We start from the raw sequence: 144,179 nt of genomic DNA, 5'->3' as shown, positions 1-144,179 counted from the left end.
GTAAGGTTGGTACCAAAATGTTGATCGTGGATTGGCCCGATCATTTAAGACATCATATATGCTAATTAGGTAAATTGCATATTCAGAAATTACCAACAACGAAAATTGTATATATTGCGTGTTTTGTTTTTTCAGGAACATATAGTCTTCACAACACTATTTTTGCTCAATATTATTCTGAAGGTTATCATTTTATTTTCTATAATTATAACATGTTATAAATAAGACAATACAACTATGAACATGGCAATCAGATTTGAAAAAAATAAAATCTTTATTTATACAAATTATTTGCATACAGAACTAAGCACAATTATGCGAAATGAACAAGCTTTATAGCAAACTATTCACCATATCATGTGTCTTGGTTTTACATGAAAACAGTAATGATAACTCTGAAGAAAGTGTGCATCTGCACTGCAGCAAATTGTGCAAATACTTCAAATTTATGTTCTGTTACTTTACAAAACTAGTTTTGGGAAATCATACAAAACCTTCTAAGATTAATACATGTCCAATGTTTTCAAGGTGTTTTAAATCATCATTAGTCATAATCACTGTCTGCATCTGCCCTGAAATAGGTGAAGCTCTCGTGACCTTGCAAAAAACACCAATTTGCAGAACAATTAATGTTCTGCCTTGAAGATTAAATTTCGCCCCGTAACTTTAAGTTTACGTTTAAAGCTTCTGTTTCGATAGCGTTTCAAAAATGTATGCTTCAGCAGACTCTGATGATTCAGCTTTGATCAGTCGACATTTCACAAACTCTTTACAAAGTTGATCACCATTCTGTTGAGTAGTAGAAACTTCTCTGTTTTATCTTCTGCTGCTACCCCTGTTGAAATTGAAGTTAACTTCTCTGATTTAGAAAATGGATTCAACATGCTGGCAAGGACCTTGACTACACGTCTCACATCTTTCTCATCTTTTTTTTTTATCCGGGAGGGTCCTGCCTCTTTGTAGAGCCACTTGCATTCATCTGACATACCAGCATATCTTCTGATGTTTTCAGTTATCTATGAGCGGTCATCTGTTATTTCAATCCATCTCCCAACTGCATCTTGATTTCTGCTTTTTCCAAGAATTCCTCCTGGTATTTTGCTCCTCTTGTTTATTGTTTCCTCAATAGATCCTCTGGAATCTTCGCAAATGGATTTTACTTTGATAGTTGAAAACCAAACTGACCATTTAGTTAGTATTCCCCACACCTCGCATAATGGTCTACAATCACTTTCAGCTTAGACTGTAATCATATGAATGGCATTTGGATCCCTGGTAATAAACATGGTTTGATTTTATTATTTACCAGGGATGCAAATGTCATAATCGTGATCACACTCTAAGCTGAAAGTGACAATAGAATGTTTCTGAACAATTTTGCGTAAGGAACAACTGTTTATGAAATGTTTAGTATCAATGAGACAAGGGTACATAATTAAGTGTTAGTAAGTTGTAAGTCATGAAACCAAGATCCCATGAAAACATTCTCTCGTATTTTGACATGTAAAAGAACTGAATGATTTGGCGATTATCAATCCTGTTGGACATTAAATATCAAAATCTATGGTTTGAATATTTCACTGAAATATATACCTTGTTTGGTTAAGGAAACAACTTCTCCCAAAGCGGAAATTGTATCAATCGCATTGTTGTTAAAGCGTCCCGGGTTCTTTCGCGTGCTCATTGAAATACGTTCCAAATATCGCAGTGTACGAGACGAGATTTCCGTGGGATCTTGGCTTCATGACTACACACAATCCTATGGATTTCGATAACCCCTAGTTATCTATTTCCGATAAGATAAATGCTTGTACATGGTTAACTTAATTGCAATGCTATTTAAGTAATATGCAAATTAGCTAATATGCAAATTAGCTTAGATGATGTCATAAATAATTGGGCAAATAGTGTTGTGAAGACTGTATCTTCCTGAAAAACCAATCACGCAATATATATAATTTTCTTTAAAAAGACAGTGTTGTTGCAAATGAGCTAATTAGCATATATGATGTCATAAATAATTGGGCCAATCCACGATCTACATTTTGGTACCAACTTTACTTCTATATCTTGATATGTATTGAAAATATAGATCTTTTAAGGATTTCATAATATTTTCAGGTTGCCATAACAACATGTCAATTTTCACCATTTTTAGGACATTTTCCGCCCTGGAAACAGGCATTTTTGAAAATGTCAGATCATTTTGCGTAAGAAAAGTCTGTTTCCACAATGTTTGACGTGGGGTACAGTTAAAACCGTTTTTAGAAGGCTTTTGAGAAGTAGCTTCCAGACTAATATAGTTCGTGTTATGTAAGAGGTAGCAATGACGTGACGCGAAAACCGGTGCGTCAACAGTAAATCACGCAGAATTCACACGCAATTGTTTTTAATTATGCTGTCTAAAATTTTCTGAATTGTTTTGTGATTGGTGTTGATTTCACACTTCTGTGATCTTTTCTTGCAATTTGATCTGCGTAATAAGTGGACTGTCAATATTTTGCGTCCACGTATTCTTTAATGTGATGTCGTAATTATGACAATCGCGATAACTCAAGTCGACATAGACATGGCGACCGTTGAGAGTTGTACGGCAATAGTAGTCGACACTTCAATCGACTTCATCGACCACAATGCAATTGACTGTGATTGTACAGTACACGGTTGATCGCGGCGACCAGGCGCGTCAGAAAGGATATATTTTGTATCTAACTCAACCCTGTACGATAAACTTATAACGATAATATGTGGTCTATATGGTCCACTCATCCTCGAGAAACAAATACCTGAGTAGCAATTCAGTCAAAGACAAGAAAATTGAATAAGAAATGCGTCTTACATAGATTAATGGCAATGTACGCTGACCAGCAAGTTATCATTCATATGTCAAAAAGGATATTTGAGTACTAGTATGCAAATGAGGAGTTAATGAAGAGCCTCGTTTTAAAATACATTAAAATAACATTTTAAACCTACATTTGAAACCAATTTTTTCACTTTGAAATTTATATTATACTTAATAACGTAAAAAATACTGATATTGATGCACCAATAAATGATTTTGGCCAAAAAATAGCAGGCATTTCACAAGCACTTTAATGTTATTATATGCGTATATTATAGCCATTCAAATTATAAAAATCACGCAGGAATTAAACATACCAATGATACAGATTCTTCTCTTATCTGACAAATACTAGACTAATTTTTGAACTAAACACAATTCTAATGGAGAAATTAATAGTATAGTACTAAGGCGGTTATCTTGGAGTTATGCAAATAAGGAATGTTAAAATGATCACATGATTCGCTCAAGAGACATTCTAGTACCTTTTAACAAGAATGTCGCTTTTTAAATCACGAACAAATATTAATTGGAGGTGTTGATATGCCGTGTTATGGTATCGTGATGACCATTTCGGATTTATGCAAAATTAGAAAAAAATACCCAAGGATGATGTCATGCCACCATACCGATTCATCACGTCTATCGTCCCAGGAAACAAAATGCATCAAAATATTTTGTATTGACTCCAAATACAGGTCCAGCTCAAAAAACCATTTGCCTGCCGGGCGATATATGTCATTGAATAAATTAGACGACCACCGAAGATGACGTAATTCAACGCCTAATGAGATGGATTTAACGTCGCTATAATCAGGAAATAGTTTTATGTATATGATGTTTAGACATCATTCATTCAGTTAGCAACTGAATAGCAACTGAATCAGCAATAGCCTTTGTGCGTACTTCAAACAATGAAAATCGTTTGGCGAATAAATAATTGAAATTTACTACATATATTCTTCATCTCCTATGTAAAATAAAATAAATACAGTGACGTAGAGAGTGGTTTCTGCCATAGTGGGCTCTAAATAATGAGGAGAGACTTGTCTATAATGGAATGACAAGATCACTTGGCCAATTAAATAATTGAAACATTCAAAACTGTTTGAATATATTGTATTAATTATATTTAATAGCTCCCATGTCAATTCAAGTAAATAGAGCGACGTTAGAGGGTGGTTTTGGTCATACCGTCCTGTAATGGAATGAAGAGCGACTCGTCTGTAATGGAATGACACGATCGCTTGGCCAATTAAATAATTGAAATGTTCAAAACTGTTTGAATATATTGTATTAAATATATTTAATTGCTCCCATATCAAATCGAGTAAATAGAGCGAGGTTAAAGAGTGGTTTGAGTCAAACCGTCCTGTAATGGAATGAAGAGCGACTCGTCTGTAATGGAATGACACGATCGCTTGGCCAATTAAATAACTGAAATGTTGAAAACTGTTTGAATATATTGTATTAAATATATTTAATTGCTCCCATATCAAATCGAGTAAATAGAGCGAGGTTAAAGGGTGGTTTGGGTCAAACCGTCCTGTAATGGAATGAAGAGCGACTCGTCTGTAATGGAATGATACGATCGCTTGGCCAATTAAATAATTGAAATGTTCAAAACTGTTTGAATATATTTTACTAATTGTATTTAATAGTTCCCATGTCAATTCAAGTAAATACAGCTACGTTAGAGGGTGGTTTTGGTCATACCGTCCTGTAATGGAATGAAGAGCGACTCGTCTGTAATGGAATGACACGATCGCTTGGCCAATTAAATAATTAAAATGTTCAAAACTGTTTGAATATATTGTATTAAATATATTTAATAGCTCCTATATCAATTCAAGTAAATAGAGCGACGTTAGAGGGTGGTTTGGGTCATACCGTCCTGTAATGAAATGAAGAGCGACTCGTCTGTAATGGAATGATACGATCGCTTGGCCAATTAAATAATTGAAATGTTCAAAACTGTTTGAATATATTTTACTAATTGTATTTAATAGTTCCCATGTCAATTCAAGTAAATACAGCTACGTTAGAGGGTGGTTTTGGTCATACCGTCCTGTAATGGAATGAAGAGCGACTCGTCTGTAATGGAATGACACGATCGCTTGGCCAATTAAATAATTGAAATGTTCAAAACTGTTTGAATATATTGTATTAAATATATTTAATTGCTCCCATATCAAATCGAGTATATAGAGCGAGGTTAAAGAGTGGTTTGAGTCAAACCGTCCTGTAATGGAATGAAGAGCGACTCGTCTGTAATGGAATGACACGATCGCTTGGCCAATTAAATAACTGAAATGTTGAAAACTGTTTGAATATATTGTATTAAATATATTTAATTGCTCCCATATCAAATCGAGTAAATAGAGCGAGGTTAAAGGGTGGTTTGGGTCAAACCGTCCTGTAATGGAATGAAGAGCGACTCGTCTGTAATGGAATGATACGATCGCTTGGCCAATTAAATAATTGAAATGTTCAAAACTGTTTGAATATATTTTACTAATTGTATTTAATAGTTCCCATGTCAATTCAAGTAAATACAGCTACGTTAGAGGGTGGTTTTGGTCATACCGTCCTGTAATGGAATGAAGAGCGACTCGTCTGTAATGGAATGACACGATCGCTTGGCCAATTAAATAATTGAAATGTTCAAAACTGTTTGAATATATTGTATTAAATATATTTAATTGCTCCCATATCAAATCGAGTATATAGAGCGAGGTTAAAGAGTGGTTTGAGTCAAACCGTCCTGTAATGGAATGAAGAGCGACTCGTCTGTAATGGAATGACACGATCGCTTGGCCAATTAAATAACTGAAATGTTGAAAACTGTTTGAATATATTGTATTAAATATATTTAATTGCTCCCATATCAAATCGAGTAAATAGAGCGAGGTTAAAGGGTGGTTTGGGTCAAACCGTCCTGTAATGGAATGAAGAGCGACTCGTCTGTAATGGAATGATACGATCGCTTGGCCAATTAAATAATTGAAATGTTCAAAACTGTTTGAATATATTTTACTAATTGTATTTAATAGTTCCCATGTCAATTCAAGTAAATACAGCTACGTTAGAGGGTGGTTTTGGTCATACCGTCCTGTAATGGAATGAAGAGCGACTCGTCTGTAATGGAATGACACGATCGCTTGGCCAATTAAATAATTAAAATGTTCAAAACTGTTTGAATATATTGTATTAAATATATTTAATAGCTCCTATATCAATTCAAGTAAATAGAGCGACGTTAGAGGGTGGTTTGGGTCATACCGTCCTGTAATGAAATGAAGAGCGACTCGTCTCCAATGGAATGAAAAAAAAACGCTAGACTAGTTAAATATTTGAAATGTTCAAACGATAGCAAGGCATTGTATTTTAAATATTTTATAGCTTTCATGCCAAAGACATGAAATACATAGACGTCAGTAATCGGTTAATGGCATGACATGGGCGCGTTTCACTCCGCCGCTAACAGTGTGAGTGCGTATGGTGCCAGGAAAGATTGTGTAAATGAACAGTGTATCGACCAAGGCTGTCGCTTTTACAAAAACGGTCTTCGAACGAGCAAACTCTTTCGTAACGGTTCGTAAATTCTCTAAACATAACGATATTTTCCGTTAGAGCGTGTATCCAGCACTTGTCAGGTGATCACACGTCACGTGACCGCTCTCTAATGGAACGCTCTCTAATGGAACGGACGCGCTCTAATGGAATGGCTCGAGCTAGGTCTATTCGTAAAATATCGGCAGTCACAGTGAAAGTTCTAATCGGTAAGAGCGAATTCCGTGCGTGTATCACCACTGATAACACTTTACAACGCTCGACCGACCTTGATGGGAAAAGAGAGATATCGTTCTCCGTTGAACTCAATACAATTCAAAGATTTCAAGTTATTACTTTTATTCTTTACGTACATATAATATTGATACAAACGGGCAATTAACAATCATAGTCTAGTACATTTCGGACACTCTATATCAAATATTAAACGTGATTCCATTTGAACTTCGAATTTCTTATTCATTTTCTGTTGATTGGCATTTGTTTACACGAATAACACGCACGCAATTTTATAACTATGGCAACCCAATTTTCATGAAATTATTTTATGCAACTTAATATCTTACTCATTTATATATACGGATGATGTGATGGGCCGCACAGTGATGCATGCTGGGGGCACACATCCGGTTTTAGATGGACCGGTACTATAGATTTAACAAATAAAACCGAATACACGGCAATAATATGTTAAATGTACTGCGTGATAAGCTCGGTGTTAAAGCATCCTTTGGGGGGGGGGGGTAGTGCCCGGTGACCGATCCCGTACACCTCGCCACTTGGTGCCGTACGAAAGCCTCGGTTAGCAGCTACATTACTTCGGGAGCTTGTTCATAGCAACACGACGTCAAGGCGACATAGTTACAAAAATACTCACAACTAGATTTTACTTATGAGCAATCAGCCTCTCTATAATTGTGAATTATTGTTAATTGATATATTAAATTATTTGTTGTTCAAAATGTTACGTTATAATATAGAGGTTAACTAGCGTGGAGCATGACATTTCTGAAAACAGCAAACGCTAATACTGGTCATTCGAATTCCCAGATATCCCAATTTAAAGACAATGTTTAGGTATGTGAACATTAACACAAATTGTATATAAGCACGTACCAACCCAAAGGCATATGGTACAAATTAGCCGGTAAAACTATTATTTGTCTTTGCTCAAATATACTATTATATCATTCAGCATCACGTACAAACCATTTGCTGGTCCAATTACAACTTTTAACTTTCACAATATATGACATCTGAATTGATCGTTGAACTTTGATTTAGCCGTATTCTGTGTGTATTCTCATTTCTTACAAAAAACTGACTTCGCTCATAAAAGGAAAAACGGTTAACAAATATTTCAATTTGTATTTAGTCTTTATTACACTATAATGATGTGTCTGACGTCTGTCAACTTACATTAAAACAAATTGAAATCATTCGAGAATCCTGTAAATATCTTCGCTTCTCTGATCCTTACTTTGTTCAAATTCCTTCTAATGGTTTGCACTATTACCTTTCCGAAGTGATAGCTGTATTTCCAGCCATTAGTCGGTCTCCGTGGCATCCGTAGCCTTGTAAATCTTGATGACGCCTAAAACCAGAATGCGATTAATCTGCTTTCAGTTGCTTCTATCATACCAGTTCTTCTCATCGCCTATGTTCTGATCACGTGTCCTGATTTGCAATGTCACACTGGTACACATTTTGTTGCGCTTGCTTCTAGATTAATAATACAGAAGTATGTAAACTATGTGAAATAGACGTTCCTAAAACCACATTTGTATAATTTTTGGAATGGGAAAATCGTGTTTTTTTTCTCTCAGCCGGAAGAAGGTTTTGTGTACCCTCGAGTATATATCATGATGGATACACATACAAAGGAAGTGAACTGTATTCGACCCAGACTCAATACGTGTAATGGGAATTGCAATAATTACAGACATATTACGATCATATATACACACAACACGATATTGGAACCTCACTGGGCCACATTAAGAAAAAAAAAACGATCCGAAAAAGCGTGTAATGAACGCAGACCTTCAGTCTGCGAGACACAGTGATTAGAATGAACGCTGTCTGCGAGTTCGATGACCCAGCTTCAATTTTGTTTCTCTATATAGGTTAATTTCGCATTTACGACCAAAATATCATGTTTGGACATACTATTTGCATTTCATCTGGACGTAGCAACCAGGTTCTTACACCGATGAATACAATTTATTATTATACGTTCGACTATGTCGCTCCCGAAGGCAAAACAGAGAGTGTCCTCCCCATCTTCGTCACCGTTAAGGCCCGGTCACACCGCTCGAACTTTGCTGGAGCGTTTCTTCAACGGTAGGTAGAGTTGGCGGAATTTAGACAACGCTCTTCACCGCGCACAAAATGGGAAAGAATCGAAAACACGGGCGTTCTCTTAGAGGTGCACCGCTGAAGCCGGCGTTGCTTTAGCGTTGGTTTAACGGTAGCGAGCGTTGGTTTAGCTGTGACGCGAGCGTTGATAGAGCGGCGCTCCGCACATGAGTACGTTGGCTAGGCGGGGTTTTAAAGTTGGTTTATTCTTTATGAACTGGATACGGCTTTGCGGCCCGAGGTCGTGCGGTGGAAGCGCCCGAGCTTGCTAGAGCGCGTAAGCCGTACGATCGAGGGCCGCAAAAGCCGTATCCGGTCCATAAAGGTTTTATCATATACCTTGTATGAATTATACGGAATTATACGGATTTATACGGGGGATTCTAAACGACGCAAACGCGTCAACAACTCTCACACAATAGACAAACGAGTGTCACCAGATATATCCACAAATTACGTTTCAATGAAACAGCAAATGAACGTAAATTTATAACAATACTTTAACGGTAGTAAATACGAACTCATTATAAACTTTCTTTCTTAAGAATGAACACTATGGTCCAGCTAAGTTGGTCATTTACTGACCGTCCGACAACAGGCGTTTTCTTGGAGCTGATGTTATAGTCGGTGAACGAGAAACAATTGCTTGACCAGAAGCAGTTTAGTTTACAGTTCCAGGTTCTGGCGTAGCTTAAATAAGAATATCTGAAATGCGCCGATGATCTTCCATGGAGACAGTATTGTCACAGTCAGCTGGCATCGGTGTCGCTGGGTTTATCCCCTGGGATGTATCTAGCGACACCGATGCCAGCTGACTGCGAGTATCATAGTACTGTAAACTTGACACGTTTTTGTGAACAGTTATATTTATGATTGGTTGTGATGGAATGCCGGCTTTCGTCAGGGTAATAATGAGTCCAACTGGTCTTTCGGTATATTTCCCATCCACTGAATAATATCGTCAGCCGTTATCGAAGCGCAGACTCAAATTAAGTAGTTCCAGGAAATATACGCGTTTACCAATTAGGGTAAACGGGGCAAGGGCGTGAAATGGAAAAATTATTGCACTGCTCGCGCATCGGGAATCCCATAGCGTTTATTACGAGGCTGGACAATACGAGGTATATGATAACATTTGTATCTGTCCTAAACAAGGTTCAAGATGGAGACAATTAACATTTGTTTTGTCATTCTAATTTTATAGACCGAAATCGTAGCCAAAATTATAAGCAAATTCAGTGAATCACCTTTATCCGATTTGTATTATATTCAACAACAATATGCTAAAAGTTCACAGTTTTCAACTATATTGCATTTGTCACAGTTCAATGATTCCGACAATTTTCATTTTTAAATATTGAGACAATGAGACAATTTGTCAAATAAAACATTGTTATTTCAAGATATTGGGGATGACTTTAGATCGTCGTGGCACAGGTTAGTTTTAGGCATCGGTCTAATTGCTCTTCACGGGACATACAAACTTGTTTTAGAGCTTTACATTCCAAATTGTATATAACATGCGTAGTTCAAATTATCAGAAACGTTCTAGCCGACGCGCCAATGTATACACGTTTATGCGAAAACAACAGCAAAATGAGGTATAACCTGCATTTTATTATATTTTCGTTATGGGGTTATTCGGTCATATAATCAGAATGTGTTCTAACTTGCCGAATTCTCTTATAAAATTGAATCGACTCAGACTATCAAAGAAGCCGTAGTGACTAGACCAGACCAGACTTAAATAGAATAGAATAGAATAGAATAGAATAGAATAGAATAGAATAGAATAGAATAGAATAGAATAGAATAGAATAGAATAGAATACTACATAATCATATTGAATGTACTATCATGAACCCATGAGTATTGTAACGTAGCATGGTCACTTCTAAACGAATCTAACATGTTTGTTAACCATTTAATGCAATTTGATTATATTCAAGGTCATACTCAAAAAAAAGCCAAGAGAAATAGAAATTGAATTTCAGGATGTTCTACCTTGTGTGGTTAATCTATATTTATGGAACGCTGAAACAAATTACGCGTTTGACATTTTTTCGACCACTGTATGACATGCGACTACAAGGTTTGATGAGGTCAGCTTGTCTCATTTCTCCGTTGAATGTCAATTTTTCAGGTCATTGTTACAGATCTAAATATTCTCGGGGGAACAGCTATTTTAAGTAGGATTTCAGAAATCTAAATTGCGCATATATAGCTTGCGTATTGCATGTGTACGATGGACAATTTCTTTGAAACACGTGTAAAAATGTCGACCAACATTTCAACGGTGAGAGTCATTGTGAATGAAAGACGAATCACCAACTACTAGCAAACAAGCATATTTTGAAACATTAACAAATCTTTCGTCACTTGTCTCTGTTTGTTTTGGGTTGTTTCATTGAGTCGCTTGTGTGTTTATAGTTGGGTCTCATGTGTTTTTATCGTTTCACAATGGTACTATTCTTCTTGAACATTTAAAAGGAAATTGTAAACGTTCTCTTTGTGTTTTAATGCACAATCGTTTAGCTTATAATCCGGCGTGACCACGACGAAGTGGAAGAAACACATGGTCTCAATACGCTCGACGAACGCCGAACAACGGCGGTATTCGCTTTAGATACTTGTTTGAATGTGAAATGTTAGGGACATTCTCGCCTACTTGCCTTTTCCTTTCTGCAAACGAGTGTCGGGTCATGTTTGGTTGGTAAAGAATGTCTTTAATTGGTCAACAGCTTAGCGATGTTGACCCTCGTGTTTTGTGTTTGTGTCGCTCTGATGGAAGTCGTGTTCTGGTAGCTACTTTATGCGCTGTACTTTTCGCAGTGGTGCGCGGGGAGAGGGGTATTATTTGAGTAGGGCTGTCTCCGTACCGCTCGCGTACGTGAAATCGTATCTATGTGTAGTACTCACTGAGAATGTATATGTGCGCTACATTTACAGGCTTCGCAATTTTGTTGAAAGAATTCAGTTCTGGCATCTTAGTTCTCGAGGCGAAAAAAACCGAACCATTATATAGCATTTTAGACTGGCTCCAGTCGTACTTTTGTTGTTACTTTTATACAGTAAATAAGTAATTGTAGAAGCCGTGCGAGATTTAAAAAAAAAAACAGTAACACGTCACCCCTCCTGGAGATAATGTACATTCTAGATTAAAATAAAACTAGTGGAAATTCACCCTGTTGATTAACAATTTGTCGAGTTATTAGTCAGAGCGTTCTCGGTATATACACTTATTCCACAGGTGTTTGTGTTCGACCTGACCTGGTTGACACCGGAATAGGACATTGAGAAGACATAGTGGCATTGCGGTGTGAAGAGGCAGCTCCGTCACGTGGTCTCAGACATGCAATACGTACCCACAAAGCTTGCACATGCAAAGTGTGGTATTCAATGTCTGCAACCTTACGCCTGAAACACTCACGGAGACAGTGATATTGTTGGTCACTAGACCTACTAGACGAAATTACCTGCCCATGTAAAAACGTCAACAGGAAAGTTAAACAAAAAAAGCGAAGACGGGCAGGTCACGTCAGAAAACTTCATGGCACAAGAAAAAATGACAGACATACACGTCTAAGCGATTACCTTTGTAAATACCTGAAGATAATGATATATAAACATTTGAAGAAGTGGGGAGGGCCTCCTTTCAGTTTTTGAACCAGAATGGCCAGAAATAACGATGATGCTCGAGTCTTCGAGTAATAAATTTCAACATGGTTGCGTGGAAACAAATCGCAATATAAAAGTTATATATAAAATAATCTTCAGTAATCATGTTTTCGTTTGATCTAATTTGCATAATTCAAAAACACGTATCGTGTTCAGCTCCATGACACGTTCTTTTAATAGACTGAATTAAATCCTTTCACAAATGTGGTTTTAAAATACTGTGGTTAAAGCGTCATGGCCGTCGCGTCGTGTCGCGCCGTTAACAACGTATTTTAACGCGTGCGAAATACATTGAACGCGCTGCGTGACGTCAGTGAAATAATGAATCAACAGCTCGTCAACTAGATCATTCATTGTGTAAATTAATAGAAGAAGTGTGTTAGTTTGAACCTCGAAGCTCGACATTTTCGATGTCTAAGACGTACCCACGTATGGCATTATATAAACCTTTAAAAAACACACTGTATAAGTCAACATATTATATTGTCCACGAGCTTTTCTGGTGCATGAACACAAAAAGATGCACCGATGAGAATAGCTTCGATCTTTTACGCATGCTCATATAGCAGTGGCAGGACCCCCAAGGCAAGCAACTAACATTTCTGGGCCGTTCCTCGGAGTTTTTAATTACTGATCAAATTCAGTATACCAGTGTGTTGTAGCAGCGTTAGCCGCCTTGGGCAGTTATTGATGGTATACTGCCAAACCCTTGCACTCGCGGGAATTAAAAATCCTCCGCTGAGATCAGTAATCTTTGCTTCGTAAAAAAAAAAGCACTGACATGAAGCATTAAATCAGATTTACAACATCGTGCGCTTCAATCTTTTGATGTATCGGCGCGATTAGCCAAACGAAAGTGCATGTACTTCTCTCGTACAGCAATGTGCATTTTGACGGCGACTGAATATTTGTTTATTATAGAAATTTCCAAATACCATACAAATTACTGAGCAACCCACTAGCAACAAAAGTAATTTCCACTCGCGAAATCGACGAAGGCCGCGAAATCATTTCAATATCTACTTAACAGTATTAAATTCTCCATTCAATTTCTGTAAAATAAGTATAAATATTATTAATAACATTGCTGTGAACGCAAGCAGAACGACGAACACATTTAATAACCAAATTGCGATGTTTATAGTGCTACCATAGTGACTGATATTAGGAAGGCGTCAGAATTTTTCATTGGAATTAGCGGTTACCATAGCAGTTGTAAGAATGCGTACACAAAGTAGAAATATAAGTTGCCATGGTTTAGTGATGTCGTTTAATATATAGTGATGCTGACGCTGCCAATTATGGTTGAAGTTGATGAAAGTCGGAGTAATTAAGTCTTCGGAGATAGACACATCACGTGTGCGTCAAACTTGCTCTGATACGGAAGATAAGACGCGTATGAAGCCCTTATTAAATTTATTACTGCCCTCAGGGTTAAATAAGAAAGCTCAAGAAAAGATGAGCGAGAAATGGCAATTAGTGGAATTGATAACAGCAGAGGTGATAGATATGTGCAATTACGACGAGTGTATCGAAGGATGCATGAGCCGGTGTGAACGAAGCGCAATGACAGGTAGCGCTACAACAAGATTTCGCGTCTGATTCAAGAATATTGGCCACAGCCAAGATGGGTTAAGTCACGAAAAACAATTCGAATGCTAACGTGAATACGTTCGAAAACTTCATTACTTCGTAAGAAGTCTGACATGTGTTTTTTTTTTTTTTTTGTTTATTTTTTTTTGTCACGTGACACAGCATTGGTTGATCAATATCAGACAATTACTCGGGGCAGGCAATCGGGGTGAATTAATCAAAACCGAAGAAAATGAAAAATCAAAATCAACATGTACGTCAGACAAGAGAACTAATATACTTAAGAATTAAGTAAACTCTAATTAGTGACGCGTTTCCTCTCATTTTCGCCTTGATTGAATTCTAATTTCCTGACATCCCGGAGGTTGGCGCCACATGCCTAGCGCCACGCCCATCTGCGACGTCATTTACGGTGATGGCCATTGCAAAAACAGCGCAAAGCGATACTTCATTCACACCTCTGTTCCATTAGAGAATGTCACGTTTAAATAATGTGTAAAGTGGACTCAGGAAAGTACTTCCAATTCGCCTTCCAGGTGACAAATGAGTCTTATGAAAAATTCAAAATATGTATTTCGAACTTCTGAGAGAATGTATTCTTGGAGGTAAAACCCTGCTCATAGTAAACTCTATTTTCCATTTAGCAAATTATTCTACTTTCAGTCAAACATTGGGGTCACCGGCCTATTTTTCGGTATCCGATCGCTTGATACATTGGTGGAAATACCATGCCATTGCTCCAATTGTAAGCTGGTGACATACAGCATTTTTTGACTTTGAATATTTAAAAAATCTTTGATTTAAAAAGTGACAAAATATGTTCGTTCCTTTTAACACTGGCTCCATCACAAATTATCTGCGAAGGTTGCAATTGTTGAAAAATAGTTATTGACAATTCTTTCAAAATGCGGGGCTGTAACATAAAACAGTAACTTGAACTATAAAAATTCGGAAAATAACCCGAGGCTGCCAACGTTATAGCGCCCAACCCAAAGATGGTGTAAACAGTCTGACAGGAAACTTTAAAGGCAAAGCGGAACTATAGCTCTAAAATTCTACAAAATATACCAATGAGCATTGCCATGTGATTTACGACCAACTTTCTCAAAAAGACTTCTATTCTACTCTGATCCCGATGATGTATAGTATGATCTACTTATTGGGGCATTATTTATAGAAGGACAATTACATATTACAGCGCACTAATCCTATAACGGCAGTGAAGTCATTAAATGTACGTACCACATAATATACCGTTCGCACTGTTTCGCACATATAATGACCGTCTGGTATACAGGTCTCCCTAGCAAGACGTCTGCTGGTTACAAAAAAAGTCGTGTGAAAATGTTATTTATTCTCAGCGTATATATTGATTTGATCACAAAGAACCCTGTTTTGTTCCACAATGACCATGGTTATCATCTGACAATCGTATTGTCGACTTTATTGACGGGGGGTTTATTCAACTGAACTGCAATGTCAAAAACATTCCCATGACACAATAGTAAACATAAACGAGAGATTGACAGGTATAACGCATTTTTCAGTGTTAGTAGTTATTTTAAGGGATTGTTTGAAATATGACAACAAAATACCACCCCTCAGTATTGCATTTTTAAAGGTCAATCATTATCTCCTGTCGACAAGGACATTTTGAAGGTGGTACTAAATACATATGCAAGACATCGCGATGGATGTCTCCGACGGCACGGTACGATATAATGTTCTTAGTACTATACCGGTGGGCTCTAGAAACACTTTAGGTGTCATAAATGGACACATTAAAGCGGGGAGTCGTCAACTGCGCATGCGTCAGATGGCCATAACGTCTCATTATTTAAAAACAAGCGTCTGCCCATGAGCCTCTGCGTTTTTAGCATATGTTGTTATTGTCGCTTGGGACTCAACTCCCGCACGTACGCAAGTGACGACCCTTTAAGTAATGTTCATGCCGCTTACAAATTGTTAATTTGGCTATAGATTTACACGCAATGTTGCAACTTACACGCAACTGCACACACAGTCATGGTCAACATGTAGGAACTTCTTAACGAACACACACCGTCCCCACGTCATTCAGACACATCTCACGAGAGCAGAACGACAGTGGGACTCATTACATTAATGTGATAGATTTGTATTCGTATTGGAGATAGTTATACCGTAAATTATAATAACAAAATTAGGCAGTGATATCGGTCTTCATTTTGGTCATTATTCAGCTAGCAGAATAATTTGCCTCATTGTATTCAATATCGTTACAGTCTCTCAGCTTCAGTTGTTATTTTTTATATTTAGACGATTTTCTGTGATTAAAAAAAAAATAAATGTCCCCCACTTTCGTCAACTTGTCAGTTTGGGGTACATGCATAGCTAATGTGTGCAACATAAAAACTAAGTGGACAAAATCTGGTACAGCTATTTTTAAACAATATTTCTGGCTGCTTGACGACCTCCGTCTTTATGGAGTCATTACCAATAATACAAACTCACCCCGACATATCGTGCAACGCGAGATGTCATAAATGAAAGCACCACCTGTTGCTAGATATACTCATACATAAGAACTGGCTATATTTTGTGGGGCGTTACTTGATATCCTAGCAACTTGAATCTAACCAAAACGGGAAGACGTCAGATTTCAATACAAAAATGTGCAACACCCTGTGCATCGTGTCTACTCGATTCCATCCTAGATGATATGAAACTCAACACAACATCCTACATCTAAACACTCAGTACATGTGTTTTGTCTGTCATCTGTCGATGCCTAGGAATCCTACGATGGTTTCAAATTGGCATATCGCGTTCTTATTTGTTGTATAGTCGCACCAAATTGATAAATCATCCTTAAAACCTTTCTGTAGTTTACTGACATCGTGCATTTTTCTCAACGTGAGACATGCACGTCAGCGTGTAAATGAAAACGGACAATTTTACGAAACAAACTGGGCAAATTAGATTATGATGCTAATTTGGATGTCGATAATAAAGAAAATAGAGTTTGTGACATAAATTGTTAATGAGATGAACTCCAACAACCCCGTATTGGTTTACGGGAAAAAACAAGATTGCTTGGTAAATGTGGTTAAGTACATCGCTCGTTGATCGTGAGCATGTGCTCGCTTTACAACACGATCGTTTAATATTCAAGAGGGAATACAGGTATAACTAGTAAATGTGTATATAAATGCGTTAATTGCGTGTTTTATATTGCAAGCACTGGCCTGAGGAGGTACTTCGGATGCAATGAGCAGGGAAACTTCACGAGACGCTAGATCAGATCTTGATTTAAGGGTGGTGATTATTTCTCACTTTCTGGCACTTTTTCTGAGTGTGTCATTAATTATCGCAGAGTGAGAAGCTGTCATGCCAAATGCAGCGTAAAAGAAACATGTAACACATGATAAACTTACGTTTTATTTCCAAGGAAATTGGAATGTTAAAACTAGCCTCTGATTTGTTGTTCATTGTCACGTGGTCACTGGTCGACTTTAAAATAATGTTGCTGATGTCATCGCATCATATAGTTTTTTTAGGTTGTTTTTTAATAGCATAGTTCATAGAAACTCACATTCTGAGGTAAATTACACTCTCATGAACTTGAACTATTAGTGAACTTCTCTTTACATACTCTTACTCTATCACTATACCGCCTCAATAACTGTAATTTATTTATTTATTTTAGGTATTCATGCCTTACTTGAAGCAGGTCACTTAACGTGAGTAATTTGCATCAGAACCCTCTAGTTCGAATACATGAATATATATAGTATCTACAAGGGAAATGCGAATAATATAATTCTACATCTATACTACACACTCTGTAGGGTCAACAGTAATGGGGATATCCAAGTGGTATTTGATGAGAAGAGAATTTATTGAGAGCAAACACTCCATAAATTCTTAGTAGATTGACTACGGATGAAAGATCGCGATGCAAAAAATAAGATGGAATAACCCCATGCACGTACAAATAAGAAATAATCTTACCTCGCGTAATCAGTGCTTAAACTACTGTATTGTTTACAATATTCAATGCAGTGATTGAACAGACTAGTCCAACTGAATTGAAAAATAGCGACCTTTCTCGTGGGACTGAAGTTAAATTATATTATATATTTAAAAAGGTCACCATGATGCGACTATGGCAGTTCTTATCATGCTTTGCGGCATCTAGTCACATAGTTTCATTTCCTGCCAGGCACGTGAAATCTTACTCTGCGTAGCATTAGTCGGGTCAATTAACCTTAAGTCAAAATCTGCAGTTTTGTTCAGTTTCGAACATTGTAAATCTAGTGAATCATAAAGAGATAGGTGACAGTGAGTTTATCTCGAACGTAGAGTCGCAGTCTTCAAAATTCACAATATATACGTAATCACAAGGTAGAAGTTTACTCATGAATAAAAAAAAACAGAATTTATCCATTTTGCAGTACGATGCACACCCAGCTAATATTGGCTGTAAACAGTTTTAGGATGTCAGCCTTTTATTTTATTTGTTAGAATGTGTTTATCACTGGCTTCTGAAGTGTATATACCGATATGACACATCTCAAATTATGGACTGGTGACATACGGAGGGGGGGGGGTGAAAACATTATAGAATGGCAATGGGGAGATCCATACAAAATGCTATATTGCTCTAATATTCTTTTCTACATATTTACTGTTTTAAACATATTTGGATAATTAATATTTATGAATAATTTTCTCAAAATTACGGCACCGTAACACACAACAGTCTGTGCATAGTAACGAAATAAACATTTGAATGCAATTTAGTGACAACTTATATAAAGTATACATATATATAGTGACAAATATAAGTAAGCTCCTTCTTACAGGGGAACCAAGTGGCACATGGTGTCTATGATTTCCCCACTCAATATCTGCAGTGAAATGAATTGGAAATAACGAAACTAAGAATCAGCCGAGAGCGGATATGAAAGTAAGTAGATTGACTTGCAAATGGAGAATAGAAATTCCTGAACACTCATGAAAATGTAATTAGTGGTAGAAGCGAAACGCCTACATTGGGATTACCGCATGTCAAGCGTGTTTCGAATAATGACAACGTGCACACAAAATCAGAGCTGAGTAGTTTGTCATGATCCGCTAGACGCGTTCAAGAAGTAGATTTTCTATTTTTCACTACTGGGAACATCAAGTTGATCTCATATCTTGCATCTATAAATGCTTTAATAGGGAAGTAAGGATAGATATATAAAATATGTCAATTAGCAAAGCAACCAATATTTTTTATCTCGACAGTTTATTCCTATACATTATTTCAAAATTCTCGCAGTATTTACGCAGAACGGATACGAACGATTTTTGTTTATTTATTTATATATATATTTCAAAATGGCAATGTTTCTATGTCAAACAGCTGGGTCAATACACGTTGCTGCATAACATAACTGAAAAATATTTGACAAGATTGTAATGTTTTTGTAAATAGTGACGTCATCATCGTTTATACAATATGATGAATGACAAGTTTAATCGGGTAATACGGGTCTGTGGCTCATAGAAAAAAATGTGATTGCACGATTCAATAATGTTTCAGTAACTGTAATCAAATTAGGTTGACAGAAATGCAGTATAAAACACCTGATTCTCAATCATGGCGACAGTATCCTAGTTTGCATCTCAATTCATGGCGTAACGAGGCAATTGTAAAGTCATGTCACTCAACGTCAGACAGATTAATCCGCTTCCGAATTACCCAGACATAGCAAAACAGCAATGGCCTTTCAGAACTTACACTGGATTAGTGTACATATCAACTCCCGCGTGACAATAGGCATCATCGCGATGTACAGGACCCGTTACTTTCTCAACACTTGACTCTCCTTCTTTGTAATACTATTTGTCCTTACTTTGAAATTATAGAAACTGAAGGGCTCCGATCAAGCAGCTGAACTATTACAGGAGTAACGTTACCTTACTAATCGCAGAAATCCGGGAAGGTCTCTAATAATTCGATTCGTTTCGTTTGTTTTGAATTTGACAACGAGGAACCGCTACAGACGTGGTGATTAGAGCAATATCAATTTTACCGGAGAAAAGGTGGATAATATACTCGATTTTCTTTTATAATTATCTCTCGTGCAAATTACACAGATTAATAACTAATTTCCCACTCAGAAATGCATAATATTATTGATGGAGAATGGCAGCGTGCGATGACAAGCGGAGTTGAAGCCTTTCCGTGTGTTTGTATCAACATTTAACGACAAAAAAAAAAACCTACAATTCTGAGAAACTAACGCATCTATCTGCCCAGTCTTGACAGGGCGGCTTTTGAACAGATTGAAATCTAAATAATGTAGCTGAGGTTTGCTATTATGCTGACAATGATTGAAAACATGTCAGATTTTTCAGAGAAATACCCATGGGTATATGTGACTGTTGTATTCATGTATAAACCCTCTTTGGATATGGACATACACGGCTAGTTGTTTATTACACAGTTTTTAACCGTTTTGGGGGAATTTTAACGTAATTATACACTGTGCAATTCTTTTTTATACCGGGCTAGTTGTTTATAATATCCACAGGGCGGCGATATGGTGCTAAAGCCGCGCCCATTGCGTGACTGATGTTTACCGTCCAGGTTGTTTTCTGTAGATAGTTGTTTCTGTATCATATGTTGGAACGATTGGCGAAAATTGTGTGATTTTAAGTGTTTTAAGATGAAGTTATATGCGTTACTAATATCTGTTATATCCTGTGTAGAGGCACGTGGGTTAATTCATCCACGCATCCTGACGTATGACGTGTGTTTGAGCTCATATTCCTACAGCATTTGAACCACTATAATAATACCGGAATCATTTTAGGATGTGACATAACACCATCCTACATTTAGGAAGTACTTACTCCCACCCACAACTACGAAAACATTTATCCATGACGGATATATTACTCCGACAGTGCTTTCATGATGTGATACTGACGACGGAGCCTACCAATATTCGCCGAGAGTACGAGTAATGTTCCTAGCAAAATAAGGCATTTGAAATTGATGTATTGATGGTTTATTTCGGCCCTTCATGTATAACACAAAAGCTATCTAAAGCAGTCTATTTTAGAAATTGAAAGATTGGATGAATTATTTAAAAACCACTGTAGTTGTAATTTTTAATGCAAAGGAATTGTCAACTTAGATGACGCGCAGGGATTTCGGAAACAAAATATCAGGCGCCATTGTTTACTCAAAGGAATCATATTTGAAACGAAAGACCACCTGTACCCACGAAAACAACACGCCTTGCTGAATGCATGCCTCGCTCCAATGACGTCCCTCGAAAGGCTGGCAACATATCAAGGGAATCCTGGCTCTCATCTATGCTGCGTTTTGAATTTTTGACTCTTTCTTTTATCAAGATGCATATTATAATTAAACTTCGTGGCATATTTACTCCAATGTCTCATCGGCATATTATATCCCAAAATGAATTTAGAGGGCGGTGGAGTTTGATTAACTACATCTTTGCATATAAATCGCCAAATAATATAGACTAAAGGGGATTTATTGACAATTTTTCATCATTATCACTATCATCGTGATTGTTGGTATAGGTATCTAAGTGTTAACACAACAGGACCGTCAAAAGATGGTTGCGTGTAGCATGTGTTCAAATTGTATGTGCAGGTACATTGTGTTTTTCAGTTTACCCCCCCCCCTTCCCATGACCCATTTGTCGTCTCTGCCGTACACACAAGGGAACACCTAGTAGAAGTACTTGTCTTCTGTTACACTGCCTCGTTTTTTAATCAGTTTAACATTTCCTCTTCCCAATTTCCAGAGAAGGTTAGTTTTGCAGTCAGATGCTGCGAACATTATCTTCAACATTACAACATGTGATACTTTACCAACACAGTGCGAATCGCTACCCTTGTCGATGTATATTTGGGAGCGGTGTCATATGAAAAAGATAATGCAATAGATATATGCCGCGAGATCTCGTTGAGAGCGATAAATCCACGTGACTGACCCACGTGACTAAAATAGGGTACCATTTTCTACAATAGCTTGGTTAATTTGCCCCTCTCCATAATATTAGGACCCACAAAATAAGTGGAAGGTAACCAGTCTATAGATACATATCCGTGGCACAGTCGATGCGATGACAGGGGTAAATTGAATACTATTTGAGGGGTTAAAACATATCTCGCGTTCTCTCGTTCAAAACGAGATCTTGACAACCGTTTGTGTCTAGGGGGGCTATTCTAAAATTTTCATATAATAAAATATACTATGTAAACAACACCACAACAATAACGACAACATATCAGCTTGTGTGTTCCTTTAATATCAAATACTAGTATATTCTGAACCCCTGTCATATCCGAGATACAAATACTGGGTACCCGCTACTGAGAGAGATAAGATTTGTCACACTCTAACCTCAGGACATTTTAAAGTTTGACAGGACCTATTTTTGTTATCTGCTGACAGTTTTTAAAATGGCTATCGGAATTCATCACTGTTGTATTCACATTTATTGCATATACTGTATGTCACCAGTTGTTTGAAATACATGTAAACATATACTATGTACTAAAACAACATAAGAAAAAATAAATAATGAATGAAAACAACTGCAACACAATGATTCATACGTTTAACCAGAAAAAACCCAATATCTAGTTACATTCATACTGATTGGCGACGACGATAAGAAAGATAAGGTAGGAACAAACGTCGTACAGCATCACTGTCTCCGCGATAAAGAGGATGTTTCTCGTTACCTGGCAACGCGATATCTGCTGATGATGTTCCACATAGCCTTACCTTCACGTCAGCAAAACCATGTCCCTGCTCAGATTCAGTAATCATTTATAAAATTCAGATTAGTTGTGATTTATTATTAAACAAACTCATTTTACCCACGCGGGAATAAGTTGTGATGTTGATGAGTTTGAAATGATGCAACTCTGACGATGTTTTAAGAAAGATTAAAGTTGATCGATGTCTTTGGTCAGAGCCGCGATGTCTGCAAATTCTCAGATTATACCTACGTATTTTTTCGTGATAAAAATCAAGGGGGTATATTGGCTTAGTGATCAGCAAGTGTATTTTCTCCCGTGACCATAATTCTCAGAGAGTGCTAACGCAAAACAGGCAAGAGGTATATATAATATATCTGCTTTCAACGCTTTGCCAAATGATAAATGATAGATACATATATATTATGCTACATATACATCAAAATCAGTTGATGCAGAAGAAGGGGGCTTAATTGACACTGCCTTTAAAGAAGATCCATCAACTGTAGCAGTAATGATTCTTCTAAATGCAGTATCGATCTGAGATTACTATTGCCTAATGTCCATTCGTCGTATGGTGATGATAACGTGCCCCATCTACGCTCACCCTGGCTTAGATATCTAATCCCACGGTTTAAAGATTGAATCCCCTTAGCCTCGGCGTCTGGTCATTTCTACTTCAATTCACGCCGCTAGCTTCCAATTAGTCAGTCGGTCTAGGGGAAATGTTTTCATAATGTTCTCGCAAATCCACCGTAAGTCGTGTTACGATACTGTCTATGTTTAATTCATTTTACCGTAGAGTCAGTGTTGTTTTGAAAGCTCGGTTCACTGTGTTATACATACCGTAAGTGTGTGTGTTTATATCAGTGTGTTATTGCTTTACTTTCGGACTCGCTTCTGCCTCGGATCAGAATGATCTTCGCTTCTCGTCACTTCTTTCACTTTTTGTAATGAATAGAGTCGGTATTGCCATGGCAACCACCTCCCGATACACCCGTCGTTCAACATTCCTGCTCATTCTAAATTCAGCGATTAAATTAGACTTAATGTTGTAGAGTATTCAGCCATATAGTATGCATGCTATACTGATGTCTGTTTCAGATCAGCGCGACGTTAAACCGGATGAACGATGCAATCTTTTCTCTTGCTATGTTCGCTTTTTTTTCTAAATAATAAATCTTGAAATGGTCTAATCAAAATGGCGGATTTCATTTTCGTCATGTTTTCCATGTTTCTCCGTGCGTTTAGTTACGAGAAAACATCAGTCAATTAGATGTGACTGGCGCCAGTGATGTCAGTAAGGAGGTTCCAAGAAAACGGAAATGGCGAAGACCTGTAGGGGCCGGTGGTTCGTAACAGGTACAAATAAACATTCTAGTGCGACTGTGTTTAGATGCGATTCGAGTATTTCTAATTTTCGAGTTGAAAATAATTCCTAGATATTTTACCCCGTCAATCATGCTACTATTTTAAACAACCCACTGATTGTGGCGGTTGCCACACCGACTTCCCGAATAATGAACTGTGTTAATTGGCTATTTAATGAATGCGTAACGAGTAGTTGTTTCCTCTTTCATGTTTTTGTTTCATGCGTTTTATATAAATACCTTGCCTCATTTACAACCCCCGAGGACGTCCAGCTGAGGACATGTATACCCCTATGTCAAGTTGATGATGCCCACCTGCCTACTGCAATCACAACATTAGAAGATATTTTGTAAAAAAAAAAAGTAATTGCGTCCATTGTTCAACGTTAGTCTTCGCTGCCTCGTTTTAAATAAGGCGACAAAGATGCGATGTTTGATTTGCTTGGTTGACGTCATGCGCGATGACATGCGCAAGCCCATGTGCGAAGGTCTGTCACGGTAAATTGTGTATGTTACGCTTACATGTTATCGTGATGTCAAATAAGTGTTCTTTCTCGCTGATATACAATTGTCAAAGTCTCTAATCCATGGATCAGATGTGTAAGAATACAATTCGAGTTTGCATATCAACTAGATAATTTGCATATTCAGCTGGCAGACTTAAAGATCGCAACATGAAAAAATGCCAATATATTTGAAATATACGACGGTATACATTACAACTGTGTGTTTATCGGGTCACGGTTTTGTTTATAGAAAAAAGTTTCTAACAGCCCAAAAATATAGATTTTCTTTTAATACTGCCACAAGTTACTTCATTCTACACTACTGAATGTCTCCACATGTATTGCACAAGGCTTTTAGTTAATGAAATGTGAAATGTAGCTTGGTTACCTTTGGCTATTTTGCCCGGGCCTTATTTTGAAAAGGACCTGTAGACCTACAAAACACAAGGAGGATAACCAGGCTAAATGAAATGTTCATACCCACGTGCACGTTTGTGAACTCGTCACTATGACTCAAAACCAGCCTGATTAAAATATTATGTATTGTACGGCGTGTATTTTATATGTTTCATTTTACCGTACTGTTTATTATTGTGTAATCGTGACCCAAGCTTCAAAAAAATATTGACAATACCATAGTAAAATATTGGTAACTTTTAGTGAATGTCCAATATAATTATTAGTAACGTATTTTTTCCGGTTACATTACATTTTTGAAAGCATTACAAATGTTATATTTTCTGGCAACCCAGACCTATTTACCATATCCTTCACACAATCGCACCATGCGTGGGAGACTTTTAAAGGAATAATAATGAGATTATGTTCAATTTTTTGGATGTAGTGTATACGGACGTATGCAGAGGAAATACATTTCGGGAAACGCCATAATATAGAAATACTCGTGTTTTTCCTCGACGCCTAGCGAGTTGAGTAAAACTGTCAGTTTGAATGAAATGCACAGATCACGGGGCCGAGCTGAATTATGGATGTAAGTCACTTTCACGCGAGAATTGATAGAAGAGTTCAGGGGTCAACATCTCTATGACGTAGATTCTTGTACAAACATTAATACTTGTCGCCCATTGAAACCCAAATCCAGGGATATTGAGCATGCCGCCATATAATAAACAATTAGTCATTTACATGTATATTTTAAAAGGATGTCATTATAAATTTAATGAGCGGCGATATTGCTAATTATATACTACTGTCAGTACAAATTAATGTCTGTTATTAGTTGCGCTTTCCCGCCATTTTCGTACGCGTGCTCTTGGGGTTTGTTCACTTAAATTGCGATTTTTTAAGATTCAAAGAATGTTTCTCGCATTTCTCCGACTAATATTAATAGTTGTGTGATTTTTTTGAGGGGTTAATTCATTATAAATCGTCTACACGATATCTATGTTCCCATAGACGATGCCTTATTTGGATTCATTGACGCAACCACTGGTGTGCACAGCGCATGTCAAACGCATGCGCGGTCACTTGTGAATAATTAGGCCTGACTGTTTGAACACCATTATGTTCGAAGAAGTGTCTTATATGTTATGTCATCTTTTGTAGAACGCTGTGAAACGTAGTTCACAGAGCGTTTTAAGTTACTTGATCAGCGAGACGATTGGGTCATTCCACTTGAAAAAGAGGGATGCAGAGCGTACTTCGTGCGTAGTTGAATCAGTTGTGAATCGGTGTTATTGGCAGCGAGTTAAATACTAAGACGCCATATGCATTGTAGTATGTTTCAGTTCAGCGTCAGCAATCTCCTCTCATTCCCAAAAGTCAGTTTGCGACACAAATTCAAATAATCATGATGCCAACAATGCGTAGTACGGTTAATGTCAAACAGACAATTTTATTGCAAAACAAATTGCTCACTTGGGGAGTCAAATATTTTGCCGTGAGTCAGAGCAAATCAAATATAGCATAATTTGTATAAATCTGTTCAGCACACAAAATATGAGATATATAACAACCAAATGCCATATACAATACGAAGAATATATCTAGAAAATACTGATGTAGGCAGTGATGGGAAAGAAATGTAGTTTTCTACAACAAAGTTTCTTTCTTAGCGTCGTTGCGCAAGGAGAACTGAGAATCGCCAAAGTTCACGAACATGCGGAGTAATCCTAACCATAATCAAAGTGATAAGGATCACGTACGGCAACGGGAAGGAACTGTAATAAACAAAATCGCTCTTATAACTTCATTAATTTACAATAATTAAAAACTCATCAAGTTGTGCGTAACCATAGCAATGAATCGTCGCGTTACATTTCTCGAAGTTGTAAGTGGCGCCTGTAGGGATGGAAGGGGTGGAGACCGCGAGTGGCGTGCATGGCTCAACGGTGATTTCCGTTGGACGTTCAAAATACAGCTAACAAGAATAACACTTATTGCCAAAATGAGGCAACGAATAATGTCATTCGAAATCAGAAATGCCTAAAACAACTTAATATGCAGATGAGGAGTACGAAATTGTAATTATTTTGTATACGCGCAGGTGCAAATCAATAGTAACAATCCAAGCTGATGACATCGTAATATCTCCGATGAGTAGAACTCGACGTATCCAACCAATTAATCGTATGCTATATTTAAATAGACTCTGAAATCTGGCTTACTTGAGGCGCATCCCATTAAGATGAATGAGTCGATACTTGCATCTGCATGCCATCACACGCGATACTTTCATCTATATGCCATTACGCAGAATTCCCCACCGCTACAAATTCTCGTACCTGCGTCGGTGTTTTCGTACAAGTCGAGTTTTGATTAAAACCGGAATTAAAGCGTTCATCGATCGAATTGTCAAACCCGTTTCGGTAAATAATAACACGCCCATTCTGCTAAAATCACGAACAACAACGCTATTGTCACGATATTCAAATATGCGCAGTCTAATATTAAGTGCGCTTTCAATTGCCTGTGGTTAAGTCTTTTTGTTCGTTAATTCGTACATTCCGGAACTCAGCGAAATTACGTTGATGTACGCACGCGCAACTCCGTCGATTGTAGTTGAATACGAACACTCTCAATGAACTCGTAATGTATTTACATTCCACGGACAGGAAATAAATAATATTACGTGAACATAAAAAGACTAAAATAAAAAAAGAGGCTGTCATATATATGTTAGTAGTTAATACAAAAATTGCCAGATCGTATTTGAGTGTAAATGCACTGATTTAAAACACATCGGTATCTAGCTGGTAATAATAGCGAGAACGCCAGTTTACCCATTTAAATTAGTGGGGACTTTCTCGTTTCCTGATTATTCAACTTCAATAATGGACTGCAGTGAATACGTCGCCTTCTTTGGTTGATTGATTGAGTCTGTCTTGATCTCTATCCAAACACCGCTATACAGTGTAGTGGAATCTCCTGTTGTGAACTAGAAACCAAGGTCATGGTAACTCCGTTCTCTATCGGGCGGATTCCATGACTGTCATTCGATAGGTGTATCATTTTAATTCCCCGGAGTATTTCATTAACATTTTTTCTTTAAAATTTTTATAGATATGGTTTTCAAAATCACTGTTTTTTTAGGGTATTAAGGATTCCATTCAAGGTGGGCATAGTAATGCAGCAAACCTGATGAGAGCGGAATTTCTATTAATCACCGAATTCGTATTTATTATATAGTGACGACAGCTGAGCATGCGTGCGAAATAACATTGGATATCTGAGAGAGTGCGTCATATACCAAACTCTAGCTGACTCATTTATTTTGAAAAAAATCTAATAATTATTGACATCCGTCCACGCAATAATGAATTTAACAATTCAAAATAGCTTAAAATTATTGGCAATTAAATTATGGGAATTGGTGGTGTTTGTATGCTAAATTCGAGTCTCGGCTGTAGAGAGATTCTCATACAAGTTTACGTGAAAGGACGGCACGGTATTTGTTTACATACGACAATGATACTACTCAATTGGAACACGTGATATGCCTAAACGCTGTCCCAGTTTATGCAATGACAAACTTATAATTGCAAAATTTCGGCGAGTTAAGTAGCTTTAAAAATGTATGCTCAAAACATGTAGATTTTCGAGATCAGATCTTGACGTCATAATGTCAAAATATGTCGGTTTTTGAGGTCTTTTAGACTACACTTTTTAAGTTTTCCCCGAACATTTTAAAGCTAAACTGAATGTTAATGAACTTTTATGATTTTTTCTAGTGAACTCGTCCATAATTTCACTAGAAGGTTAAAAATTACCCGCAAAAAAAAAAAAAAAAAAAAAATATGGCCGGAAAGACACAACAGTGACGTGTGCCATTCAAGGAAATTACCTCACTAAAACGTACTCTCTTTTAACACATTCGCGGGATTTTAATATCGAAGCGAGCATCCCATATCTCCCTTCAGGTAACAACAGAGAATGAAGTCACGTAAATTATATAGGTGTGCCAAGTTAAACGACCCACTAGCAAAATGTTCTATTAAATGCAGTAAATATAGTCATCGGTCTTCAAAACCAATGATTAAAAAAATCACTAAAATGACGTAGAATAAAATGTCATTACCCCGTGCATATTATAAATAAATAAAAGACGACGAAAAACGTTCTAGTATAAAATATATTGTACATAGTAACTCGTGAAATGTCCTTTTCGCTTTCCTCTGAATCTACGGCGTGCCTCTAGAGGGGCGATATGAACACGGGCAAATGGCAATGTAATATACACTGTGGCGAGGAAATGCACATTATGCCATGCAGCGAGCGGCGTGAATTGACATCTCAGTCTTCAGAACAAATATTACACAATTTATACGTCTATTTTTACTAGTTCAAATGGCTATACAATGAAAGCGTTTTAGGAAACAATTCAACGAAGCCATGCACGTATTTTTATCACGTCGGGTATATTCTCAACGGGATGAGGGAATTAGTATTTCCTCTAATGCTGCCTATCATACAACGTTAGCCGAACAAGTCTATATCGTTACTCAAAGGTCACCGGGCAGATACCTCTGTGGCAAATTCTCCGCTGTCAGATATACAAGGAGAAAAGGTATTCACAAGAATTAGGTCGTTTTAAAAGGATTGTTCGGAACTGAATTTAAACCGTATTTTAGTTTCACATATATTCCGACTAAACCAATATATATATAGAAATGCATAGAAAATTATATTGAAGGGTATTTCGGCAGTACGATTTACGGATGCACCTGAAGGGGCCTGCATATCGCGACTCATTACAATAGCTTACACATGAATGCGACATGCTATTCTAAAATACCGTATCTGAGTTGCATTGTTAGGTCTCTCTACAAGGCTTCAAAGCCACGGCCTTTGGCGTGGAACAGTTGCGAGCGTTATCATATGTCGACCAAGCGTTGTGGTCATATACAGCTATATATTTCGCTTTGTGGTGTGTGGTCTAAGTTGTCCGATTATAAGTTACGCAGACTAGTAGGCGATGCAAAACAATTGTATGTACTCTGGTTCTGTTCTTTTTGTTTCGTGCAATGTTTTCACTGCTCCGTAACCGTGATCGAATGTCACTTCTGCTTGATCATTGCAAAATGAGTTAACTGCATATTCTTCTGTTCTTTATCCCCTCTCTCTAGAGTCCCGGTTAAAATGTAACCAGCGAGGAAATCTTGCTTCGTAACATGTGACGTCAGTAGAAGCTCAAAATCCGGCAGTTTGCTGTCTTTGAAATGCCCCGTGATGTACATCATTCCGTTGCCGTCGTCGTAAATTTTTCCCTTAGTCGACCGCTTCTTCCCAGCGCACACCTCTACGATTTTACACCTGGAGCGATTCCACCAACGTGTTTTCAGGGTCCAGTACACGTGCATGGCGGCTGCCGCCCATCCTTCGTACGGATACAGCAATATTTTGGTTGGGCATCCAATTTTCATGATTAATTTGCGACAGCAGCTGCCGATATGGTCGTAGTAGTACATGAGTACCATATCAAGGTGAGACGCACAGTCTGAAGAATAAATGGTTCGTTGTTAAACGGTGATCACAGCCCAGTGCCAGAATAAGACACAGACACGATGGATTACGTAATACACATAGAGTTGACCTGCAAATCGAGGAATAAACTATGAAGCATCATGACAAACCGGCCTGATAATGACAACAAACCAGGTGTATTATTATTGATAAGTGAGTCAATTAACTCTAACTGAAAGCTCCTAAAAAGCTGTATTCGACTTACGGATGTGTGAATACACCTTTCCCCTTCCCCGATTTCCTTACTGTAAACGTCTGAGAAATAGATCATTCGTCATTACCGGTTGTTACGCAATACATAACGGCTAAATGTGCTGGTATATCTATCTTCCGGTGAATTTGCGAGGAAATGTAGAAATAAAAACACCGAAGATCACGTACGTGCTCAGGAGTGGCGACGTTCCCTCGTTAGCGATGGCAGCTGCCTGTGTGTGTGTAGACCAGCGCATGTACGACCAGCAGCAAGTCGCATCGACAGTCTATCGCTGTCCGTTCTCGTGCCACAGCGTTACTTCAACTTAGCCACGAACCCTTGTGGGGACGCTCATTTAGGTGCCTCCCATTCGGCTCGGCGGTTGTTCCACAAATGTCTCGCGTACCCTCAGCAACCTTATATATTACAACCATAACACATTTTATAATGTGCAGCGCGTAGTCGTTAAGAATAAGCAGCACTGGCCTTCAATCAAGCGTAACATCGCTGCCAGAGCATGTCGCACAGACATTGAAAACGTATCACGAGCTCTGATTGGCAGAAAACCGCAAACGATGACGTAATGCGTCGAAAAGACGGGGTTATATTCGAAGTCCACCTTTTAGAGCGCTGTTCCAAACAAGATAAATTCAACAGACAACACAACGTCGGGAAAACTCGGGCCTGACTAATATAGCTCTGTGACACTGCACAGCTCAGTCGCGCATACTAGGTGGCGTTACCATGACAGCGCCGTACAAGGATTGGCTTGGGGAATCCTCGGAGATGTGTTGTCGGTATAGTACGATTAACCCTCAGAGGGGATTCGGGAATTGAAGAATACACGTCTGATCAGGTGTGTTGTCAAATTCATTCTCGGCCATTCCTATTCATGATCATCGTCAGTGTAAAGTGATTGGCTTTTGTCATATTTCCCCGATATCGTGTGTCTCCATATCGCGCCATGTTTTAATTACATCCTTCAATAAAATGTGGACAATTCTTACATTCAAAAAATGTTCATTCATTAATTGTCAATCTAATAAACAGCGTCAATGATGTAATGCCACGAAGGGAAATTAATTTCTTCATGTTTCCCGCCCAAACCTGCTCACAAGCATTAAAATATCAACAAATCCCTGTTTTGTTTTAAAGTTATACACGGTTTATACGCGGTGGTCGATATTAAACGTATTCCATACCTCATACTATACTTTCAGTTTGTTGCGACTTTGGCGTACATATTCAGTGTATTGATTTCCATGGAGGGCGCCTTGAGGGATTACGTTGGTATTCATTGCAAAGTTTGTTACTACTTTCACTCACAGGCACAGTCCCACTATAGATAGAATAGCTGCGTTACAGTTAAAGCGCCATAGTCGCCACTCGCCACGTCACGTTCCGATCGGGCCAACGCGACGTGCGCGACGCGTGTAAAATACATCGATTACATGGATTTCAACGCGCCCGGGGACTATGCGTCGACTGTGGCGTTTTGTGACCGTTTTGTGGGGAACAATGAATAGGAATCAACCACTAAAGCGTCATTTAATAAACTTAAGGAATAAATAGAAATACGCGGAAATGTTAGTTCTCTCGGGTACGCAACGTACGATTGATTCTCTGGGCGCCATTTTTCAATGCAACTAGCATAGGAATGCCGCTTGCTTGGACAAGTGGGCAGAAAAGATTATCTTTTTTATTGTTGAGTTAGCAGCCGACAACAGAAATTGAACCTGTAATATCTCTCCCTGTGGATGAGCACGATAGCTTCTGCCACGAATATTTTTTATGATAGATTTCCATATTTATACAGTATGTGACGTCATTGTAAAATAGTATAATGTGAGCGAACTGAATCTATCGACTTCAAATATTTATTAGCGAACGTCTGGATCGTCTGTGTGTCCGTGTGTGTCCGGACTACAGCGATACGCGCGCGTATAATTAGTTGTTCATCATACTCTTTACTATGTGCAGCATTCGGGGTTGTTTACGTACATCAATAATAACATTGCGCGAAATTGGACGATTTAGGGTCGATTATATATGCTCGATAGAGCGTTTGGTCTCTCGTGCATCAACTCCAATATTCATTATTCCAAAGTGTTCGTTATCGTCACAAGCGCTGATGTTTGCGGAGCTATCTAGCTATCTCATAGACTACTATATTTTTGTCACGTAAACCCAGTTTTATCGTTGACGAATCCTTTGCAATCACAATCTTATCTGAACGCCCCCAGAGGCTCTCTTAGATGAGTCCCCAGTGATACAATTATACAGCATTTTAAACTCAGTTTTGTTCATCGCGGGGGTGTGAAAACTATGGTCACCATTCGGACCTGAGGCGATACATAGAATTGCTATTCCTTGTAATTATCTTGATGTCTCGCCTCCCCCTGGAGTGTTGTTACTTGTCGCCGATCGACCGCCCCATTGCAGTGTCATGACCAATTATATTACAGGCTGGCGTAGTATGACACAGAGACTACGAGTATACAATTATAACCACACAAGGCACTCGTACTTTATGGCTGGGTCATTAGAATTTTCTGAAAATTCGACATTTGTCAAATTTTATTGATACTCAAACTTGGAAAAGAGACTCAAACGCGACCACTTGTTAATTTATATATTACATAAATGATAAAATATGGTCAGCTTGACGATGACGTAATAGCAATTGTGAACTAAATAACCTAGCTCTGATTCATCGGTAACTTTACTTACTCTGCCATTCTTAAGCTTTCTATACGCGACCAAGCGCATTTTTTCGCCGTGGTTGAATTACAAATAAAAATATAATCTTACCCAGGTCGTTGAATGAGATTACATAAATTCTACAAATTACACAAAAAGCCCGTGGAATTAGCTCCCAATATTCACCTCGCGCGGGATTATCGCAAGATAAATAATCCGCGTGAACGACTAGGCGCGATAGTTTGCAATTTTAAGGGATGTGTTAAATTTTAATCGCGTAGCCAAATGCAAACATCGTAGAAGCAAATGTGTACATAAACATGTCGCAATGTACACGTGAGTGACAGACAAGTATATTTCACTAAATGTTTACTATAATATTCCATTCTCGGCAAATATACCGTGGCAAAACATGCAACTTGTTTTAGGAGATCAGATTCGTCACACAACTCCTCCCACTGCAAGAAGTTCAGTCAAGTTCAACCGCTGACTTACTGCTAATACAGCTACATTAACTGTGCCTCATTTTGCTGATGAGTTTGTTTTTCAGACAGGATAGACATAATACAACTAATTGCGTACATTTACGAGAAAATCTACCTTTTACGTGATTGAGAAAAAAATTGGCCATAAAACACACTGAAGCGTGCATCCGTATCGTTTTATCACCTATTTCCATTAGGGTTCTATCCCTCTCAATATCCTGACCTTTTCAAACTTAACTTCAATTGAAGGCAGCTTGTTGATACTTGAATTATTGATTGCTTTATTTATTTTATTCATGAGATACGTAAGTTACGATGAGTGACTGATTTTACACGGAATCTGTTTATAGAAATACTTACAATATAAATGCATATGTAGTGACGTAACGCACAGTCAGATGGGAGAATGTTTTAATTCATACTGCGATTGAAATATGAGATTGAAATAGAAAAGATATCAAAACATTCAAAAATGTCGTCAACAAAACAGAAACAGTTTGTAAATCGGAATCAATATGGAAGTTGTTTCTCAATATCTGGATACACCACAAGATATGCTCGACATTTCAATTCACGTGACCACAACGCTATTCCCCTATTGGTTACCTCATCATTATCACCTATCTGACAAACCAACCAAAAATACCTTCCTTGTTTGCTGCACATATTGAAACGAAGGAAACATAGTCTGTGACCACATGTAATAAATCACGTTTTACTGAACCTGTGTAAGTCTAGTACTCCCAAATGTAGAATAAAATGAACTAAGTATATGACGTCACACCGACCTCTATGTTTCAGTGATGTCATCGCCTCACTGTCAGCAACATTAATTGTTATTTGTAAATATAACATACACCAAGCGACAATGTGTTGCAGGATACCCGGGAGAAAGTATTTAGATATTTGATTCACCCCTCCCTCCACCTGGACCGCTATTCCAAGCATTTATCCACAAAAAAACAACATATCAATCGATTCGTCACTAAGCCGATCTATAAAACTCGGATCAGTATAACATGCCATATTTGCTTTATCAGATGATGATCTAGAGACAGTTGTAACCATCCCGTAAATGACGTAGTCGTGTTTAATCAATATCATACCTAGTCTCATCTACATACCAAATGAGACTGCGATCATCGGGGATGATAGCACTCCAGTACCGAGAAAGAAAAGAAAAAGACGACCACAGCCTAATGTGTGGTGGGATACACAGCCATGCAAGGGCATAACACCCCTTCCTGCTGCTGTCATCGAACATAAAATATCGTTTTTAACATCCTTATGGAGAGAGAACAAACAGTTCCCCCACTTGAGTAGTACAAACATACTGCAGTGTCAATATCACCGATGAATTGTTTATACGAGAAAGAAATTATTCATGGCTGCGAGAATTCTACCTGAAATGCCAAATACAAATTTCATAATGGTATGCAAATTGTGATTGATGTACGTGTCACTTCATATTGTATTCGATAAAAACATAATTTCTGGGGTCGGGCGGTATACAACCTTAAATAATAAAAAGTATTAGCAATAAAATGAAGGGGGTTCCAAAGATGCGCCGATGAATAATTAAACGAGTTCTGATTTTATGGAGCTTAAAAGTTGCCTATACGAAACGATTATATCGAAAGCAATCTCGTGGACGGGGCTATTACTGAGGATAAATGCGAGCCGTGTTTTCCTTGTGACGTCTATCAGTGTACTTGACAGATTTATCTGCGATAATAATCTCTTGTTCGAACCGGTTTGATTCGGGGATTGTTGTTGTTAGTTTGTTTCTTCAGGCATTGCGTCTAAGCTCTCTTCCCATGATGCACCTGTAACATGTCAAACTTGCCGAAGAATCCCGATAAGCATTATCGATAATTTCAGCGTTGCTTGCGATAAACGTTCGTATAATATGTTTTCATGATTGTAATCATCTACCAGGCTCATTTCTTTGTAACGCCTAAACAATGAACATGATTTGTTTCTTTCTGCCGCGAAATATTATATTGTGTTGAATCGCTCCAATCCAAGCACAAATAAATATATCAGATGTCGTAAAACGATCGTAATTTACACCAGATGTCGTAAACGATCGTAATTTACGACGCTTTGTTTCCCCGCTATAAACACAAGATCACGTTAGGATGTAGGTTTGTTTGTTTGTTAAATATATGATGATCACGCATAATGCGAGATTGTGCATTGGACGGTAAATGGTCTATTTCGCCAAAACTTATGTCTTCAAATCCCTATACATAAGATACATATTTCAATACCAAGTTTAAATAATCTCACTGACTTAAATATATCAATATACTAAACAGCAGCTAACTCTTTCCTTGATCAAATGCCTGGGACACATCTCATGGTGAAATGTTGCTCACTATTTCGACTTCTTATCTGATCCGGTGAGTAAAATTTTGATGATCGAATTATGTCCACCATAATTTTGCTAACCATTTACTCCCCCCCCCCCACCCACACACGTTACATGATGATGAATACACATGTACGCGCCTACTGGTAATGGAAACTGGGCTGGAGCATTATGAATCCAGGGGTTGTGGTTGATGGAATGTGAAGTAACGATGATGAGACATTGTTTTTCCTTCATTTTAAACAACTGCTTGTGTATATGAAAGCTCATCGTAGTTAGCGTATTTGCACGCGCGCGGGAACAAGGGAATTGCCAGCCCCAAATGATCACAAAGTATTTAATCTCGCAGGACGATAATGATGTTCCATGATATGCGAGGCTTGTGTATGAACCTGAACTCAAAATGAGATATAACTATCGTCGTACTTATTCGATATATGGATTGACGGCACACACACGCTAGACTTGACCATGCCCATCGTGATGCGAACAAGCGCATTTTACACATAGGTCTCAGTTTGTGCCCTATGCACATTATAACATCAATTACATACACCATCAATGCCATGCCTTTGCATGCAGTCAGCATAATATACGCAATCTGTCCCGATCAGAGCAACCAACTGTGCGGCTGTAAAAAAGTACTTCACTATTATAATACAATTTCAGGGTAATAGTCCCAATCACGCATTGCGTGCAAACTCCTCGCCAACAAATTACCCAATCACCGTAAACTCAAATTTACTCCGGTTTTTACACTCCGAACCGTTTTGCTCTTTAAGAATGGCAGTAATTTGGCGCGTTTGGGTTAGATACATTGTTAAAAATAAGCAGCTGAGTTAGCTCCTTACAAAATGCAAGTCTCAGTCTTTTGTGTATCTTGCCAATCAATCAAAAGACTTCGTTAATCTGCTGACCTAGTAGTACTCAACAGGTCAGGTTGGACATGCGCTGAAATTGTAAATCCGTAATCTACGATAGACAGAATGGCTGATGATCACCTTCTTTTTAAATATTGAATTGTTTTTCATATCCACGTACAACAAAAATGCCAAAATTATTAATTAATTTATAATTTCCACGTCTCATGGCTTATACCTAGAATCTAGTTCAAACGTTAATTGTATGTGTTTGTTTGAGTTCATGTTCAGTTGTTACCACATATTATTAGATTAAGAATTGCAAGATACAGTGCACATACTGAGAATACAGTTTTTCTAGTTCAGTGAACCTAAAAAAGACCGTATAAAACTACACCGCAATACAGTATTGCAATTAACAAATTACAGACCAGTGTGTGAAATTACAAAATACATTTTACTTCATTTCCGGTAAATTTCACGTTACAAAACAATCGCTCATTTCCACCTTTACCATACTATCAAGATGAATATATTCTGGTTCTAGAATGTATAACAGTGATATTCTTCATACAGTAATTACAGTAATTAAAATAAAGGAGATGTGTTATTTTTTCATAATGTAAAGTACTACATAATAATTTTATGAAATCAGGCATCTCTCATTATCAGGTAATTTAAATTGGCGTCCGAGAAGATCCACTTGATATTCCCAAAAATGTACTGTGTACGATTCCCTCTGCTCAATGCAAAAGCTTTAATTATGTTATGCATCTATAACATTAACATTTGCAGTATCCTCTGACTACTTCGCGTGACATGGCCACTGCTACATTTCCAGTCTGTGTGCATTGAGTCTTTTACTTAAATTAGTTTTCTATTTGTTTCAGTTAATATATCCCAATTTAGCATACGTTCCCTCAATCTCCTTTATATAAACTAATTCATATTTGTTGGTTAAACAGTGCTATAATTATAGAGAAACATTGTCTTGATTGTTGGGAGCAATAATAAGATATCACTTGTAATATGTGAATAATAGGAGAATAACAGCAGTAGAAATATCGACTTTGACTCCTTAGTGTTCTTCGATGAATTCCAATCGTGTCAGGAATGACCTAATTAAACCTCGAGTTTTTAATTTGTGTTTGGGTTTACGTGCGCAACAAAATATATCTATACTACTCCCCTCACATTTCTCACATGCGCGGTGTGACGAAGGTTTGCGGCTGAAGAACTAAATTCACAAATTCCCGTCTAACACCAGTCGCTATATTGTTCACAAAAATGATATAATTCACCAAACAGGTAATTACTCTTTTCAAAATCACATAAACTCAATTCTATACTATGTTATCACCATTACATAATTCACGCTTTTATTAAGTCACTCTCCAGGCTATTCAATTTCCAATTTTAAATGAAATTGTAGCAATTTTGTAAGTTGTTATTACGTTAACTATAAGAGTTAGTCGTCATTTATATTCGTTTTTTGACTTAAATGACTTTTTTTATTTTTTTCCCAGTCTAAATATAGACGTATTTATACTGTGTGCATTTTAAAATATCAGTTAAATCTGAAGATATTATGAGTTTTCTGTGATTTTTCAAATTTTAATTGTTTCTAGTATGTGTCATTATAATCATCATATTCACAACTGTTTTGTTAATTGAGATATTCACTTATACTGATAGATTAAGGGCATGGTATGTAAGTTAAACAGGCAAACTGAACGGGCTGGGCGTTTTGTTAAATATTGTATGTTAATATGACATACACAATGGTTATCATAAACTTAAAACCTGCGCGTTGGTGCGTTTGAGCACTAACTAGTTAAATGTTATTCTATGATATAGTTAGTTGCGCATGCACACTGACACACTAGTACGTACGTATTAATTCAAAACGTACGAGCATTTGGACTCTTATGCAGCAAAAAGTTGTGTGCATATAATAATATTCAAGCGCATAGAAGCATTAAATATCAAACACAATTAATAACAAAAAATAGTTATTATTGCAATAGTTCATATAGACATGCGCATGGTTAGAGCATTTAAAGTTTAAAAGTCACTACAAAGGTTGAAGCCAAAAGCAAAAAAAAGGACTTACTCCAATTTCCGTATTTATACTTACTAACACAACTACTTTTATAGGTCACACTGTGTATCAAACCATAATTACCTCCTCTTCCAACAATTTAAATCTCGAGGCTATTGTTGATTTGAAATTGCTCATCTCCAAGTTCAAGTATTGCTTTGTGCAGCGATATTCGATACATCTGAATACGCTACAAAAGGGAATCTATCTGAGTCCCCCGTGGTCTTTACTCGAATTGTAAAGCAACACACGTATTCAATAATAGTATATATATACGTCTAAACTATTCCATTTATGGCGACGTTCAGTCAATAAGAACGCCTAAAGAAATTCTACATACTACTTTACCTTGTATAACGCTTTCTATGCTATTTGAGAATCATATACTATATTTAAATGTGTAGATCATAGCCTAGTCCATATAATTAAAAGGAGTCTGGACCGAATCGTTTATAGCGGAGGCTTTTCTTTTAAATTACATTGTGTTGAAAATATGTTTTGAAATCGCAGTTATATCCGCTTTAATGATAACACGTTTACCATATTACACTGCGACAATCGTTAAATAAACGATGTAATCATAATAGTTTTGTTTTCAGAATGTATTCATAGTTCAAGATATTGTAAGAGTATTAGTAAAAATTGTAGAACACCGTAAAACATCGTAGATACTGAGTTGCCTGGATATATTGGAAGTAATCCGAATCCGACACGAGTCACTCTGTAGAAGCACTTCAATGTCGTTTTCTTTTTATCATACCATTTCGCCCCTTTTGATAACATAGCGGTTGTTTTTTCTTTCCATTTCACTTTTCTTACGAATGGAATATCCAGACGTAGAATGAAGTGAAACCTGTAAAGTAAAGTAGAGAATCGTATATCTAGATACTTGAACGTCTTCGTAATACAAGCAGACAAAATGTGTGTTATAAATCGGGAAACCAGACACCGTCTGTAAATTGGAAAATCTACATGTTGTACGATGAGTAAGTTGTTTATTGCTTACATAGCCAAATCTGATAGCTGCTTTTCTTCTGTGGTGACAATTTAATTTGTTATATAACGGGTACTGTCAGTTAAAAAGGATTGCCAAACATCGCCGTGCCCGTAGGAGGTATGTTGGCGAATTTCTAATAATTGAAATGCATGAAGCAAGACCTGCTTTCGATTCGCTTGTTTGATTCTGCGCCGTCGCTTACAGTCGTAATTATACTGGATGAATTTTTTCTCTGAGTAACCGTGATTAGAAGAATTGTATTTACTGATAGTTGAAGGGCGGCTACGAGGACGATAACTGATAGTTAGAGTACGACTAAGAGGCCGCTATCGTTAATTAACGGACTGTTTAGAGGCCGAGGTTTGATAAGAGTCCATTGCGTGCAGCGCTGAAGACTCTTACTAGACCGAGGCCCCAAAAGGTTCAACAATCACCGAATATATGAATACTCTAATGAATCATCAAACGAATTTATATCGCGAATTTAGCGAGTTTTATGTATATGTCCAATGAACGATAGTTACGTATATAGAGGAAGAATGGGACAGTGCCCATAGATATCGCACCTGATATGTGCATGTATCATAGCGAACTAAATTAACACCACGTGCTCGAGCCAACAATTTTCAGATTGAATGTTTGAATGTTTACTATGATATGTAAATGAATCAGATGCATTTTTACAAGTCATTTGCCCATTGTCCTGAATTGATCTTGGAATTGTTTGTTCGAATTCAGGGAACAAGGAAACGTGTATTGTTTGGAACAAAGAAAGAAAAGCGGTATTGAATACAATATTTAACTGCTCCTGTTTGCAACAAGGAAAACGTATTTTCATATTATGCTGAACGAAAAACTGACTTCTATCGTAGGTTAGCGAATGTTAGAAATAAAAGGGGCGGACTAAGTGGCACAATTGATTTTCAATCACAATAAGTCACCTTGTTACAGAAATGTTATAGAAATGAGACATGGCGTAATCGGGCTATGTTTATAAGATGCTATATAGCTGGGTTTCTGAAATACTGCCACTGGCCTCATATATATTGTACAGTATGAATGGACGTAATTTGTGTACCTCAACACGAACTTGGAATTTGTTATTGTGGTCAAAATATATCTACTATGATCTATAACTGTTTTAGAGTTGTATTATCTCGTAAATTATGTTTTAGCCTTTGTCGTACAAAGTAGTATGTGCCATATACCAAGATATCTGCAAGATATCTGGTTCTGAAAATGTTTGCAAAAAACCGAACATTAATTTTCGATAAAAAATGATATTTTTAACTACTTCCAGAAAACCTTGGGTAGATTGTGATCTGTGAGATTTGTTCATTTCGCGGTGATATTTTCAATTTCCTAGTTTGAGCGTTTTCGGCAAAAAAAATACATTTTCAACTTCTTTTTGAAAACTAACAGCTCAATTGCTTTGATACTTGGTATGCATATTTTGTCGGTGAACCGCATTTTATCGACTTGGCTAGCACAATGTCCTTGTAGTACAGCGGAGCTATTTCGACCAACTGGTCGCTTGTTTGATTTTACAACTATTGTAACCATGTTAACACTGTGTTCAAGCGAACTTCGAACGTTACGTACAATCTAGTACCATGTTGATACTACAAATAATTACACCACTCTAACGATGAGCGGTGTTATATAACAAATCATTTTTACGGCCACGTCATGAGTGAGATTCAATAGCGCTAGCCAATAGCAATAAAGGACAATTGTAACACATACAATTTGTGTTATTTTTGTCCTCAGTTTTCCTGAACAATCGCAAAACATGAATCATTCGCCTGCATCGGTCCGGTGACCACGCAACACAACATTGTCAACCTTCTAGTGTAAAGAACACTGTCCCTGTAGGTGCCAACCACGATTTTTGTATTAGATGCAATGCAATTTTTATAGATGGAAATAAATCACATAATTTTATTTGAGGTTCAATTCACCCCGTGGCAGTTTATTGTGGACATGGATGGCTATTGAGGGATCAACGACAAAGCACCGCTTGAGGGCGTTTATGCGTTCACACCTACAGTTAGTTAAACCCCCTTCTAGAGCGGTATATTTGGGACGCGCAAACTCGTTTGTTTTCTAGAGCGACCTATCTTGTATGCCAGAAAAACGATATTGGTTAGTTGTTTTTGTTGTTGCTGAAGCGGAATTGCATGACGGAATATATTTTAGTGAAGACCATATATAAGTTAGTCGACAAACAGCACAATAAACCAGGTTTTGATCAGAATAACTTTAAAGCCTTTATTTTCAGATCCCAGTTACTCAAAATTGAGGGGATTTAAACTAAGTGTTACAGACAACACTGTTTCCTGAGATTTCAAGGGTTACAGCTATTTCTAAGTGTCCTAAGGTGCAAACGTGTGTCACTAGGGATCATTATTTTACGAATTTAACGTATATTTCACTAAGCTAGGTCATCTTTCATCGATTATATTAATAACCTCTCTTTTGAGCTTTACAGCTTTGTGACGTATAAATCAACTTTACAAATCACATGACTAAGACGAGTGAGTGAAGATAAGATTTATTCAACATTCAGCTTTCAAAATAGCTTTTTTGAAAACTGATTACACAGTGGTGCACATCTAGTTTTCTTCTGAATAGTTAGATTGATGTAATGAAAAAGGTATGTTATGCAAATATCATGAAATCCTTGCAGAAAAAAAGAATATTGGGCAGCAAATGGATATGATGCAAATAGCGAAGATAACCATGGGCGTTATACTGATTATGGCGGATCGCGGGAATAAATCAAAATAGCAGTAAATCAAGTGAGGTGATGACGTCATTGGATATAATGCGTTGACTGTAATATAGTTGCAACAATTTAGAGTCAAACCTCTGCACAAAGGCAAATGCGCAAACAGACATAAACAGTCTGCATTGCTTGGTGCATTAAAAACATTAGAACGTAATCCTAGGTGAACATTATATGCCGTTTGTGATTTAAACAAATATTTCTCAAAGTACATCATTGTGTTAGTGTTGCTAAATGGAATAATATAGTTGTGCTATTGTGTTATTACATTTGCAATGAATTCAATGTGCAATAAATTTGCAATAAATATGTGAATAACCTGACACAAATTAATACAAGCAGTGCCAATCATAGAGATGAACAATATAGTCGCTCAAATCTAATACCCATATCGGTAATGCAATGATCACCTCAATTATTATTGTATTCGACCGAATGCACAGCACATGTGAAATACATTGCTATTTTATTCGAAATTCGAACACGCGCTACGTGGTGAATGTGGCACTGCGTAACGACTGTGGCGCTCAGAGGAGACCGTGGCGTTTCATGGCGACTGTGCCACTGCGTGGTGACTGTGCCACTGCGTAACGACTGTTGCGCTCCGTGATGGCTGAGGCGCTGCGTGACGACTGAGATGATGTGTGACATTGTGGCGCTGCGTAACGACTGTGACGCTGAGTGGGGACTGTGCCACTGCGTGGAGACTGTGCCACTGCGTAACGACTGTACCGCTCCGTGATGGCTGAGGCGCTGCGTGACGACTGTGATGCTGTGTGACATTGTGGCGCTGCGTAACGACTGTGGCATTGAGTGGGGACTGTGCCGCTGCGTGACGACTGTGACGCTGCATAACGATTGTGACACTGCGTGACGACTGTGGCATCGAGTGACGACTGCGGCGTTGCGTAACGACTGGGTCGCCACGTGACGATTGTACCGCTCCGTGATGACTAAGGCGCTGCGTGACGACTGTGGTGCTGTGTGACAACTGTGGCGCTGCGTAACGACTGCGGCGCTGCGTAACGACTGGGTCGCTACGTGACGATTGTACCGATCCGTTGTGACTAAGGCGCTGCGTGACGACTGTGGTGCTATGTGACGACTGTGGCGCTGCGTAACGACTGCGGCGCTGCGTGACGATTGTGGCGCTATGTAACGACTGAAATGAACGAACTAGTTAGTCGGTATGAAACGCTTCTATGTTGTGCTTATTGCTTGACGATGTATTTGAATTTAAAAGTTCCGTAGAATCTACCTCATGCACCACACTATTTACCGTGCTAACATTCCTCAATATTCCCAACGAAGTTATACATGCGCAGATTTGCACCTTGTAGGTCTGCATCAAGAATATGAATCCGTTAATTATGTTTCATATCAGTTTGTTAACACGACTGACATGCAACATATTTAGCAGCGTGTCACGTATTGTAAATATCAGTTTTGTAAATGTACGTTACATATTCAGAAATTGCAGACATTATTAAAGAATTGAATTACTGAAGGAATATTATCATATCTTTTATGCTAAATTTATTCGGCGGAAATTTGGTTGTCAAATTCGATAAATAGCAGAATGTGACAGAATTCGTCACTTACCCACTCTTAATAGTAAAAACTGGTTTTACACAATCACAAAATATTTGATAACAAGATTTTTATATGTCATTTAATGAACATTACGAAGTGATGAGCCATGAGAGCTGTACAACAGTTCTCTTAGCAACAACTCAGTCATATTGCGTTTTTGTACTTTATTGTATCATTGAGAAACAGTAAGAGTAAGGAACATATCCTAAAACATTACATGGATATACTCATAACCTATACAAGGAGTCTTACAATAATTATTAATTTGGAATGAGAGGATATCAGTTCTACATAACGTGAGGTTTGGAAAAAATATTGGAATATTTTTTTCGATCTCGGATTTTCTAATTGCCATTCGCACTTCCCCATTATATTCCATGTAAACGCACAATCTGAAAATCATGTTTGAGTTATTACATCATGTTTAAAAGCCTATGTCAGATTAGATGTCACATATCGAAACTTCTGGCACCCTCGTTTTGCATTCACTGAGAAAACCTGACACTTTCAATTCTAGTCAACTGCTTCTCACACCAAATACAAAAATATAACCATCATCTAACTATTCGCGTACTTACTACTATTAGAGCAAGCAGGAACATATGCATATGTTAAGCCCTCCTGACAAGAGGCGCTATCTGCTTCAATGTGCAATCGTTTGGAAAGCCACCGGCAAGAGGAAAGATATTGTACAATACCACTTAATGTTCTTTCAACTTCAATGAACAATTCTTCAGCAACGACGCACAAGTTCCATTATAAACAGCTGCTTTCTGCGTATGCAGATAATTTTACAACTTGACTCAACCTAATTTTAGTATATATTTGCTCACTGTCAAACTACTCTTTAAAACAACATTGTGTAACTTTATTAACTAAACACGTGTACGATGTCAAAAAACGGAAGTACACACTCACATTCAAAAACAAAATGAAAAATAACAACATCGCTAAAATGTTCTTTACAAGATTGTCCAACTTCATCACGTAATAGAATTATTTACGAATACAGATAATGTCTGTGTGTGTGTGTGTGTGTGTGTGTGTGTGTGTGTGTGTGTGTAGCTAAATGCCCCATAATTGTAATTGAAAGGAACACATATATAGATATCAAGCTATTTCGATAATAGGACCTCGGTTGCCATTGTGAATTCCATTTAAAAATAGTACTAGGCAAATACATTGATAGCCTAGGCAATCCGATGATAGTATAGTTCTAAAGTTACCTGCTGAGACGATTCTTCTTTGCGTTCCGCCACGCGAGTAACACCGTTTGCATATGACGTCATTAATGCATGTGCTTCATTACATTAATAACAGTTGTGTGAATTGAGATATAAATTCATTTGAAACTCACATAAATGGTATTTTCAGAGCGAAATCATCGAAATGCATATAAAACTCAAACCACTTCTTGTTATGATATGAAACAAACACTATTGTTAAGTTTGTTCGTGACACTGTGTGCTTTTATATATCCTCACTGTTTACATCACCTTTCCATCAAAGCTGCATTCATACACACATGTCTAATATACAATTAAGTATGGAGTTTATCGGGGAGTTCTGAAAACATATGGTTCGTAGTTTGATTGATTAGAGTGATGTTAATATATAGAGAACAATCAATAAATATAACTCCCCTTAATTATACATCTTCAGGTTGACAGTTACATTCGTTTTCAGATTGATGCATTTTTAGTTGCGACTTTCAGAAATAAAAGCCCATTTTAAGCACAGTCGTAACATAATGTGACAACCACAACAAATATACATTTACTCATACCTACCTACACAGTAAAAGTACATGTTGAAATATATGTATGTACAGTTGTCCATGCCGCCCATTTTTTTACGCATTGACTGAACTCACTGATATTCCCAGTCCATTGACTTTTAGTGGTGCATTGACCATATCGATATTGTCATAGATTAAAAATATTCTTGTCAACTTGCTCTGCTGATTCTTAGTACAAATAGTACCACTGTAAATGTTAGTAAAATGCAAACGTTCAGTCTCTGGGGTGATGGTCATGATGAACACAATATAGTTGCCATGGCGACAAATGCGTTGAAAGCAAAAAAAGCTAACGTGTCGTTTGTAGGGACAGAGACAGAATATATTTAAAAAGCAGTATTAATATTAATAAATTGTCTTAAAATATAATAAAGGCAATACATATTTCACGAGTTGAGCGCATTGCCTACGACAGTTGGTTGAAACGTATCGCCCATAAAAAGGTGGATTTCTGGAAATTATACTGTAAACATATGGTCCACATTAAATCAAGCGTGAATCAGTGAGGTACACAACATTTTGTCACGAATAATTTTGTGATCAGTCTCTAAACCTTATTTTTTAGAATTTTTAGTATATATATATATATATATATAAGTACATGTGATCAAAACGAAATATATATTTGTATATGAATGGCTATAATATTTTCATGTGGCATTGACTGATTTTGTGAATACACTCAATAACGACCGACAACACAGTGACGTAAAATACAGATTTATTATGATTAGTTAATTGGTTTAAACCGGTGTTTGCAGTTTATAAAAATAGCATGTAAAATTCGATTTCAGATTTGTGAAAATGTCATATTAGTACTATATAATATCTATTCAATATTAGGCCATCGATTCAAAAAAAGCAATACATTAAATGCGTAGTGTACACTGTACAGAAACTTGCTAATATCCTGTCGTCGTTGATTGCATAAAAAACATGAGCAGCGGGACGATGAATCATAACGCCGTTATCAGAAGTGATTAAAGATAGTTTAAATAAGAAGTAGGGTTTTAAATGAAATGTACAAGCTAGTCATATTTATTTTTTAATTAATGTGCATGTGCAGACAGATATCTCCCGCGTTCCAACGTACTAACTCGTCTATTTTTCAATAATTTAGAACCACAGTCAATAAAAATTAAACTTGCCCGCGTCTACCGTAGCTATTTTCTTCCCTAAACAACAGAGATATAGATAACATCGACTTCAAACAATCAATGAAATCAATAAAATATTAGATGGAAATTACTGTTTTGTCTACTTACATACCAGACTCTATTATTACACTGTTCTATACAATGATATGCCATGTATTCAATGTTGACCAATTTTTAATTTAAATAAATTTATCCGATACGCCTTAAGATCATAAATATTTAAAAGTTGGCGATCAGACTGGGTCTTGACACCTATATAACAATTTTCTTTATTAAGGTTGAGATACAAGGCAATGTTGTCATCGACACTGTCTCGCTAAATTTATTTAAAGTAGTTAATCGTATTTGCAAAATGCCCATTTATAATATGAACTCTCATGCCACTTAAAAAGATTTGACTCTAAACATTTTTGTTGTCATTGTCACCCTGTATGCAAGCACATTCATTATATATTGAATTAAACGGTCATTTCAAAGCATTAAACAACACGACCGCAATTTATAATAGTTTTGGCGTAACGCAAAGATAAATCGGCAACACGGGTATTATCAGTTATGATATAAGTTAGCTGCCAACATACGATGACCTGCGTAAACCTGCGTAAGGAGAAGACCATTTCGAGTCTAGGGGGATATAGAAGATTTGCCGCGGAGATTTTTGTTTTATCAGCCCTACTGAGCCAAACGTCAATACGATGTCCCAATTTGTACTTAAAGTACACTCCAATTATACTTATACAAATATTATTCAACTAGTACTACTTGTAGTAGGATGCTTGGGTCGCGTTGTTATTATGGTTTGAAGTAATTATGCCGAACATTGCACGCGAAGTGAAAGTGCATTATTTTTTTCTTGCTTAATTATTATTAAATACGAGTAAAATGAGCGTCTCAGTGAAGTAGTTGTTTGGATAATGAATAAGATTTGAATAACTGTTTCGTCGTAAATTTACATTTGAGTTTGAAACGTTGAGGTGAGATGTGTGATTACGTCACTGCCCATTGAACGTGCTGATAGCGTGAGTGATGTGAACAAATGCGTTTTTGTCATTAATCAATAAAAGCACAGCGTTAAAAGCGTCGTCGCTGTTCTGTCTCTGAAACACGATATGTGGTTGCTCATCGATCATTTATTCACGGTGTTAGACATCGTAGTCTGCATACATCTTGCGACTAAGTTTGTGTTCATGTGTTTTCAGAAAAAAATACCTAAGGGAGCCGACTACTTCAAGTTGTCAATAACCTATAGTGCACTGTTCTGAAAATAATTACAGACCCGAGGACTTCTCCTACTTCTCTACTCACATAACGATTATAATTGCAGCATTCTATACTCTCAAATCTATACTCCGATTCTCGCTAGAATGCGATGTCTTCCGGACAGTGTGTGTTTATTGCAGCCTCCGCGATCGAATACATTTCCTGAAATTGACAACTGAACAACTCTAGCGAATACTGATATCATTTTTATTCTCTTGCCTTGTGATAATTATTCGTTATCGAAAATCATTGTCTTGGTGCGACGTAATGTCTCGAATGAAAACAATTCGTGTCTTCGCAAATTTCACCTCGCTTACTTTTCTTTTGCTAAACAAATCTGACAGGAGCGTAATGAAAAAGCACTTACTGATCCTATTTTAGTGCTTGAGCGTTGGCAATATAAGACGTTATATCAACTTTCCAATCGATTTTGTGGAATTTAATGACGTCACACGTGACTACAGGTGTTCGCCGCAATGCATTATGGGGCTTCAAATAAAAATTCAAGAATCGTTGAAGTCTCAGCTTCTTGAATCCCTGTCATGACGTTTCTTCGCAATCTGGGAATGTCATTTAATTACGCGATAACTGTGAAATACTGATTACATGTAGTAATGTCTTAATCTCGTGCTCGAACAAAGCTGTACTGAAAAAAGCGGCAATGCGATGGGAAAGTATACAATGATGTGTTAGTAAAAAGATTCCGCACATGCCCCTATTAGGGACACTTTTTTTTGGTAATAGAACAATTTCGGGGTTCAGTTTCACGTTATATTGTGTGCTCGAATACATCAAAAAATCTGTAATACTGGTCATTGTATCTTGTTTCTATGGTGTTTGAGTAGAAATATCAAATAAAAGCGATTATGTTATAGTCGCTTTGCCGAATTATGGGTATTCAAGTGCCGGTAATCAAACGTCGAACAAGGTAACAAGTTGCTTACGTCATCACCTCTGCACAAGTTATCATATCGGCCCACAGTGCCGCAGGTCTGACATTATAATACGTGTCGTGACTGTACATACGATGTGAGTGCTATACTATCGGTCATAATACAAGGCAACACATTAAGGTTGTACTGTAAAAACAATACAACCATGGCAACTGACGTATCAATAGTGTCTTGCATTTATTGAATTTGATTTTTCTGATTTTGTTTTTTAACCAATGAGTTTGGTGACGGAATAGAATAGCTTACATTGAGACTTTGATCGGATTCTTAATAATGAGCCAAGTTTATCTGAATTATGGAAAACAAAATTACAAAGAGAAAATTGCTAAGTACAATGTGTCCAATTTAGATCAAATCTCTTCAGTTGGTTTTACAATATGAATGACCACCAGGCGGCCATTTTGATAAGATTCATATCCCTATTGCTCAGTATCTGGGGATTATACGTGAATCAACTAATTGAGATTTGACTGGAAATTGGCTTTTTGTATATTTCTTAATTTATATCTTTATTATGTACAATTTGTCATATACCTATCTTATATGGAACACACAAAAGAAATTGGTTCAATCACACAAATAAGATTTTGTTATTGATTTAATGATCTACTAGTAAATAATATATCGTTTACATAAATAATGACGTCATACATCAAATGTACTCATACATTAACCTGTGCATTTAATTTTTACAGAACACACGGTATATAATGCATATATTTTAGACATTTTCGAATCATTTTGATCTCCAACTGAAAAATTAAGATAGTTCATTAAGTCATCATCGCCTAAATCAATTGCAATTTGTCAGAAATGTTTGTACACGATTCACTTACATATTCGCTAGTATATAGTGTCGTAGATATTGAATTATAAAATCAAGCTTTCAATGACAAAATCATATGTATTGTCACAACATCAGCTGTTTAATTTTTCGTTTGTTTGTTTACGTAATTTTTATTATGGGACACGGACTCGACTAGTTTGAAAAAAATAGTTTTGTGTTCCACATCATATTATTACTATTACAACTAGTGCAACTAGGATTATCCATATTTGGTTTACTATTATTATTACATACTTTTATTTCTACTTCTTAATACAATACAACTATTGTATTATATATATTTTTAATGTGGTTCAATTTACGTTTTATATTTTGAATAAACAAAAAAATCTTCGAATAAATATTCGAAATCAGTAATTTATTCAAAAATTCTGCAATCCTTACTTTGTATGTTTGTTAATGAAAATCGAAAACAAATTTTCTGACACGTTTAATCTACTGAAGCTTCATATTCTTTTAAGTAGAAACAATTGACAATTTTCGAGACAACTCGAATCAAAACAAATTTGTCAACGAACATGGCCTCATTTTTAAATTTGTACATATTTAGTTCATTATGCAGACGTAACTGTAGTGACTGTGACTCTGTATATAAGGGGCAATTTATGAACTTGTATCTGAATAACGATCAGTAATTTGTACAGGTATTGTAAAGCATTTGTAAGCGTATAAATAATGGCCGTCAGTTGGCCATGGCGACGATGAGCTTGTGCGGAGGTATCTCTATGACTGTTGGTGAGAACAAAAAAGTTGTAAAATTTTTTAAATCTAGGTTAAATCGATTTAAACTCAAATGATGATACGATTCTACGTTAATATCATTCGCTAATAAACACAGGCATTATACAGACGACGAACAGACTCGCATCTGGCCATATCACTGGCGACTGTTACCCAGAGGACGCAACTACATGGCGATTTGTAATTGCATTATTAATATTAATGAAAGTTTATTTGCAGCTGAAACTGAATATTACGGTTTTTTTCACTAAATTATATTGATAATTACACAAGGGTATGAAAGAACAGGTTACACTGACGTAAAATACATTTTTTTGAAGTGTGCAGTATATAATACCTGGTAACCCTGGGTCACGTTGAATTCTTAGAAATAACCGTAGACGAATTTAATACATTGAAATCACCTTGAAGCGTATCCCAGTGTCTCTTCTAGGTGATAAGGCAGACACGATTCTCATAAATCAACTACTATCCTTGCTGAGCTTGCTACAAGTCATAGATGAATGATTGGACGGAGGTCCTCGGGAGATATATCCCACTCTGCTTCATCTTCTGAGTCGGGTCAAAAAGTCGCGTTTGATTACTATGACCTCGCTTTAGTTTCATTAAACATTTTAACAGCTCAGACATGTGTAAACATTGCTCATCCATCTAAGCCAGTTTTTACGCAATTAAAAATAAATAATATTTACAGCTACACTATCAACGAGATTTATAGCCATTTTATTTACTCGGCGTGGGTGTAATGTCTCTTGTGCTGGATAGCTAAATTAAACCATTTCAATAGAAGCCGATCGATTCCACTGAAACTGAAAAATCTTCAGCACAGTTATTGAAAACGGCCATAAATAATAATGAACAATTTTGATATAGATCTCATCGATTTCCTAAGACGAGTTACCAGAAGTGCATAAGCAGGTGACGTGACTGATCTCTCATAAGCGCCTCGGACTCGGAGTCGCTGTCCTTTCATTTCCGCTATTTCGAAGTGTATATTATGCGCATGCGCTGATCGACATGGGGAGTGACGGATGATATGTTAGCAGGTGGTCTACCATGACGAGTTCTACCGATGTTTTATCGCAAAAAATAATTATTAGTGGACTTGTATATGACATAATGATTAGTCACTGACTATCACAATCACAAATACCGATGTCTGCAAGATGCGTTTGAATCATCACAGTAGATCTATGTTGAATATAAAACCAAACTGAACCAAAAACTATAAAAAAGTAATTTTCCAAGTGACTACTACTATATACATATATACGAATTTTCATTTGAATAATACAATCCACTCAAAATTGGAAATCTATTCGCTGATAGTAGTTATGCAAATAGCGATTGGCTGTCATGTATACACTTTTTTAATACACTTGAAGTAAAACCGAGGTAAACACGATTTTGTCAGGACTTCAATAAAACGAATTTGGTTGCATTTTGTTGAAAAGTAGTTTAACAGAAGAAATATGGTAATAACCGAGCACTACCTGTTTAATACTAACGGTAGTTTCGGTTCTAGTTTCTACGGTGCAGTGAGTCAGTCTCGGAAGCCAGGTGAGCTGTTTGTCTTTCTGTGTGTAATAAGAAATACACCTAGGACAGTATAAAACGCAGGAAGGTCAAATACACTACGCGGGAGACAAGGACTGGAAATCCGGTCTACACTAACGTACAGTATTACGATTTGTATAACGTATAAATACAAATTTTCAATATTCTCAATATAATTGAGACATGTGTTACACATGGAAAGGAATGACATACCAAGAATCGCTTTAACATCGGCTCCAGAGGACAAAAGGAATGTGGAAAGACCAAAAGAGAATTGGAGAAGAACTGTACAAAAAGAAAGAAATCAATTGGGATACAAGACTTGAGCAGAAGCAGAAGTAGCGGCTCAAGACAGAGAACCATGGAGGAGGAGAGATGGTGGCCCTATTCTCCTCCAGAAGACAAGGAAATGATGATGATGACGATGATGATGATGATGATGATGATGATGATAATGATGATGATGAAAAATACAGAGCTTTCTATAACACAACTCATATAAAATTTACACTTTAGAATCCAATGCTTGTATGTTAATATTGAATACTTCATTTGCATAAATGGTTTGTTTGATTCTCGCGTGTCTTTCTGAAAATAATGTATTACGTGTATCGATCTCGTTGTTGTTATTCAGTCCCAGTTGTGACAGTTAATCGAAAACGTGTAACCTGAATATAATTTGATTCATTCGTGCCCTTTTCGTCCATATCCTAGTAGAGAAAAGTAACCACATTACTGACTGTTTTCGAGCAATGCCTTTTAATAACCGATTAAATCACACGGGAGTACTTGACATGGTCTCTAGTTTATTTTAGACTGTATTGCGTTTTCACTAAGGAGAGACTGGGGAAATCGGATTAGCGTTATATTACCCTGAATACTTTGCGAACTAGTACGCAGGCACGCGAGAAACATGCGGAAAAAACAATGTCCGTAGTACCCAGTCTCATGTTGTTCCTAATCTCTGGCGTTAAATGTGAAATTGTCTCAGTGTGCGAATGTGTATGCTGGATACTCATGTGACAGATATCTGTTACGACTACTATCACCTGAACCAATGATTCGCGTATCTTTAAGGTTGGATAACCCCACTCGCCCAACAAGATACCGCGCAAGTTTAAAAGGAGGTGCTTGTAGAATGTTGCATAATAAAAAAAGCGCATTTTCTTCTCTGTGCCTGCGTTAATATGCAGTCCTGCTATCATTCCTATTTAGATATTTTCCGCGTACAGGTCGTGAATTCCATCTTACCGCATTTATCAGCGCAGCATTTATTGCTACTGCCTATCACTATTTGTCCAAATTTATCAACGGTCTAGAGTTAATTTTAGAGTATAGAGAAGAAAAATAACTTAATCAAGAAAATTAACGACAAAAGTCAGCCGGATGGTGAACTGCCGCTGAGAAATCACAGAATTAATCAGGTAAATCAAAACGTAGACAATAACTTAATGTGCCACAGACACCGACCCCGTTATGCACGTGGGTACAATGCGAGTATTGGCCGTCTCACTTGTTTATGTTTTGCGCGCGATCGTGTGTGCGTGCATGCGCAGTGATTGGTTGTTCGCGTCCGAAGATAAAAATTGTCGCTGCTGTTGTTATTAAATAAACACGTATTTTTATGAAAATCGTTATGCGCAACGTCAACAGAACAGGACGTGAATTAGTACTGATCAGTAAGCGATACTTGTTATTAATCATTAACATGCTGGTTGACAAACATGCTAAAATACGTCACAGTTTGACGGCCAATACAAAGCATATAATTGAAAATATACTTCTCAAAATATGGAAAGTACACCACGTTCCTGTCTTGAACGACAATTTCTCAATTATCATATCAAAGGGTTTGTTCATGATGCTGTTCCCTCAGCCCATTTGTCCGTTTGTTCACATGTTGCGTTTCCTGGCACATCAACCCCTGGGTGTATGGTCTACCTGTTTATACCAATTACAATTCATCTCACGAGTACAACAGCAAACATGTTTAAATTGACGTGCGTTAATTTAAACAGCGATAACTTCCCGATAACGTGAGCAATTTTCTAATCACAGAAATATAGTGAAAACTCAAACGTACTTTCTTTTAATTGTGTGCTTTGTTATTACATCGTGAGTAGCATACTATATGAGCCGGCAGACTAAGTGCTGCATATGGTTGACGGTATAATGTACCGTAGTGTTGACTATAGATGGTGTGTGCCGCAGTCCCGCCTGCCTTACAGTTTTCCCGCTACACTCCGAACATTTGTTTTGTTACATCGAGTTACACTAAGGCGTGATTTCACAAATATGGGAGTGGTTTCCAAAATATGGGTGTGGTTATTTGTGTAACTCCACACTTATGTCAGCATCTTGCAACCTTTACAACGCGCGTATTTACATTGTTCGTTTACGCTAAATTCAATGCGCGCCGTGCGACGACTTGGACGGCGTTTTGTCTTGCTCAAATAAAAATATTGGCCGCATACCCGCAATTTTACCGACTGGCAGGCTGTAAATTCCGACAAACAAACTCTTCGTTTAGACGTTCTGAAAACTCAAGCTCATGGTTTAAATTCTTTCATTTCCCCCTGTTGGATGTTGTTGATTTCTCCTCACCAATTCACGTATTGAAATTGATAACACAATCTCTTACTTTACACACACTATAAAAACACTGCACTGATAGTCAGCGTTTACATTTATTGCGTTATTTTTATCGAATCTTATTTATTATGGGCTGGGAGGTGACAATTCCATTTTATTGGGTGCTGTTAGCCAGTCAACGCGGAAAAATGGCGTTTTGTCGCAAATAACTGATTCATATAAAAATAATATAATATTATGAGGCGGAATTGTTTTATATTGATGAATGGCAACGTTTTTCGTTGTTTATTAAATTAATCAAATGTACACGTGGGCGAAAATGTTCTGATCTTGACATGAGGTCAGTTAACTACGATATACTGTATTAAAAGTGAACGCTATGTGACATGGGATATATGTTTTCCATACCCGGAAGTTGTCTACATGTTATTTGAATACCCCAGTAACAAACAACTCGACACGAGTGTGGAATAATACCGTATAATCAGTAGCATAATTTAATTATACTACGAATCATTCCCTATTCACTGAAAATAGCCAGATCAGGCACATCGACGCATGCATTAATTATGATTAACGAGATGGAAAACACTTTTTGAACTTCTTTTTTTTTTTTATTCACAAAAGATTTACAATCTGTATTAACGCTGTCTATGCGATTATGACTCAAGTAGCTAACCAGGTCGAAAAAACTAATTTGTCTGACCGAAACGCATTGACTTTGAAATATTATGTCATCGTCTTTTGTTCAAGACAGTATTATCGAATAACCGAACCCTGCTAGAATTCATCGACACGTGCTCAGAGAGAATCTAATTACGTCCCTTAAATAGGACGTGAAGGATACGAAGTACGATGAAAATGTCGCAAGGGACAGCAAAATTGTTTCATATTCGTAAGAGAATTGATAATTGAATTCCATTCATTCGTTTGTAATGATTGGCAAATTAGAACGACACGTGAAAGAAACTGAAGTCCCAGCTGGGCCAGGTTTAATTTTATTTTTCTGGTTACCGTAGTTACCTGTGTCGGCAGGTTAAATGGATTATGCATTTTTCGCACTCCTGTCAATTTTTGATAAATTCGGCTATTTTTCGACTGTAATCCATTTTTCCACAATATTGATGTAAATTTCCACGAGCGCGGCAGTTGGTAATTGTCTTATTAAAATTCCATTACAGAGTGTCGTTCTTACAGACTTGTATTCTGTTATGCCTCGAATTGTAATGGGAGAAATTATCGGCTTCAATATGCGATGGCAAAACAAGAAAATCACAAGACGGATGACTCATTTCCGAAGTACGCCAAGAATACTTCACAAAAGTTTGAGAATCGATAAGCTCCAATGCGCATGTGCAGTACTGTATTACTAATTTGTTCCATGTGTGTATTCGTAGTATCGAAATATTTATTAATTATTTGTCTAGAAGAAAATTACCTAGTATGACAATCATTACCCAGTACAAAAGTTAGCAATTGCATTTTTTAGCATCTAAATTATCCCAAACGACCGGATGTCTATAACCTTTCAGCCAATCAGACACACTGGGGCACCAATTGTATGATCTCTATCTCTCCGCTGTCATCTTCTCTTATATACCGCTCTCTTCAACCGTCGTTCAAGTTGAATAAATCAAACTAGGAAATGGTTTTCAATGATTTCCAGTGAGCGATTCTTTCATTTGTTTTTCAGAGTTTCAAAAATGTATTTTTTTTTTCAATTTTAACGGTAACTTGTAGTTTTGTGCGTCTTTATATAAACAGTCCTTTCTCAATAACGAGGTCGGTGATCACTATTGAGGTCGTACGGCACAGACTGATTGTAATAATTATAGCGATGATTTGCAGGGTTAAACCATAGTTCATAGTGAAACATCACATTAAATGCCATCTTTGTATGATGGAAACACTGAGTTCACCAATTACCGAATATTACTGGTATCAAAAGTCAAAATCCGCCGGCGCTGAGATTAGTTATAGTAACGCTCCCAAAGACGTTAGTAACACGATGGAGCTCCCTTGTAACTCGTAACACCCGAAAGTCACAGATAATGCATAAGCCAGTCGATCAAGTAAATTTGTTTATGTAAAAAGTCAAATTTTAATGAATATGACAAATATGGTAACAGAAAATAAATATAACATTGTAGTGTTCGCGAGCAATATAAGTGGACTCATAGTTGTTATTGCATGTAATTTATGATATGATCAAATGTTATTTTTCAGGAAAGAAAAAAATAGAAAAGACGCCGTTTTAACTTGAAAGACAATCAAGCTATGAGGTGTGGTCGTTGAAGGCGGTGTTATACAGAAAGGCGAAAAATGTACCAAATTATTAAAGATCGAGAGTGCCAAAATAGCACCCGGAAATCACTCATCAAGACCGCATCCCCTATGTATTACCCCCCACCCTCCTATCTCAGTGCAGGTCAATCTCCTCGCTCGGTGCTCGGTGTTCTTCGCAGCAGGTCGACACTGATTAGGCATACACCACAATAAAGTCGATACATGCAGTGATTTGATATACGCCGTTCATTTAAACCTATCCAAGTCACTATTTGTTTCCTGCTGCGTAAATTGGACTTTTGTGGGATTTTATTTTCTTCGCTGATTTTCTTTCTCTTTCTCTCTGGTTTGCCATTAGCTTTAAATAAGACACCGTAATTGGCCTGTTGTGCACTATTCATGCAACGTTGATGCGATTTGCGGCGAGTCACGACTGATCAACTCACATGGCACCCAGCTACGATAAACAACGGCTCGCGGCGAATTTGTATTCCTGTTGTCGACAGTCGGCTACAAGTAACGGCACCGCGGCAGCATTTCATGTGACATTTACTGAAGACTCGGTATGCATATTGGAAAAAGCCGTGATACATAATGCATTGTGCAGCCAATCTTATGCCTGGATTCACGACACTGCGGCATTCATTTTGGCATGTACAATTCACAGAGAAAGATATATAGGTGTGGACCAATAATTCCGATGGGGCGGATAGGATAGAACCAGAAACCAAGGACAGAATGGTACTACGTAATATACGTCTATAGAAAAGGAAATTTTGAGTAAACAAACAAACAAGCAAACAAACAAACACAAAAAATACATTCGCACATTATCCGGTAATTCTAACTTCAGCTGGTAATTTCGCCTCCGCCTCAGCATAATTGTTATTTCATCTGAAACGTAACCGACAGACACGTTATAGCGACATTAGGACGTCTGACTTATTCTGATTTATTTATTTATTATTTATAATATATATCACAGTCTATTGATGCTAATACAAAAATACATTATTTACCAAAGCATACGAAAACAAATTTATATGAAAACGTAAATATTCCAAAGGCACAACAACACTCAATCGACGTGTTCTCAAAGCCAAAAAAACACTGAATAATTCACTAATGAATGAAAAAATTATTAATCATCACTGTGACATTTAATGGATTTAATTTTTCGCAAATCCCAGAAATGTCACAAGTAAGAGCACCCTAAAGTAAATTTTCATGAAGTTTAATCCCATGAAAGCATCGTAAATATGAATATCATTTATACGTATACATCTCCTAGCAGTGATTCTGAATTAGAGGGTTTACAAAATAAAGGAAATCGTACTCTTAGAATATACCAATTTCGAAATATTTACTTAATTATCGCAATAATTTTCTCAGAAACAAACAGTGTTTAATCGTAATCAGGCAAAGTACAGGACATAATAAATATTGGATATTAACTTGCAACATTTCTGGTTCGCGGTGTAAATTACCGACGTTGTTTAATACATACTCGTGTATATATCCACATATGTGTTATTTCACCGTTATTTCCACTGTAGCAGCATAATGGAGTAGAAAGCTTTTTAACCGATCTCTCCTGGATGGCAAAAGAACAGTTAAGCGTTGCCAATCGTACTTGAGCACCGTTGATGGCGCTAGTGGTCCATACTCCTATCTTAGAGACGAGACGATATCGAAGAGACCACGTCTTCGGCGCCATCATCGACATCGTACCATCTTGTTAATTTCGCCTAATTTTACAAATACAATACAAACTGCATTTTCTTTATTAATTAAAACTATAATTTTAGAATATTCAGGATTAAAAAGCATCCCATCTAATCATCAACCTAAAGATATGGCTTAATATATCCGTCATGTGAACCATTAAAATACGAACGAACCAACAATGTTTTCCATTAAAACGGGCTAGTGACCTACAGATTTTTTAAATACATTTATATTGGCCAGGAGTGAAGATAATTGCACACACAAAATTTCTAGAAATTTTCATTTATGAGTAGGCTTCCACCCGAAGTCAATCGCCACCCAGTGACAAATATTACATCTCACCACCTTCCACAGTATTTGCGAATATGACTCATAATTTTGAAATATTGATTCTTCTCCAATATAATCATTACACTATTGCTTAGAACGAGCGGAAACGTTACCCCCTAAGTATCCTGTCAAGGGATCTGTCTGAATACTGACTATCCAAGATGATATACATCATGCACTCGATCAAATATCGTTTTCCCATTAAATGAAAAAAAAAATATACAAAATGTATATGTTATGTCAAATATATATAAAAAAACACAATTTTACCTCTGGCGACTGTAGATCTGTAAACAATAAGTATTTAAGCGCTTATTTCAAATTTACTTCAACTTAATTATCAACTGGTAATATATAATTTCGCTTATAATAAATGATTGATTGCATGTAGGTCAGCTCTCAAAACTCACTGTCTGACATTTGTCTTTGTTCAATTATTTGGTTTTAAGGTTCAATCAACTTCACATACATGATAACACATTATACACAGGAGTAAAATGATATCGGGGTAGATGTGTGTTAGTAGTTCACGCATAACGCGAGACCTCACAGTGAACAGAAAATTTACTATGTTAATTTTAGACGCACATATATTTCTATTTCCCCTACAAACGTTTTTAAAATCCAGTCACTTTCAAATAAAAAATAAACAATATTTAGACTTCCTAATTGAGTGACTTTATATACTTTGTGTTAATCAGTACAAAGTCACCTTGTAGTTTCAGAATAAAATGTTTGAATATTTAACCATTTCACAATATTTTCATTTTACCTACATGAGTGGAATGGCATTATATCTGAGGGCTGAACCCAAATTCAAAGTCACTTGTTTATCAAATAATTTTTTGGATGACCTTTTTTTTTACTTTGAGACAGAAATAGTAGTGTCGGGCATATCCGACATGCTCATCGGTTTATGGGTTTCCTTGGGACGCAATCTTCACGATCGACTAAACGGGAATATTTTCCCAAAATATGCTGGAATTTGGGAGTAACGTTTTCACCGGATACCCGTAAATGTGCGTACTTCGGGATATTTGTTTGCGCGGAATCAGAGAGATCTTTGTTGAACCAAATGTTCACGTGGTGCGCCACCAACGACCATGATAGCAGAAAACCTCAGAATTCGACATGTGAAAACAAACCTGTGAGTTGTTTGCAAACAAGACTGAATATAACAGAATAATCTACCTACTGTATACTTACAAGCACCTGGCTACTTAGCCAGTAACCAATCGAGCACGATGAAATCCCACCTGTGAATAATTTGCATATGAATAGATAGTAATTAGTTTCTAATCTACGAAATTTATCATTATTTCCAATCACATGCAGAATTATCTTGGAGCACCAATGAATAATATGGACTGGACAACCAACTGCATATTTACCAACTCAACGTGCAGTGAACACCAAATTCTATTTTCTCATGCCGGCCTCAACGCGGTGCATGGAATGCGGCAAACGCCCAGATTACCAACTTAAAAATGCAGGTCGATTGACCGACATTTTGCAATGCTAACAATTCAGCATACTTACACAGGAAAGAAAACAGAGTGGTGTTGCATAGTTGTTATATCAGAATTAATTCATTACTATGTTTGGAAACAGTTCTTACACATAAATGGGATGGGCTTCGACGAAAAATGCACGATGGTGACTACGTCAAGGATTATGCAAATATTTCGCGACAACACGATTTCCGGTAATTTGTGCATTGGAATGTTAGTAGTAGTTTTCATAACGCACATTCGAGATTCACATCTGATCAGAAAGCGTTCGAAAAGATGCCGTACCCAGATAACAATAAAATACACTGAATTTAGTTGACGGGAAACATATGTCAGATTTGTGACTGTCTTTAGCTCTGTCTATAAACTACACAGCCACGCCGGCCGCTAACTTCTGTTTTCTCAAGTTCATCTTATCTACCACTATAATGAGCGTCTTGTTTTGGTCTTTCTCCTTCACTACCAGCCGATAGATATGCCCTTAGATTTTTAAGAGTCCACTAACCTCGGTATAACATCGTGTCATTAAAATGTTATCCAGCATCAGTTTACCGAGTATCGACTGGCGTTCTTAATTTCCCCGTATAGTCAACGCCATATTCACCGATCTCAGCTATGTCGATATAGTTATGATACTGACATGTTATGCATACGTACTATACTAGTAAGACTTCAACTTGGAATCGGATTAAAAAAAAAAGTATTTTTTTACTGAGAATACAAGAGAACCACTGCGATAGCATGATGTGATGTATCGAACACACAACTTGACATCGGCAGGGTCGTTATCTTTAGCGGTTTAATATAATCCGCTCATTTATTTTCAATTTACAACTAAGTGACTAAAATCGATTCATTCTTCTTACAATAGTGACTGTAAACTTGGCAATGTGTACTACCATACCATATTACTATACGGCAAGGTGTCGTTCAAATCGCGAAACGAGGCGAGACATTTCAACGTACTCGTGAAAAACCTTAAATTGGTTGGCAATGTGCAATTCGAATAACATGACATAAATTTGAGGGATGTTGAATAGAGGGGAGGTAGCTGTTTCAAGAGTCTCCGGCGACAAAACTCGATAAAATATATTAGTATCCGGTCCTTCTATGGGTCATATGAAAGTCGAGTTGTTTGGAGTGCATGCTGACAATGTTCCATGCATTGATGCTATTTTTAAAGCATTAAGTTATTATTAGGCACCACGTACATTGAACATATTTCCAAGCGAATTAGCAACAATTGCCAATAGATCGGAACGTTATCTGAGTTAGTTTAACCCCGATATGGACGAGTGACCTAACTCCACGCCAGGAGAGACGGATAAATATGTGTTCTTATCGAATCTCTTTATGAAGGAATGTACTGTTTTTCGTTCTTCGGTATCAGTTCTCTAATGACCATGGAATTGCAAGGCAGTCTTCCTAAACGATATAACTTAATGCTTGGTTAAAAGCCTCCTTATATTGGCTCCTCCCATGGCAGTCGTCCTAATTTTAGAAGTACAGTTTTTTTTATCGCAATTTTCTACCAAACGTGTCGCTACTGTTTATAATGAATTTACTTCACGAACTGATGAAGAAAGACCATTAAAAAACCAACCATCGCTGGCAAATCTGTACGAATTTAAAATTTGAGATTTGATTTTTGATGTTCAAAATGAAATATGCGTTTGTTATCTCTCTACTAAAGTCGGATCCGTAAACATCCACTTCAGGGCAACTGACGGATGACCACCGATTCGAAGAGGAGAACCGGTTAAAGGTCATACTTAAGCAAGCAAATATTTGTAATCTCAGGGGAGAGATACAATTCTCGAAGTTCTTTCGATGAGGAGCACGCGAAATATGTTTATATAGCCACTTTTTTGCAACAGGTCTCAATTCTCCGCTCGCCTGTTCAAGTGCCCCGCATATCTAATATCTTGAGTTTGTTAGACCAATTTGCATCCTAGTACGCGAATCAGTGGTTGCAATGGTGATTTCTTACCCATCCAGACTCAATGTTTTGAGTAGGCTGATATTGACAATTGTATTGGCTACTAGGGGTATCAGTACGAACGCTGAAATAAGTGGTTCTGTGTCGACAAGGCAATCTATGAAAAACGATCCCGATTCATACTTCAACGATGTCTCCGTTCGTGGGTTTAACAAGATATGGAAGAACAGGATGGTACCGGCCATGAAAGGAAGCTATAACAACGACGATATCTTCGAGTCTGAGTTTGACGAGAGTGAAAGAGAGGATTCTATCGCATATCCAGATTTCAACGATAGAGATATCTCCAAAGGAATGGACGCCGAGAACAAAGATGATGTTGCTGCCGCGGAGGGTCTGCCTAAAATAGTGCCGCAGTACATGATTGAACTTTATCAAAAGTTTGCAGAGGATAAGTACGCGCATCCTACAGCAAGTATTATACGAAGTTTTTCCAACGAATGTAAGTAATCGTTGATACATTCCCCCTACTTCACATTTACTACTTTTAGTTTTATATTCATTTGTTTCGAAACTTTAATGATCTCCCGCGTATGTACATGTTGGTTGATTAAATAGACAAAAGAAAATACATTTTATCTACAATTTTAGAAGTTCATTTTTTTCGCGTTTCGTATCAAAATTGTCACAGTAACCGTTGGGCGTTTTACCCCCCCCCCAAAGCATTTTTAATCTTCTCGATCGAAATTTATATATTTTATGTGGCTTATGTGCGAAAAATTAGATCTCCCATGCCGCATTAAGCCGGCCATTTTGCGATGAATTTTTAAGAGAAACATTTTCCCACCCAAAATATAAGATAGTTCTTATCAATGTAACAGATTTAATTCGTTTCCAGATGTCGGCGAATACTTGGAAAACGACTCGGGTTTAAACGCACTCCAAGTTGGCAGGGAACAGCAAGCCAGCCTTACCACACGGGAATACAATCTCCTATTCAACGTGACGTCCCCGAGACACGAGTGGGTAAATATGGCGGAACTTCGGATTTACGTGAGAGTTCGTAGCCTTGGAAACCAATTGGCATCAGGTGTTCTGTATCGATTGACCATTTTCCAAACGACGGAGAACAAGATGGTGTCCCTTGCATCCAAGTACTCATATGAAAATAAAGATGGGTGGCAAACTATAGATATTTCAGAAGCTGTCAGAAAATGGGTGGAGGACCAAAGAAATGTTCAGCAATTGATCCTCCGAGTGGAAAATATCGCCGAAATCGCGGCTGGAAATATTTGGATAGATATGGACAAAGTGGATAAGCGGGAGCCTATATTAGTAGTGTTCTCAAACGACAGAAGCGCGGCTGGAATGCGGCTTGAAAGACTGCAGGAGCGCGAGGAGTTTATTGAACATGAAATTAGTGTTGGTTTGCCGCAGAAATCGGAAAACGCGCTGAATAGAATGAAAAGAGCAGGCTCAAAAAACGCATGTCAACGGCAACCAATGTACGTCCACTTCAAAGATATTGGCTGGGATGAGTGGATCATTGCACCGAAGGGATACCAAGCTTACCAGTGCAATGGCAAATGTACCTTTCCTCTGACGGATCATTGGTCTCCTACAAAACACGCTATCGTGCAAACGTTAGTCCATTCAGCGAAACCCTCCAAAGTTTCCCGCGTGTCATGCGTTCCGACGAAACTGGACCCGATTTCTATTTTATATTATGACGATGCTGGCGTTGTGACGTATAAGTACAAATACGACGGTATGGTTGTTGCCGAGTGTGGCTGCAGATAGCACTATTGCGGCTATGAACTTTTAACTTGGAAATTATATTTGTATTTTCTTTTATTCTACAATTGATCTGCTAGGAAGGTCACATCATGAGTCTATTATGATTTATTATTTATATGTCATTCGCTAGTCGAATGTGTTTTCTTTTTTTCTGAAAATATTAAATTAACTTTGATAAAACAAATATATATGGATAGATATTCTTAAATATTGATTGGTCCCGAGAGATTGCGTTGTTTGATACTGATTTTGAGCTAGCGTTCCACAGTAAGTGGTATGCTTTATAACGAAATTCGGCTACTCAGACACGTACAGTTCTTTAAGATACTGTCAAAATTAATGAACCACTCGCGCTTAAATATAATTTTTCTACAGAGTTTCTCTAGCGTACTGTAACTTAAATGTCTCCCCTACCAGTAGTCGGTGTGCTCATTTGGTAGAGAAACAGACAGCTTGGTGAAAACCATTATTTTCTAGATAGTGGTGACGGTTGACTGTCCATGGGTATCATTTTATTAGTAGCGGATACTTGATATTTTAATTATGTGTAAACATTTTTTTTACAATTCCTGAATGAAATATACGTTTACATTGACATCCGTTACTATAGTAACAATGATTTCCAACAGATCCAATGATTTTCCAAATCATCCAATTCTAATATTCGTCTAAAACCGTTCGGGTCGACTGTCAAAAACTCAACTGCCTGATTTAAGATGATTGGACCACACAGTAGGCAACGCCATGCCAGATTTGACATTTTGATATAGCCCAGGCAGCTGTAAACGAGAGCAATTTACAGGATTTGCATCGTGACGTTACCGACGTTATCATTGAATGCCTTTATAACATCGACATAGTGCCATATATGTATGTACCAGTAATCCATACTTAGAAGCCATGTTTTCATAGTATTCTCCGTTGAGCGTAATACAAAACTCAAAACTACAGTTATGTAAAACCGTGGCAATGAGTATCGTGACTTATTGTGGATATGACTTCATTTCCAAACCGATTGATCGTCAGTAAATCTCAATGTGGCATGTTAACTCATATTCATTAAAACAGAATAAAATACATTCGGTTGTTCAGAATAAATGTGCAACGGCAATGTGGGAAAATGCTTAACATATATGTCAAATAATAGTCTTAAGACTTCAATAAATCTCTATAAATACTCAGGCTGTCAGAATGCAACTTTAAAAAAACGAAATAAAGAAATAATTTCGAATATTTGTTGAGATTGTTGCTGAATATTGTCACTGTCGATATTGTTAGCTGACAAGCCACACTCGATTCCGATTTGTTACAATGTATAATTTACGGTAACGTACGAAATACAAAATTTCATTTGTTAAAATAACGATTATGCATGTGTTTTGACATATAGGTACAAGCTATTAATTCATAGCGCATGCTCGTCAAACGAAAACTGTTTTACGTACCACGTCATAGTTTTTTTCACTATTTCGAGAATAAAGGACGACGATTGAAGCAATATACCACCACAGAAGGTTTACGTACACAATACACGACGTCTAGTGGAGTGTGTATATGGAGTGGATTGTGTAAAATCGAATGGTATACCCGATTTTGGCAGTGATTCACTGCATTTTAAACAAACATCAAAAACATGTTCAAGTTATACAGCACCCGAAACGTTCTACTTGCAATCGCGGTAAAATGCAAATGGGCCCTGGAGCTAACATACAACGATTATAGATACAAGGAACAGTGAAGCAAATTCGCACCCGTTTGTTGGGATTGTGCGATTTATTCAAGTAGTTTCTTGTTGGTGGCAATGTTGATATATGTAAAACCGTCTCAGATGACACAATGACCAATTATAATACGTTATAACAAGACATGCATGAGGATGTCGCAATGATTGGCGCTATTCAGTCGAGTCTGTTATTTAAGCCAGCATCACCATCCAAACCCTGATTTATGGGAATTCAATTTTATTTGGCAAACAAATATTTATAAATTAGAAGGAATAGGAGTGTGTATTCATGTTTGACAGCTCACAGCAGGTACACGCTAGAGGGATATATTGATGGGGTATGAAGCGGGAAATGTGCTTGAGGTTGTGTGATATCGAAGACGAGGTAGACCTGACAATTTCTGAAATTGTTGGATAGATGTTGGACAATACTACTCATTTGATTATTTCATCAACAAAAACAATTAATTTACTTCCTACATTTTCTAGGGTACGGTGTATATCAGTATGGGGGGGAACTAAAATTGTTGTTTCCATTGAGACTTCTCTGTATAGTATTTTTTCTTACATAACTAAATAATTAGTATAATCTTTATACTCAAACATATCAAAACGTTATTATATTAATCTAAATCTGGTACATTTTCAATACAATTTTGTTAAAATTTGGTTAAAATTGTCGTTAAAATCTTACTCCAGTAAAATATACGTCCTTATACCTTCCCATATTATAAAAAAAATGTTTAGATATTAGACACTTTGAAGAAGTGAATGTCTTTAATTTTGTATGTACTTCAGGGACAATGCCAAGTACTCATTCCAAAACTCGGACAACAATAGAAATGTTTTAAAAAAGCGGAAGATCTCAATATTAATTGCATAATATGATAATCTAATTTTATGGTAAGGAGGGTGAGTGCGGGTGTCTGGAACAGCCCTCATGGGAAATGATAAAAATGCATCTGTCTAATCCTAGGTTCAAAAGATGACCAGACTCTCTATTTAATGTTACCTTTACTGCTCATGTAAACAACAATGGCATGTTCACATCTTATTTTAATAACATAGAGTGAAGTGAGTAAAAGATCGCTTTGTCTCCCGAATTTACGTGTTCAATGCAATCCTCTACTTTTTCTCTCGGAGCTTTAACACAACCTGGAAAAGCCGGGATGATATTTAATCAACTAATTTGTTGTGATTTCTAATATAATTTTTAACTCGTATAATAAAACGAATAACATATGTCATATGACTAAACAGTGAGAAAAATACGCCAATGTAAAAATAGTCGCCAAATTCGAGGTTACGAGAGACACAGACCTTGTGGAAGAAATACCATGTGCGCCCGCTACCGACCTGATTTATTTATTTATTTAACACTTTATTTAAAAAGGGTAGGCCAATATAAAATAAAGTAATTTTCATTGGGCCCTCTGTAGGGACAAAAAACACAATATACACACTATAGGCTTGAGCCATTTACAACAAATTTTTCACTAAGATAAATTTTGTAAGTTTTCTTAAAAATGCCCAAAGAGGCTGAATTTCTGATATGGAATGGCAAGTTATTCCATAGGGTTACCCCTCTATACTGAAACGTCCTCTGACCCATGGATGTTTTCCATTTAGTAATGCGTAAATTATTTTTAAGAGAGGAACGTGTACTATACTTGTGGGTTTGGGAGATAGGACTGAACATTTCACTTATATATAAAGGCGCCAAGCCGTTGGTTGCCACATACATTAAGATACCTAGAAAATATGAAATTCTGTAATCGATAGGCAAGATACTATGTTTTTTGAACAGTTCAAACGACGATTGGCTAAAGTTGTCAGAGGAAATCACACGAACTGCCCTTTTCTGAAGCTTATACACCCGACATAAGTTTGATTGACTTGTATTTCCCCATACTATACAGCAATAGTCCAATAACGACTGAATAAATGAAAAATACAATGTTCTTCTGACTGAAATAGGTAAGAAGCTGCGAACTCTCATAAGAGCACCAATTCTTTGGCTAAGCTTTTTACAAAGCATATCAACATGATGATCCCATGATAGAGTTTTATCTAAAACCACCCCGAGCGACTTTTCGAAACTGACTGTTTTAATTATTTCACCATTGAAGTTAACCAGAAAATCTTCACCAATATTATTTAGCCTTTGACGGGATCCAACAAGCATAGATTTTGATTTAGATGTGTTGATTGACATGTAATTGCAATTAACCCAACGCAAAATTGGCCAAACATCATTATTAATGCACTTTGTGACTACATTGATACTTGGTCCAGATGATAACAGAGTTTTATCGTCCGCATACATATCAATGGAACTGTTTTCAAGAAATAATGGTAGGTCATTAATAAATAGAAGAAATAATAATGGTCCTAAAATCGAACCCTGTGGTACGCCATGTCGAATATTGACGGCATCTGACTGTTTACCCATCAAATACACAACTTGCTTTCTGTCAGTTAAATAAGAATTAAACCAAACAAGGGAGATTAGAGAAATGCCATAAATTGAGAGCTTATTTAATAATACATGTTTATCTGCCATATCAAACGCCTTGCTTAAATCAAGGAAAAGCAAACCACACAATAAGCCATCATCCATGTTGCTAAGTAATGCATCGCATAGCTTAATCATAGCTGTATGACAAGAATGTGATTTCCGAAAACCTGACTGCGATTTAGAAATTAAATCATTACTGTTCAAATAATGGTATAAGTGATCATGCACGTGTTTTTCAAAGATTTTTGAGATTATTGGGAGAAGCGAAATTGGACGAAAATTACACAAGTCCTGGGATCCGCCCTTGTGTAACGGAATAACTTTGGCATGCTTAAACATGTCTGGAAAAATACCTGATGAAATGCTGAGGTTGAATAAATAAACAATACTTTCACAAATGAATGGAACAGAAATACGCAAAAGTTTAGATGATGTATTGTCAAGGCCAGCTGACTTAGAACTAGATAGTGAAAACAGTTGGTTCTTCACGAACTGGCATGTGACCGGCGGAATAACAAATTGTCGAGTATTGGTCAATTTGGGTTCAATAAATTTCCGTAAATTCGTAAAATATGAATCACCCACTGAAACATTGGGTCGTAACTTGTCGGCAACAGAAGCGAAATACGTATTGAAATTATTAACAATTTTTTCGAAGATATTGCCAACTGAAATATGAACATCGAGAGAGTTAGATTTACCACCGCTGATCAAATCGTTAAGGGTTTTCCTCAAGGCGGCACTGTTGGAGCTATTGATTTTGATAAGTTGAATATAATGGTTTTTCTTAGCGGCCTTGATTAAATTAACTACCAGATTGCGTTTGCTCTATATTGGCTTAGGACAGTAACATCACACAAAGTACGTGCACGCCTCCGAAGTTTGTCTCAAATGGGGCATGCGAATCACAAATATTATTAAAAATTGAATGCCAAGTCTCAAAAGCTAAATTAGTATCAGTAATGTTGTGTACGGAAATTAGAGGCGTGTTCCGAAAGTCAGCCAAAAATAGAGACTCAACGAACACTTTGAAATTTCTATAGCGAATAGAAACATGATTGTTTGATTAGAGGAAGGAACGGAAATATGGTTATGGTCCGAAATACCCAAGTTGTGAATGAGAGCCAAATTAACATTTTCATTATGATTTACATAAACGTGGTCCAGACATTTACCGGACGCAGGCCTCGTAACACCATTAATAATTTGAGAAAAGCCGGGCAGGGGATAGGTTCAACTATAGGAGGCGTGATAATATCCTTACGGTTTATAACAAATGGCCGTATCGTGTCATTGTTTACAAACAAGCCTCTACACATGAGCCTATGAGTTTTTAGCGTGGTTTGTTATCGCCGCTTGGAATAGGATACAACAGATCTTTTCAGCGTAGATAATTGTACCCTGCGTTTTTATGTCGGCATGTTTGTCGGTAGTTGGCGCACTACATATGACTGTAACATTGTACATTTACATCATGTTCATTACAAACCACCTTACCACGGACGTTCTACGTTGCTAAGACGCGCACCACAGTACCACGTATTTCTATGGGCTTTGTGCGCGCTGCTGTGGAACGCTGGTGGAGCCGGTGAAAACTCGAGAAAACAACACAACCTCAACTTTGAAGTAATCCTGAACAACCAAATTCATATATGTTACACACGTAGGGCTAATCTTGTTACACTGTTCAGGGGAGTCTCAACAACCATCGCAAAGTACCGTTTTTTGCGAGTTTTTGGCCTTTGTTTTCACCGCGAGGGTTGCCAGGCGGTAGAAAATGCCCGGATGTCCGCCCCCGAGGATAGGATAAAAAGCAACTTGAAAATAGACAACAGTATGATTAATGACAATATGTTACAGAGACAAGGTGTCGATGGGTTGATGTGATTGATAATACTATTATCGATTGCAGAAACACTGTATTATATGTATATCCATACTTATTAATGTATAGCTAGCTATATACGCACCATATAGCATAATACAGTAAAAAACAGCAAAATAAAATGTCGTGTTACAAAAAGTACCTATAAAGTCAATACCATTTTTATTTACCAGTGTTAAGACGAAATAGTATTGGACATCATCATTTTCAATACTTTTGTTGATTCACACACAGAACCGTGAACTAAAAGAAAGCTTTGATCTCGTAAAAATAGTCATCGTTTTATTTTTTAACGAGCTACGCAATGCGCATGCGTTTTGAATTACATACATACCAGTATTTAGAGCGCACGTCTGAAATGGAATATTCAGCCTTTGATGACGTCACTAACGAAGTTTGATGGATATTTTTTCCGAATTATACTCGAAAGCAAAGAATACAAATGCTGTTCCAAGTGTTGACAATTTGATTCTCTTCTTATGTTGATAAAAAGCTTTTTGACAATGTTTTTTGTCATGACTGAGATATTTACTTTTGATATATTTATTTTTGATAAACAGGTCAGGTCACAAAATTTTCATTTATCTCATCCGCTCATGATTCCCAAAATAAAAAAATGTATTTCAACAAAACCCACAACATTTGTTTTTCATACTCTAGTGAATTTCTAGAATAGATAGTTTCTTGTATGGTATAACAAATGCCCAATTGTCGAAATTGCAATTATATAAAATGTTGTTTGTATACAAATCCCTCAACGGCCAGTTCCCACAATCACCGAAACGTTACAATCTCATGTGTTATTTTTGACACACTCTAGGGTCATCTTAAAACTCTATAGTACTTATGGTAAATTATTATTATTACTATCATTATTCAAGTTTTGTTTGTTTGTTTGTTTTAGTAAGCGTATAATAATATCTACTTAAATGTTCCCGAAGAGTGACAATCCTCGGGGGAGGGCCTACGTCACAAGACGTTCCACGTTGCTAAGACGCGCAGCAATGTACCACGTATTTATATGGTCTCTGTGCGCGCTGCTGAGGAACGCGGAACGCCGAGCGAAGAGCCGGTGAAAGTTCGAGAAAACAACAGAAACTCAACTTTGAAGTCATCCTGAACAATCAAATTTATATGTGTTACACACGCAGGGGCAATATTGTTACACTGTCAAGGGGAATCTCAATAACCATCCCGAAGTACCGTTTTCTGAGAGTTTTCGGCCTTTGTTTTCACCGGGATGGTTGCCAGGCGGTGGAAATGCCCGGATGTCCGCCCTCGAGGATACACGTTTTATGTTTTTGAGGGATTCTACTAGACGACGAACACAAACGATTGCCGATAGACCATTTTCCGTACACTGCGAGAATCACGCGTTATGCGTGAAATCGAACGTAAAAACAGGACAAACAAAGGTCATAGCGTCGTAGTCGCGTCAAACATCGCGTGGGATTCGACAAACGCGAAAGTATTTCGGGGACATTTCCATGCTTAATAATGTGCTGTCCACATTTGATGATAGGCAATTTCGATTAAGTAAGGGTATTCGGAAGCAATATTCCTCTGTCGAAGATCGGCCGGTCAATGTAAGCTGCGAAATAAAGAAATTATAGTTCAAAATCAAATCGTTCGATTTTTGCGGCAGACGTTCGACGCGCGTCTTTCATGCATCTCGCGAGATCTCGCAATTGTTCGGAAAATCACCCATTAATGAAACCATGTACGTACAATCTAGCTGTGAACGGTCTATATGCTTTACTAAAATTCTCTTTTCTGTATACGATATTGATGACCTCTATACGTCCAAGACCAATTACACGATTTGGTGATTCTTAGAACTTGTACGTACGTAGTATGTCATTCAGTGTAAGCTGTGTAAATTAAACCTAACTGTAGTCATAACATTCACTAATAAGAATTAAAATACCAATTTCAAATATTTTATTTCAGGTAATTATCGCCTCAATAATGTGACACCAATAACAAGTTTTTCCAATTTTTAACCTTAGTTGTTCGAACAAATTTCCTGTACTCAGAACTAAATGACACCTTTAGAATAGCATTCACTATGAATATATGTCTCCCCTTACGTCAGGTGCAGCCAACGGCCAAATTTTCCAAAACCGTCATTATTAATAATTGTCCATCATGTACATACTTTTTATCGATATTTAACACGTTTTTAAATTTGGAGGGGAGGGGTTAAACTGTTGGTAATTCCCCTCCCACTAACGTCAAAAAAATGCCCTCCCACTGCATCTTGGTTCCCGCTGCCCTCTCCCCACCATCACCCCTCTCACTACCTCCCCTCCCACTAGTGCCTGCAAAAAATGTTCTCCAACTGGGTAGTGGTCTTCAGAGCCCTCTCTCCACCTGTTCTTACACATCTTCGAAATTCATTGTACAAGAGCTCAAACTACTTAAATCCTACATGCAGTTAATTTTTTAACTTGATGTTTTATGTGTTGATTCAACCCATACTCGAGCATACCTCAGCCATGACTCAGCATATTTCATTAAACCTCAAGTAGTGTGCGGGCTTTGTTTTGTTATTGCTAATTATTATTTTGAATTTAATTACTTTTTGTCAACATCTAATCATAATGTTGTCAAATTGGCGTGCTCACACCCACGTGTTTCCCATATAAGGGCAGACGTTGATTTATCAACAAAAGAAACTAATATCAACAAACATAAAACTCGATTGATCACTGATGGACGAATGTTATCCTGTCGGCTTCTTCGTCGCACTGAACTCTTCGCTGTTTTGTGACGTTCATCATATCAAAGACACAACTGACCTCGCTTGACCCAATCTGGCAACCTGACGATTCATCGGTAGTCTACGGGTATTATCTCTATATTCTCCCTCCCGATATTGTAACCACAAGTTCCCCTTTACCCACTGATAGTTATAATTGTCTGCCCACCATATGTTAACAATTCTGCCTGCCCACTTCCAAAAATGCATTACCCACACCCACTCCCCACAATATTAAGTCAAATTTTTCTCCCCCCCCCCCACTGATTAAATAAAATTTTGCCTGCCCACAGAAAAACGTTCGCGAACACCTTTTTGCACGAACAGCTTCGTTGACTGCACCCGTTACGTTATACCACTTATCCTGTCATGTTGCTGTATGTAATTCCTTGCGCACAAATATCGATTCGTTGACACTTGTAACATTTGTAAAGATAAATCACAAAGTAGACAAATGTGTTTGTGGTTTGTATGACGCATATCCAATGCATTACTGTGTGTCAATGCGCCTGTTTAGGTTTTTAAGCTAAACAAAACAAATCAAAAAAGAAAAAAAAAACAGGTGCTTCAGTTGTACCATCGTTGTTTAACATGATTGAGCTGTTTCCACCAATCAGATGACAGTATTCACGATCTCTATTCTGTGTGGGGATTAGAATATAAACGTCGTCATTTGGAGCGGACACATGGAACTCGTGGGACTATATTCCGTTGTTCGATCGATCGATACAACCATCTTTGTTGTAGCAATTTGAGAGGTTAGTAATTACTCGGGTTTCCCATCGCGACTTCAAAACCACTGTATCATGTTCTAACCTCCACCTAGACGTTTTCAAGAGAGTAGATAAGGGAAAAACATCTGACATTCGAAATGTAATTAATGTTTGAATCATTATCAAAGTTAAAGACCACTCCAGTGCCATTGACTCTTTTATTTATGGTGACTCTGTATTGAGTTGTATTGCATATAATTTGATAACCACTTATTATATTTATTGCGTTAAATTATTTAAAATAACCTGTAAATAGGTTTGCTCCATTATAGATTTTCTCAGAAATCAAAAAATAATAAATGTTGTGTGTAATCAACGTAAAGTTTCATTTTACAATGCCAACTTACTCACGAAACAAAGCGTCATAGTTTAGTAGCTTGGGATATGCAAACATTTGAGTGGGTTACAGAGGGCGCAGTTCCCATAGTTGTACGTGAGAGTAAGTATACGGGCGCCATCTTGTTTCCATTTAAAGAAAGTCATACCCAGTAAGATACTGCATTCCTAAGGGAAATTAAAGTGAATTATGAAAAGCTAGTGCTTCAAGAGTACCGCCGTGAGTGACTCAGAGTTGTGATGCTCCTGGAAATGGAAGGTCCTTCATATCATTCAATTGTTTTTATCCGAGTTGATTGTATCCAATCAAAGCACAGTTCTTCTTCACGTGACCGACTACTCAAGTTAGTACCAATTATAAGCGTTATTAGGAAATAGAAAGTGTATGTACAAAGTATGCCACAACGGTGAGTTCGAAAAGATTTCTTAGTGAAAATAAAATTCCAGCTTTGTTGTCAACGTTGCATAGATTTTCGGAACAACACGATACGCATGATTCGTATTTATGAGCGCTTCCCGCCGTGACACATCCTTCTTCACAGGATGACGAACATCGTCGAGTGAAAGTGATCAACTCGCCCGCTTCTATAAACCTCTCAACCTAGAAATTCGAAGAAAAAAAAAGAATTATAAAAATTTCATTATGTGTCAGTGATCTCTTTTATTTGGGAAGACATGATCAGAACCAAATGTCAACCAACTCATCATCCTTTACAAATTTATTGACCTGTATTCATCGATCCAACACGTGACTGCACGTGTGCTGCAACCGGGGGCGAGTCTAGAAAAGAGTACTGTCGGTGTAAGATCGGCTGTAGAGACAGAATTCAGTGAAAAAACGCACAGGACGGATTTTTTGAATAATCAAATTCAATTCAATTTAGTTTCATTATTTCGTACAAATTTGTCGAGAGTTTTTTAAATTCACGTCTGTTTTGTAAGAAATACTGAAAAAAGTTATAAAATGGATATAAATTACGATACATACATCATCTGAATTGTTTATTTGAATAGATACGTTGCAAGGAAGTAGAATTATTGGCTTCAACAGAAACTAAAATAGATCTTTCGTCTTTCCCAATGAAGTAGTAATGAAAAAAAAGACTATAAGTTCAAGTAAACATGCATCGTTGAAAGCACCGTTTCCGTCCTGGTTTGAGATCAACCCACTTTAGCAACATTGATACTGACATGGAGACAATAGAAGACCTGGCTATTACGATAGCATCGTGTTCTGCTTCTGGGTACCACTGAGAGTCACAATTTTGACTTACTTCGCAGAATTTCTCGTGTTTCCTACACAACCTGGTCTCCATTGTCGTTACGTTGTATATACACGCCTCACGCTCAGAAATGTACATGCACGCGTAACAGGTCAAATTCGTTGGAGTAGCGGCAGTTCCGGAACCAACAACTACCGGGTCAGATCCAGCTAGTAACAAAAAAAGAAAGAAGAACGAATAAGTACGTTACAAAAGATTACATCTTCAATGCATTTGACAACTTGACACGACTAGATAAGACAATAGTCATTAAAAATGTTAAGGAAACACAATATAAAATTTTTAAACGGCGCGGTCTTAGGCCAAAACGGATGTATATATATATATATATATATATATATACATTTTGTAAAAAAATTGCATTGGATCTTAAATATATATTTTGATTACAATGGATGTCTTAAACATACTTTTTACTAGAACATTGGTTAAAGTAATTTTCAAAAATTCAAAATGAGGTCACTTTTTTTCACATCTTTATCTGAGTTCTCTTGCCCCCCTGTAGTAAACTGAGGCTGAATGGTTGCAATTTGATGTAGATCACGTGGCAAAACGGAAGAGTAAGTTAGTTTCTCAAAGAATAGCAAAAGTGTGACTTTTCGCAATCTAAAATGTTGTATTTAAATTACCTAGTCCACAGCGTCATGTCAACTGGTGGAAAATCCCCTAGAGTATCTAAGAGCTTTACCTTCAGTTGATACACTGCTGTGTGCCGGTCTTTGACGTCTATAACTAAAAACATCTGACGTCTATAAAATAAATCTCGCACATTATTTGAATATGTCTGCCCTATGTGCGACAGAACATTGCATTGCGACAGACTTATCTCGATTCTAAAATTAAGCAAACTACGATCAGCCATCAATGGATATACAATCGAATACATTCATTGAAACGAAGATTTAACCGGAATCTCCGTTCACTTAAATACACGCTTGGTTTGCCTGGCTTCTGATTCGGAGATAGACAGACTGAGAGTGGATAATAAAATAAAAATATTACCCAATAAAAAAAAAAAAAAAAAAAAAAAAACGAAATAACAAAAATAATGGTGATTTCTTTGGCCTAAACAAATAATGCATAGATAACCGCGTAGTCAAACGTCAAGTACCACTGGATAGACAGCCACTTTATACAGTCACTGTCACTGTCACCGTGGCGTTACGTAACACAAAGGTTGAGTATGTAGTTGTGTAGCGCGATGCTTAAAATCAGAAAACGCACACGTGCAAAGTAAATAGGTTACTTACTAGAAGGATATATGTGGCGATTCACGTGTTATATGGAAGACATATGTAACACAAATATGATAGAACACGAATGCCGCGCACGTTTGCGAGTGTTTACAGATTCACGCTGATAGTTTTAAGCTTGCAAGAAAAAGTGTCGTATGACGTCATAGGTCAAAAAGCAACAAGGTATGTCAAGATATTGACAAGATATGTCAATATTAAAAAAGAACAATCCCCATGGTGGTCGGCCTGATTCTCTATACAAAGGTCATTAAAAATGCAAGTAAAAGCTCGAGTAAAAATGCAAATTTTGTGAAAATATATTTGTATACATCAAAATTGCGTAAACTGACAGTAGTATAACACAATACTTATTCTCATAGAACTGCTTTAAAATGTCTTGTTGGCAATATTACCTAATGTTCCCCAGCTCACAAAAAGCAGTTAACTCTACAATTTATTAATAACTTTAATTAGTAAGCAATGTGACTATCGTTAACCATCTAATTAATTTTTCTGCTTTCACAAAAGAGGAATTGTTCATCCGAATTCATAAATTAATAATAATCTGTCAAGTTCAAAGCTTGACGTACGTGGGGTATGTAATGTTCGCCCGAATGAATACGACCCAACCTAAGTTGTCCTTAAGGGTTTAGATAATTGGATGTTTGTCGTGATTAAACAAATAGAATTCATTCGGTGATTTTTGTCTTGCTATGTCTAATTACCGATAGCACGCTAGAATACAAGGCAGATGAATCGTGAATCAATAAGTTAGCTATGCGAATATCCGTTTCTTCTAGATCTGCTAAGTAATAACGGAATTAGATCAACTAAAGTTGAGTGTTGAGTTTATACATGCATAAGGTGTTCCAGTGTATAGACGACTATCGTCGATGTTAAACAATTCAATACTTCATTTGAGGCCATTGGTCGTCGATTAATTGTATCGCGGTTAGTAACAAGTGTATTCATTAAATCTCAGACCAGATCAAATAATGAAGTAAATGGATTTTGTCGCTTTCGAAACCGTTTGACACTTTATGCATACACACCATTGACGCTGCATGCCGGCATTTTTTCAGCACCAATCGGAAGCATATTGTAGCCAGGAATGCTGCGAGTTTGTTGGAAATTCGACCGTTTCAAATTCAACGAGCTATATTTCGTGTTAGTTACTCGTGATCCAAATAACAAAAAATGTAAAGCAAAGATTACTAAGTGTATACGGGCGGCGTAAGGATATTTGTTCCCAAATCGTCCAGTAGTGTGTCATAGTACTCAGGTCAGTGCTTTGAGGCTTCGAGAGTGATGCGTCCTCTGGCGACACATCTCAGAAAAAAAAACATGTCAAATTTACCGGACTATCTCTGAAAACGTAGCCTCGTTACAATGACTTGTTTCTCATAGTTTTCTCTTCTCTTGAAAGATGTTTTTGCTGTAACGACACGTAGAACAAATCGATGACCAGCCTGCGACTGAACAACGTGATTGGTACACGTAGCATAAAAGCCGCTTGCAGTCCTATTGGCTTTGAACATGATTTATTGAGTTATTATCGTGTTCAGTAAGATCATTTTATCAGATAAACTCTCTTCCATCATTGTGGAAAGGGAAATATAGGTCAGAAGAGTAGGGTTAGATTATATTGTTTTATTGTTTTATTGAGTCTAATTGTTTAAGAGACCCTTTAAAAGAAGATAAAGTTAATCTGGACCAAAGACATTAACAATTTTTTAATTGTCTTTGTCTGGACTAATGACATCAGCTCTATAACAGGGCTGTTTCGTATTTGTAGCCAGGGTTATAATCTTTCATGCTTTTTTTATTTTGTATTACATGTTATTCATTGTCAATAAATGACCACGTTTACAATGCGTTATCCTTATGAAGTACATTCACGTCCGATAATACACAATATCGTAATCAGTGAATAGTATATTTTTAGTTTTTACGAGCTCTTGCGATTGGTGCATACCGTGCGTCTGCCTCAAAACTCGAATAATTTTGAAATACCGATCTTTCAGAGGAGAACACGACATTGAGAAACATTCACATAAGTAAAATAAATCATCACCAAATATGTATGAGCATACTAAATGAAATGTAAATTTCTCCAAAAGAAATGTTAAAATTTGTCGAATCCCGGTGATGTTTTAACGTTACTACGCTATGGTCAGCGTTTGTCCTGATTTTACATTCGATTTCATGCATAACGCGGGATCTCGAGAAGTACAGATTTCGTATCACATCCGGGATACCCTCACAGGGATTCAGTTGACCTGGATATCGGGAGTAATGCAATTAAACTATTGTGATATATTTGATACCGGCGTCATTGAAATAGAAGCCTTTGACTGTGTTTGTTATTCGACTGATAGTACCAAGACAATCAAACCCTTGCGGGCAACCACTGAATATCATATCATTTATAAATGACCTTTAGGTCCGCCAAACGAGTGCGTTTTCCAGTTTCAATCATTTCAATTTTCCCGGAGCTATCAAATATTGTCTAGTGTGTGCACGATGTCTGTAAGAAGCAAGGATAGCTGGTATTACTAAGTAAATTGCGTGAAAAACATTTAAAATCAGATATATTTCGTTGTGTTATTCGATGAAGTATTTGAATTGTATCTGCAATGAGTTATCCTTGGGTTGTCCAAACCACGTGTAGGGTCTTCTTACACGAGCACAACGGTGTCTCCCGTACGGTAGATAAACTTTAAATTCGTGAAATGTACAACAATACACTTCTGTTAAACGAACCAGAGAACGCTACAATTTTATCATTCTGTAAGTCGTGTTGTATCGGGGAAACTGGTGAGAATACTATACGTTTATTAAACTCGAGTTAACCATGATGTCACAGTAGATGAATAACAAATATGATCTGTATAATATAAATAAATGCAACGGTACCGAGTCATTGGGAAAATCAACGTTAACATGGATTCATTTTAAAATAACTCTACGTCAATGAATATAGATATTTTATCAGCGGAACTGATCCGTGTCTGCTTCGGTACGATGCACACATTGCGTTTACTGACTGCGTTCATATACAATGTAAAAGTACACACATTAAACACAATTTACATTTATACGGCCTATTAATCGAGGCATAAACACTAACACGTATTTTTACAGCTTTTCAAATCAACTACGGAAACTAAATGTGTTGCCTGGTTTGCAAAGGGGTAACGGACTTTAGGGCATTGGACTCATTATTGACATCGTTAACTTAGCGGGGGTCTTATACTCTTTCATCACGACGAAACATCCACCGAGAACTAAAACGTGCTTTCCAGACATGACTACATGTAGTGTAGGCCACTTCGTGCGTTGTAATTCGCTCACAGGCATTTGTTATACAATGCTTCATTTTTGTAATCACGAAATTAGACATGTAGATGTAACTGTGATTTTATGGAATCGTTAATACTGTCTACCTCGGTAACACAACTGTAGCACGCTGATTTAATATAGTGCGTGTATGATGCAATTTGTACGTTGGTGTCAATCTGCGATCCAACCATGCCAGCAAAGGTACATGAAATGAACCAAATTTTATTCAGTCTATAATTTGCATGTCATATTATATATGCGGTAGACACACGCCCTGCATTGCCACAAAATTGTAATTGTTCTCACTGACCCAATGTCTACACATAGATCAGAGCCAATATAATTTGTAGTGTAACATCAAGTTGTTTTTATTTGACATACAAGCATTTATTATATTATTTATAATATGCTCGACCCTATACACAATGCATATCGTGTGATGTATGCGTATGTCGTAATGTTGGTCGTCTCTTCTACGGTGATTTATAACTCACTAACCATAGTGTCCATCGCTTCTCTGAATAGTCGATTCAAGGAACGCCGTCGCTGTTTTCAGTAGCTGTACAAATTAAGGAACGTGGTCGTCGCGCCACGCATGTGCGAGATATGGGTCTCATATGGACAAAGATGGCGATTTGGACTGTTGCGTAGTACAAACTGAGATGATACCAAGTTTGTTTTACTAGGTAATATCATTTTGGTAATTTGAAGGTATCGAAGAAGTCACCGGTGGTAATTAGTGCACGTTCGCGCAGGTCAAAACTCATGATTTCCATTAAAATAGTGTATTGAATTGTGGGAAAATTAATATTTATATTTATCGAACATGCGCGGCGCGACGACCACCATCTTTAACATTTCTTATAATATTACACGCATTCATTGTCATACCGAGCAATGAACGGGATTTCTGCCGGTGTAATTGACTATTTTCTCTGAGCACTTCATTAGACTGACTCTCGCAAACTCTCACAGATTCGTCCAGTGAATTCAGAAGTCGATCGTGATTACGTAAGAGTCATTTGTAATTTAAGTAAAGACAGAGCAAAATCGCAGTAATATGATACAGCATATTTATTATATAGTACAATAATCCTAGTCAAGAACCGAATGCTTCCATTTACAATTTCTACAAAGTTTACACCAATCTTGGTGATTGATCTATTCTCCCAACTAATATCCACATATTTGTGGAGGTTTACTTCCGGTTTTGATATTGATACATAAACAATCTTAGGGACGACGTCAAAAGATCGATGTCGGATAAAAAAACTTATTTGCTTTAGTTTGGGGGTGGGGGGTTGTTTGATCTCAAACAGTTTCCATCCTACAAAAACGATTTTATTTTTTAATGAAGTATTTGTAGTTCGTTTTTTTCTATCCAATCATGGACAGAAATAACCGAAAAGGAAAAAAACACATTCAAGACGAGAAAATGGTTTGGTTCGAGTGTAAATATGGGGGTCAAATGAGATGCATTTGTAAAGTCTTTTTACACCCACCCGACAACCAACTGCTATGCAATACTACTGTCCGATTATCAATTTGTATGTAATGGTGAATGTAGTGTGACTCCATGACCAATATTTATCAATAAAGTTTCAGTGGGGGTGGGGAGGGGTTGGAAAAAACTAAAGGAATTCAGTTTTTGTCCGACATCGATCTTTTGACGTCATCCCTTAATTATACAGATATTTATTTGATAGAATGTTATTATGTTAACACACCACATGATACCAATTTAGTATTATAGTTATATTCAGATCCAATGCTTTAAACATTGATGCACACGTGCAGAATGAGGTCGCACCTGTCTGCCACAGATAACATGCCCTGAAATAATCATGAATGTTAACAAAACGGGTTATCTGTTATCCATCGCTGCAGGTTTCTATTTGAAGCTTGTGACTGATATTTAGATCACCTTCGCCATTTCACGTCCGCTGGAGGTGCTAAATGCCAGATAATTATTTGTAAAACCTATCTATATATCCCACTAGACAGTGCATATGTTAACACATATAAAATAAAAACGTAACCATACTTTTCATATAATGTTGTGCATACATTTAATACATTTCAAAACTGAATCTATGACAACATTTGTTGTCCATACGACCTATTTCACAATCTCAGTATCTTCAAGCGGCATTTTATTTATTGCCCAATATAAAGAATAACAAACTTTGTGATGCAATATAAACACATCCCACATACTTGTTCCTACATGAAATTGTCTTCACTTTTAGTACTAGCCATCATCTATTGGTAGTTGTGATTTCTTGTTCTATCACCTAGACTGTCGCACACTCACTATTCGAAATTAGTATAATCTACCTTATAAGAGTACTTATATTGTGCAATGTATATGTATGCACATATATTTATGTGAATATAGGTCTTGAATAACCCTATCCGAGTCTAAAATATAGTGACTGTCAACAGAATAATACCGTTTTTGTTACACGTAACTTTTCAAGTAACTATACAAGTTAGTATACCCTCTGCAAAACATACCACATTGTCGTAACATGGCATATAAATGTGTACCCATAAAAAGGTAATACATGATGACTAAGACTAACCTAAGACTAACCTAAGACTAACCTAAGACTAACTTAGAAAGACCAATAATACTCCGTTGATGTTGCATCAAATAAACACATAATCTACCACGGCACACATAGGATTGTAGTTAATCAGCTGATTCCAATCTAATCCTCGATCATCACAAATCAGATGTTATTATCTGTGTTCGATAAATATCATGACATTTGCATAATGATGTTTGTCAGAGGTTTACGAGTATACAACCCGCTTATCCACCAGAGACAGCAGTTTTAGCTGTCAACTTATCACACGTTTTAATACCATAAGTTATTTATGGCTATACTTCGGGAAAATACCAAATGAAATCGTATGCGACAGTTTAATACAAAATTCACATTAAGACCGATGATATTTTAACGGTTTAAGGTTCACGATTATAATTCCCGCTTATCCACCAGGGACAGTAATATTAGCTGGTAACTTATCTCGGCTTTTAATGCCATAAATCATTCATAGTAGCGGTTATTCTTCGCATATGTGTCAAATGAAATCAAATATAACTGCTATGTGATTTCATGGCTGATGATATTACAGCGTTCCAGGATTGTTCAGTGTAGTTCTCGTTTATCCGCGGCGGATTGTAATATGTGTGCGTACAATGATTAGGGCTTTAAAAAAACATGCGCTATTCGTATTTGTCATGTGTATTGACTAGGACAATCTCGGGTCAGCTTTATTGTTTATTAGAAGTTTATTTCACGAGTGACCTGATAGTGTCAGATGTATTAAGGTAGCGACAAGGGACAGCAAGTTAAAAATTGATCTTTGATTCAGATATTCTCTAAACACTACTAAGCATATATACTTATATATTATCTGAAAGCTTAGATATAGACACATACAGCACTACATATGCCGTGCCAAAGTAGTTTTTATGGATTACCTGAAGTTCAATTTCGCAATTTTGTTATTTTGATTATTCCAACTATTAAAAACACCGTTTCTAACTTCATTCCACATGAATGAACGAGGTTCGTAACGCTGTAGGCGTCTTGGGTTTGATGTTGTGTTTGTCTTTGTTTTCTAGCTACGCCAAATTGACTATTATAAAATCTGATATTGTAGAGGCTAGAATCTGATATTCTGTTTATTCTATGCAATCATTTCACAGCAGATTTTAAATTAATGCAGTGATTCGAGACATCACAGAGCGTTTTTAAAATACCGCCGTTTGTTAACCGCCATAAACGTTAATTTGCGCACTTAAAAATGAAAATATAGCTATTATTAGAACCAATGCGTTTTTTACGATTTCTAGGATGTATCGATAAAATAATTACAGATTTTGGAGGAATTTCAAATAAGTCTACAAGCTGACAAACTAAATATCTGATTAATCGTTTTTGAGATTTGGCTGAATAAATAATCTGTTGCAGAAACAAATAAGTTAAGACATAAACAATAACGTCCTGGATACAAACATTGCTTGGAACCCTATTAAACATACCTGGTTAAGTAAAGTCATACTGGTGTGTCAATTCAAGCGTTCATCGTACGTACGCATTAGAAACGCAAGAAGGTGTGAATATTTACATTACGCTGCGACAGAGACGCGTTCAGTCAGGCGATACCTGGAGAATGCTCTCATGGCCAGGACGACGACCACTAAACCAGATGCAAAAACCACAGACACTAAGAACAATTTTGCAGTCGTGAACACATGATCTGTGATGAATATACATTTATTAGAACAATACTGACACAACAACGCGCATTCTACATTGAAAATCGTGCATATCTCTGATTAATATATACACAACAATAAAAAGTTGAAAATGTGCATATAAAATGTGAAATTAACTGCAGAGTATGGATTTAAGAGAACGTCTCGAATTAAGTTTAACCTGTAAACAATATAGACACAGTGAGAAGGCTTTGTTTGACCTAGAAGACTATTTGCATTGTGTGAGTGTTAGGAATAAGAACCTCCTAGACCAGTACTCTTATAATGAAATGTGCTGAAAGAGTGCCGTGAAAGGTCAGAGCAGGGCATGACATCTATTATTAATATTTCATATTTTTCAAAAAATAAGAACATAAAATGTATGTTTGCAAGAAATAAGAACATAAAATGTATGTTTGCAAGAAATAAGAACATAAAATGTATGTTTGCAGCTTTATTTGATAGATGTTTCACATATTTAAAATCAGAAAAATTATGACTGCACGTAATGATCAAAACACAAAAAATAACAAATAAAAATAAATTCTTACGTATATAATCCCCAGACTACTTTTAAAAATACAAATATCTGAAATTCTCATTAAATCACAATTTAGCTAGCTGAACGGTAACTACAATTACATTGCCCTACATTTAAGTTTGGGGACATAGCAATCGATTTACGATGTAAGAACAGCTATGAAATTAAACATATGATTCCTAACAGCTCATCAGAAGAAAGTGTATTATTCGTGTATAAATGAATGAGGCAATAATATATCGTATCCAACCCAAATAGCTAAAACGTGCCTAAGATTTGCTCCGTTTTGTCTTGTACCGTATTGTATATGTGCGGTATACGTATATGAACGTACATTTCATAATATCCATAAATGTAAAGAGTTATTGAATGACAACAATTTACATAACTGAATGATTGATTATTCAATGCAATTTTGATGCTACGAAAACCAAATGATAAAGTGTCTGTCGGTGTATTATACCGACATAGAAATATACACAACTTTAATCTACATAATTGTTAGGTAGATAATTTGATGGTACATATAAGGAGAAAAGTAATTATCGTATGATAGACGTGTATACCATTGATGAGTGCAAGCCCACGCCGACAGAAGGCATGTAGTTTAGTTTCGTAAGAATTCTATCTACTTATATGTCGCAGCAGGCTTCATCAATATTCTACATTCGCCGCTTTCAATTTCTCAGATTGATTTTCAGTTGAAACAACTTGTGTGAAAACCGGTAATGTAGACATTTGACAAATTACTTTGTTAAAGTTTCTTTGTATATACGAGTTGTGGTTAATATGCAGTGACGTATTATATAGCGAACAAACGACTATCGAATTAGAAGCATTTCAACGTGAAGAAATAGTCCAATGTGATCGTTTGTTCAAATGAAACACGATAACGAATTATGTTCTGTTCATTCTCAACAACTTCTGCTATCGGCCGTGTTGAGTAGCTTGCACTTTTGCTGATTTGTTCTAGTGTGCAATTCAATCAGTGACGCGTAACGAGTTTACAAACCCTCTGATATGTGTGGAAAATAGTAAATGTACTTGGGGATGAATAGACATGATATAGTTGTTCTCTCTATTGGAATGCACAACAATACTGCTATGATATTCATAACCATATAATCAGCTTCCGACTCAGCATCAGGACTCTACCATCGGAACATTTATCGTACTACCTTTCCCATCAATACTATTAACATACGTTGATTTGTAACTATTTCGAGTCGAATCAGATTTACGTTAAATCTGTAATCAAAAAGATACTTACACATGCAAAAGCACAAAATAAAAAAAAAATAACTGACAAACAATAAAGTATATTCATAGACAAATCTGTGAGAAAAACAATTATGAACATCACGGTATACATGAAGTGATGTCAGATGATTCGAATAGAGCGAGCACATCATGGTCGAAATGTCATAAGCAAGTGGTTTCTGTTTGAAACCAGTCAGATTGACGTCATGTGATATTATCTGTGTAACCGTGTCATCGTATTTACCCACAATCCCATTATATCTGATAAAACAAGTTTTGAGTGGCAGTACTAGTCGTTCTCCAGACAACTCGAGGTTTAATAGTTTAGATGAAAGAATACAAACATAAAATCATATCTTTTGCTGTAGAGTTTTTTGCTGTAGCTGGCTGACCATAAGAGTCAAATTCAAATAACAGTAAAAAACAGTACCACAATATCTAGTTCCATTGAATTCACGATGGGCAAAATATATTATTGGAATATAATAACGAAATATAGGGAAGTATATTTTTCAAAAAATATTCAAAGATCACAGACCATGTAGTAACCTAGAAACAATAATATCATCTTTGGTTATCTAAATGATAGTCATAAATCGTAGTGGACATAATAATATATTTATATTCACCAGAATAATATATAACAAATAATCACAAATAAACCAGGTATGACAAAGAATAAGCAATTGACGCATACACTTATGATTCCGCACTATTCGCTGCTCAAGAATTACGATGTATAATTCCTCAAAGCATATCTCAATGCAATGGGCGGGTTGTCTAATTAAAATTGTATTGTCGGCAATAGTGTGTGTGTAGCGTTTTACACTTGTGTAAATGTTAGTAGTTAGAGTATTCACAAAATGTTGCTTTGACAATAGCCAAACATCACAAAGTAGTTCCGAGTATTCTGTTGTGATTGAGTTTTCAGAATTTTCGTGCGATATCAAGTCACTGAATAGAACGCATGATTTTCTGTTCGACGATCGAATATAATAGTATATGACACAATTAATATTCGATGTGAAGCCTGACTCTTGATTTGTTTCTTGTATGCCCATTAGGTCCCCTCTTTCGAAATGGTATGATGACTACTCTAGTTACCACTGCGTGCGAGCAAACTTGGAACAGTGCGGGTTTGTTGTGTTTAGCGCCACCCGAAGCAGAATCCGAACAGCAGTGCATGACGAGAGTTATCGCACAGAAGACAATAAATAACTTAGTAGATGAAAGATGCAATGTTTAGATTTCGATCAATAAACCTCGCGAACGCAACTTTCAGATTTGATTTGATTTGTTATGGTAATGACTGTACCATATTAGTAAGATCAATTTCAAGCTAGGCGCATCGTGTAGTAAGTTCATCTGATGTGAGATGATCATAGTACCGCTATTTATTTGGTAATCTTAGATGACGATGCTTAGCATTAACAGTTGGGTCTCAGCTCATGGGGATATTACTACCTCTGGCGTATTTCCTATTGCTTTATAAACAAGTGATATCGGGCGAAAAGCTCCGACATTCGAAGCGATAACCTCATATAACACAGAAGTGTGCCTCGTTATACATTGATGACTAAATATCACCCGCGGATACTGCATGTTGGAATCACGGTAACTGCAAATGATCCGAAACTAATCTTTTAATAATAGTATTTCGTTGTCAGACAAAGCTCGGATTAGGGTTACTCCAAAATTAATAATGTGTAATTCATCACCACTCTGTTGCGCTACGGTTAATAATCGTACAGATAATTGGTGCTTATATCCTGTGCTTGAAAATGAACTTTAAACTCATTAAAGTCAATGAACAAGATCACATTTTGGTTGAATCTTTTTTTTCGATTTTTTGGGAAATCAAATATCAATCAAAGACTACTACCGTTATTACAGTATTTAAAATATGTTATCATTGGATCGAGCATCAGCTCTTCAACAAAATCATTATGTGGTTTTAAGATTGACTGAAATGCAAGGCTGTCGGCAAGGCTGTCTCGGCTTCGATAACACCTAAACAATCTCATGAGTCTAATTACGTTAATATGAAAATCCCCGTAACAAATTTATCGCCGACTGGAACACGTGGGAATTTGTTAAATGACTTAATGGAGTTAATTTGTAAAAGACGATCGTACCTAACATGCGATGCCACTTCATTTTCACCAACATTGTTGCAATTAGTATTCAACACCAGCAAACATCGACATAACCTTTCTTCTTGATAGCACGAAGCTAATTCCTGTCACTCTCAAATAGTTGTACAGACATCATTCGATAATTGCATTCCCGCTTTCTGATTCTACTGTGTTAATACGTGCAATCTACATCCAAATTGTTTAATGCTATGTGACTGTGTTAGGTAACGAGCATAACTAAGTCTAAATATAAGTACATTGTCTGTTTTAACTTGCCATCTGAGAATTATAAACACGAATGTTAAAGTATTCGAAAGTACTATGCGTGGGAGTCAATATTATCCCCTTCACAAATAACATTCTATATGATATAGTAACATATTTAACCTCTCATATAGAACTCTAAATCCAATAAGATCTCTAGTTATTCTCCAGGAAGCCAACAAAAATGATTGATTTTGTATTCGTTATAATATTTGATTGATAAATTGATTGACTTCGACTATCAGTGATGATATATAAAAGTAACCTACACATTTAACATATACATAGATTTTGACATAGATATTAGACATGATCATTCCATGATGAAGTTCATCAAGTGTTACATCTAGAATCCAATTCCAATGTACATTCCTTTATCTAAATCGTTCGCCATTTAAGTTTGTTATTATTGCAAACAACTACATGAATCAATTGCTCCTAGAATTTATCATCAACTGAACGAATTGTTACTGAGCAGCTACTTTAAAATAAAAAAAAGATTTAATAATGGAAAATAAAATAAATAAAACCACATTCGGTATATTTCAATATTAATACCGGTATTTGCATATCACAATCGGATAGGTTTTTTGTCTCTCATTTTATAAGTAATTAAATGTTTTATTTATGGTTGTAGCAATTTTAAATCAAATATATGACAAAACTTTTATACATCAGACATGGTGGTACGTATGTTACTTTTTTAAACATAGTAGTAGTTACAGAGAGAAAACTAATTCATGTTATCGCCACATGTAATCTACTTTTATTATAGAACATTAGGTAAGTACACTACTCAAATTGTGGGAAGCGTCACAATGTTTTTCTCAGGGCACGGAAATGATGTGTATTGTTCAGTTTGTATATCAATTGATGGGATGTTCTGTATATAATAACTTAAAGTTATAAACAGCAATTTTGGATTAGAGTTGATGTGAAGAAAATATTTGCAATTGCAAATATTATTACCCAAACCACTTAATTTCATCGTACAAATGACGGAATATTATGCTGAAGTACAACCTGAACTGATAAATAAACCTACAGCGATTCATGAAAAATTCATTGATTTCATTGATGGGTTTTCTCAGTAAAATAAGTTTATTTCACTCAATTTGTATTGTCTTTGGTTGGAGTGTGCTTATTTGTTATGTAATAATGCAATGAATTGCTGTGTAATGCACTGTTGTCAGTTTCACATGTATTATGATAATTTACACTTTATTGCTATGTAGTCACGTGAGCGGAATTTGCTAAATATCCCGGAGCCTTCAATTGTGCGATTTTATAATGGTTCTTATAATGGCTATTATTTGAGCTTGAAACTGAAATAGTATCACTTGCAGGCAATTAAGTATTACAAAATACACACGTCATTGTTTGGGCATAAGTGCTTCGGAAAATTAATAATACTCATCTGGCTGAATAATTGATGATTTATTTGTAGTTTGTAAGTGTATCCATTGATCGTGTTCTGCCACACGCCGTGTATTGTTTTGACAGATGAGGTGAATAAAAGGTGGAATTTACATTCGACAAAAGCACGATTATATGATCGAAAAAAACATAGATTTTTCAGATAAAAGGATACATCACACTGAAGAAACATGTTCCCGTGTGTTGTGAAGTAAGTCGAACGTGACGTAACCATGGCTACTGTTTTTGAAACCATGTGTTTGATGTCAAAATAGATGGCCAACATCAAACAGTTTCATGCTTCATACTCGCATAAACTTTCGTATTCTCGATTCATCCTGGTTTAAGGTTAAGAGATAAATTACATATTTATGGATTATATTAGGCTTTAGTTATACTCGATACTAACCGCTAAGGTAGGTAGTAATGATCTCAAAGAGGCCGAGCTGAGAAAAAGTTCCAGTTATCCCGTTGTGATTAGTATTATATTTCTCCTCAATTTACTTTTATCCTGCGGCAAAGCTGTGCACATGAACGCAGATATTTATTTACATTTTTGGGAATGTTGAATTCCGAACTGAACATGAATTTGGCGAGAAACTAACATCGTTGTATAGCTGTCCGCGGCCTGGAATGATGTGGTGATTTACATTTACACTGGGCCAGGAATAGTATAAGGGACTGACAGCGGTACACTCCCATCTCAACACTCTCAGATTCTTATCTCACTCTCAGACTCAACGCCATCCCTCGATCTAGAAATGCCGCGAGGACGGTGAGTGGGCCGAGTAAAAACGGTCGTCATAGGCAACGACGATGTTTTCTACGGGCATATTAATTCTTATGATTTGTAGTCTAAAGGCGTATCAGTTTGAGGATTTCATGTTCTGTTGCATCTTTTCGACGTGTTAGACTGATTAAAGAGGGAAGCAAAGACACACAGGTTACAGCAGTCGTTATAAGACACCGAATGCATCAGAACACATAAACCACGAGATGTTGCGGAGTGTACATTTTCTCTATAATCTTGTATGCATTAATCATCGTTTAGAAAGAATATCCCCCATTGCGTGTGTACTCGAACCCCGGGGACAAATTTACATACACTCCGGTCAACGCCACGTTACAAGTCACATCCAACGTGCCTGAGTACCTGCAGATTGTTTCATGAATGTCTCATCGCACGTGATCTGAATTCATAACACTTACGCCACCTAGATATGCCATCATCACAGCTGTCACCGATGGGTGGGTGATTAATTGCCAGTCGAGTTAAACAAGGTAACGATGTGTTACGCATTGTAACTATCTATGTTAATATGAGCTGACGACTACCGACTGTCCCATATGTTCGCATACCAAGTTATGCACTTGTTTCGTAGTGACATCCCGCCTAGTGAATGCTGCGTGGGCGAGCTACCTCAAGTGCCCTCCGACATTGTAGGGTCAATGAAGTCAATTCGATTTAATATGGCATCAGCGTGAATAGAAGCTTAATTCGTAGTCGTCGGAAGACTGCAAGGAAATAGCTATTTTACTTGCAATGTATATTAATGAAAGCTTAGGATGTCTTTTTAGATAGAGAAATAATTATTAAATTTCATTTTGCCTAATCAGGCTATTTTTTTTTATAGAATCGTACTTTGAGATCATTATGGTATATAGTATCTCGTATTAAAATTAACAATCGCAATAAACCCAGCCCAGCAATAATGTTATATTGTATTCTGCAAGCGTCTCATAAGTTATTTGAAAACAAAATAAACATTCCCTTCTGTACGAACAAAGCCAACCTGAGATTAAACGATGTTGTTTGATGTCTTGTACAACAAGAATGCTGTCACCAGGTGCGCCATGCTGCAATTTGTACATGTACATGTATATTTGACCTTTGTTGATGTTCAGTCACCGTTTATATAAAAGATGATAGAGAGAAAAAAGAATATAATAAAACATCACTAGGCCTGGGAGAGCGAGTGGCACTATACTATGATCTAGATTGACATCTACACAGTATTGCACATTGATCTCATAACCTAGACAACAGTCCATACTTATCACTATATTGATTTGCCCGGTGACCTAAAAAGTCTGCGCACAGGAGTATGTTCATTAATGCACACCACATTCAATAAGTTATACATTATCGGAGATTTTTAGCCTAGCTAGATTAAATTTTCAACCATTTCATATGTACTTCCGGCGTTAAATATATTTTATTGCTTATAATATAGCCATCACGGTCGCTATGACCACGTCAAATGTGTATGTCTATTAAAAACCTGGCAACGGCAAATTCAGATCCGGGCACGTGCCTTTGTCTGACGAGAATAGTTGTGAGTTGTGATAAACAGATACAATTTCTTATCGTGAGCAAGATTTTCCTCTTAGAGAGACCATAATATATTATTTATTACACGAATTCAATAAACTCAGATTAGTAATAAAGCTGATGATGACTGTTAAACAATGTGCCGAAACTTTCTAAATAATACATCCAAAAATGTTTTTAAATTGAAACCGTGGTTGTTGGTATTGATAGTACTCTAATGTTGTGTTTTTCCCATTAGTCATCACATACCATCAGGCGATCGATTTAATAACCTAGCATAATCAGAGTCTTACGTCGATAATATCATATCGTGTTGCGTAATTATATGTTCATTGAATTATGGGCAATTGTGTTTTATGTTTAAATCATGTTACGTGGCCATGATTATCAATTCTGAACAGCTGGTGCAAAAAAGATGCAAATTTTTCTTGTCGGTCTCGTTATGTCTGTTGTAAAATGAAACATTGTTGTTGACTGACTAATAGTAGGCTAGAATATGTGCCGCCGCTTGGCGTATTTCAAAATATCACCGTTCTAAGGCCCCACTCACTTTTAAACAGTTCGAGCGTTACCTCCGCTCAAAACAGAAATTGGACGTAAATGTCCGTCGAGATCTCGTTCAAAGCGAGAGAGCCACGAGAATAAGTTTTTTGTTCCTCAAATTGCGTCTCATTCTCTTGTCATCGCGTCTATTTTTCAACTAACCTATGTAACCATCGGGTAATCAAGTGGAAGAGAATGGGACACTATATAGGGGAGAAAAACAAGTATTGTTGCTTTCTCACTTCCAACGAGATCTCGAAGGTCTACGTCTTTCTACACACTGAAAAAATGTTTGACGTTTATGGCACCACCAGTGAATTAAGTATACCATTCTATTTTGATTAGCTCAATTCACATACATATCCGTCCAATTCTCGTGTCTGAAATATCGGGGTATACTCGTCTTTGAGTAATTCTTTTTTTTAACTTAATGAGTGATTCATTCCTACGTATACATGATTTGAATTCCCAAGAAACCAAGTCAATACGATTAACGAGCAACGCACCACTTGCGTTCCACACGGACCTCACTTGACGTACTATGTACATAACGTGAGTAAAATACATTTAATGTTGACCGTGACGCTGCACGAAGACAAAATTTACATTATCGTAACATTTCAACGAGGAAATTGACCTTTATTTGACACTAATCAGCAGTATGCCACACATATAGCACGTTTACGTTTAATTCATCGTATTTTACAACTGTTTTTTACCGTTATTATACGTCATCGAATATATAAGAGTTATAATAAGCGTTGATGCATTTAGTTAGTTTAAATTCCGAGATATTTTCAAATTGCAATTTGTTTCTGAGATTCAATATACACACAAGCTATATATACTGAAATCATTGAAATACTTATCAATTGGCGAGTGCCATTTGTGGATATACTGGACATGTACAAACAGGTTGTATTGCACCTACTTTAACTAAAACTTGTGCACTCATGTTGACGATTTTGACGTATTAATAATTTTACCGGGAAAATGAATGATAATTTTTACCTATTTCCGCCCTATAATTTGGCTATTTAGTTTTGACGTCGTTGTTTATTTCTTTGATATTAGTAAAAATAAATGTTCTTTATATTGTATTCCAACTGTGACGTGTACTTACTAATGCAACTAATGCAGTCAATACACATATATTAAAGTTCAGATATTTGAGTAATCCAATATAATATCATATATATCCGAAAAGTGAACAACGTGGTGAGATAATTTAATATTATGAGAATTTGCCAGTTTAAATGTACTATCCTTTCAAGGCACTTAAGTTAAATGTCCTTATATTTTTCAGTCTTTTTTTAATTAGTGTCTTATACTTATAAAATTACCATGTTTCTTCAGTTGTACTCGAGTTAAAAATGTGCACACTAAATTTAAGAACACGTTTGTTCAGACATTTTGTTTTAAACACATCAATATTAATGTGCACGCTTCAAGTTCAGTGGACAATGATTGCAGATAACGATTGTGATTAATCGTTATTAATATTAAAGAAGTTATTTATAAAAGAACATAAGTCGTACATTATTTTCAATAATAACATTATGCTGTTCTTTCAAATAGTAAATGTGACTTCGAAGGTTAACCAAATGAATTTTAATATTAATTAATATTAATGCTAAACTAACACATAACTTTCCCCTATATAAACGCACATATTACATGCATTTTAATATTTATAGTGTCTGATATGGTGCAAATTGTTTTAAAGAAGAGAATCATCACAGAGTACGTAGACTATCTTGCTTTAACAACATCATATTTCATGCATATTGTTTACTGCGACAAGACAATTGATTGTATAGGTAATTCTTAATAATTATGAGATTCTTGTGTAATTAAAGGAGCTTGCTTCGTATTTCGGGCCCTGCAGTAATAAATATACGCCTTGCTGAAGTTTACTGCGCATGCTCGGTGAGTACTTTTTTACTCTCTAGTCTCGAAGTGGACGGTATTAAAATATCGACATAAATCAATTGATTGCAGTTGTCAAGACATTTTTATTAATTTAATATTTGTAAAATATTACTGGATTGACTCGACCATTAACCTTGCGAGATGCCAAGATATGCGATAGTAACTAGTCTTTCAATATATTGATTAATTTGTCCGCGTCATCAATTGTTATTTACGGTCTAATAAATATGTTGATTTGGTCTTAGACAAAATACTGTTCCCTTAGTGCATCGATGAACTACTCAATGTACTTTCAAAGTACTTGTTTGTACAGTTAATTCAAATGACATTCCTATTCGTAAGAACAATTTCGGGCTAAATGTCTACCGAAAAAAAATACTAAAACAATCAATTTTGGTTGGGCTTCCTTATTTACTAAATATCACCCGACTACAATACGAATATATGGATGAGCAGTTTTCCGGATGTAAATAGGACACCAACGCATAACCCAGTCACGCATATTTCAGACTAATTCTGTCGACCGCGGTGATAAAAGAAGACCCAACCTCGACTTCAAATACTTTATGCGCGTATTTGCACCGTATTAATCATATAGTTACGGTTATAGATGCAGATGTATATCTAGCACGCATGTTATGTGGTGCCGGCATTTCTATTAAAGTAGGCCACCGCCGCTGTAAGTAGATATGTCATGTAGAGTACGGAGTTCCGTAACCATCAGATAATTAATTACTAGTACATTATTTATCTCATGTATCATGGCAGCTCAGTATAATAATAAATCAGTGGAATACTTTATTTATATTCATACAACGAAAACTATCGCAAAATATTTTCAGGTATTGATAATTTCAAGTTTACATATGTCACGAATTAAATTAAACCGTAAATATAGTATTGGCTCAAATGATAACGATATTTCTTAAGCGTAGTACGGCAAACGAACGGTTTCAGGCGTTCATGTACGGCCATAGGTTATGCAAATGAGCCACAACGATCTTGATCCTTTGGGGAAGCCTGGTGGCCCGGTGGCCGAGGGAAAGACGTGTAGCGGCGTGAAGCTAGACGATTAGGTGCCGTACGCAATGCCCGGTTCGAGTCACGCATGCAGTACGTGTTTACTTTGATTCGACGTAGTATTTACCACACCTTTTATTCGGTGTTACTTGCTTACTTTACTTTCTGTGTCAGCAGCAACTATATATATGAGCTCACATACTACGATCTCTGCGTTAGTTTTAGCCCTAGAAGTTACGAAATGAATACATACGATAAACTGGATATCAAATTAGTGACCCAATAGTATCACATTTATTAATCTCGTGTAAGTAAATTACTACACTCGTTTAATAAATCTAATATTGTATGGTCACTCAGGAGATATCCGCCCGTTTCACACAAGGAACTATATTGTCATGTCATATACCCATACCGTTAACTGAATTATTACTATAGAGACGGTGTCTCTGAGCTACACACAGATTAAACATACATCTTATAATTAACGTATGGAAGAAGCGCAATCGGGACTCAAGTTATTTGATGTCATGCGAATTATGATTTAGCCCATTAAACTGCACACAAATACACATATTATGGATCGAGAAGTGGCATATTTGTGAATAAGGTGGCGTTGCGATGGATTTAAATTATTAATGGATTATATCGGATGTATATAGTTCTCTCAAGTAACAATGAAATGCATCTTTTCCACTCAATGGCTTTTAATGACATAACGTCTGGCATCCATTGTCATGTCTCAATTTTAACACACTAGAGAATATCTCTTCATTTTAAAATTTGTAATTATTTGTTATGACGTAATCGGTATTCATAATCATAAACGTCTCCATACAGATCCATGTTCATAAAACATTCATATTATTACAGTAGTCTGTATGACCATTATTTAACAATTGAACAATTGTGCAACTCCACTATATAAGTGTTACACATGCAAATTAACGACCAACTGTATTTAATTATTGGCCCTTTACGGCTGTCAAGTGACCCTGACTCGTTGTTCACAATTATCGTTATATTTGATTGAATATTACTAAGTCGGATCATTTGTTACTTAAACTGGTGAAAATTACCTGTACAATATTTAGTCGTTACAGTAGCAATGACCTTTCGCCCCCAAAAAATGAACTACTGTAACAGTACTATTAGAACCAAGATCAAAGAAGGCAGCAGCAGAATTATGCAACATGATTTTCCAACTCGTTACATTCTTATAACCTGAACACATTCCCCCAAATAAGCCAAAAGTATTTGTGCGGAATTCCACTCATCCCAGAATATGCGACCTCCACAAAATATTTACTGAATCCCATTTCCAAATTAAAAATAAACCGATTTTATAAATGATAAATACAAAATTATGTGTCAAAAAATACATGCTAATTTTATTCTTAAATGTGTATCCCAATATAGTTTAATATAAATATAGATTAAAACAAGGTTACATTAGATATTAGTAGTTTTGGAGCTACTAAGGACATTTGCCGTAGTTTGACCCTGTGGTACCGAGATACATTTCCAGTTTATACATTGATATTGCTAACAAATACAAATATAAGCTTCTTTTTGTTAGTCCATATATTGTAATCGCATCGCCAGGGCAACGTTAATTCATAAAAGCGAGAGAACCGGCAAATGTCACGTGATATTGCCGGCATGCCAGTACAAATAGACACTGAGAATTAGAGTATTACGATAAAACATTTTATGAATTGTTATTTTTATCACCAAGGGCTATGTTTAAAATTCTTATTCATTTTATTTTTAATTCCAGTACAGGGGTTTTAAAAATAGTGTTTCGATTAAGTACTAGGCAGTATACAGAATGAAGTATAGGCTATTGCTACATAACACCATAACTGCCTTATTTATTGCAACATATTACAGCACTCATACATATTGCTACATTGTTACAGTACCTTGGTACAATCAACACTTTCAGTACAATCAACACGTTCAGTGAATCTTTCTGCGGCTGGAGTATTTAATCTCTGCCATGTCCAGTCTCTACCTGTAAATCTGTGGCGAACGGCGTTGAAAAGCGTAAACACACACACATTTTTTGCCGATACTTCTTGAAGTCTCTCCTGCATCTCACGATAAGTGATTGACAGCCTAGCCATTTTTAAAGGTTCAAGAAATTTTAAATCTCCATGCGGTAATTTGGCGGGTCTCCCCCTATTCAAGATTGATGGTTTTGTCGAACTTGTTAGTACGTATCTCAGCCATACTTTTCGGACCCCGGCCGCGGTACCTCGCCGGTATTCATATTACCACCACTCTCCACGATTTCCTTTATGATTATTTGAGAGAAATCATCGCTGAGTGACGTTCCCTTCTGGTAGGGTCTGTTGTGACAATTATAACCAATATTACATCAGAATCTGAAACACTGACACGGACGGCGGGCACGATTGGTCTTTCTTGTCCACGTAGTTTGTAGTAAAGACGCCAAGTAAACAAAGTGTTACAATGTGATCACATTTTGGTTAAAATTATAAAGAGTGCAACCTGATTTGTCTCAATGTTTGACTGTCGAATAATGCTACATTCATGCATCTAACTACCAAATCGAACACTATTTTTAAAAACCCTGTAGCATGTTCAGCGTATACAATGGCGGTGATTGCTAGTATAACGCTAGATATGCGCCCTAAGGTATAAATAAAAAGTAAGCATCCAGATTTGCACCAAACTGTAAATTCTGAATATAGTTGAGTCTACGACAACAATGATCCATTGTAATAGCACGAAAGAAAAAAAAAGTCAGGGATATTGATAAATTGCATCTAATAACATACAGTGTTTAGAATAGCTAGCAAATACGACAGACATAGTAAACAGCCACACATGTTAAGGGCGCCTGCTCTAAACATGCACAGCCAAGTTTACTTTACGACTATTTGCAGCCAACCCGTTGGCATTTTGTGTTTATATGTGCGAGTACTAGTCGTAAAATAACTCAATACATGGATGTGTTTTATTTTCTCGTAAATCTGTAATAGTAATATTGTCATTCGATAATCTACTTAGCTATAGGCTTCGCGCAAAGACGTGACATTTATGGATATAAAACAAGTTCTGTTATTAATGTGAGTTATCAAATCATTGCCACAGGAAAAGTTCGCACGTTATGAAAAGGTTGATCAGTTACTAAAAAGATCACGGGGTTCTAACTTTAACACGTATCAAAGAAAGTTTCAGTGGTGTTAAAATAATATTTGCCGGTGGTTGCGTCTTTTTTTTTGGGGGGGGGCTTAGGTTACTGCATGGGCTCGCATCATTTATACTGTGCGGTATAAATATCTCCCCCGTGGCCATGCTGATTTATTTGTTTACATATGATCTGATTTTAATTTATTATATGTATATGGATGTGTTTCGCGTTTGTTTACTATGTGTGTTATGATCTGAATGCTTCGAAGCTCATCGCATACATCTCATTTGAAAATCTAGTTCAAACCTCGTGTAACCAACAGCGAATAAGGAACCATAATAACAACTAAACCCCGATCAGCCTATAAGAGATTCCATATCACTGACACTATCCCGTCAAAGTACATAATGATATTTTGGTGACAATATATTGGTATTTTACCTTACTGAACGTTATCAATATGTTAAAAGTCAAATTACTCAACATATTTATACGTACGTATACTTCCCCTGCTTTGCATATTATTGAACGCTCTAATCTGTTATACCATCGTGATGATATTGACATTGTAGGAAGTATAACCACATTGCCTAGAACCAATATATTTGCGTTGGGTTTTATTTTATTTTTGGTCGTAATACGTTATTTTACAATACGTCCTTGTGATTGTTATCTGAACTATATTTTTCCCACATTATTGAAATAACATTAAACGCCGAACAGTCCAAAGGAGGCATGTGCTTAAATTAAAAACATGGTAGAAGGTCAGATTTCGTTTTGAATAAGTTGAAATAAATTGGATAGTTGGCGAAATAAGCTCAATGTTGCTTGTAAGTTTGTCACTAACATTTTCAGAGTTGATGACATATACCTTTATGAAAATTTACACTAGTCTTGAGTTTGTACAATTGTCACATGATCACACTAATGTTTAATTTAATTTGGTTTATTTGTAATTTTGACAATATTTCAAAAACGCCTTTTCAAACTTTACGTTCTCTGACTAAAAGGAAACATCTTTATTTCGAACCAATTAGATAGAAATAATTTCTTTTTGACCAGAAGTTTTCATCACAATATTGATTTGTGATTTTTAAATGGTTAAAAGCTCAAATAGTGAAAAGCTAAGCAGACTCATTATATAATGTAATAGATGTAAGAACATATATTTTCCAGTACAACCGTCTGTGAAGTACATCTACAGTATGTCATAAGAAAATCCAAAACTCATAAGATTAATTTTAAATAAACTGAATAAATCGTTAAAAATGTTTTTGAAGCTAGACTGCATTGATTAGCCGAACATATGTGGCTTAACATCTGTCACAGGTGACCTCTCTGTGATCATTTGACTCCCAGATGTAGCTTACGGGTAACAGGAGCATGTACTAATACTGTCGACTTATGTTAATATGATCTATGTCATTTTGGTTTAGAAAGAGGGACGTATGTTTTGTAAGCCCACATCAGAAATCGCGGTCCAACCGCAGTTGCCGCACCGTGTACGTGCACTGATCATTTTAATTTCGCCCAGCATTGACATCGTATACAGACAATTAGTGATCAAGGTAATTTTATTACTTGTTATGTATCGTACATGCATGTCAGTTTCATTAAACTGTTCATTTAACCGGAAATACTTTTTTATTGCGTCCGAGATACCCCAGTGTTCTAAATGTGCTGGTGCTGTGTGTTTGTGTATGTGTGCGCGCGCGACATGTGTAAACATTGCGGCTTCTGAAATGTCAGACAGTCCCTTGTAGCTAGTTGCCAACGACGACGATTATAAAATTGAATGAAATGTAATAAATTATGCAGGTTTATTTTAGGAATGATGAATGGCGCTCAAAATGTTCCTTCGTTTCTGATGAACTCTTTGCATATAGTAGATATTTTATACAAATATATATATTTTGTAAAAAAAAGCAACAACATTTGAAATCAAATACATGTCATTCTATAAATGTCAAATATGTTTTGCAATCCTCGTTATTTTGCACGAGAAACTGCAGATTATACGGAAAATGTTAGCAAAAAGTCAAAACACCACGTATTTCATTGTTAAAAGGCGGCAGTCGTCGCGCTGCGCATGTGCGACATTTGTGTTGATAAACATTGACTTTCCCACATTCCAACGCGCTCATCTAATAGAAATCACAAGTATGAGGTTTGACCTGGGCGTGACTTGCTCTGATTACCGCCAGTGACTCCATCGATACCTTCCAATCACCTAAAAATATTGAATTAAATCTAATCTAATCTGCGCAACAGTCAAAGTCGCCATCTTTGTTTATATGCGACCCATATATCTCGCGCATGCGTGGCGCGACGACTACTGCCCTTTAAGTATAGATAACTAAGTATGTGTCATGCTCGCATCAATGTCGCACTACTACTAACATATAACCTGCATACTATACAGTGGCACATGTCCTATTCCAAACACAGCCCATGCTTCATACTGGCATCGATATCTCTAATAATACACATGCAAGGCACATCAAAATCACAAACTTGTGGGTGATATTTTACACTGATTGATGGTAGAACGATTTCACACAAAAATACTTATCTCAGACTTAACGACAGTGAGAGACAAGCTAAGCATTACGGAATTAGAGGTTGCACCAGACTTTAATCAAGTTGTCATTCGACCGAGCATTGCAGACGGAAATCGATTGACAAGCGTCATTTGTTTTATACTTAACCCATGGAGAAGGCTTTTACTCGGAATTAATTAATTGATCACAATCTCAGTCAGTCGGACATCAGCGATTCATGATTGTTTTACTGACAATGGGTCACATCTTGTGGACCTAGAAAAGATATGTTGCTTCGTATGGTATCGACCACATCTCAAGACACTCCTAATTTAACATGGTTATCGAATCGAACAAAATATATTACTAGTGTACTCATACACCGCGACGTCGTTAGAAAAGCATGTTTCACAGTCAAAATAAGTAGATCTTTGTCAGACAATGTCACATGTGACGTATCATCACTGTACATTGTGCCAATCTACGGTTTTATTAATTGTTCATCAGACATTAATCGATGGAGACATCGAGGCAGTTTGTGTTCAACCAACGCAGCAAATTAAATTACACACACACACACAACAAAAAGACGAGATGTCACATTTTGACAAAAAGGGATATTTCAATAATGCAGCATGCTCTATTTGTTACTAAATTACTTTAGCGTCTAGTTTGGATGCAAATGCGAATAAAACGCGATCGTTCAACATGAAACTAGAGTCACTCGGTCCTTAATTCATGTTTTAGTTCAGCATTCTTACGACGTGAATTTACTGAATCACTGACTTACTATTTGGACAGATTACCGAATAATTACTTACATCCATGTAAGTTATGAAAACGTGCTTTATTGTAAGAAAATTGCAAGAAAGATTGTATTTGTACAATATGTGTGACAGTGTGAAAGTATTTTAAGACGCTCTGGTCATTAGACGATTCATGCAATTGTGTTTACCGGGAAGTACGCCTCTGGGTCGAAATGTTAAGTGTTCGTAATAAGCCATTCAATAATTGCATAAGTCATTTATCCAACTGTGTGTATGCGAAATTATGCATTTGAAAGAGACTCATTTTACTTCAACCATTAACCAGTTCATTGAAACGACTGAAGCTAATGTCGAAGGTTAAACCTTCATTGCTATATTTGTTTATTACACAAGACAACTCAGAGAATGACAATTCAATTAAAATAGTGAAAAGGTGAAGACGTAAATAAAAGTTATTAATCTTTTCCTTTGCAATTTGTTACTCTATTCGCGGCAATGATATTTTTTTTCAACGAGCATCGACGACGTGGACAATATGACTACGAGTCACAAAGTCAGCAAACCATACAGCCGGCTTATTTCGGGTTATTTCAGTTTAGATGCGTACGACTGCATTTTGAGCCTGTTGTTAACTTATTTTATTTTCTGACTCACTTAGAAAACTTAGAAACTTAGCGTTTCCTTTGTACCAGTTTCCGAGCCAATTTATTGGTAGATGATTAGTATAAATGATTATCATGTATATACCGATTATGTGACTATATTTATTATTGGTTGGGCGGTTCCTTGTCGGTGCTTTACAGGTTTGTGTTCCAGATTTTCTTAGATTTTTATGTTAAACTAAATTTAGAAATGGAAAAACTCCTCTGGAAAACATTACCGAAACTAAATGAATTATGCTACCAAATAACAAAATGAGATGAAAATCAAGACTTGGTACCCCCACCTGTGTGTACCACTCTCTGAGGAGAGGGGGTCCTGTTACTTTTGTTTGCATGAATGACCACCGTTCATAGACACTTTGACCGCCAGTTTATCCGGGTGCGATTGCGGTATATGTTTATTGAGAGCTATCACTATATTTAAGTTTCCGAGAATGCATTAGAAACGAGATTACTAATTGTGGTGTCAATTTAATCTGTGGTTTTTTCACATAACCGATAATAAATGGTCAATGGACATGGGTGAAAAAATAAACACTGCTTTATAACAAACATATATTTTAAAAGCTTTTTCAAATATAGTAGACAAAGCTAACATTGTTTATTGTTATGGCCTTTTGCACATAAATTAAATTACAGTATGTGCCCGATTGACCTTCAGTGCAAAATGAGAAAGACTTTTTGGACATAACCAAACCTAGTGTATAGCAATTGCAACGTCGTGTGAAATAACAAGTAACATTTATTCACACACTGCATGTAAATAATATTTTTTAAACAGGTTTGAGCCAAGTGTATATGTCATGCTTAATTATTTTCTATTGTATAAAATGGGACGTACTCTCCCATAATGCATTGCACATATGTACAGTAACATGTTCAGTAGTGCGCAAAATTTGAATTCGGTTCCAACTTCCTTAATAAAATATATCAAAATCTGTGTGTGTGCCGCTTTCATGAACCATTCATTATAAAAGTTAAAAATTTCTGAAAAAAAACAATTCATTCAATCTAAATCTAGTGCCATATTGGCACCCATAATGATATGCTATCCCTATGACGTAATTGCTATCACAATCTGTAATACCAAAACCCTGTCACGTGTCGAGTCTGTATTACCATGCGCTGTTGCGTGTGCGTAAATAAATTACGTCACTTCCCATTTGTGTAAAAGCCAGGATAGTTTGTGCGAAAAAAAATTAACAACGACGGATGTGACAATGAATGCATAACACACTTCAACAAATGTGACAATGTCATATCAAATATATTATTTAGTAATAAAAAACGCAAAATTCTGTCTGAAAGTGTCGAATAAGCCTACAGTGTATAAATACAACATGTTTTGACGTGTTCAAGACAGTGATTACTCTTCGCACGTAGATTCAGCACACCCACTATTCCAAACGCGTTGCGCATAATATCAGAGAAAGTTCACTAAAGCAGAGAAATGTCCTGTTGTGAAATAAAGTACAATTACGCTATATATCTTCTATCTCTATTTTATTTCAACTTTTTTTTATTTTTAAAAGGGAAATACGTCATACGCACAATTACACTTTCAAAATATTTGCTTCATGGATTCTGCACGTGCATCGCATCGTTCAGTGTCAGAGAGTACTATATCAGTATGCACGCACATGATTTAACATCACAATTCACTCACATTTACAAACACTGAAGTCATTATATGATTCGATCGGCATGTTGACACGATAATTTTACCCATGCTAGTTTGCTGCGCGCGTTCAGAGAAGCGTATTTTTAGTAACCGTTCGGGATAATTTACGAACAATTTGCCTTTTTATTGTTTTAAAGCTGACTTCCGCGATTAAATTCTTCAGTAACTGTAATGCTTTCTTGTTTCTCGTTTATTTTTGCTCTGTTAGCCCACGTTTAATTGTTTCGTTGTGTGTTTTGAAATTGATATCACTGGATGAAAACCGTATGTACAGAGAAAATAAATAATTATTTTAGGTGTTGGGTATGTTTGGAAGCAGTATTTTCACTTTTATAGTCTATAATTAGCATTATTATACATCACTAGCACGTGACCATTGCCGCGAAAAGATTTTGAAGGCGTTCATTCAAATGAGGACGATTGGTCACAGACTTTATTAGAATAATTGGCCGGTAAAATAAACCAATTATCACCTACATGATTTAATTTAAATCATACAAACACGATGCATCATGGGAGTTAATCAAATGGCTGCGTGGTGTAATCAATTGGGTAAATGCCGTGTATATACATTGATTCTAAGCGCACCTGCGCTGTCATCACATTCTTCAATTGCTAAGTCTTGCGTAGATAAATCAAAGGTTGCTGATCCAATGCAATAGCCGTACGTAAGACAGATCTGAATCTTGCGTAGATAAATCAACGGTTGATTATCCAATGTAATATTCGAAAGTGAGAGAGATTGCGTGTCGCTAAGAGGATGTTAAGCACCATTCCATTCCATGTATATGCATGTCGTTATTAATCTCTGGGAAATTTGTAGGAAAACTCCTACGCGTTTGCCAGTTATCATATGGTTTTGTCTTAATATATTTATTGCCTTTGCTTAATAAGTCTGGTGTTGTCGATTTCCAATAATGAAAGTGCATACATTCAACGAACGAATAATAATAGAATCAGTTTTGTGGGCACTCGGATCCCTAAAGTTATGTTTTTTTTAATTTTAGCAATTGTTGGTTACACACGAACCGTACAGCCACTTATAATACTAGTAATGTGGTTCTCTACCATACACGACTCGAAATCAATTACTGTTTTGTAAAATTTTCATAACAGAGATTCCACAGCGCCTTTCACAAACGACAGCCTTGCAAATTAATTATAGCGTTTAAAACAAATGAAATTTGTGGATTTTGTTATTAATTTGTCTGACACTTGTGGTGGGGCCCCAAAATGTTAACAGTGTGAGACAAATACTGTCGAGATACAATAACATTTGTTTTTGGGTTACGAGTGTCCACGCACCTGTATCTATCATATCTTAACTATGTATCATACGTGGGTAGACCACCGTTGAGCAGTCTTACCATTTAACATTTAAACACAGCAGGTGTGAGGAAACTTTACAGAGATAAGATGTTATAGAAAGTTACAACATGCTTGTTTGACATTTGTAACTTGCCTTTTGTTATTTGCATAACCTCTTCAGACTTTAACAAATGTTATACTACATTGAGTGGAGTTGTTCGTGTTTTCGGCAAGATTGCAATTTCAATATTGGTATAATTATCAAGGGAATGTTCGAATATACAAATCATCAATACCCAACACATTTCCGGGGTAAGCTATCAGGCTCAATGTATGTCCCAATGCAAACACATATATCCACGTAGTTTGACTGGATCTCTATAACTTAAAAGTATGTTTCCCTGGATAAAGCAAGATGTATTCGACTGAATTCTCGGTGAGAAAAAAAATCTTTTCTAGATTTAAATCAATGTTGCTACATGTAAGGACAAATCAAATGACAAAAAATCCGTGCTACATTAGATATTACCACGTGACACATGATAAACAACATATGGTACAAGGCAACTGTTAAGTGTTACACAATAAACATCACATGGTAAATGATAAACACGTGGCGCGTGGCAAATATCACATAAATATATGACATTACCATAAGTTTATGGTAATACGTGTGGTATAACACATATTAGGTAAGCACAAAAATCACTAACTCCTTGTTTTATTTGTGGCACATAAAATACAGAAAATAGTATTCCTTATGTGAAACATCGAGCTGCGCATGTCCCTTGAATTAATAGTACTTACCAATAATTCAAAGCACATGCATTGATTGCTATTTCAATACTTCATCAAAAAATAAAAAACGTGTTTAATAAATGATTCTGTGAACTGCTATCACGGCAATGGAAATGTCATGATCTCGGAAAGATGTATTAACTGCCATTGTTTGTTTTCAGTAACATACATTGTTTGGTGGTATACCACATACCCAATAGTCGGTACTCCTTGCTGTACCAGTCCCGTGGAGTGTTTTAGACCTTGTTACAATCAGGAATATAATGCTTCTCTAATTAATTCGATTTTCTGAGTACCATCGCGTGCAAATAAGCTAGTCGTATACCACAACTTATTATTTCTCCACATTCAGCTATTACGTAATGCCAAAGGAGCAAGCTATGTTAATAATTACCAAACGTAGACTTTGTTAAATAATTGCAAATAATATAAGAAACTGCAGGCAGTTAAAAACGTTGCGTGATAATGTGATTTCGATAGTTCCCAGTTGTTGGTCATCGCGTGTTCTAATTTCTTGTATAACAAACAATGCATTCAGCTATACACGTCGTATTGGACTTATATCAAACTCGACGCGCCGCATTAAAATTAAATAATCACGTCGTATTGATCTCACATTTTACAAGAAATGACAGCAAAGAGTATTGTACACATATAAACAATTGAATGCTGACGGTTCGATAGCCAATGTATATGAAACGACAGGAAAGATTCGCTAAAACATTATTCTCTCCGAAGACCTATTTTACAACGCGTCTCGACAGCCACAATTCGCCATTTACATTTCGCCAATGCGCACTTTCATCATTGGAGGCTTTCGCGACGAGTTTACTACCGGAACACCAATACCAAGTCATTTCAAACAAATAGGTTAAAAATCAATATCCATTAAGAGAATTATTCTTGAGTGTATCGATTACATCTCACAACATCAAACACGTCGCAAAACTATAATTAATATATTGTTGAACACTCGTTGCGTTTCAAGTGTGGTAGATGGGAAATCGGGACCGAGCTCCCACTTTAGGTATGCGGGCTTCCATGAGGGTTAGCCGGGTCACTGGGAATGCCAACATTCCTTTTCGGTTTATTTACACATAAAACGAGACAAAACACTCCATGAGTGCATGGAGCATAAGCACAAACACTTTCAGGGTACTTAAAATGGACGCACCCTGGTGTCAATATCCCAAACATATTATGGGAAATCCAGCTCGGGAACTCAACTACCAGTGTAGCATCGAGTTCGACCCGGTAATGTGAAGTGAAAACGACAGTGACTACCGAAAGTGAAATCGAATACCATCCGTCTGCATAATTAGGTATATAACTTAATTAATTCTATTTCCGTACAAAGTTACGGTCTAATGTTCTGGGATCTACATTGCCATCTGTACTAGTTTACTATATTTATTATAAATAATTATATGCGTTCCTAAACATAGTGAACAACTGCGTGTGGGTTATGCCAAGTATCATACTCGGTAGCATGTACTACCGTGAGAAATTATGCCAACATCTTTTACTAGTTGATTAACTAATGGTACTTACCGTTTATGAACAAGCAGAATAATAAGAAAACCGACAGTACTACCAAAGACGGATACCCACAGCTCATTCTGAATTTGCCGTAATATAAAACAAGACAGCGTTGTTGATTTCACATCGGCGCCCGTTTTCCGAATGCATGTGTACATCCATTCGCTTCCACTAATATCTGCGTCGATATGGCAGCTAATGTTCAACCTTTAACCCCGTTCTCAATTAAGCCACGCTACACAGGTTTTCAGCTGAGTGGACGATTCCATTGTTTATATCGGAGGGAACCGTGACGGATAACTGTTTCGTACTCTAGAATTGGAGTCAATGCAGCAATGGGCACAAAATCAAATTCCAATGTGGGTCAAGTTGAAGTAATATATTCTTCGTTTTTATAGTTACCTCCACCATCAATTTACCCACTTTTGGTAGTAGGAATTGGGCGATTCTACTTGTAGTGACGACTGGGGTGAATTAATATTGTGTCAAACGTACTGGGACTATTTGTTATTTGATTTATTTGTCTCACTTTCACATTTAATTAAATAATTTATTCATTATGGAAATAATATATTATCTATTCATTTGCATAAAGTAATCTACCGACGCCCAGGCTCATCGCAGTGCATTTTTCCAGTGTGAAAACCAGTGCCTGAATTATTAATTATTATTATCCGAGATGGCCATGTTGCCATAGTTTCACTTAGATTTGCGTTAATTATGCATACCTCCATCCGTGTTTATTTACACTGGTGGTCGAGGAACTACGGTTTGGATGCGACGATGGACTTATCCCATAATTCCATTGTGTTACTCTATGACGCCATAATATATATAAAAGTAGTCAATTTTGCTTTATTTCAATAATTGATGAATCGTCTGCGACCACCGAGTGTAATTCATTATCATTTACATTTTAATAAATAAAAAAACGGATGTGATACATTTCGGTCAATATTTTAGGGCTGGACCAACGTTACGGAGGGGTTTCATTATGTAAAGGTTTTATGGATTTGTTACACACCTTCTTTCGAAGAGCGGAAATGCGGGAGCTCGGCACATTACATTGATCATCCACCACTGTGTTCGTACACAATCAGAAATGTCAAAAACCTCCATGTCACATTAACACGATTTAGCTAAGATGTCGTAAATAATTCCACATTAAATTGATCAGTATAATGTAACACCGACTGAGAAACTCATTATTTTTAGTTTAACGAGTAATTTGAACTGCGACCTAGTTAGTAAATTGAACTTTAGTCGTATGTGGCGCTTTTAAAGCGGGGTGGTGGTGTCAAAATACTGTATATTGACCAATTATTATACAGTATATTTCGTCGTTGATGGCGTTGTTGTGTAGCTTAATTCGGGTGTTCTGGCATTGTACATACATTTTTCACTGAATTATCACAACATATATGCTTCCCTTCGCCGTCCGACACACTTACTGATTTTAATCACTTTTTGAACCGCCTTTTTTGTTCTTTAATATACAAAATGAAACTTTGTGTAACTTTAGGCTATACAAATGTTGGCAACCACCGACCCATTCATATTGTCAGTATATTCTTGCAATATCAGCGTTAATGGCGCTATGACGGCGTCCAACCGCTGAGCTTCACTGAAAAAAGTGTCATTTAGAGCCATATGTAAAAGACGCCAAATGTAGCACTTCTTCTCCAGCAGATTCACAAAGCACACTCCATAGTGGTTCATAAGACCGTGCTTTTAATGTATATGCCGATTTTTTTTCTTTTATGTCGGACCAAAACTGAGTGTTTTACTACTTTGAATGCAATAACACCAGGTTTTATTCGTAACTGTGTTTACCTCAGTAGTAAACATTTTGAGATATTACCAGTCGCTTCGTCGTTCATAGCAATGAATAGATTGTTTTGAAACGACAGCTGGACCGGATTGTTATTAAATGTTTAACGTCATTGAATTTTATATATTACTTACAAAAATAACAAATACAGACGGAGAAAACTAAATGTAAGCTACAAAACAATACATGTTACAAAACATTTCAGATATGTTTTTATAAATTGTTTGCAATTATATTATTTTATAGATGTTAAAAGTTATCACATCTACACACTCTTGGAAATACTAGAGAACTCTGACGTCACATCGAGTAATTCAAAATCGACTTGATCTCTAAAGAGAAACTTTAAGGATACCTTGGCCGCATGGATATTATCTACGTATTTTCTCATTACCTTTGCTAATGTGGGCGATATTTTCCCGCCGTGCACTCCGATGACAATGTCAAACGAAGATTTCACTAACTTGAAACTCAATCACAATCAAAAACATACACATACAAACTTTGGAAGAAATCAGCTGAAAATTATACTATACTACATGATGTGAAATCGAAATTTATGATGGAAAGTAGATAATATGACCTACACCAAGATTGCGTGCTGTCTGAGTCGGAGCCAATTCAGCCTAGAATTGGCAACCAAAATCCGACTCTCGCCTTTTTATCAAGAATCACCGTGACGTCAACTCAAAGCATTTCAAGCCAACCCATTTTTGGTTGCTCCCATCACGCGAAGACAGCACTTTCCCGCAATACTGCGAAACACTGGGAAATTTATCTTCCGTTCAATATTATGGCTATTCTATGTTGTACATTTTTAGAGCAGGCGTCGGAGCGATAACAATATATCGACTTAAAAATTGGGTGAAATATAAAACACAGTGAATATGAAAACATCTCATTCATCATAGCACAAAAAATAGTACAAATCTAAGTGAAGAAAAATATTTTCCATAGTTTTACTGCCATCGCCCACCCAGATATATTGCTAATGGTCTACCCCTACATCGCATGAACCCGGTACTAGTCGGTACGACGTTCACCCTTCGGTCCACGGCGGGCGGGATCGTCATATGTACAAGAAAAATGCCCAACCACTAACTCTGTAGTATACTCTTATCCCTCTTGATGCCGAAGAAATGTTGTAAATTCGGCATTGTGCTTGCACATCATCTTCGCTGTCCAAGGTTCATTTATGCGGCCATCGCCTCCACACTACACCTTGGCAGATGGTATACAGCCAACGCGCATGTAAGTGCGCCCTCTCTGGCAATACTTGTCAATACCAGTAAAATGCTTATTAAATCTGCATCACGGGCAAAATTGTACAGTAAAAGTTTTCTTCCTTGCCAAAGATTTAGCTGACATTTTACTCTCTGATACATGAGGGCTAAAACTCATGCTGATTGGATCAATTCATTTCATTAATTTGTTTCCCCACTTTCCACTTTACTAAAGAAACATACTAGTTGTCACATGTTACGCCTACCTTGATTGGGCGCATGCTTTAGAGGCGCCTCCAATCAGATCTAAGGATTTTACTGAGGTAAAATACGGGACTTATCAGTGCAATCCCGCGCGGGTTCGCGAGAGAGTACATTTACATCGAGCTCGTGATACGCGCGATTCGGACGATGCTTGCACATTCAGTACACACTGACTCCCGGGCACTGATTCGACTACATGTGTTGAATCTGTACTCAGTATGGGCAGTCTTCGTAAAGGGGGAATTATGGGAAACATTGCCAACTTCTGCCGCGAGAAACGGAGAGTTTTGTCATACTATAATTAGTTTTGCCGCGAAGTTTTGTCGTGAAATGACAGTTTTGCCGTAAAATTATGCAGTTTTGCAGTGAAATAATATGGTTATGCTGCCTTATTCTACAATGTTGTCGTGAAATTATGGAGTCTTGCTGTGGAATAATATAGCTTTGCTGCGAAATAATAGAAGTTTATGCCATCAAATTTTGCCGTTTTGCCACAAGTTTATAGAGTCTTGTCGCAATTAACTAAACATGTACTGTCACTTGTGTGCCACCGTAAAAGTGTTATCGAAACAAGTCTGAATCGTATTATGTTTTTACTTAAGGTCCTACTCCATCTCAACAAATGATGGCTCACATTCAAAAGGGAACTGTCATATTACGCTGGCTGGACATTTTGACCTGAGAAAACAAACGTTTCGTCTAGTAGACCTGCTCAAATATTGGTATTTAATATATGGTATTTGCATAGCCACACGCTCAATAGCATTGGTTTACATAACCACAATTTTGTTTATAATTTCCCTACAATAGACCTGAACTAACTATACCCTAGTTACGGGACTATGGACGACCTGTTTCAAAAGGCGATGATAAAACGATGTTGAAGGACTTGAATTGATTTCCTAGATCTTTTATGTGGTGAACTGGCATAAGTCACGTTATCGCCGCATTGAACTTAGTGCGAGACACAGCTGCCTCGACTCGGCCAGTCTGATGGATTTCAGCGAGTGACACGCCGATTTACCACAGTCCAGGTTTGTTGAATTCAATATTTTTTGAGTTATAATTTGTCTGAGACCTACGACCGAGTTCCGTACTGCTTCGATGATAGATTAATAATAATACGGCTTTTCAATGGCAAACTTGTTGCCAGTGAGTATTGCCTCAATTACCAAACTATGGCGGCCTTGCTGCAGTTAGTTAGTTTTCCAAACACACGATTGATAAACATAATAAAATGTATAAATACATAATTTGAGGTAACGAATGATAATGTTGATAAATTCGGTATTAATTTGTGGAAATGAACACACCGCTATAGGAAATTAGATGTATACTACAGTCATAGGGGGACACTGCATATACATGCTTCTTTGAACACAATGACACTTAGGTTTGTTATTGTAAATTTAACACGTTTATTTATTTATTTATTTATTTATTTATTTATTTATTTATTTATTTATTTATTTATTTATTTATTTATTTAAATTATTTAAGGCAGCGAGAGTTATAGTTTAATTGAGATTAGGACTTTCCTCGCCAGATACTAAGCATGCAGTTATGATGGCAATGCATTAGTTTTCAGAAAGCTGAAATACAGCAATTGAGTTTGAAAACAATTGCCCTAGGACAACTTGTGCAAAGAATCTTATCGGACCGTTTATTTCGTCGTTGCATTTAATTATATCCTACACCCCACACCAATGAAGTGTCCGCCCATTCGAGATGCCGAGTTGTTCGAGTTACGAAAACATCGAGTTACAACAATGACCACATAGATTTTTTGTTTTGTTTAACTTTTTTATGTTGGCCGTAACTTGAAGTTCGGTTAACTGTTAATTGAACATCGAGTTACTATTTGAGCATGGTTTCGCAAAAGTAGGCGTGGTTTCGAAAACTCGATGTTTTCGCAACTCGGTGTTCGTAAACTCGATGTCCGTAACTCGAACAATTCAGCATCTCGCCCATTCTGGAGTCAGTCACACTGGCAGAGCTCCGAAAAGATTTGTAAGGATGCATTGTTTCGACAAGTCTGCTATCACATGCACCATTAGCATAATAAGCTTACAGTTACTTAGCAACAAACAATGTTGCACACAGCGTAGTAGACACACTTAAAACCATGTTGCAGCACTGCACGAGTAATTCCCCCAAGTATAACATTTATTCAATTTTTTCCAGATCGAGCTGAAGTTCATTATCATCCCCGCCACCCGACGTAAGTGGAATCAAACATCATAACAAAGTACATTACATGAGAGGATCCAGCAACATGTATTGGGGGGGGGGGGGTCCAGGCCTATAGGTCGAATACACGGGACCGTGCGATTCGGACGATGCTATGCGTAATCCAGATGCATTTTCATGCGTTTGGAGGGGGCCATGGCCCCCTTGCCCCCCTCTGGATCCGCCACTGGTACATTACTAGTTTTGGTTGGGTAATGATTGAAAAACAGTCGTGAAGAAACGAATGAGTGACAGGAGAAAGGGGTAAAGGTCTTCTCTATTCGGAATCAAAGGCGTGAGTCACGATGACGTACGTGTACTGAACGATCGAATAGTATCGCTAATCTATTATTTCAATTTCTAAGGAGCACGTTTTTTGAATGTTTTGTGCATAATTTCACTTTACACAATAGTCTTTTAGGATTTAAATTTTAACACAGTCCCTATAGGGAGAGACTAAAGTGAAAACAGTGTCTCAACCAACTCAGCGTGTCCAGTCCTGAAAACCATGCAACTTTTCTGACCGTAAACGTAAATTAATGTTCTCCAGAGTCGCATTGTCGTGTATACCAATGTGGCATAGAACCATCCTGTCTCTCACACCCACGGATGATTGTAGAGCTAATTGGAACTGGGTGCAGCCGTGCCGACCCTGACATCTCGACTTCATTATGACACAACTCTGTACCTGTCGATGGATAGGGGCACTTAATAGTACCACTTATGCGTCAGACCGGTGACAATCGTGTGTGTTTATCTCACGACAATGACAAGGCTCATATTTGCAAGCAGCATGGTGAACGCAATATAAATGAAAGCCCCACATAAGTAGGACTTCATTACTGTGTAATCAGGCGTGTACTATGCTCACAGAGGAAAGCCTGCATGCACATAAACAACGCGTCAATTCAAAAGGCAGTGTCTTCTTCTCCACTGATTGAATCAAAGTCCGGGGGGGATAAATGACTAGCACAGATACAACGTGTTATAACTGGGCACACAGCTGACAGGCATCAGCAGCATTATATAAATGAAACACGTTAACAAAAATTATATGCTTTTTTATAGCTTTGCGTGACATCACTGCTGTTCATTACCATAGTGTTACGGTGGCGGTTTATTCTGTAGCATTTTATTTAGCCCTGATACTGTACACGATTAAACTCGTATAAGCTACACCAGTAATGGACTCCTCGTCAAAAATTGCGATACGAAATTCACTTTTACTATAATAACGTGTTTTATAATATTGATATCACGTGACCACACGCACCCATCATTCAATATGATTCCATAATAACACATGTTCATAATAAAGAAGCTTCCACCCCTATCAATAGTAGTCGAGTCCAAAATGGTAATGAATAGATATTAAAATTGAACGCACGCCACGCAAGAATATATATGTGTACGTGGCAGTGGTAACCAAAACCTTATTGCACGCCAATTACTCAAGATGAGATAATTGAAAAAAAAATGTTTACTATAGTAGTTCATTCGGGATGTTAAATTATAATTCACGGAGCCGAGAATGACAGATTAACCTAAAAGTAAAAAATCACCATAACGACATCGTTTTTGTTTGTGCTGGAATATACTAAGTACCCCCTCCCAGCGAAATTGTCACATTTATTTTTTCCTCAAGACGATCATCACGGATGACTAAGCATATGGAGATTGGTCCTCCTGGTTCCAATTTTAGACTAAAAACCGAAAATATCGAAAGGTGACCTCCCGGTTCTGTTTACTACCTTCTTTGGCGTATAACCTAAATTTAAAATCGTGTATGCCATTATGAACCCTTAGACCAGTTAGGATCGGGATGCCAGGAGAAATGGGGCGCAATTGCGCTGTCTGACATCTCTCGTCCAGTGTCACCCACGTCACTCCGTCAAACTGTCTTCACAAATAGGTATCATTATTTTGACCAATGTGTGTAATTTCTTCGCCGTCCATTACAGGTAAGCGAACACATCGGTAATACGGTTGCTTTGAAAACGTTTGCGTGAGAATCTGATTCAGGGAGGACGCCACACGAACATGCCTGTACGCTCAAAATATATTGTTATCATTACACTCTTGTAGCTCCAGCGACGTGGCTACCCCGTGATGATATTTGGTAGGCGAGCCACCTAGAAACACATTCGTTTCTTTTATTTTCGCGCCGCGCTAAAAAAAACGACATCGATTATCCCCCCCCCCCCGCTATAAGAATACAAATGTAAATCCTCGCTACGGGCCTCTTTTCTCTTTCTTCCGGACCATCAATACACATTTGAATCGGCCATTGTCTAAGCATCAGCAACATCCTTGGCTGTGGTACAATATCTAGAGCCAATTAAACTGGAGTAAAGGCACCGTCAATTTCAGAAAAAAAAATGCCCTGAGGTGTTTTACGAGGCCCATGTGGGTAAGTAAGCCGTATCGAATTTCATTATAAACGAAGCCTCATTGTTCATTCAACATTTCTTTGACGTTGAAACCGCGATTGATTTGGATAAAGAACTGTGAACTAGAGCTGTGAATTTTGTTTGTATTGTTCTTCATACACGATGTTCCTACTAATATTAATAATGTTTTACCGTGGATTAAATGTGACTTGGCTCACTGATGACATATACCTTTGTACACTCTACGGCTAATTGCCAGGTAAATTCCTCGAAGGAGCGTCGTGGCTAGAGGCGGAAGGTTGGACTGATAAATTGTAGACGTCGACCTGCACAAAACGACTGTACGAGCTTTAGTGGGGGAAATAATGCTCTCAGTCTTAGCAAACGCATGAATTTGTGTGACTAGGGGGCACATGAATGAATTGAGAGAACCGCTTAGCTTAAGTGTGGTCACAGGGTCAGGACTTGTTAAGTGCAGATGAAATAAGACGATTCAGAACTACGTACTATGGTCTTACAACCTAGTATATTCGTTTGCAATTACCGACAAAAAATCAAGAATGTATGGTATAAGAAACGCATGCCTGTTCATACACGTCAATTATTTAAGCGCCGCAAAAAATGGACATATTGCACTACTTTATTTGCTAGGCCTTGTGTCACTGACATAAAAACGCAAGATACGTGAAGTATACTTTAAATTCACTTAATTCAGAACATCTCGTTATATATAGAACGCGCGTGAACGTACTGCTAGCTACAACCCCACTCACAAATCATCTGCATATGTCGTTGTCAGTGTGTGGATACGCCTCACTGATTGGCTAAGACCTAGGGTCATCTGCAGTCACTTGAAACATTTACGACCATCATTCATTTTGCGCAAATCACACAGACGTTTGCACTTCTGATGACGTCATAAACTAATATATTTTACGCTTAATGTAAATTAGGTATTTGTTTTATAACATTAATTGCGTAGTTTTAGTAAATTTTCTTTTATGTTGATACTGTGATTCACATGTTTTTTTGTTTTTTTGTTTTGTGTTATTTCAACAGGGGAAATTCTACCTGGTCACTGTTAAGACGTTGGTGCTTGGGAAAATCAGCTTTGATTCATACAGCATACAATCATTAACATGTGGAAGATCGCAACCGTCCGGAGAAGAAGCCCAACCAATTTACAACTACTTTTTCTAGCAATTTTCGTTGTAAATTTTCTATTTTTATTTACTTTAGTCACTGTGCGAAATCATCACCCAGTCACACCATTTCCACTTCAAATCCATGGCGGCAATTTGGGAATGGGACTTCTGAGTCAGTCACAAGATACGCCGCTATTCTTTGATTCCAGTCATACGGGGGAGGAGACTGGCATCGATTACATAACAGACACCCAGGATAGTATGAAACTGGACACATTGAATTCATTTCCATACCGGTTTATCATCAACCCGATAAATGCGTGTTTTGGTGACATCCCACGAAGTGATGACGTGGGACGTGTGTTCGTGCTTTTAGTAATCCCGTCCAGTGCGGATAAAGTAAATCAAAGAGAGTTGATAAGGCGAACACGGAAGCAAGATATGTACGTGTCTGGGAAACGCTTTGTGCAACTTTTCTTCATTGGTTTAAATACTGACCCGAAACACAATGCCAATGTCGAGGAAGAGAGCAAAAAACATGGCGACATTGTTATCATCGATATTGAAGACAGCTATCGAAACCTGACTTTAAAAACTGTACTGATGATCAAATGGGCAAGAACTTGTTGTCCGAATGCTGATTTCGTGATGAAATCGGACGACGACGTCTATATTAATTTGCCTAATCTCGTAGAGGTTCTTGGAGATTCAGCAAGCTCACGCGGAGTGATGGGCTACATCCACAGAGACGCAATTCCCGTACGAGATAGCCGTTACAAGTGGTTTGTTGCGCACGATGAATGGCCTCTTGAGGTGTATCCACCGTATCCAAACGGACCTGCGTACGTGATGTCGTATGACGTCATCGAATCTTTTTATAATGCCGCCCACAATACGAGCCTATTTCACTTAGAAGACGTGTACATTGGAATAATTATGAACACAACTGGAACAGCGGCAATTCACAACGATGGGTTTCTCTCTCTAAAAATCAAACCCAGTTTATGCGTACTCAAACGAGCAATTTGTTTCAATTTTGCATCCGACTATCTGCTGCTGTCCGTTTGGCGCCAATTTGAAGAATGGAAGAACTACGTGCAATGTGACCAGAATAACCAATCAAGACACGTCGATTCCGACCGTCTAGTGGTAGACAACGGAGAGGTTATCGGAATGGCGAGATCGTCGTACGTCATCAATCACCCGGATGTATGTGACAGCAGCGTACGCGGTGGTGACGTTTTCATGTTAGTATGTTTGTTTAGTCACCCCCGTCACGTGGCCCAGAGAAAGACCATACGTGATACATGGGGAAGGAATAACTCCACTCAGCGCGGCATCAGGATTGAAACTATATTTTTCACCGGAGTGGATTTGGATCAAAGATTTCAAGCTGATTTAGAAGAGGAGGACAAAAAGTACAACGATATAATTCAAAATAATTTCATAGATACCGAAGACCATCTAATTATAAAAACGTTAACGGCATTTCATTGGGCCAGCACATTCTGCAGACAAGCGCAATACTTTATCAAGGCGGATGATGACGTGTTCTTGAATTATGCCAATTTAATCGATTTTTTAAGTCGTACTCCGAGGCAGGGTATTTACATGGGGGAGAGTCGAATTATGGTGCGCCCTCAACGGCATGAGCCCCATAAACGGTTCACTCCCTATGAGGTATGGGCACCGGATACGTACCCACCTTACGTCACTGGAGCATCGTATGTAGTGTCAATGGATCTAGTGCCGAAGGTCTACGAGGTCGCACGAGAAATACCGGTTTTGAAATGGGACGATATTTACATCGGTGTCGTCATGAGTCGGTTAGGGATCGCTCCCTATGCTCATACTCACTATGATTTGACTGCGATTTACAAATCACGTTGCACATTCCAAGCCGCCATTGCGTCGCATCCCTTTACACCAAACATGACTAGAAAATACTGGGCTATGATGCAAAGTAAAACAAATAGATCGAATTGCGACGAGGTGTACTTAGAAAAACAACAAGCATCCTTCGATTTTCACAAATCCAATATTACCAAACAAACTCGCGACTTTAAATTTCAACATACTCAGTCATGCGATGATGTATATTTAGTTGCCTTGGTGATGTCATCTCCCGATCAGTACGACAACAGGCGAGCGGCTCGTCTGACATGGGCTCGAAACTATTTTATTTTAGGTAAGCGGGTGGTAACAATATTTGTGATCGGCACATCCTCTGACCAAACAATACAAAACACCATTGTAAATGAAATGGAAATGTACCAGGACATTCTGCTGACGACATCGTCTACATCACGTGACCAACCTACTCATCGGCTTCTCAGTGCTTTGACCTGGGTCACTGAATACTGCTCGTCTACTGAATATTTAGTACTACTGCCCGTTGATAGCTTTTTAAATATCTGGAATGTAATCAGTTATTTACACACTGCCCCTGAACGTAACCTCGTAAGTTGCCATGTGAAGGAGAGAGTTAAGCCAGTGAGAGATGCGAAAAGTCCTTGGTATGTGTCGATCGACAATTGGCCGTATGATTACTTTTTCCCACACTGCAGTGATAAAACAGCGGCCATAATGTCACGTGATGTCATCCGGGTCATCCAACAGTCTCAACTTCAGACATTTAATCTAGATCTTAATATTTACCTGAGCGTTATTTTCCGTTCGCAGTTCATTAACTTAACGCACGATGACAGGTTCGATGACAACGGTGTAGGGGAGCTCCTCAGCAAGTCTGGTAAAGCGGGATTTTGTGGTCTCGACGCTGTCATGGCGACAAGTGAATTCAGCGGAGAAAATATGATGTATGTCCTTCGACGGGTTTTAGATGGGAAACTTGAAAAATGTAAACAATTGCAACAATACAGGTCCAATGTATGATATTCAATCTCATACGCGTGACGGCGGCTTACAAATTTTACTGTAGAACAAATTACCCGGAAGTCGAAATACGACACATTTTAGCATGCGCGCGCATACAGGATATGCCGGCAACGTAAACATACATTATGTGATGTTGAACCAATCGACGTGAGTGAAAAAAGGATCCCCGTTTACTGATTACTAGCAGTCTGACATGTTTGTATTTGCCCGTAAGACGAATCAGACGCACTCCCTTATAGGCAAGTCTCACTTTGAGATGTACAGCCGGCCGAGGAAACCGGGAATCGGAATTCGTACTGATTTCACGAGGCGACGCACCCTCTCGCAATTTTGTGCTTGTACAAAGGTATGTTAAGGGCGAATTTTTAGCAAAAAAAAAACTACACTAAGTCCTCATCAAATTATGAGACATTTAGTACAGTGATGTCACTGTGAGCTTAGCTTAAACATCCAGAGAAAATTCTGTTCTCAATCGTCGATCTCATCGGAAATATGTCATTCAATTTAAGATATACTTGCTTTCTAGTTGCCATGCCATGATGGTATCTGCGAAGAATTTAACTATAGTGTGAAATGAGGGCGGTGTTAATGAAGTAGAGAACGTATCCCATTCCTGGCGGAAAACACTACAACTTTCGCCAAGTACTTGAAAAACAGAAATGTTTTTTTTATTTAAATGTTTATTTAATTCTGTTATTTTATTGCAAAATAAATAAATAAGTACAATAAAAGGAAGTCGTGCACTTTACCTATACAATGTGTTTGTTTTCTGAAACCCAGGCCTTCGAAACCATTCCACATACTGGATAGTAGCAATAGCGATGAGCGTCACACCGCAATATCTTCAATATGGGTTCCATTCGACGTGTACCATGCGTTGTTAACATACATTGTTTACTTACATGGAATTCGAATCTTGTTATGCGGGGACACTATGACGACATCATGATGTCATCATAATATCAATGCAATAATTACTTAATTAATATCCATTAAAACTGTATAATAAAAATGACAAGCACACGTCAAGTCACCTCAGCCGATGATTAAAAATACTTATATTCGCCGCTGAGGGCGACACACTTATTTAAGTATTGCTTACGAATGTCTAGTATTTCAAGCATAATTTGTTCGTGAAAATAGTGACGCCAATGGAAAATTTAAAATTTATTATCTTGATGGCACTATTGTCACGGGCAAAACCGTCTATGTTGAATGCTTAAGTTAAAATTTACTTCCACATGTACCTTCAACGTCACGCGAAGTCTTAATCGAAAATATAGTTATTTTGCCATACTTCTGAAATTCAAATAGCTGGAACAAATCGTGCGCATAGTTTGTAGCTAGTTATGAAATATAATGCATAGATTAAAGCACTTCGTAAATATTGTAAAAACACTTTTGTGTTCAAGTTGTAATTAGTAGCAAGACTGCTTCACCACCTCCGTCTGATATTTAAACATTCATTTTTTCACAAGCTTGGTTGCTATTCGTTACCAAACTTGGTAACTTGATGACCAAACGGCTGGCCGTAACGTTCCACGCATGTTAATTAATTAGTAGATTTCTTTTTAAATTGAAAACACCGCGATGTCATGTTTTTCGATTCTCATAATTAGTAAATGTGATTAAATTAAGTAAATATGTTCTCCGTCTCCAAGACCGTAAGATTCAGTTTGAGCTCGTCCCTACAGAGTCGAGTACCCACAAGTGTCGCCGCTGATGGCGCACTACACAGATCTTGTGAAACGGCCCGGGGTTGACTGAATTCTCTCGTTCGAGTCTGTAATATACTAGTATTCTGTCATTGCGTTAGGCGCGATAATAACGCGAGAGTTAATAAAAGAATCCCAAGGTACGTTTTAACGGGACGGACAGACACTGCTGGATTATCAGTGTTACAGCCATCCTGACTGCAGCATGACGTACACTGTGTTTTCGTCAGCCCGAATCCACTGTATTTACAGCCATAAAGGCACCTGTTGGGCTTAGCACAGTTTCTTTCAAAAGACGTCACCACTCCGTTTGTTTCTTTTCGCACCACCTGAAAAAATAAATGGCTTAATGTTACACTTGCACATACACTGGCGTCATGTTTGCTGTAGCTTCTCGTGCGCCCTCAACGGACGGGTCAATAGAGGGCGGATATTACTTTGTAAAACATTAAAGCGCGGTGGTCGTCGCGCAGTGCGTGTTCGAATTTCATGTAAATAAACAATGTATTTTACACGCGTTGTATACGTCTCTATGAGTCCCATATTGAACAGGACGCGGCGCGACGACTGCCGCCCTTTAAACTTTGAAGGTAAAAAAACGAGAACGGTTCTCATCGCTTAAAATGATCAATTTATCAACGTTTTTATCTTGAGTTTCTTCTGACGTCACCAGGTGAGAATTTCTGTGCATTACAACACACTACATACAGATTCTGTGATGCGATTGGTCAATCCGTGGTCACGTGGGGTTACTCTAAAACTATCAATTATCAGAGTAATGAAAACTACACCGCGCAATAGCGGCACATAAAGCCAAACTTTTTTTATTCCTTGTTTCTTGAGTTTTTATAAGGCAATTTATTTGAGGACGGCGGGAAAAAAAAAAAATTAATTCTTTTTTTTCCATTTAATAAATTTGTGTGATTAAAAGAATTGTAAGTGAGATTATTGATCGGAGAGAAGAAATGAAATAAAATTTTATTCCATGCATGACCTTGTTTCTCGCTTTCAAGTTGGTGGGCGCGAGAAATTACGCTGAAATAAAATTTTATTTTTATTTCATTTTCGGCTCCTCTTCATTCGGCTGGTTCGCAAGACAAGCGATAATAAAACTCTTGCCTTATATAATACCAGTATTATTGGAGGGATCGCCCTCAACGGTTGAAATCAGTAAAACTTACCATACAGTAATACTCGTGTGGCTGGCAATCTCTTGGATCGAGTGTTTCTTCTACATTAAACTGACAATCAGTTGGGAAATACCTGTCTTTAAAAGACACCTTACAATCATAGCATTTTAGTCCATATCCTGAGCAAAAAAAAAAAAAAAAAATGCAAATGTAGTCTGAGTATCGTCTGGTGAAGATTTTGGTACCGGTTTCAGAATGTGTTTTTTATAACGCATTATTATATGCTCATTACCAAAATTTGCATAACAGATTACATTTGGCAGTATACATTACAAATCATTTATGCCCCAATAAATTGGCAGGTTGTACTTGTAGTACATGTATTTGACAGCATACTAGTATCAAAGCGGGAGGATCGTCACCTGCGCACGCGCGGGAATTGAGTCTCAAGCGACAATAACAACACACGCTAAAAAGGCAAAGGCTCATGTGAACAATGACACGCTATGGAAATCTGACGCACGCGCGGGTGAGGACTCCCCCTTTTCAAAGACATGATTCAAGTAAAGAAATTATCTGCTCTGCTCGTTCAACCCCATTGACCGAGGTATTGTCCGGCGCCAAACTATTAAAAGATGTTTCTAGCTTGAACCTTGGTAGATTTATGAAACGTGTATAAACAACATCAGATAATAATGTCGGCGAATAGTCTCAATACGAATACAAGTGTGTCGATCATAATATTCATATGAACACAAGTGTGTAGTTTATAATCCTTATATGAATACAAGTGTGTGGTTTACAAGTGTGTGGTTTACAATCTCAATATCAATACAAGTGTGTGGTTTACAATCTCCATTGAATACAAGTGTGTGGTTTACCATCTCCATATGAATAAAAGTGTGTCGTTTACAATTTCCATATGAGTACAAGTGTGTAGTTTACAATCTCCATATGAATACAAGTGTGTGGTTTACAATCTCCATATGAATAAAAGTGTGTGGTTTACAATTTCCATATGAGTACAAGTGTGTGGTTTACAATCTCCAAATGAATACAAGTGTGTGGTTTAAAATCCTCATATGAATACAAATGTGTGGTTTACAATCTCCATGTGAATACAAGTGTATGGTTTACAATCTCAATATGAATACAAGTGTGTGGTTTACAATCCTCATATGAATAAAAATGTGTGGCTTACTATCTCCATATGAATACAAGTGTGTGGTTTACAATCTCCATATGAAAACAAGTGTTTGGCTTACAATCCTCATATAAATACAAGTGTGTCGTTTACAATGTCCATTGAATACAAGTGTGTGGTTTACCATCTCCATATGAATAAAAGTGTGTCGTTTACAATTTCCATATGAGTACAAGTGTGTGGTTTACAATCTCCATATGAATACAAGTGTGTGGTTTACAATCTCCATATGAATAAAAGTGTGTGGTTTACAATTTCCATATGAGTACAAGTGTGTGGTTTACAATCTCCAAATGAATACAAGTGTGTGGTTTACAATCCTCATATGAATACAAATGTGTGGTTTACAATCTCCATGTGAATACAAGTGTATGGTTTACAATCTCAATATGAATACAAGTGTGTGGTTTACAATCCTCATATGAATAAAAATGTGTGGCTTACTATCTCCATATGAATACAAGTGTGTGGTTTACAATCTCCAAATGAATACAAGTGTGTGGTTTACAATCCTCATATGAATAAAAGTGTGTGGTTTACAATCTCCATGTGAATACAAGTGTGTGGTTTACAATCTGAATATGAATACAAGTGTGTGGTTTACAATCCTCACATAAATACAGGTGTGTGGTTTACAATCTTCATATGAATGTGCGTGTGTGGTTCACAATACTCATATGAATACAAATGTGTGGTTAACAATCTCCATTTGAATACAAGTGAGTGGTTTACAATCCTCATATGAATACAAGTGTGTGGTTTACAATCTCCATATGAATAAAAGAGTGTGGTGTACAATCTCCATATGAATACAAGTTTGTGGTTTACAATCGCCATATGAAAACAAGTGCGTGGTTTACAATCCTCACATAAATACAAGTGTGTGGTTTACAATTTTCATATGAATGCACGTGTGTGGTTTACAATCCTTATGTGAATACAAATGTGTGGTTTACAATCTCCATATGAATACAAGTGTGTGGTTTACAATCTCCATATGAATACAAGTGTGTGGTTTACAATTCTCACATGAATACAAGTGTGTGGTTTACAATCTACATATGAATACAAGTGTGAGGTTTACAATCCTTATGTGAATACAAGAGTGTTGTTTACAATCCTCATATGAATACAAGTGTGTGGTTTACAATCGCCATATACAAACAAATGCGTGGTTTACAATCCTCACATAAATACAGGTGTGTGGTTTACAATCTTCATATGAATGTGCGTGTGTGGTTTACAATACTCATATGAATACAAATGTGCGATTTACAATCTCCATATGAATACAAGTGTGTGGTTTACAATTCTCATATGAATACAAGTGTGTGGTTTACAATCTACACATGAATACAAGTGTGAGGTTTACAATCCTTATGTGAATACAAGTGTGTTGTTTACAATCCTCATATGAATACAAGTGTGTGGTTTACAATCGCCATATACAAACAAATGCGTGGTTTACAATCCTCACATAAATACAGGTGTGTGGTTTACAATCTTCATATGAATGTGCGTGTGGTTTACAATACTCATATGAATACAAATGTGTGATTTACAATCTCCATATGAATACAAGTGTGTGGTTTACAATCTCCAAAAGAATACAAGTGTGTGGTTTACAATCTTCATATGAATGTGCGTGTGTGGTTTACAATCCTAATATGAATACAAAAGTGTGGTTTACAATCTCCATATGAATAAAAGTGTGTGGTTGACAATCTTCAAAAGAATACAAGTGTGTGGTTTACAATCTTCATATGAATGTGCGTGTGTGGTTTACAATCCTAATATGAATACAAAAGTGTGGTTTACAATCTCCATATGAATAAAAGTGTGTGGTTTACAATCTCCAAAAGAATACAAGTGTGTGGTTTACAATCTTCAAAAAAATACAAGTGTGTGGTTTACAATCTTCATATGAATGTCCATGTGTGGTTTACAATCCTAATATGAATACAAAAGTGTGGTTTACAATCTCCATATGAATAAAAGTGTGTGGTTCACAATCTCCATATGAATACAAGTGTGTGGTTTACAATACCCATTGAATACAAAAGTGTGGTTTACAATCTCCATATGAATAAAAGTGTGTGGTTCACAATCCTCATATGAATACAAGTGTGTGGTTTACAATCTCCATCTGAATAAAAGAGTGTGGTTTACAATCTCCATATAAAAACAAGTGCGTGGTTTACAATCCTCACATAAATACAAGTGTGTGGTTTACAGTATTCATATGAATGCACGTGTGTGGTTTACAACCCTCATGTGATTACAAATGTGTGGTTTACAATCCTCATATAAATACAAGTGTGTGGTTTACAATCCTCATATGAATACAAGTGTGTGGTTTACAATCTACATATACAAACAAATGCGTGGTTTACAATCCTCACATAAATACAGGTGTGTGGTTTACAATCTTCATATGAATGTGCGTGTGTGGTTTACAATACTCATATGAATACAAATGTGCGATTTACAATCTCCATATGAATACAAGTGTGTGGTTTACAATTCTCATATGAATACAAGTGTGTGGTTTACAATCTACACATGAATACAAGTGTGAGGTTTACAATCCTTATGTGAATACAAGTGTGTTGTTTACAATCCTCATATGAATACAAGTGTGTGGTTTACAATCGCCATATACAAACAAATGCGTGGTTTACAATCCTCACATAAATACAGGTGTGTGGTTTACAATCTTCATATGAATGTGCGTGTGGTTTACAATACTCATATGAATACAAATGTGTGATTTACAATCTCCATATGAATACAAGTGTGTGGTTTACAATCTCCAAAAGAATACAAGTGTGTGGTTTACAATCTTCATATGAATGTGCGTGTGTGGTTTACAATCCTAATATGAATACAAAAGTGTGGTTTACAATCTCCATATGAATAAAAGTGTGTGGTTGACAATCTTCAAAAGAATACAAGTGTGTGGTTTACAATCTTCATATGAATGTGCGTGTGTGGTTTACAATCCTAATATGAATACAAAAGTGTGGTTTACAATCTCCATATGAATAAAAGTGTGTGGTTTACAATCTCCAAAAGAATACAAGTGTGTGGTTTACAATCTTCAAAAAAATACAAGTGTGTGGTTTACAATCTTCATATGAATGTCCATGTGTGGTTTACAATCCTAATATGAATACAAAAGTGTGGTTTACAATCTCCATATGAATAAAAGTGTGTGGTTCACAATCTCCATATGAATACAAGTGTGTGGTTTACAATACCCATTGAATACAAAAGTGTGGTTTACAATCTCCATATGAATAAAAGTGTGTGGTTCACAATCCTCATATGAATACAAGTGTGTGGTTTACAATCTCCATCTGAATAAAAGAGTGTGGTTTACAATCTCCATATAAAAACAAGTGCGTGGTTTACAATCCTCACATAAATACAAGTGTGTGGTTTACAGTATTCATATGAATGCACGTGTGTGGTTTACAACCCTCATGTGATTACAAATGTGTGGTTTACAATCCTCATATAAATACAAGTGTGTGGTTTACAATCCTCATATGAATACAAGTGTGTGGTTTACAATCTACATATGAATACAAGTGTGAGGTTTACAGTCTACATATGAATACAAGTCTGTGGTTTACAATCTACATATGAATACAAGTATGTGGTTTACAATCCTCATATGAATACAATTGTGTGGTTTACAATCTACATATGAATACAAGTGTGAGGTTTACAGTCTACATATGAATACAAGTGTGTGGTTCACAATCCTCATATGAATACAAGTGTGTGGTTTACAATCTATATATGAATACAAGTGTGTGATTTACAATCTACATATGAATACAAGTGTGAGGTTTACAGTCTACATATGAATACAAGTGTGTGGTTCACAATCCTCACATGAATACAAGTGTGGGGACATGGATAACACATTCAACCAACCTAAAATTGTCGCCCATGCTCCATGTTAATTTTTTACCAAATTCCCGCCAGATTTAAAGCTGAATCAACGCAATAATACTAGAAACTTTTGAAATATTGGTTTTCAGAAACTTCATTGTGAATGATAATGCTTGATCATTATAATCTAACTTATTTATTTAACTTATTTAACAAGCCAGACAGAATGTTGTTGGTCCCTTTGAAACTCCATTTTGATGTGTGCTTGTATGAGCATTATCTGTGAGCGGGTTAATAGTGTACAAAAGAACAAATATTGAAAGCGCCTTCATGGAGAGATTTTCATTGAACGTTACTTTGTTTGTCGCTACATTTAATGGAACTGTGTTTGGTTACCGTAAAACAATATAGCATGCTCTTTGTAATTTGAACCCGGCAACATTTACAATTTGTGCTGAGTTAAGCCTTAACGCCGATAATCAGTAATTAGATTCTACACGATAGATAACTAGAACACCGTTTGCTGAACGGAAGCGCAAACAGTCGTTTGTAGAATCTCAGACCACTATAGAACGGTGATAGAAGTAGAATGGAGCCTAGACTCACACTCTGTTGAGAGTCTTCTTTTAGGGCAACACTGACTGTGCAATGCCACCTAGGTTACATTGAATATATATTATTATGAATTAACATGCATGGCTCTGTTTGGTAGGGACTGTGGTAGAAGTGATTGTTCAATGTACATTTCATTCGGAGCAATAAAATTCATACCGGAAGTGTCGGAATGCGCATCCAAGTTGATAACGAGGTTACGATTATTCAGTTAATCGACGGGATTTTTTTTTTCTCTTTTTTACAATAAGTAATGAAAGCATAAGAGTAATCTCACTACTCGTAACTGTCATATTAATTAAGCGTAAAATACGTAGCAATATACAGTATTATGATTTATTGCCCTGTCCTCATTAAAAGGTCACATCACTATAGTTAGAGAGCCCAATTTAATGACTATGAGTACAAGCAAAGAAGAAAAATTGCGTATTTCAATACAGCTTTGTGATTCTGCTGAAAATATGGACGGGCCATAGGTAAAAGGCACTCATTTCTTTCGATGTGACGTCATTTTGGCGGCAAAGTTATAGCCATACGAACAGAGAAGGAAGAAAAGGCCGCCATGTTGGTCAATTTTACTCTTTTCAGACGTCTCATAAAAGGTTTCCTGAAATAAAAAGAATGAAAGAGAATTCTATTTTACGACGTGGAACTGTAATAATTGTTGAGATTTTTTTGTCCTTTTTACTTTAATTGCCTCTTACCTTAAACGACTTTTCATTAATCAGTTGCCAAGAACGAGACAATTATTGCCGAGCGGTTTTCCCTCCAAAATAAACGCTTATGTCAAAAGCGCAATTTGTGGATTTCTCTGTATACTTTATTTTCCCGTGTTTTGTGGAGGCTTCCGAATGAACCTAAACGCATGCGTAACACAATCTTATTAAAAAAATGTACAACAATATAATGGCATATGCTAATTGCGTCATCAGAGATATCAGAGATGTCTCCCAATAGCACACTCAAGATAGCAATGACAGTTTCGGAAATGAATTGAATTGAACACAATAAGCTTATTAAAACATTAATTAGAATCACGGTCACACAAACCCTGAAATATTACAATCGATTTGGTGCGCATTAAATAGAGAAAAGTTTAGTTAAAGAAGGTGAACGCGACGTGGAATTTACCATTCTGATCAACGGTGATGTTAGCTACAATACAAGATGCGCGTATCGGATTATTGGACAAACATCACAATTGAAGTTTTGACCGAGGAGGTCGGAAAGAACGTCCTTGACAAAGAATAGCCCGCGTAAAGTGAAACCCGAGAAATGCCAAACGATGGTTCCCTTAACGGCCCAATCACCGTTCGCTATAAGCTTTTGCGTATGCGCCATAGTTGGCGCGTTGTCGTTGCCATAGCGATAACACGCACTTATGGTTGACATTTAGGGAGATTGTAATTGTTTTAGCATATAATTAGGCGGGCAACCTTTGCTTTGTAGTTGTTGATTAATTGAATGGTCGATATTAATATTTTAATTAACGTTATACGTTACGCAATTGACGGCGTTGTACGTCATCGTTTACATTCAATGGCGCGGGACAGAGACAATTAAACGGTCCAAATACGTTCTTTTTTGTTTCATGTCACTGTTTGCTAGTCTTGATAAAACAAATGCGAAAAAACAGGACCTAGCACACGCCTGGGGTGACATCTTGACTGTATGAAAAGACCTGCCTGTAACAGGACACAGCCGATACAGACGAGGTTGGAACTGATCCACCTTGGTTTCCATGGCCACTAAAGAAAACTCGTGTTTAGAGGGAAACCCCAAGCTCTTAAATAACAAATGGATGTAAAACTATCCCATCATCATTGGATGTGTAGCCTGCTTTTTACTTTTGTTCAGGATAAAGTCATGTTCGAATTCCTGGAGCAGGTGATAATCTTCCCGATTGTAGTGGAATGAATGGATGTCCTGGTATTTTAATTATTTTTTTTTCTTTTAAAATTGCAGTCAAATTACGTTTATGTGAGAAATCAACTAAATTCTTGGAAACTTGGTTATCTCAATGTGGAAGCCTCCCGTTGTTCTTCGTTATTTGCGCTTTTTATAAAACCACTCTCTATGAATTAAAAAATCCGCACTTCCTTCGGTCCACTTCACACCGGATGTCTTGGAGCAGAGTGTGACGCAACTATAACACAACGAATATACTTTTACGCATGCGCAGAAATTACAAGACCTTGTCTAATAGGCAGAAAAACCTGAAGCTGAGCCAAAAACGTTAAAGACCACGTGACAGTTCGTGGTGAATTACCAGACATTATATAATCAAGTCAAGCAACATGCGATATTAATGTTTGGTCGAATCATTAGAGTAATTATTCAAATTTCTAATGCAAGACCTATTGGTTTCCGCCGCTGAGTAATTGCTATACCGTACTCATTTCACTAACAGTATTACCTCATATACTAGTACTATACAGAATGATTCATCAAATCCCTCAACTCTCTCGGTCCAAGGATAATAATAAACCGGTATTACTACTTTAATGCTATATTGTACCTAACTCTTTTTATTTTTTGTTTGGTATATTTGTTCAGTCACGACAGTGTTGTGCTGAAATAATATCACGTGACAGTAAATAATTGTGTTTGGATGTCATTGCTTCTTTCGTTTAGTTGTCCGTGATTCAACGGAAGTAACAATAGTGGCGGACAATGTATGTCCTCCACGTTGTTATTGTTCGCTACACCGCATCGCCAACGCTTGGTTGAAGTGTCATGATCGTCTGTGCGTGCTGGTTTTAGGTAAACAAAATATATTATACGCGTTTTATAAGTCGAAATTAATACGGGGTGCGAATTTGCAAGCTACCGCTCGGTGAATCTATAATATAACGTTTCGGATGCTGTGTCGCATTTATCGCAATTTTTTTTTTTCAATAGTTAAAGGACGACAGTCGTCGCGCCGCGTTCTGTTCGATATGGGACTCATAGCGACGTATACAACGCGTGTAAAATACGTTGTTTATTTACATGAAATTCGAACACGCGCTGCGCGACGACCACCGCGCTTTAAATCATTTTCGCGTTTTAGATAGTATTTTTCGTAGAATTTATAAGTTTTAAAAATGTGTTCTAGTAGTTATAATCTTGTGATCATGGAACCAACTGCTGCGAACGAGGTGTCTCGCGCACCAGAAATCCACATACAAGTAGTAAAATAAACAATGTATTTTACACGCGTTGTATACGTCGCTATGGGTCTCATATCGAACAGAACGCGGCGTGACGACGACTAGCGCTTTGACATCACTAACAATTTTTATAAACGCCATAAATATAGTCGATCATTAAAATGTTATGTTATGATGAGACCCCCTGACACGAAATAGCCCTCTAACTTATTAACATTTTACAGTATCGAACGTAAATATATATTTAGATACTCGTTATGATCCAGGCGTGTAAATCGACTCCTATAGAGCTGCCGCTGTCATGTTTGTGTCATACAATACTATTTGCATATAGCAGTATGTTTGTGTATTTTGTCGGAATGTACACCGAATGAGACAATTGATTTTTTACGACGAATGTAATTTAACCAAGACACGTATATCATTGGAGATTTCTAGTCACGCTCTGTTCATTGTGCTCTTGGTTAAAATGATCCGATCTGTTTACCAAACCAGTTTTGTAATTTCATCTTATCCTAGTAACGCAGACTGTTGGTTCTAATTTCATTTACATACGGTATTTGCCGATGATCGAAATCCTGCACGCACCCAGCGTGTAACTTACGTACCATAAGATATTGAAGAAAAAAACTTGGCAACTTTGTCATCACACTGTCTAAATGAAACTGTCGTTACTGTGACTTTATATTTGCAAAATATAATACACCAATTCGATTAGCAACAGTTTGTTACAACGTGGTGTGTGACTAAACAATGCCAGCGTTTTTATATAATAATAATTATTATCCGAAGCATTTTAAAGACGATACCTTTGAACGCAAGCAAATTACATTTTAAGTAATTCATCACACAATTTTACTTTTAATAATAGTTATGTTTCCCTAATATATAGGTCGGTTTAAATGTCGTTTTTTAGTTGATGGTAAATGGACAATCTATTTATTATCCGACATGTGTTATTCATATAATGAATTACTATAAAAGTTCAAGTATTTTATTAGAGATACGAGTGTTGAACATGGTGTCGACGTAGTTTATCTATTTCCGACTCCAGTTCAACATGGATAATAATTATGATCGATTTGATTTATCCAGGACACACCTATTATGCACTTGAAATTAATCGTGTTTCAAGTTAAGGTTGTTATTTGCAAAGTTGTACAAAAAATCCAACGACCGGAACATGTAAATATTGATTCCTATCGTTGGTAAATATTAAACTTGGTAGATTGATGTGTTTACCCGAGAGTCGGTTCATTCACTGCGAAGGGGTGAGGTCAAAACAAGAACAATGCGTTAATACGGCATTCATAACGTGGATCACTCTAAAATTATAATTATGCCTTTTTATAATGCTGTATCATTGCGCGATGTGTTATAGATTGTTGGGCTTGACACCGATCTATTTTTTTTAATGGACAGGATTATGGTAGTTTAAATATAGGACACGGTCACCGGTGTATGTGGCAAAATTCAATAAAACAAACTCAGGAAGTCTAGGAACATATTGCACATGAAGATGGTTAAATAAAGATAGCTAACCAGTAAAATGAAATGGAATCCGCAGGAGACGAAAATAGAGGAAGGCCAAGAAACACCTGGCGTAGAACATGGGAACGGGAAATGAAGAAGATGGGGCACAACTGGCACACCATCACCAGACTAGCCCAGAGCAGAAGAGAGTAGAACGAGGCTGTCGGTGGCCTATGCTCTACAGGGAGTTGAACGAGGCTGTCGGTGGCCTATGCTCTACAGAGAGTTGAACGAGGCTGTCGGTGGCCTATGCTCTACAGGGAGTTGAACGAGGCTGTCGGTGGCCTATGCTCTACAGGGAGTTGAACGAGGCTAAAGAGAAAGAGATAATGACTACGATGTACTAGACTGACTTCTTGGTTGTACACAGTAAGCGAGCAGATGTATCCATAACAAACTGAGGTTGGTTTATAATTATCATGGAACAGCCAGTAATAAAGCTATTACACTATTCTGATGCAAAATGATAAAAGTACAAACCAAATCCTCAGTTACATACTACATACATGCTTCATCTATGTCTTAATGTCAACATTACAAGATTTGCATTATTTCAAAGGTTGACTGAATGTTTTTATAAGCATAAGCTGGTAAAACAAGTAAAAATAAGCAAAATGGTGGATAATGGTTAAGTATAAATAAAACTAATAAGACGGGTTCCATAACCGAACTCTACGAAACATCAACACATAGCGTTGAAGATGACGAGGTGTTATGTTATCGTTGACTACACTAGCCTGACCGCTGTCAATAACATAGGACTTAAACCAGTACAGGTATATACTAAATGTGTTTTCAATGCGACAAAGAAGAATGGTGTAATCTATTGTACCGAGTGCGTCGGACAGATCTAGGAAAGTCATTGCATTCAGTAGGTCATTTGCAAGTGTTTTTGTTTAACCATGTGACGGTAGTAATACATAGGAGTGTACATTCACCCATGTGACACTGACCTTATAGTAAACCTTCGCAACATCGAGGACGTATAGTGAGACTATACAAGTATGACCAGTACTTATCAACTTATTTAGATTCATGTGAACCAAACTAGTATACCTTTTATGCCTGGAGTAAAATGAAATGATTCTGTGTGAGTTGTTAAAACTGAATTATCCACAGCATCGGCGAATTGATACATCATAAAACCTTTCACCATATTTGTACCAGTCTCTTGAAGGATTTAAGGAATTGTTACAATAAACACGGAATCACAAATTAAAGTGGTTATTCTTTAATCATTTGAGCGTCATCCAAAATGTTATTTAATATAATATTTGTTTCAAGAACCAAGACACGCGCAGTAAAACTTATTAATATTGAAATCAAGGGCCAGTGCTCCTGGTCATACCAACTCGAAGTATTACATTATAAAGTAATACGCCGTATGTAATCTAATCTTAATACTGTTGTTCCTGAATTGCGTAATTAATAGTCGTTTTTTGGAGTAGATCTGAAAATTGATAATTTTAGTAAATATAAATCAAATTATTTTATGGTATATGGAGCTACAAAAAGTAGTTCTTCAAGCAATTCTCGCTCAATCAGGTTTTTTTTTAAATTATATGTACATAATAATCCACGTTTGAATTTTATGGCGGGGTCGACTGGAAAATCAAATGTAAATCACAAGTAATACACAATTTTCAACAAAGTGACATAGTTTATTTCCATCGCACTCTGGTTTATATATAACAACTTAACATTTTAACTAGTGTTTTTGCAGATGTCATGATTTTATGGACTTTTATTATAACGCTTTTAAGTGATCAGATCACAATGCATAAATAATGTAATTTATCTGATATAGTCCATTAGAAACAATTATGTCTGTTATGACTGTTCTACGGTGGGTGCCGCATCTGTTCTTATTCATATATCTTTCTCTCACTGATTTGTGTTGTTATATGGTTGTTGTTTGTTTGTTTGCTGTCATTTTCATAATGCATTCTAGTCGGGTATATGTTAATCATTGGTGTGTATTCTTGGGCTTGTAAATAACAAATATTATGTATGATATTATTTCTGTCGGGGTTTCGTCATCAAATTTCAGCAAGCGTATTCTGTGAATACTAACACTATAATAGAAGGTGACAGTGCTAATTGACTCTATGTCGAATATGCACAGATTTGTATGTGCGTCGGAATCCCCAATCATTTAGTTCTTACTGCGGCAATGTTAGCAGTGAAAAATCAGTATAAACAGTATTTAATAGTTATTGCATGTTTCTGCACAAACCAAGGCCCGTTCAGGGCTCAAAACTGAGAAATCAAGCACCATGACTTCGTTCTAAGAAGTCGTATACTTTGCTACTCAAAAAATGAACAATTCATAAGTACTAGTTATAGATTAATTTTAAAAATCATTAACTTTATAAATATGTTTCGATATAATGATTTACATAGCAACGGTTGTCATCACATAGAAGTGTTTATCGCTACAGTCGTCGATATTAGCATGGAATAATAATTTCCGTTATTTATAGCAACTAATACTGCTTCTTGTGGTAATATAATAACTTTTGCCTATTCGGTTACTTGGTAACGCTGAAATGTGGTATTTTTTTGGTAATTTAATTTGTTTACAATAACTTTAAGTTGAGATCACAATTACAAATTATTTATTGTTTTATTTGGTTTTCGGATGAATAATGCAGTGATGTTTAGCATCTTGCTGTAATCGCGCAATTTTAAAGGCTTTAAACAGGTTTTAAAGATAGATTCAGGTACCGTCCGGATAACGATGAAGCGTAGTCGTTGCCTTAATATAAACACGCACGTACATTTGATATAAAATGTTGCTTCAGTCGCGCGAATCAACGAACATCTTTCACAAACCAATGTACCGTGGTTGATTTTTTGAGCTGGTGTTCGAACGATCACTTCTAATGACTTCGTAGAAAATTGATGGATTATTTGTGAAAAAACTCGGTTACATGTAATCGTCAATCAGCCCGCTAAGTGGGAGTTTTGAATTAGTTGTACTGGGTTCAGACGTAAACATTGTCAACCATAAGAAAAAACAAACGGCCTTTTGCCAATTGACCACTTTTTTATTACGGCATATTATGAAACGGGACAAATTCATTTCAGCCAGCAAACGGGGATTTATTTTCAGTATAAATTTTGATTATAAGCGTTACAATTGGGAAATTATTTTGCTCGACATTGAACGTTGATAAACACACACATACCTCTCAATTATATTATTATGGTGTATTATTCTATGAAAATAAATTATTTTGTACATGATCAAACCATACCCTGTGTTGTTCAGAACGCCTTTTCATAAAGGAAAATGCGTCATCTATTAGTCAGTAACCTAGGAACAGTTTGTTTGCGGTGGTTTTGTTTTTAATATGTTGTGTGCCAGTTCCCCATAGTTGCATGTAATAGTTTATTTTAAATTGTTGGGCTTTCATCCATCACATAATAAATAACTTATAATTGAATGTAGTAACAAAACAAAAATACAGCTCTAATTCGAGTAGAGATTTGAATTGTACAAAACTGCGCAGTTTGTTTGTAAGTTGTAGAGTCGTTGACCAATCCTTTCTATAACAGTCATGAAATGGCGTCATATAAAATCTAAATAGACATTCGATGAAGTTAAATTGCAAGTCCAAGAACACAAAACAACCGACAAATGACTGAGAAAACCAGACTTGATTTAGCTGTGGAATATAAACATTCAGTGTCTAGAAAAAGTCGTAATCATTTCGTCTGGTACTGTAGCATTAGGTATTTAAACATGATTTAATTTCAGATTGGGTCATTAATTTCCATCAAGAAACACTTTTGTGTATTTTTATAAACCATTCCCTTGGCATTTACTACGCACAATGTTGAATTCGTTTTCAGTTAATGACATTTTGCGTACAGTTGATATATCAACCCCAGGTTAACTAGAAACGTGAATTAAAGGCGATGAGTGGGTTACTAAAATATGCCATTAAAATACCAGTGTAGTTATGATAAATAAAATGTGTAACCCATCATTTTCTATATATTTTCATTTCGAGATCGACGTAATGTGTATGATATATTTCTTTAATAATTAACTGTGAAATCACTGTTGGACAAACCCGACAGGTTTTTATTTGATTATAGCATGCGATTTACGTATCTCTAGACAGGTATGAAATGCGAACATTGTTTTGCAAGTCGACGCAAACTTGATTTATTTACAGCACGCGTGAAATGCTATGATCGGTCGCTAGTAATCTCATAAGTATGTAAATTGTAATATAAGATTTAACTAGTATTGAAAACTGTTTGTGTGAAACTGTTGTTCAGAATATTCAAATTGATATTTAAAACATTTAATTTCTCCGCTACAAATAATAAACCGTAAATAATAATTGTACCGTTATCGTACAGGTAATTTGCTTCCAAAGTCATTTCTCATATCTCCAAGAGCCGACGCCTCTCAAAGGTATGAGGCTTTGGAATACGACGAGTGATCAGAGAATATTAGCTTAGATTAGCCAATGTACAAGACATTTTCAACATTGTTTTTTTTTTTAAATAATAATATAATTAGTAAATAATTCAGTATAATTTTAAATTTGTTTGTCTTATTAGATTTAAACTCAGTGCGTCACCTTTTAAATAAAAACAAATACATATTTCTTTGGAAATATACAATCGCAGCACACGGGAAAACTACATTATTATTGTGTAGAATGTACATTTGATTCCATTTATTTAACATATTGACTGAAACGATAATAAGTTTATTTTAATATTTATATACTTTAATATCGCGAATACTTGTACTAGTTCAATGTTTAACTTATTAACGACGTACTGGCAGCGTTTTACCGAAGGCTACGTTTGAATTTCATCTGTCACTAACCGCTTTAAAATATTTAAAAATTAAAACAATTATTCCCTAATTAAACTCACATTTTAGCTTTCTGCATGTATTCACACTCCTGTAGCACCTGCCGACTTTACATTGTCTGGCGATTTGTATGAAACAATACAATGTTTCTGTTTTTAACATATTTAAAATTCAGCCCGTCTGAGTTTTATATTAATAAAATAAAACCTCACCTTCAACTCCGAGGAGCTGTTCGACAAACTAATGAGTCGATATTACGGTCTGTATACGCCAACACAAAGACGAATTTCAACCATTTTTTTGCGGTATTAGCAATCTCACTTGTATACACGTAAACGTCATTCTTGATTACATTTGTCCAAGTCAGTCTGATACTATAATGCTTTTGCCACAATAGAACTATTCAAACCTTAAGCAACTGATATAACGTAATTTGTTAGTCTCACTCCCAGACGACCAGAGAACCTCTATAAAAATCCGCATGTATTTTAACATAATAATGTAATCGTATAGACATGATTGGATTCCGTTACTGGGTAATTAAAACCACCGGGGCTACATTAAGAAACACGATTACTATAAAGTGCCCCCCCCCCTCATCTCGGGTACATTGCCCGAATTACGCTGTTTCATCGTACGTTTAAACAACCTGTTGATATTCGAATCGCCGCGTTGACTTTCCTACCTGTTTTCAGGGCTCCCAGCAACAGCATGGTAAAATGAACCGCATATACCGTACACATGTTTGTCGTCGTCATGACGTCGTCGCCGTTGTATATTTCATCTCCATGTCGTGATTACAGATTCGTGTGACATGCAAGGCGTCTTGTTTCTACACTGACTTGTCAACTCGTGCCCAGACAGACCAAGCACGACGGGCGGCGCTATTTCGATCGTAGGGGTGGTAACGTATTCGACGAAGCGGTGTATGTTGTAAAGGAACGCTTTCCAGACAATTTAATCAATCCCGCGATTTTCTATGTTCTCTGGCTAAGTAATCTCTTATTGATTTGACATGTACAAGTGCTGTTTAATGTGTAATAGCTGTCCTATGGCAATACTCCGCGAACATAAAACGAAACCGTTAATTATTAAATTAACGACAACCACCATTATGCATGATTTATTTCTGCTTATTCAATAGCATATTTTCTGCACTACCCATATTCAAATGTTGTATCGCGAGAACAAACTTCTATCAAAGTACTTAGTCGACATATTGTGCTCTGTTCCCTCCACTGCCAGGATATTACGTCATTTACGACACTGTTCAGTGCGTACAAACTAAAACAGTAGATATTACATCATGTATACTCAATCGTCACGTGGCTTCACTACATCAACGTTGGGCAGTTTCATGCTACACAAGTCATCGAACAAATGTTTAACGGCGAATATCTGACTCACACAAGTGATATCCACGACTAGTTAAGATTAAGATGCATTAGTGTTGGTTACAGTGTTATCCCCAATTAATCAAATTAGGATCAGCGTCACAATAACTATTATAATATTATTTTGCAAGTAACACTGCACCAGTTATAAATTGGATTCCATGTTCACCAGATATTACGAACGATGTTCAATATCACTGTCAATGTGTACTGCCGATATTAACAGCGCGTGACTAACAGTGTGTGGGTGCGTAGCACCACATTTCCAAATATAACTATTCGGATATAACTATCTTCGTTGTTCGAAAAATTGACTTTGTTCGCGTTTTTGTTTCAAATTTAAAAATAGATGCTTTTAAAAATATTCGCTGAAAATAAAACTTGGTGTCGATGGATTAAATAAATTCAATTGTTTCGTCGATCGCTTCAATGGGCATATCATGTGATTAGTCTAAACATAGCGCTCGTATCGACCGTCCCCTTAACCTTTGACCCATCTATTGAAAAGTCATATCAGGTTCTACGGCGGAGGGACTTAAGAAGCACTCATTTGACCTCCAGTTTTTATGTGTTGACTCGATCATTTACAGAGCAGACGAGCACACAATAAAACAAATATAATATTTCGCGTTTTTTAATACCACTGCAATTTGTAAATAATACGTGACTAACGCTTGCCATTATGTATTTATTGTAGTTTTACCGGATGCCAAACTTATCTCAACATGCTTTTCTCTCCTCATCTGCACTCTTTTGTATGCGTGATAATTTTATTGTCGGTCGAAATAATATTAGATATGGAATCGACATTTTAAACTCGTATATTTGACCAATGTGATATTGTTGAAATTAGGCCATATTTTGGGAACGTCGTACAGTTTGTTTTGTTGAATGAACCATCACAATTAAGTTACAGGGTGGTAAATAATCCATTTGTTGGGGACTCTTACGATATGTCATTTGATGGGCAATATACATTACCCACACATAGTCGGCGAGATCTCGTTGACAGTGCGAGTGGCGGCCACGCAACTTGTTTGTGCCTTCTATGTAACCGCGTTGTTTAGAATAGTGAACTCAATGGGGTAAAGAATGACACATTATTGCGTGGGCAAGTCGCGTGGTTCTCGCGTGGCACTATCAGCGAGATTTTGGCGGCCATTTGCGAAGTAGGTCTGTTGAAATATACTTTTGTTTTGTATATCATGTAAATCATCAAATCACAGCGCAAACACATCACTGTAGTTTGCTACGATTAAAAAAATGAACTTTACAATATAGAATTATGTTATGCTATTGTTGACAAAGCCCAGTTAAAAATACTAGTATATAGCATCCCTGGACATTGTGATTTTAGACCATTATTATTCATTTTATGCACTGGTTAAACCACGAAAAGGTGATAGTAGTATGAGTCAAGATCAATAATCCTGTGACTTTTTAAAAAAAATGTAATAATTTTTCACATCTATTAATCCACAATTTACCTTACAATACAACGTGAACAAATAAATAATTACATTATATTAATACACTAGCCTATATGTTAAATTGCATTTCATCGTACATTTCCTTGATGCATTGTTACCGTTATGTGAAAGGTGGTCCGTTTATTTATTTTAAAATCTCGCGATGTGCGATGTGAGTCCCATGTGACACTCATAAAATGTAATACACTTTTTGAAAAATCATATTAAATATTTAGCACCACTGTTTGATTCAAAACGGCAAACCGCGGTCATACAATAATCAATGACGAGGATTTCGGGACAATCAGGCAACAAACAGCTGCTTTCAGACGATGCGACAAATGCTAGTAAACACAGACAGAACTCCTGCGCATGCGTCAGAGTTCTCATATTAGAGCTGACAGAAAGCAGAGGCTCAATAAGAATCAATATATTGACTGTCTGTCAATTGTTAGCCACATATGACGCTTTAATATCCCTATATGAATATTCGTTAACAGGTCTAATTAATTATATAAAACACATGGATACAAGCAACAGAAAGCGCGGACACTAAAACTTGCCATGCACCTTTGACTCACTATACTATAACTGACATTACCCTCCGTTCTCATAGCCTGGATTAATGATACCCACAGGCATATTGCCTATATTCAGTGAAGTTATGACTACCCAATACGCTTCTAAATAAAAGCGATAAAAATCGGAAAATACAGTGACTAATAGATAAATATTACCGCAAGTCATGATGTTACACAACTAAATCAACATTAAGTATCTACGCATCGCTGTTCAATATTTTATGAGCAAATCAATATATCCATTTTTGGGTATTCAGGATTTCAATCGAATTGAATTGTGGGAAATGTTTTTATGGAACATCGTTGTGATTTCTAAAAGTTTAGTCAATTTACAGACTTCTAAGTACGTTGGCGTTACCCGCTATGGTGACCTTTTAGATTCTAAGCCTCCCCCATTAGTGGTAATAGCATATTCATAAGCAGTTCCGTTTCCACGGAAATCGATACGTAACATTAGATGGTACATCTCGTTTTGTCAGCGCGAACGATGGTTTCTGGTGATGTGACATCAACATGTCTAGGTTTATTCGCTTCATATCTTGTCACTTAATGCTTCTTTTATCAAGTTATTTGTTGACTCCAGTCTGTTATTGTGGAATGCACTATTATAAATGATCTCGTATTTAAATTTATCACATGACCTTGGTGCATATCATTCAGAGTAGTGACATTTACTGTGAAATATCATCACTGATATATCACACTAAACGTGGCAATATGTACGATAAACGTCATCAGTACAGTATCTATGTAGCCGAACAGTAAGCTTATCTGTTCAAGTTATTTGTCAACATATTCTGCTAATTTAATTAACGTATTCTGCTAATTTAATTTTTGCCTGCAATAATCGGTGTATTTAAATTTGTGGACATTTTCAGCAACATTTTATTTCTGTTTTGTCTGGCATGTCAGATTGTCATCAGATTGTGTTTAGTGCAATACATCTCGCACCTTGCAACCTGTGTTCGCCAATCGAATACAATAACTCTTACTTAAAGATAGTGCAATATAGAACATGTTTAGTAGTAGTATTGGGCCCTACTGTATAATGATATACTGGATTCTTTGACCGTTATATTTCTCCGCCCACATTTTGACATAAAATTGAATAAAACAGAAAAAAAGGGATTTCTAAATTTTGATGAGATCGCTTTTCTGTATCTATATAATTTATTTTTTCTTTGACTACAGCTAATGTACAAGCTAAAAGCAGCATTATCCCCTCAGAATGACGAGTCCTGTCACGATTTGTTTATTCCGGGGCCTAGCTGTTAGAGTATTTGCATATCTGTATTTGCATACTTGTATTTGTGTTATTAATACCTTTGCAATACGACGAGCCCTCTATCGACGAGTACATCTG

At 36.8% G+C, this 144,179-nt stretch overlaps 4 protein-coding genes across 7 annotated transcripts; 1 reads left to right on the top strand and 3 right to left on the bottom strand.

Annotated features, from left to right (window-relative positions):
* Nucleotides 1–26,534: 26,534 nt before the first annotated feature.
* Nucleotides 26,535–31,413, bottom strand: LOC102807567 (uncharacterized). Of its 4 annotated transcripts, none has more exons than XM_085493518.1 (2): nt 31,068–31,413; nt 26,535–30,660 (listed from the first exon to the last, which is right to left on the bottom strand). In XM_085493518.1, exon 2 carries the CDS (start codon nt 30,638–30,640, stop codon nt 30,221–30,223), a length of 420 nt encoding a protein of 139 aa, XP_085349644.1. In that variant the 5' UTR covers nt 30,641–30,660; nt 31,068–31,413; the 3' UTR covers nt 26,535–30,220. The 4 variants fall into 4 exon arrangements, with proteins under 4 accessions (XP_085349644.1, XP_085349643.1, XP_077865940.1 ...); XM_085493517.1 differs by having other exon boundaries at nt 26,535–30,756; nt 31,068–31,411; XM_078009814.2 differs by having other exon boundaries at nt 26,535–30,756; nt 30,892–31,410.
* A 32,099-nt stretch (nt 31,414–63,512) lies between these two features.
* LOC100376776 (bone morphogenetic protein 10-like) lies at nt 63,513–65,451 on the top strand. The gene is made up of 2 exons (XM_002735351.3): nt 63,513–63,978; nt 64,375–65,451. The coding sequence occupies exons 1-2, from the start codon at nt 63,513–63,515 to the stop codon at nt 65,274–65,276; spliced, it is 1,368 nt and encodes a 455-aa protein (XP_002735397.3). The 3' UTR covers nt 65,277–65,451.
* Nucleotides 65,452–75,128: 9,677 nt separating this feature from the next.
* LOC146731440 (uncharacterized) lies at nt 75,129–109,469 on the bottom strand. Its single transcript, XM_085493618.1, has 3 exons — nt 109,316–109,469; nt 76,544–76,701; nt 75,129–75,870 (listed from the first exon to the last, which is right to left on the bottom strand). The coding sequence occupies exons 1-3, from the start codon at nt 109,380–109,382 to the stop codon at nt 75,637–75,639; spliced, it is 459 nt and encodes a 152-aa protein (XP_085349744.1). The 5' UTR covers nt 109,383–109,469; the 3' UTR covers nt 75,129–75,636.
* Nucleotides 109,470–121,942: 12,473 nt separating this feature from the next.
* Nucleotides 121,943–140,198, bottom strand: LOC144353216 (uncharacterized). Its single transcript, XM_078009813.2, has 3 exons — nt 140,058–140,198; nt 124,177–124,304; nt 121,943–123,324 (listed from the first exon to the last, which is right to left on the bottom strand). Exons 1-3 carry the CDS (start codon nt 140,128–140,130, stop codon nt 123,085–123,087), a joined length of 441 nt encoding a protein of 146 aa, XP_077865939.1. The 5' UTR covers nt 140,131–140,198; the 3' UTR covers nt 121,943–123,084.
* Nucleotides 140,199–144,179: the final 3,981 nt, after the last annotated feature.

The sequence above is a fragment of the Saccoglossus kowalevskii genome, chromosome 19 (genome assembly GCF_978046115.1).
Source record: "Saccoglossus kowalevskii chromosome 19, keSacKowa6.1, whole genome shotgun sequence".
Taxonomy (NCBI): domain Eukaryota; kingdom Metazoa; phylum Hemichordata; class Enteropneusta; family Harrimaniidae; genus Saccoglossus; species Saccoglossus kowalevskii.
This window is presented reverse-complemented; position numbering and strand designations above follow the sequence as displayed.

What these genes read in the sequence shown, in the direction of transcription:
- LOC102807567 (XM_085493518.1), bottom strand. Translation starts at nt 30,640, where the DNA reads ATGGTACTCATGTACTACTACGACCATATCGGCAGCTGCTGTCGCAAA.
- LOC100376776 (XM_002735351.3), top strand. Translation starts at nt 63,513, where the DNA reads ATGGTGATTTCTTACCCATCCAGACTCAATGTTTTGAGTAGGCTGATA. An exon ending in ACGAAGTTTTTCCAACGAAT is followed by an intron (nt 63,979 to 64,374) that starts GTAAGTAATCGT and finishes ATTCGTTTCCAG; the next exon opens with ATGTCGGCGAATACTTGGAA.
- LOC146731440 (XM_085493618.1), bottom strand. Translation starts at nt 109,382, where the DNA reads ATGAGCTGTGGGTATCCGTCTTTGGTAGTACTGTCGGTTTTCTTATTA. An exon ending in ATTCTGCTTGTTCATAAACG is followed by an intron (nt 76,702 to 109,315) that starts GTAAGTACCATT and finishes TTTTGTTACTAG; the next exon opens with CTGGATCTGACCCGGTAGTT. An exon ending in AACACGAGAAATTCTGCGAA is followed by an intron (nt 75,871 to 76,543) that starts GTAAGTCAAAAT and finishes TCGAATTTCTAG; the next exon opens with GTTGAGAGGTTTATAGAAGC.
- LOC144353216 (XM_078009813.2), bottom strand. Translation starts at nt 140,130, where the DNA reads ATGACGACGACAAACATGTGTACGGTATATGCGGTTCATTTTACCATG. An exon ending in GCTGGGAGCCCTGAAAACAG is followed by an intron (nt 124,305 to 140,057) that starts GTAGGAAAGTCA and finishes TTTTTTGCTCAG; the next exon opens with GATATGGACTAAAATGCTAT. An exon ending in CACACGAGTATTACTGTATG is followed by an intron (nt 123,325 to 124,176) that starts GTAAGTTTTACT and finishes TTATTTTTTCAG; the next exon opens with GTGGTGCGAAAAGAAACAAA.